We start from the raw sequence: 144,179 nt of genomic DNA on the forward strand, positions 1-144,179 counted from the left end.
ATCCTGAACTGCAACCTGAGCCGGCCAGCCAGCCACCGGGGGCGAATCCACAGGAGGAGACTCCCGCCTCAGTGCCTGCTCCCACGCCACTAGCAACACCGCAGCGATCTACCCAGGAACGCAGGGCGCTGGCTTACTTGCAGGATTATGTATCATAGACTAGGGGGGGAGGAGTGTAGTGTCTTGTGCATAACATAAGCACTGCGCGGCCATGCAGCAGAGGCGACCAGGGGAAGTCCCTTGGTCGCCCTGCGCAGCGCGGGAAAAGACTCCGCCAATCAAGAACAGTGGTGGGAAGTTTGCCTGGCCAGGATTGGACTGGCCAGCTGGAGGGCTGTTCCGGGCCGAATGTATATAAGCGGGTCCCGGCCCGCGTTGCCCCTGTTCTGTGATGTACCTTCTAATAAAGTATGTTGACTTCTGCACCTCTCGTCACTGAGTACATTACAAGGGACAAACGTTTTTCTTAATTGTGGACTCATATTCAGAATGGTTGGAGGTGCTCCAGGTGGCATCCACCTCCTCCCAGGTCGCCATTGGCGGCCTCTGCCGGGTGTGCGCCACGCATGGGCTCCCAGACACGCTGGATAACGGGACGGCCTTCACGTCCAGAGAATTCCAGGACTTATGCACCTGCAACCTCATTAGGCACATCAGGTCAGCCCCATTCCACCCGGCCACCAATGGCCAGGCCAAAAGGATGGTGCGGATGACTAAAGGATCACTCTGCCGTATCATCCAGGGGGACTGGGAGGGCCACCTCACAGAATTCTTACTATCACAGCACAGTATTCCCTCCTCGGCCATGGGCCACAGCCCTGCCGAACTCCTCATGGGCCGCCGGGTAGCCACCCTACTAGACCAATTGCACCCAGACAGAGCCCTTGACCTGCAAGAGGTTCCAGAGTTGATTCGGGCACCTCGGGGGCTAGATACGGGGGACCGGGTTGTGGCTAAAAACTTTTGGGGGGGGGAGCCCGCTTAGATATCAGCAAGGGTTGCCAGGGTGCTGGGGTCCATAATGTACGAGGTTACGACAAGGGGGGGACCACCATAAGGAGGCACATTGACCAGCTGAGGTCCCACGAGAGCCTTGAGGTAGAAGTTGAGGATTACAGTCCTGACAGCCAAACCACCACCTCTACTCCTTCCCTGACCGCCGCAGCAGAGGCAGGGGCCCAGAGCCCCGCCCTTCAGGCAGAGCTGGCGGTCACGGAGGCCCGGGAACTGCTGGCTGAGAGTGATACAGCGGCAGCCCGTCCACTCACCACCGCTGCAACTGCGTCCACTCCCCTACCCCCTCCAGGGCTCAGGCAGTACACCAGAGAGCATCGCAAGCCAGCCTACCTCAATGACTATGTCAGCTAGGCTTGCGAACTAAGGGGGGAGGGATGTTGTATATGTGCTTAGAATTGTATCTGTAAGCTGGAGTTCTTGCTTGGCTTACTGGGGCCTGAAGGACAGAGCTTGGGGGACTCGGGAACAAGCCCTGCTCCAATCAAGAGCCCCTGACTGGTTTCAATGGTCCAGTCACAGGCAGCGCGGGAACTTTGAGTGCGTATATAGAGGGCCCCGTGGCCCTAGCAGATAGTCTTTGTAGGCAGCGCTATACCATGCTGTATTCAATAAAAGAGCTATGTTCACTACCACCTCGCCTCATTAATGTGTAGAACCCACTATATTATAGGGAGGCTCAAAAGTGCATGTACTAAATGTGTAACTGCATGTCAAGACAGCTGCCCATAGCAGCCACTTCCACCGTGGTGAGTAAAAATGGGCAGAAGGGAGGATTGTGGTTGCATTCTCCCTGTCCTGTGGGTGAATGGCACAGACCAGAGCTCTACACTTAGTTTGGTGTTCATGCAGCCCCATCTCAAAGGAATTTTATAATCTGGCACACAAATAAACCCAGCCCACATGACAAAGCTGTTTAATAATAAGTAATAGTAATTAATCACATTCCATTGTGCTTTGCTGCTTCCTGGTTGTGGCTCTTCTGAAGATTCCAAAGAGCCGACCCTGAAGAAGTTTGTCTTCCAACTCCAAATGGAGTCTTCACATCCAATTGCAAGCAGAAGGTTCAGCAGAGGAATTAGATTAGGGAAGAGACTGTACCATTGAGTGGCAAGAACATAAGAGAACAAAAGAGAAGCCATGTTGGATCAGGCCAGTGGCCCATCCAGTCCAACACTCTGTGTCACATAAGAACATAAGAGAAGCCATGTTGGATCAGGCCAATGGCCCCTCCAGTCCAACACTCTGTGTCACATAAGAACATAAGAGAAGCCATGTTGGATCAGGCCAGTGGCCCATCCAGTCCAACACTCTGTGTCACACAGTGGCCAAAAAAACCAGGAGCCATCAGGAGGTCCATCAGTGGGGCCAGGACACCAGAAGCCCTCCAGTCTTGCCCCCCCCCCCAAGCATCAAGAATACAGAGTACCCCTGCCCCAGACAGAGAGCTCCATCAATACGCTGTGGCTAAGAGCCTCTGATGGACCTCTGCTTGTAGCCGCCACCACTTCCTGTGAACCTCTTGTGAACTATGGATTTGGATTCAGGAAATGCACGCCTAGCAAGCTTAGCAGTTGGTGGCCTGCTGGAACAAGTATGGCCTGTCCCACGGGGCTTTCATGAAGTTAAATAGTTTCTGAATCAAACCTGCCAGTCTAGAATTCTTGAGGGGGGGGGGAGTGCTTTCAAATATAGGGAGACGAATTCTCTCTTCAAAGTGGGAGGTAGTGGAATGCCAGCCCCCATCCATGGGCATGCTCCCGAGGTCCCTGGCCTCTTGTGGTCATGGCATTATTCTCCTAACAATGGACCAACAGCAGACGTCCCTGACATAACCCCAGCAGGACTCTGGCTGTGATTGCATGGCGGGGGGAGGGGCTCTGGGCTGGCAGAGCAGAAGCCAGAGATTGGAGAAGTAGTTGACATGCTGGGGACTTTCACAATGCGGTGAGGAGAAGGCAGCCAACCCCTCTAGGACCTACCAGTCTTCTCAGCAGCAGCTCAGAGACTAATATTAGCATGTGATTAACATGTGGAATTCACTGCCACAGGAGGTGGTGGGGGCCACAAGCATAGCCACCTTCAAGAGGGGTTTAGATAAAAATATGGAGCAGAATATATAAAAAAAATTTTGCTACTGTGTGACACAGAGTGTTGGACTGGATGGGCCATTGGCCTGATCTAACATGGCTTCTCTTATGTTCTTAATATAGAAGCTTCCATGTGGATGTGACTGCCCAAAGGCACAGGGCATCTCCCAGGGCTCTCTGTAGGCATCAATAGGGGCATGGTGATTGTTGGGCTCTCCCAAGGATGACCCATTGGAATGCAAGCCCAAGACCCCTCCTCCTGCTGAAGGGAAAACTTGGTGGCACCTGGGAGGAGTCAATCCCAGACCCTTCCATCTATATATGTAATTCCCAATTGTGCCTCCTGTGTGCCGAGACTTATTCTTGTAGGGGGCACATAGAGGGTAAAGAGATGTTTCTGCAAACTTGGGGGACTTCCCAGGTTTGCAGAAAAACCTGAAAACTAAAAAAATTAAAAGTCGGGGGGGGGGGGGTGTTAAATTCTCCCAAAGTAAAAAGTGTTGTTTGTACATGCACAATAACGCAACTTAACTGTCTGGCCTCTGACTTGAAGCTGGGAATCATAGAGTTGGAAGGGCTCTCCAGGGTCATCTAGTCCAACCCCCTGCACAATTAGGGTGGCCAGACCGTCCCGGGAGCCCGGGAATGTCCCGGTTCTGGCCACCCAATCCCGCCTCCCGGGCTGCCTATACCGGGACCATTAAAGGTCCCGGTTTAGCCAGCCCCGGAGGCGGTGGGCCGTGGGCGCCGGTGGGGAAGGCGGGGAGTGAGGGAGGGAGCGTCCCTGCACCTGCGCAGGGCCCCTGCGCACGCGCAGGGACGCTCCCTCCCTCACTCGCCGCCTTCCCCGCCCGCGCGCGGGGCCCGGCGGCGGTGGTGGAGGCCTCTCCGTGGCCTCCGCTGGTCGCTGGAAGCCCTCCAGAGACTCTGGAGGGCCTCCAGCGACCAGCGGAGGCCGCGGAGAGGCCACGGAGCACCCGGCGCTGGTCCCGGAAGGCCTTCCAGAGCCTCTGGAAGGCCTTCCGGGACCAGCGCCGACCAGCGGAGGCCGCGGGGCCGCCGCGGAGCACCCGGCACTGGTCCCGGAAGGCCTTCCAGAGCCTCTGGAAGGCCTTCTGGGACCAGCGCCGACCAGCGAAGGCGTCCCCCGCGGCCTCCGCTGGTCCCTGGAGGACCTCCAGAGTCTCTGGAGGGCCTCCAGGGACCAGCGGAGGCCGCGGGGACGCCGCGGAGCACCCGGCGCTGGTCCCGGAAGGCCTTCCAGAGACTCTGGAAGGCCTTCCGGGACCAGCGCCGACCAGCGAAGGCGTCCCCGCGGCCTCCGCTGGTCCCTGGAGGCCCTCCAGAGTCTCTGGAGGGCCTCCAGGGACCAGCGGAGGCCGCGGGGACGCCGCGGAGCACCCGGCGCTGGTCCCGGAAGGCCTTCCAGAGACTCTGGAAGGCCTTCCGGGACCAGCGCCGACCAGCGAAGGCGTCCCCCGCGGCCTCCGCTGGTCCCTGGAGGCCCTCCAGAGTCTCTGGAGGGCCTCCAGGGACCAGCGGAGGCCGCGGGGACGCCGCGGAGCACCCGGCGCTGGTCCCGGAAGGCCTTCCAGAGACTCTGGAAGGCCTTCCGGGACCAGCGCCGACCAGCGAAGGCGTCCCCCGCGGCCTCCGCTGGTCCCTGGAGGCCCTCCAGAGGCTCTGGAGGGCCTCCAGGGACCAGCGGAGGCCGCGGGGATGCCGCGGAGCACCCGGCGCTGGTCCCGGAAGGCCTTCCAGAGACTCTGGAAGGCCTTCCGGGACCAGCGCCGACCAGCGAAGGCGTCCCCGCGGCCTCCGCTGGTCCCTGGAGGCCCTCCAGAGGCTCTGGAGGGCCTCCAGGGACCAGCGGAGGCCGCGGGGATGCCGTGGAGCACCCGGCGCTGGTCCCGGAAGGCCTTCCAGAGCCTCTGAAAGGCCTTCCGGGACCAGCGCCGGCCAGCGAAGGCGTCCCCCGCGGCCTCCGCTGGTCCCTGGAGGCCTCCAGAGTCTCTGGAGGGCCTCCAGGGACCAGCGGAGGCTGCGGGGACGCCGCGGAGCACCCGGCGCTGGTCCCGGAAGGGGGCCGGCGCAGCGGCACACTGAAGCAGCCTGTCGGTCACTTCCGGGTTCCTGTCCTGCATCTCGACCTGTGTTATTAGTGACAGGCTGCTTCGGCGTGCCGCTGCGCCGGCCCCCTGGGCCCCACAACGATGGGACCGATGTCACAGGGACGGGCTCGAAACACTCTATAACCCCTCAAAAGAACAGCAGTCTAGCTCGCTTCCCCCGAGCCCTGCTGCCATAAGCCTCAAGGGGGCTCATTTTGCGGCATCTCCCGGCGGGAGGGTGGCACCCGCACGGGACACATATCAAATGAAAGAGGGGGCGCAGGGCTATCAGAAACAGCCGGCGGAGGGAGTTGGGAGACCACCCCACTGGGGGATCCACACCCCGAAAGTGATGAAGGTGGCGCAGATAGAGCCAACAGAGCAAACAGGACAAAATAAATAGGCTGCATTATGCAGCACAGTTGAGAAAGTGCCTTATCCCATATACTGATGAAGTATATACAGGATTTCAGAACAAAATTGTTTCCGGCGGTGATATTTGGGGGATTTTTGGGGATGTCACAGGAAGTGCTGTGAAGTCATTTCCTGTTTCCGGCAGTGGCATTTGAGGGAAATGGTGGCATTTGAGGGAAATGATGTCATTTGGGGGAAATGATGTCACAGGAAGTGATGTCACTTCCCATTTCCGGCAGGTGACGTGGGGAAATGATGTCACAGGAAGTGATGTCACTTCCTGTTTCCTGTGGTGGCATGACGTCACCGGAAGTGATGTCACCGGAAGTGACATCACTTCCTGTTTTCCGGCACCCCTACCTCCCCCCCCCCCAACGTGTCCCTGGCTGGCCTTCAGACATTATGGTCACCCTATGCACAATGCAGGAAACTCACAAACACCTCCCCCTAAATTCACAGGATCCTCATTGCTGTCAGATGGCCATCTAGCCTCTGTTTAAAAACCTCCAAGGAAGGAGAGCCCACCACCTCCCCAGGAGGAAGCCTGTTCCACTGAGGAACCACTCTGTCAGGAAGTTCTTAATTGCCCAACACATTGTTTTAGTTCCAGCTTAATCCCCTCAGAATATTGTTCTGATCACGTCACCATGCCCTCTGGGAGTATTTTGCCCTATAACAGGACATGCTCTGTCCCCTGCAGTGTATGTGTGTTTTCCTGGATCCAAGCTGCACACACAAGATGCTGGATGTCTTGCTTCACTCTCCAGACCTTGCCTCTTCTGGATTAGTAACTATACTTCTCCCTAAAATCCTCTCAAATTCCTGTTCCTTCCTATATTTCTGTTAGCTTTTGTGTTTGCCTTCCAGTGTGTATTTATTTCTATATGTGTGCATTATTTTAGTATTTCCTCTTTCAATAAAATAGCCTTTTCTTGGTTAAACAACTGTCTGGTTTATTTCTGAGAGTTTCTCTAAAGGGAAAAATCCCTATGAACTCTGGTAGGAGGATGTTGCTAGATTCCCCACTTTTGCAACCTCTGTCTCCTTTCTAATTCCCACCAACCCCTTTTGGGCAGCAAATAGCATTTGGGGTAGCAGCAAGTCAGAACCAAGGCTACTGACTTCTGTACTTCTGCTGTACCATGAACTTCTGCTGGTTTGATTGCTAAAAATGGACACAAAGTGCTTTCATTCACCACCCACAAAGTGTGCCCCTGTTTCAACAGCAGTTGTTTTCTCTCACAGCAGACTGCTGAAAAGAGGGATCTGTAACCTGAATAAATTGCAAAGGAATGGAATAATTGTACTCGGGGCATTTGGTTTTATGATGAAGAATTATCTTGTCCTGAGCATAAATTCAAAAGGAAGAGACAGAGAATGTTCAGATGACCTTTTCCCGGAGCGATGCAGGTTGGCACTGGGTAATAAATGGACTCAGCAGCATCAGCACAAAAGCAAGTTGGAAAGGGGCCACCTGGTTGGCTAGACAATAAGGGAAGGAGCTGGCCTGTCTGGTCAAAGATGCCAACAATACCTTGCCTGCCCTCTCCGTTGCCAAAGCTTCATGTAGAGAGAAAAGAAGCCCATCAAAAATCATGTTATTGCACCTGGAGTCCACCACTAGCGAAAAGTTACTAGGTAAGACAGAGGTGATGTTGGTTTGTAAGATGTCTGCTCTGTATGAGGTAGTTCTCTCCACTACTGATGGAGTGCAGCTTTCACTGACAAACTTTGTTAAAAGCTTGGAAGTCCTGTCCCAGTCTCTTGTCAGAAAAACAGGCAAATATGGTAGCAACATCCTTTTCATTTGCATTTATTCCAAAGTCAAGCCTATCTAAGGCATCAGAACTGGTCACACTAATCAACGTTGTGGTATCCCTGAGGCTAGATTACTGTAACATGCTCTTGAAGACCATTCAGAAGACCACCTAAAAGCTTTGGCTGATGCAAAATGAGGTGGACCACTTGTTATTATGGACTGCCCTTTGGGGCCTCACCACACCAGCCCTGGGGGCGCTTTCCTGGCTTCCTATTTGTTTCTGGGTCCAGTTTCAGGTGCTGGTGCACATCCTGAAAGCCTCTCACAACCTGGAGCCCTCATCCTTGAAGCGCCGTATCTCTCAAAATATGAATGACAGTTGTGTTCTTTGCAATAACAGCCTCCCAGAAGGGGTGGAGTGGCACCAGCCCTCAGGGCCTTCCAGAAAGAATGTAAGACAGTCCCATTTAACTCTGGCTTATTTAAACAGCTGTTTTACTGACTTGCCAAAAGATGTGCTTGAATTATTTTCAAAGATTCTATTGTACTAACTGTTGCTCTATATTGATTTCATTTATGTATGTGATTTCTAGTCTGCCTCTTTCCCAAGGACTCCAGGCCAATTACGTACATAGATTGAGTCAGGACAACCAACAAAATGGGACATTTAATAACCCCTGCAGTAGAATATAAGAAGATTGGAACCACCGGAAGGAACAGGAGCAGAGCATAACCATTAACATGACATGTGAAGCAATACCAAAATTACATAATAGGATCCTGCTTACAATATGCTACATACAGCAAAAAAGATGACAAGTTCCGATCATTTATCCAAGTAAGTTTGTGCAACTATTTTATACTGTGCAGCCTTAAGACCTGGGCAGAAAAGCCCTCCTGAATTGTTCAGCTTTGCATAGCTGCATAAAACTTTGTTGGTCTTAAAGGTACCTCTGGACTCTTAACTTTGTTCTATTACTTCAGACTTCTTATTCTTATTACTTCTTAAAGGGCTGGCTGGCTGGCTGTGTTGCCTTGCTATACCAAAGCCAGTGGCTTTGCCAATTGAATGCTGGACTTGAGGGTCCACAAAAGTTGGGCCAGAGGGATGCCTGTAATACAGGCAGCAGCTGGTTTAGGCTGTTCCTCAGCTTTGGGGAATAACCTTTTTAGGAGCCAGGATGTTCAGACTTCCTATGTGGATGTGATGGCCATTCAGTCTTACTAGAATCTCCATTGCCACACACATCAAGAGCCTCCACTGGATCACTTCAGTCTTGCTCAGTATCATTCAGTATGCAGAGCACCTTGGCACTTGCACATGGCTCCTTGCACTCCAAGGTCATGGCCCAGCCACAGCTTGGGAAACAGGGCCAGTGCGTAGGGGTAGGCCAGCTAGGCGGCCACCTAAACTCATGGAATCAAAGAGTTGGAAGGGACCTCCAGGGTCATCTAGTCCAACTCCCTGTACAATGCAGGAAACTCACAAAGACCTCCCCCTAAATTCACAGGGTCTTCATTGCTGTCAGATGGCCATCTAGCCTCTGTTTAAAAACCTCCAAGGAAGGAGATCCCACTACCTCCCAAGGAGGAAGCCTGTTCCACTGAGGAATTGCTCTTTTTATTATTTATTTATTTATAACGGTCTTCGACCAGCAAACAATTCATAAAAGTCCAATTCATAACCAATAAAAGGTGATATAAATATACAATAATTATTATACACTAAAATATGATACCACCTAAAATATACATAAAATACGAATACAGACTTTAAGACACTGAAGATGTAAAATTAGTGTTTAAACCAAGGATGAACTTAAAATCCTGTCTAGACCTCTTTGTTTCTTCCCTTAATAAATAAATCATTTATTCACTGCCTAAGCCAGCATTTAAAGCAGTAAAATCATACAAAATTAAAACTGACCATAAAATCAGACATAGAAGGCATAAAATACTGTTATAAAACTACAAATATAACAAAACATGGCAGTTACAGCCAACGGATTGGCAAAGGTGTTTAGCCATTTCCTGACTGAATCATTAAAGTTTTCCTTATTCTTGTGGCAAGCCAGCCAAATTTTGCTAATTTGCATGTAACCTCAGGGTTCCTATTGCTAAGAAGATTCTTAAGGAGTTGCAATTTATGGCTACTGGTAAAAGGTAAGGCCGTGGAAAATGGAAGTACTTCTCGATGATCATTATAAGCCTCATAGTCAAATATGACATGGACTAGAGATTTGATACCATCATTGCAGCAGCAGGGACATAATCATTCTTGGAATGGCACCTTTTTGTATCTCCCCTCCACCACCCCTGAAGGGAGAACGTCCCACCTCATAAGAGTAAACGTTCTCCTGTATTCATTGTTTGTTAAGTGGTATAGGTAGGGCATCAGGGTCACCTGTTGATTGGTTCTGTCACAGCTCGCCATTTGGTTGTGCTATTGTGGTCGTTCTGTCTGACAACATCAAATATTCTCTGTTTCACGATTTCCCTAGCATTATCATAAGTGAGAGAACTGAGATATTGTTTGGAAAGGCCGTAATAATGAATTCTGTCCTCTATGGCCCTAATCCATTTTAGGACCAAGGTATCTTGCAGAATTAAACTGATCAAGCCCTTAAGTTTCAACCAGAACTGGATGGCCAAAATCCAAAGCCTCGCTTCTACTGTAATCATGCCAGTTTCTATTCTAATTAATGCATTCGGAATGCCCTTGGGTACCTGGAGAACTGTTTTTAAAATTTTTGAACACTCTCCAGTTTTTTGTAGTTTGTAGTGATGTTGATTGGGGCACCAGATTTTGAGGAATCACTCTAACAGTCAGGAAGTTCTTCCTAATGTTGAGCCAGAAACTCTTTTGATTTAATTTCAACCCATTGGTTCTGGTCCTACCTTCCGGGGCCACAGAAAACAATTCCACACCATCCTCTATATGACAGCCCTTCAAGTACTTGAAGATGGTGATCATATCACCTCTCAGCCGCCTCCTCTCCAGGCTAAACATACCCAGCTCCTTCAACCTTTTCTCATAGGAGTCCATCTCCAGACCCCTCACCATCTTCGTCACCCTCCTCTGAACCCGTTCCAGCTTGACTATATCCTTCTTAAAATGTGGTGCCCAAAACTGAACACAATACTCCAGATGAGGTCTTACCAGAACAGAGTAAAGCGATACCATCACATCACGTGATCTGGACACTATACTTCTGTTGATACAGCCCAAAATTGCATTTGCCTTTTTAGCCACCACATCACACTGTTGACGTATGTTCAGTGTATGATCCACTAAGACCCCTAGATCCTTTTCGCACATGCTACTGCTAAGATAAGTCTCCCCCATTCTATAACTATGCATTGGATTTTTCCTATCTGTCACGCCCCTGCTGGCCCCCGCCACGTCCCGACACGGCCGCTGCTCCCCTGGTGACTTGGCTTGGGCCTGGGCCCATCTAGGCGTCCCAGAGGTCTCAGAATGTGGGAGGACAGAGCTGGGTCACTTCACCCGTTTATGCTCATGTCCTCCCTGGCTGTGCTTGAGCTCCACTCTCTCTCTGTCTCGGCCGCCCGTCTATTGCAGCAGCCTGCTTCCTCCCTGACCCATCAGCCTTGCGGCCTTTTATCTTTCCCCCGGCCCCCTCCCTTCCTCCCAGGTCCCACCCTCGAGTAACTCCGCTCCCACTTATAAGTGGGGATGCTGGGGAAGGGATCCCTGGGGCGTGGTCTTCAGGTGGCAGTCGAGTAGACGAGGGTGTTGTGGTTGTGTCTGGGGCGCTGCCACGGCTCAGGGCTCCTGCCTCCCCCACCCTCTTGGCTGGGCGGCATTCCTTCCCTCTTCCCTCCGCGATCACAGCTGCAGCTTGGCCACTTCTCCCAGGCCTGAGGGCAGGCCCGTCGGTTCCCTGCTCTGGCAGGTGTTTCGGAGGGACGGGTCGTGTCGGGTGTCCTGGAGGTATGCTGGAGCCTCGGGGGGTGCAGGGGGGGCCCCGGTGGAGTCCCGTCTCATCTGGGATGAGACACTATCTAAATGCAGAACTTTACATTTATCCCTGTTATTGGTTTTAGTCCAGTTTTCCAGCCTGTCAAGGTCATCTTTTATCCTGTTTCTGTCTTCTTCTGTGTTTGCAACCCCTCCCAATTTAGTATCATCTGCAAATTTAATAAGCATTCCCTCTATTCCATCCAAATCATTGATAAAGATGTTGAACAAAACAGGTCCCAGGACAGATCTCTGAGGCACTCCGCTTGTCACTCCTCTCCAAGAGGATGAGGAACCATTCGCAAGCACTCTTTGGGTGCGATCTGTCAACCAGTTACAGATCCACCTAATGGTAACGGGATTCAAACCACATTTTACCAACTTATCAGCAAGCATAGTATGTGGAACCTTATCAAAAGCCTTACTGAAATCAAGATAAATGATGTCTACAGCATTCCCCCAATCCAGCAAGGTAGTCACTTTCTCAAAAAAAGAGATCAGGTTAGTCTGACATGACTTGTTCTTGAGAAACCCATGCTGACTCTTAGTAATCACAGCCATTCTTTCTAAATGTTCCAGGACCAACTGTTTGATGAAAAGTTTTAAAACTTTTCCAGGTCTAGACATCAAGCTGATGGGTCGGGGGAGGCAGGATCCTCTTTTTTCCCCTTCTTGAAGATGGGGACAACATTCACCCACCTCCAGTCTTCTGGCACCTCTTCTGTTCTCCAAGAATTCTCAAAAATAATAGCCAGAGGCTCAGAAAGAGATCCGCAAACTCTTTTAGAACCCTTGGATGCAATTCATCTGGCCCTGAGGACTTCATTTAAAGAAACTAGCACCTATTTTATATATTTTATCTATTTAAATAATTTATTTGTAATTGATATATTTAAAATTGTTTATGTTGTTTTATATGAATCATGGGACTCCCATGTCCGTTAGCCGCCCTGAGCCCGCCTGGCGGGGAGGGCGGGATACAAAAATAAAATATTATTATTATTATTATTATTAGGTGTTTATGTACTACCCCTACGCTGATCCTAGGTTGGAACTTCATACCCTCCTTATATGTTCTGATTTTGCCATGTTGAGCACCGTTCCCCTCAGAAGAGAAGACTGAGGAAAAGTAAGAATTGAGCAGTTCCGCCCACTCTTCATTACCTGTTACAATTTCACTTTCTTGCCCTCGCAATGGGCCTACAATGTCCTTGCACTTTTTCTTACTCTGAACATATGAAAAGAACCCTTTTTTGTTGTTTTTAGCATCTTTGGCCAGCCTAAGCTCATACTGAGCTTTAGTTTTCCTAACTTTTTCTCTACAAGCACTGGTGATTGGTTTATATTCATCCTTGGTGCCATCTGTCATACAGGGGTGCCACTTGGATGCCCCCTCCCTCCTCCCCCCTGCTCTTGCCTTCCCGGGTGCTGGCTCTGGAATAAGCCACATTTGTAAGTAGCACATGTTGCATCTTGCAATCATTTTTGTGCCTGCAGACAGAACCTTCCAGAGCAGCAAGGCATGTGACCCACAAAGCCATAGCCCATTCCCTTAAGTTATCTCCTTTTCAAGGAAACTGATCTCTGTGGGCCTGAAGAAGAGATGGGATTTATACCCCTTCCCTCACTTGAAGACTTAGAACAGTTTACAATCTCCTTTCCCTCCCCCTCCCCACAACAGACACCCTTTGAGGTATGTAGGGCTGAGAGAGCTCTGACAGAAACTGCTCTTTGGAGAAAAGCTCTGAGAGGATTATGACTGACCTAAGGTCACTCCAGCAGTTGCACATGGAGGAGTGGAGAATCAAACCGAGTCCTCCAGATAAGTCTGCACACGTAACCACTACAGCAAACTGGTCACACCATTCCACACCGGGCAGTCAAATGTATATTTGAAGTAACCTACAATGTGTACATTGCCTGTGAGAACATACGTGCCACAGATTTACTCTGATCATTATAGTCTATGCCTTTCTAGTATTCAAAGTGAGTTTGTATACGAGCATTGATACGATACGTGTGGGAAGGGAGTGAAAATAAGATCTCTGTATTTATGTAGAGGAAAATTATTTCCCATGAAACACACATTAAAAGGCACACATAAATTTCTCCAGAGTTTGAGTTGCAGGCAACTCAGCAGCCATTAATGAACACTGAGTGGTGTTGCCATAAGGAAAATGGAGACACCCCAAAAGTAGTAAATCTAGTATCAAAATGTTGTTTTTCCTTTTGCTTTGAACATGCCCTCTACCTTTTGGAGATGTCAAATCCAGAACCCGAGCCAGAGGAGTGAGAAGGTGGCTGTAGCCACATGATATCTAGCTACGTATGCATAAAGTGCTGTAAAGTCACAGCTGACTTGCAGCAATCCAGCTGAGTTTCTAAGGCAAGGGAGAAGCAGAGGTGGTTTGCCTTTCTCTGCAAAGTCTTGGTGGTCTCCCAAGTGCTGACCCTGCTTAGCTTCCAAGATCTGATGAGATCAGGCTATACAATTCCATTCCACAACCCCTTGTATGCACAGGCCTCTGTTTTTAATAATCATGTTCATGTTGTTCAGACGCAGGCAAATGATACATCAAGCACGTGACTCTAGTGGCCACAGCTTGCAAGGGGGCTGTGAGCAGAACTGACAGATGAACAAATCTCCTCTTTGGGACCCAGCAGGCTAGCTAGGCCATCAAACCCAACTGGAGGGTCCACTGGGTTCCGTGCCCTTTAAAGAGAAGAAAAACAGGCCACACAAACTATCCTAGAAGGAAGGAGAGAAACAGAAGTTGTGTTTGTGTGGGGAGGCAAAAGAAAACAGTAAAAACAGAATTCCCAAACAATGAATTCAACCAAAAGCTACCTATGCACAGAGAACCAGTTGAGCAAGGGGAGGAGGGAGGCAGAAGGGAAGCTCTCAGCTATTCCAAAAGGCTTTGCCTGCATCTCCCCCCACCACCCCGACACTCCCCACAGACTTCTGGAGCAGGACAAAGAAAGGGCTGCCCAGGTCCTGACTTATCTGTCTCTATGGCTGCCTACAGTTCCCCCTGGGAGAGGGCAGCCAAGAGTCTGCAGAGAGATGCATTTTCTCCGGGGAGGCTGCCAAGGAACAAAGGCTCCACTTTGCATTTTAACAGGTCCCCACCCCACCCCCGGTTTAGGCAGAGGAGGGAGTCAGTGAGTCAGTTCTCTTGTACCTCAGCCCACCTTCAGACAGATGCTAATGGGCCTGGGCAAGAGGGATGGTCAGGGAAGAGAATCTGGAGGACTGCAGGCTCGAGCGGCTCCAGAGATAATCTACAGGAGTGGCTGGAGGACATTCTTCACTGTTCTGGGCTGACTGGAGTCAAGTGAGCAGACTAGCAGAGATGAGGAGATCTCATTGTAAGAGGAAGGTGGCCTCCTTTCCTTGAGTGCTATGGCCAGGAGCGCACACAGACCTCTCCTCTGGAGCAGGCGGCCATTTGGATCACATGCTCGCCTGGAGAGCTGAAGGGAGCTTCAACGCAATGAAAGTTTTTAGAGGGCTGGAACATCTAAGCTGAAGAGCCTGCCCTATGTATTTAACAGCTGATAGGGCATGTATAGAGAAAGAGACAGAGGATTTGCATTTTTATCACTTTATTTTGTATTCCTTGCTCAGTCTTGTGCTTGCAAACGTTTTCTTTTTAATAAACACTTTCTAACTTCTGATATTTGGAGTGGTTCTCTGTACCATACAGATCTCCATCATCTCAGACATGCTAACTGAAGAGATGGGAGGCCGGGAGGAGGCAGGCAGTGGCTACTCCTCCAGGGGTACCCAAGATATTAATCTGTCCCCATGGTGACCAGGTGCTGGGCAGTGGGAGAGGCAGGCAGCCCAGGGCCAAGGACTCTAAAGTTGGAAGGGAAGCTGGGAGTCCTGATCCTCCCAGTGAGAAATCCCAACAGTGATCAGGTGGTGGCAGCAGGTTACCTGGTAGCGGAAGAAAAGCGCTGCAGGGAGTTGGTCCTGCAGGCCAGAGCAGGCTGGTTTGGCCACAGAGACGATGCAAAGTCCTTCTGTCACAACCCAGAGGAGGCAGTGCTGAGAGAGATGGCCCCCAGGTCGACGTGGTGCGTTCCCAGAGACAGCGTGTGACATCTGCGGTGCTATGCTATAGCAATCCTGGGGGAGAATGCACCTCCAAGATGACTAATTAGAGTTTCATCTGCACACATGTGTTTCCTATTGGGGGCCATTAAAGTCTCCCCTGTTTGGAATGCAACCCGGCCACAGTGTGAATCCTTAACAAGAAACATCCCTGTCTGCGTCTGAGCAGGAAGATTCCACTGCTCTGAAGGGGCTCCTCTGGCAGTTGCCATGTGAGATGGGGGGGTGGAGGCCACATGACCTTGGATCAAAGGGAGAGAGTCCAGGCAGGGGGGGAGGGGGTGTGGCTCTCCCGCCAGTTCTGCCAACAGATGAGAGGGTTTTTTTCCCCCTTTGAACCAGACATATTTTTTTTCACACTCAAGCCTTTGCAAATGCCTCAAGCTATCCTGGAAGCACAGACAGTTTCCAACAGTGCCAGATGCAAATTAATGGCGCACTGATAGCATGAGCAGATTGGGCTGGAGAGGCTTTTTTCCCAGCCCTGCACCAGACCGGCGAGCTGCCACAATGCTCAGCTGTGTTTGGCTAGGCAGTGTTTGCAGAGTGGCTGGAGAATACCAAGTACCCTGGAAGTAGGAAGAAGCAGTCTCTTCAGCACTGGCCTCTCTGGCATTCTCTGGCTTCTTTTCCCCCCCATTAAAAAGAACATTTCAAAAAAACCAGCGGATGAGCAAATGCATTTCACCTGGCATAAATCCACCAGTAGCGCCTCTGAAGAATGACCGTTAGGCCATCAGCTGGAGAGGCTGGGGGCATTTGTTGAATCATACCGATGTAATAAGGCCCTTGGGCAAAGCATCCCAGAAATACTAATAGGTCTTTTAAGCTGTTAATGAAAAACTAGACCAAGTATTCTTATCAAAGTATTATTACTGCTGTTTCTGTTGTCTGGCTATTCATATGGCACTCACAAATAGGGCAAATGACTCCCCTGGGGCCATTTCATCTCAGGGAAGTGTTGCAGAGGGGGAGACAGGAGCCCCCCTCCCCCACGCCATGGTCCCAAGTGACAGGGGGCCGCCTCAGGTGCTTAAAGCAACAGTTCCTTCAGCTAGGGTTGCCAAGTCCAATTAAAGAAAAATCTGGGGACTTTGGGGGTGGAGCCAGGAGACATTGGGGGTGGAGCCAAGAACAAGGATGTGACAAGCATAATTGAACTCCAAGGGAGTTCTTGCCATCACATTTAAAGAGACAGCACACCTTTTAAAATGCCTTTCTTCCATAGGAATTAATTAAGGATAGGGGCACCATATTTTGGGGCTCATAGAATTGGACCCTCTGGTCCAATCGTTTTGAAACTTGGGGCGTATTTTGGGGAGAGGCACTAGATACTATACTAAAAATTTGGTGCCTCTACCTCAAAAAATAGCACCCCCCCCCCAGAGCCCCCAATACCCACGGATCAATTTCCTATTATTCCCTATGGGAATCGTTCTCCATAGGGAATAATAGAGTGCCTAGTAGACATTTCCCTCCCCCCCCACGCTTTCTAAAGGGGGGGAGGGCCTCCAAACTAGGGAATCCTCTGCCCCCTCCCTCTCACACACACACACTTACCAGATCTTTCTCCGGACAACTCTACTTCCTGTGAAAACGAAAGCAAAAGAAAGGGAGGGGCCGTTCTCAGAAGCCCTTCCTGCTTCCTGCCCAGCCTTAAAGGGGCAGACATTTTGCAAACGGCTCAGGAGCTCTACAACATGAAGCCTAAAGGTATGTTCTCCCCCTCCACCCCCGCTTCCAGAGTTTTGAAGAGTGGGAGATGAGGCTGCGAACCCAGAAGTCTCCCGCCAGAGCAGGAGGTTTGGGAAGCCTACCTTCAGCTTTGGTGGGACTGGAGGAAGGCAAATCTGGCAACCTGGACCCAGCTTGTTAGAAGGGATCCTGTGCAGCTTGGCCTGAGACACAGCCCCTCTGGCTAGGCTGACCCCTTCCTTGGCCTCTTCCTTGGGCTGCCCCTGCCCAGGGACTGCAGCTGGCCCAGACCGCAGCAGCCCAGCTATTGCCAGGGGCCAGCGGATGGGAACAGAGCTTGCCTATTTGGAAACAGCCATGCTGGCTGCCATTTTGTTTCCCAGTTCAATTCAAGGTGCAGGTTCTGACTGACCTTTAAAGCCCTCCCTAGCCTGGGGTCTACACATCTGAAGGACTGGTTCTGCTCCTCTGGCCAACCCTCTATGCCAACTGTGATCCAAAGGCTGCCACCTGCGGGCTGTTCCCTCCGTTACGGCGGCCAGACATGGCTGCTGGGGCTCTGTCCAATGGAGTCCCTGCAGGGTCTGCTTATTCACCAGGGCTTTTAATGGGGCTTAAAGTGCAGGCATGGGTTGGAGGGTTTTTTTTTGGGGGGGGGGGGGAATCTAGCTTTTCATTCTACTGGTTTTAAATGGCAATATTTTTAACTGTGATGTAGGAGCCGCCTTAAGCCACATGAAAAGACGGGATATAAATATTTTGGTAAATAAAATAACTCCCTGGTGCATGCAAGAGGATCGCAGTTTGTCACGTCAGGCTTGCTTCCCAACTCCTCAGCCTGACACCCTCCAGAATGCACGAACAAACTGCTCAGACTGGGGCAGCCCACAACCCCCCCCCTTCCCACCCAGGCTGTTTGTATTTTTAGCATTTTAGGCAACAACATTAAAACAAAGCAGATGTGCTGATGAATATTTATCTGCAGCATCCCAGCAGGGGATTTTTTTCTTTTGTCTGTTGAATTTGGTAAAATCCACAGCTCATGGTACAGACCAACATTTCTCCTGCTCATAGAGACAGTACAGAGGAAGCAACAGAGAGAACAGCACTGTGGCTATTCAGAATGAAAAGAGCTGGAGAATTGCACATAAGAAGACCTGTTTGACTTTAATGAGAACTTTTGGGTCTATAAAGGCAAGTAAGTTTCTCTTTTGACCTCCCAGAAGGCTTTGAGTGATGTTGAGGGGGACCCCTCTTTTCATTTGGTCACAGCGGAATGCAGTCCTATGAGAGATGGAGGATCCTCCAGCAATGGGAAGAGCAGCCAGGCTGGATCAGGCCGAGCACCCCCCCCCCCTCAGCAGCTGCTGCTGACAAGGGAGGCGGGTCTGTTTCTCCCAACACTTTCTTTTTTGGGACCCAGCTGGTGGGGAGGATCCATGGTGCAGACTGAGAGAGAAACAGCCAGCAACAGCCAGCGATGGAGGCAGGAGAGGCCAGGAGGAGAATCCAGCCAGGCGAGCAGGAAGGGTGCAATCCGGAATCATTTGTCTATCAGTTATTTATTTAATTAATTTATATAAAGCACTTTTTACCCACCTTTCTAAGTGACAGGAACTCAGGGGGTGCACATTTTTTTAGATCAGGGCAGCGTGCATGCCTCCCTCCCCCATTTCATCCTCATGATGGCCTTGTGAGGTCAGAGTTGGTATGAGAGTGAGAGATGACAGCCTGGCTCACAGAGTTGCCTTCTGTGATTCCCTAACCTTTCCCTGTGCTGGTCTTATGGGGACTGTTATTCCCAGCAATTGATTTTTTTGAGCCTCCTTCTAGCATGGCTGTGTTGTTTTATTTTGTTTTATTTTTATTTAACTTAAATTTGTATGCCGCCCACTCCATATGGACTCTGGGTGGCTCTCATTCACAATACCACAATAACAATACCTTATGGTTATAAAATCAAACATATATAACAATTTATAATTTAAAAACTTTAAAAGAGTGCTTTAAAATTTTTTACATAGGCGGTCCAGCTTCATTATAGTTCTTAATTCTCTGTATTGCTCTATTAGGTGTCTTATAGATGGATGGTAGTATTCAGCGACATACTAGTGGCAGCTCCTCACGCATTAGTTACTGTAGGCCTGCTGGAAAAGATTGGTTTTACAGGCCCTTCGGAATTGGGAGAGATCCCGCAGGGCTCTTGTGGCCTCTGGAAGTGCGTTCCATAGATTAGGGGCTGCCACAGAGAAGGTCCTCACCCTTGTAGAGCATAATCCGGCCTCCTTTTGTCTGGGGATGGATAACAGATGTTGGCTTCCTGAATGCAGTGCTCTCTGGGGTATATGTGGGGAAAGGCAGTCCCTTAGATAGACAGGTCCTTGGCCATATAGGGCTTTAAAGATCAATACAACACTTTGAAGTGGATTCGGTACATAATAGGCAGCCAGTACAGCTCTCTCAGCACCGGTTGAATGTGCTCCCACAGAGGGAACCCCATTAACAACCGCGCTGCAGCACTAGCTGCAGTTTCTGAGTCAGAGTCAAAGGTAGCCCCATGTAGAGGGCATTGCAGTAGTCTATCCTTGAGGTGACCATAGCACGGATCACCATTGCTAAGTCGCGCTGCTCCAGGAAAGGGGCCAGTTGCTGTACCCACCGCAGATGGAAAAAGGCAGACTTGGCAGTAGCTGCCACCTGGGCCTCCGTAGTCAGGGGGGGGGCTCCAGAAGCACTCCCAAGCTCCTGACCTTGGGGGTCGGTATCAACGGCACCCCCGTCAAAGGCCGGCAAGGGAACCTCCCTTCCTTGTCAAGTGCATACATATGTATTTTATTTTTCTGGGCAAAGAAAGTATTAAGAGTTTTAAGAAAGACATATGTGTGATATTTGTTCATGTCTCAAACATCTGCCATTTATTCTATGTGGCTCCTATGTTAAATACATTTGGCCACCCCTGTCAAGCATCAATATTTCAAAATAATCAAGGTTTTTTTTTAAATCAAAGACTCATTTTATTTGAAACTCTATGACTTGCTCCAAGGGATGAAACCTTGGAAGTAATACAGGTTGTTATTTTGCAAAGCATCTTAAAGGTTACTTCAAAGGCAGGGTTACAGATAACTTCAAAAGAACAACATACAGATGTAAATTGTATTGAAAGTTCAAAGGCTATAAGCAACTATCTCTTTGGTCACTACGGAATGGCAACATCTCCTGTTCTCATACATTCTCGACATGCTGATAAGACCTTTGGTGAGAACCTGTGGGAGAAGCTTTTTACATTGCTGTTACAAGGTTACTGACACAGCCTAAGTCTGTGAGATTTATTATGCAAGGAAATTAACTACTAAAAGAAAGAGAAAAGGGAAAGAGGGGGGAAGGGTAGATGCGAAGAATATAGGCAATACAACATTAAGAAATAGCATGCTTGACAACCTCCATCTATCCACAGCAAAGCAGAAAGTGGGGGCAAGAAGGTGTGCAGGGTGAAGAGAGAACGAGGACAGGAGAGAAATTATTCAGATTTCAAAAGGGCGGCCATAGTTATGAAATTATTGTGAAATGGTTTAATTCCTGCCACAATAGCAATGCTTCTTTATCAATCTGAGCATAGTTCTTTTCAGTTGAGTTCATTGTACTAGAATAAAAAGCAGTTGGTGCTTCTATGCCATCAGGTAGGACATGACTGAGGATGGCCCCAAGGGCAGAAGGTGAGGCATCTCACGGAATGGACTCTCTCATGGGAGTAAATGGGCACAGGGTCAGAAAAGCTTCTTTGTGTTTGGGAGTCCACTTCCATCGAGCACCTTTCTCTAACAGATGATGATGAAGGGGTTCTGATGTGGTAGCTTCCCCCCCCCCTTTTTTTTCTTTTTGGTCTTGGGGCATCATGTATTGCCTTTCCCTTATCCTGTGTAGAGTGGATTCTGGCTGCATCAATCTGGTATCCCAGGAACATGGCATTTCTCTTTCTTAACTATGATGCCTGAAAGGTCAAACTTCTGCAGAACGTTTTTGAGTAGATTCACAAGTTGCTCCTTAGAAGAGGCAACAATTAATACATAATCTAAGTAAGACACAGTCCCAGAAATATCTGCTCATAAGAAGGTTTCCATCAGTTCTTGTACTTGGTGTAGCAGGTGCCATCAGGGAGTATTAATTCCTTTACAAATTGCTATTTTCTCTGTCAAATCTGTATTTATACAAAGTCTTGCTTGTTGGTCAGTATATATTGCCTTTACCATTCTAACAAAGTCTTCACCCTATCCCAATTTCTCCATTACTGCAAACATAAAGTCCCAATGAACATTGTCAAAAGCTTTCTCTGCATCAGCGAAAAGCAAAGCTACTTCATTTTCAGGATGTTTTTCATAATATTCTATTATATCTATTACAGTTCTGATATTTTCTCTTAATTGCCTTCTGGGGAGAAACCCTGTTTGTTCCTCTTTAACAAAACTATTCAAATGCTGCTTCAGGCGTTCCGCTAAAATTCTAGCATATATTTTGTAGTCATTATTTAAAGTCTTTTGGATTATGATCTGCTCTTATTTTCGGAAGAATCTCTATCTTTTTTTTTTGTTGTAAGTCCCAAATTTTTTGAACGCCATAACATATCAATCCTTGAGAAAGAGTTATGTCGAGCTGAGGAGAAGGTATAGTCTCTAACTGTAGGATTTTTCTCCCTCCAAATGTCTACAAGATTTTCTTGCTTGGCTAATTCAAAAAAAGACTTTGGTAGTTTACCTTCATTATTCTTCTTCCCAGATCTGTCCAAAATATTTTTAACTGTACCATTAAAGTCTCCCATTTGCTCATATATCTCTTGATCAAGTTGCTGCATAATGTCCTTCAAAAAAGAATATTTTGCTCCATAGTTTCACTCTTTTTCTCACTAGGGGTGTCTACTTGTTAATTTTTTTTAAATAGAATTTATACACCAGTCAGTTTAGGTCCTGCTTGTGGCATTTCTGGATCTGAATTGTGCTGCCCCTGCCATCCTGTGCCCCACCGCACTGCTGCTGGAGGGGCAGACTCCTCTCCTCCCCCCTCTCACTCCATGCACAGAAGTGGCCATAGTTTCAGCTGCAAAAGATCCAGATGAATCCGCCGGTATCAAATTTACCCTTTTTGGGTAAAATCATCAAAAGGGCAGTGGTGTTGCAGTTGCAGAGCTTTCTGGAGGACGCTTCCATTCTAGACCCACACCAGTTCGGCTTTCGCCCAGGCCATGGGACGGAGACAGTGCTGGTCGCCTTAGTGGATGATCTCCAGTGACAACTGGATTGAGGTGGGTCAGCGGTACTGTTGTTGTTGGACCTGTCGGCAGCATTCGACATGGTCGATCACCAGCTGCTGGTTCATTGCCTCACTGACACAGGGATTCAGGGGTTGGCCTTGCAGTGGCTTTCCTCTTTCCTCTGTGGTCGGGGACAAAGAGTGGCAATCGGGGGATGATCATCCCAGAGGCATCCACTTAATTGTGGGGTGCCTCAGGGGGCGGTGCTTTCCCCGATGTTGTTTAATATCTATATGAGCCCACTTGCCCAGATTGTCCGGAGATTTGGACTGGGTTGCCATCAGTACGCTGATGACACCCAGCTCTATCTGCTGATGGATGGTCGACCTGCTTCTGCCCCAGAAAATCTGGCCCTGGCGTTACAAGCCATGGCCAGGTGGCTCAGGCTGAGTCGTCTGAAGCTGAATCCAACAAAAACAGAAGTCCTTTGTCTGAGCCGTGGTGGTCTGGGAAGGGAAATCTCTCTACCAGCCTTTGATGGGGTGCCACTGATACCGGCGCCCAAAGTCAAGATCTTGGAAGTGCTACTGGAGCCCACATTGGCTATGGAGGCCCAGATAGCAGCCACTGTGAGATCTGCCTTTTTCCAACTTAGGAGGGCATGACAGTTGGTCCCCTTTCTAGAACACAGCGATTTAGCAACAGTGATTCATGTGACAGTCACCTCGAGACTAGACTACTGTAATGCCCTCTACATGGGGCTGCCCATTTCTCGAATTCGGAAGCTGCAGAATGCAGTGGCCAGGTTGTTATTGGGTCTCCCTATTCGGGACCATATACAGTTGGGGCAAGCGGGGACTGCACTGGCTGCCGATAGTATTCCAGATTCGCTACAAGGTGCTGGTTATCACCTTTAAAGCCCTATATGGCCGAGGACCTGCCTACCTTAGGGACCATCTCTCCCCATATATTCCCCAGAGGGTACTTAGATCCGGATTGCAAAACCTACTAGTAATCCCTGAGCCGAGGGAGGCGAGATTGAAGGCTACGAGAGAAAGAGCCTTCTCTATTGCGGCCCCCCCACTGGTGGAACCAACTCCCAGACTATGTTAGAGCCTTGCAGGACCTTGCCCAGTTCCACAAGGCCTGTAAAACAACATTGTTTCGAATGGCTTTCAACCAAAGCTTGTAGATGCCCAACATCATTGAAGAATGGCATAATTTAGCACTAAACTATTGGGGAGGGCGGGATATAAATGAATGAATGAATGAATGAATGAATGAATGAATGAATGAATGAATGAATGAATGAATGTTTGGGCAGTGTGAGCAGGCAAGGCATCCTGGATCTTCATTCATTTAATATTTCTTCCAAAGGTGGCTCTGTTAATGGGTTAACCTCAGTTGCTCAACAGATGTCATTGCTCATCTGGATTTCTTTGTCTCGCTGTCCCACATGAAAGCTTGCTGGTGCCCGGAGGAGCGTTTGACCCCCAACTCTCTTGTTCAATGTATGAGTGAACTCACCCAGGCTGGGAGTGCTGCAGACAGCAATTCTTGGATTCTCATGCAATTCCTTTTTCTTGTTTGTGTTCTTCCACCATTTCTGGTTGAGAGTTCCTAGGGCAAGGAAATGGTGGCAGAACATCCACAGTAGTTTAGGAAACATGATATGCCATTTTAAAAGAGAGCGGGAACAGTGAGGAATGGGTGGGTGGAAGGTTATCTCCTGGGGTCCTGGGCAAAGGAGGTAAGGTCTGGGCAGGAGAGGGATGGTGGCCAATGCCTCCGCCTTTGGCAGCAGGACACACAGCCACCACTGCACACACCGTGAGATGCACATACCGTGGGTTTGTGTTCTCCTCAGAGGGGAATGCCAGAGAAAAGAGCTACCCAAGTCTCTCTGCCTCAGGAAGTTCTATTCCATTTCCTGGCAAGTGCTGGAGTCTGAGCAACACAATTCCAGCCCTCTTGTACTGTGCAGTTTTTAGAGCATCCTGATTTGGAGTTGCTTCCATGATCTTTGGAACCTCTGCATCATCTTGATTCTGGGGGGGAAGGGGGGTTAAACTGCCATTTTCAATATCATTTTAGTCACTCTTGTTTTAAAAGGGAAGAAGGCAGTGGTGAGGCCACGCCGCCTCAAGCATCCCATGCCAAACCTTTAGCCACACTCTCCAAACTCTATAAAAGTTCCCAGCCATTACCATGGAGCTGCATAACATTTCTTTGTAAGGAAGTGAAGTGTCAGGGACCCAGCAGTGAATTATATACCCAGATTTTCTGAATTTTGTAGCAAACCCAGGGCAGGGCAGAGAGAGAGAGAGAGAACACCAGGTTCATGTTCTGGGTTTTAGTTACTGGATTACAAAAATATTTGCTTTACGGGTGTTTCTATCATAGCCTTTTCCCAAGTCTAAATATTTGGATCATCAAGGAATTATAGCCGGATCCAGCTCAGGAATCCTGCACTTGAAGAATAACACTCTGTGTCGTCATGCCGGATGCCTGGCTCTTGCTGCGTTCCTCTGGCAGCTCCTCTGCACGGCTTGAGGATGGTTGGAAGGGATGTGGGAGCTGCCGAACGAACCACATACTGGGCCAGAACCAACAAGGTAGCATATACACATGAAGCTGCCTTCTCCGGAACCAGACCCACCTTGGTCTATGCAATGCATCATTCCCTGCTCAGACTGGCTGCAGCTCTCCAGGGTCTCTCTTAGAGACCTTTCACTTCACCCCCTGCCTGGTCCTTTCAACTAAGCAAGGAAGGGAGAACAAGCAGCAAAGGAACACAAAACTCACTCCGTTATATTTCCAAATAGTAGTCTAATGAAAAGGAGTAGAGTGATGAAAGATAGTATAAATCACAAAATACAATACAAACAAGAAAAAATTCATGCGAAACAGAGTATCAGTATAGTCTATGGTATCAGTCAGTCAGTCAATATCTATTGTGGTCAAAGACCAATTTAAATTCACATCATCTTACATTCATAAAGCTCTAAAAATCTATTTTGATCATTCCAACCAATGATAGTCCATGGTATCCAAAGTCAAAAGTCCACTGGAAACAGAACCAAAATTGAAGTCTTCCAACAGTAAAGAAGGGATTCCACTTGCTTCACTAGAGCCTTCCAAGAAATAGTCTATAAATGTCAGTGATTCCACAATAAATAGATTCAAAACAATATTGCATCTCCTGTATTAAGTTCTCAATGGATACTTCCTTTGTCAAGAGATGCCAGATGTGTCCAAGACGTAAATCAAAGATGTGGTGCAACAACCACCAGGTAGAACTTATGTCATGATGGAGCCCAAATGCCTGATGGGAGCTTCAGCCTGCTGTACTACTTAACCATCTGTTATGAAATGTCTCAGAGGCATTTGGGCTCCATCATAGAATCATAGAGTTGGAAGGGACCTCTAGGGTCATCTAGTCCAACCCCCTGCACAATGCAGGAAACTCACAAGCACTTCCCCTGTGCCCTCAGAGGATGCCATTGTGACATAAAAGGTGCCTCTGGACTCAAGCTTTGTTCTGCTGCTTCAGACCAACATGGCTGCCCACCTGAATCTATTTTCTTGGATCCTGATAGTATTTCTTCAGCCGCTGCAACCTGAGCTAGTGCAGATCTGGGGATGGATCAGCCCTGCTGTAAGCCCCCACAACATCCCTTGACCTTCCAGTTGTGCAGATGAGAAGAAGAAGAAGAAGACTGCAGATTTATACCCCGCCCTTCTCTCTGAATCAGAGACTCAGAGCGACTTACAATCTCCTATATCTTCTCCTCCCACAACAGACACCCTGTGAGGTGGGTGGGGCTGAGAGGGCTCTCACAGCAGCTGTCCTTTCAAGGACAATTCCGAGAGCTATGGCTAACCCAGGGCCATTCCAGCAGCTGTAAGTGGAGGAGTGGGGAATCAAACCCGGTTCTCCCAGATAAGAGTCTGCACACTTAACCACTACACCAAACTGGCTCTCAAGACCCCTTCAGTAATCCATTTCATTTCACTTGCTGTCCAAGATGCCTTCTGCCTTGGAAAAGCTGCCTGCTCCATTAACACCTCAGATGGCTCTATGAGAGATGATTCAGACCAGCAGTCACTGGGAAACATCCAGTGCTCTGTGCACACCTTCTCATCTGTTTGTTTGAGGAAAGCACCCACTGATTGCTGAACTAGTTTTATGGGTGAGCTGTGAATTTTCTCCAAAACCATTGCGTTCCATCCCATAATAAACTAGGCTTATGAGAATAGCTCTGCAGCAAAAAACCTGACTCTCTTCCATTTCCAGCTGCCAGCAGGGCCTGAGCAAGGGCACCCCCACCCTGACTTGGCACTTAGTACAGCCCCTGATGCTTTTCCACCGCTGCACAGAACAGTACACGGGGTGCTGAGCCTCACCTGTGCAGCAGCTGAGGTCCAGATGGTGATGCCAGTGCTGAGGAAGCCACTTCCCCGTGTCTCAGCTGGGTGAAGCCCCTTCTTCCGGCTGCCCACCAGGCCTTGCTGCAGACAAATTGCTTTATCCTTCTTAGAAAAAGTGTCAGTTCTCTACTTCTTTTGTGTTTTAACAATTTATTAATAACATATGGTTACAATATTTAATTGTCTTTTTCTATACTAACCCATATGATATTTCTACCCCCCTCCCTCCAATATTTGACTTCCCCCAAGTTATTAATTTGAGTTCAATTATAAAGGTACCACTAATCTATCAAAGTTCAATACTTTTCTTTTCTCATTAATACTAAAAAATTGTCCAATGTCGTTTTACTTTCCACTCTTTCTCCATATATCCTTTAAATTTCTTCCACTCCTTTTTGAATATGTCTATGTCATAGTCTCTTAAGGTTTTAGTTAATTTGTCCATCTCACTCCACGATAAAACTTTCACAATCCAATCCCATTTCTCTGGTATTTTTCCTTGTTTCCACAGCTGCGCATACAATGTCCTAGCAGCTGAGAGCAAGTACCAAATTAAAGTCCTATCTTCCTTTGGAAATTTTTCTAATTGTAATCCAAGCAAAAAAGTCTCTGCAGTTTTTTTAAAGTCATAGCCCAAAATTTTGGAGATTTCTTGTTGTATCATCTTCCAATACTCTTTTGCTTTTTCACAAGTCCACCACATATGAAAGAAAGAACCTTCGTGTTTTCTACATTTCCAACATCTATCCGACATCTTTTTATTCATCCTAGCCAGCTTTTTCGGAGTCAGTTCTCTACTTCTTGCTTTTAATTTTGCAGAACAGTTTGTACATACATACTGTACAGTTTTTAGGTGCCATTTGCACAGTATTAATATATGTTATGTACATCTTTGATGACAATAATATATGTATAATGTGTAATGTTGATTTTCTGAAATACCAGTCCTGTTACAAATGCATATGTTTTATCAGCAATCTCCTTCTGTGATGGAGCGACTGACTTCAGTTAGTTCCTGGGGAGGCTGCTGGCAGCTTAGGACCCCAGTCCTTGCACGAGCCCTCCTAGAAGCCAGCAGGAGTTTCATGACACTGCTCACACCCCCACCAGGGGTTCTGGGGAAGCACAATCCCAAGCAATTCTGGATGCTCCACTCCTGCTGAAGCTCCAAATGGAACTCTTTCTCCAGCCTCAGCCCTCTCCTGGGGGACTCTGCACTCCCAAGGCATCTCGTTTTAACTAGGCTTGCCAGCCCCCAGGTTCCAATGGGGGACACACACACACACCCCGTTTCGCAGGTTTCTCTCTGCTGCCAGCCAGCTGGCCAGTGGGGAAAAGCTCCACCCCAACAGCCACCATATGCCTTTGAATTTGTGCAGGTTTAAAAGAACCCAGCAAACTGCCTGTGTTTTGGACTGTGTGTGTATGCCTTTAAATCTGAGCAAGAGGAAAGCTGAATGGGCAGGGTGAGTTGGCAGAGCCATGTGAGTCTTCCCAGACAGTGTATGAAGCATGTGAGAAAGGAAGAGAAGTGAGCAGAGTCCCTCTGTTTGTTTGGATGAAAACACCACCCCTTAGGCTGCTCTGCTTTTGTTTTCCTATTAGTCTGAGGGAGATGGTTGAAATCCAGCAAATGATTACATTCAGCAACTCCCATGAGTATATTGCCCCAGTTAGATCACAAAAGTGTGTGTGTGCTAACTGTTTATTTTGGCTGTTTTGTGAGACAGTGTGTGTGCATGTTCACTTCCATTTAGTGGAAGTGCAGCTGCTGGGGGACGAGAAAATGAAGTGTATTCCAGGGAACTGCACTTCTGTATTTTTATTTATTTATTTTAGGGAATGGGAAAGTCTCCTGGCTCCACCTCCAAAATCTCCCAGCTCCATCCCTAAAGTCTCCAGATATTTTCTGAGTTAGACAACTTGGCAACCCCAGGAGTCTTGTTTGAGTCAAGTCTGAGGAATGTCAAGGGAAGTCAAGAGCTGCAATAGAACTTGTGCAAAGGACAAAAGAGCTGCACTAGAACTTGTGCAAAGGAGAGAGCAGGATTCTCCACGCTGGCTATGAAGTCTCAAGGAATCATAATAACAGTTCTGTCAGGCCTGTAAGGCTGAACTTTTTAAGCTTGCCTTCAACAGTTAAGGGGAGGTAGCAAATGTCCCACAGCACTGACAATCCCGCTGGACAAATACAGATATTCAGAAACATTGACGTGCATCTTGGATTTTATGGTTAAAATGTGTGGATTGATTTTATTGTATATTGCTTTTAATATTCGATGTGGTTTTTAACTGTTGTTAGCCGCCCTGAGCCTGTTAGGGGAGGGCGGGATATAAATTTGATAAAATAAAATAAATAAAATAAAATAAGTAACTGACTGACTTCCTTTTTAAAGTGAGGTTTTTCTTAATGCCATTGCTGAGGCTATCAGATCCTGTCTTTGTCTTTGCTGCACCCTGATGCTGGTCATGCAATTAAAATCCAGCTCTGGTGAGGTGAGAAATTTGCATCCTGAGCTGTGAGGGGCAGCCCTGGATGCCACCAGGCCCTTGAACTTCCCTCTCGATTATCAAGCTGACTGGCGAGAAGAGCCAGTGATTTCTCATCAGCCTCAGAGGACCTGCAGTTTGGATATGGAACCGGAACTCAGAAGAGCACTATGAAGAGAGAAAATGGGCGTGAGCAGGACATGGGGAGGCCGGTCCCTGCAGGCCCAGGAGGGTTGGGGGCGCGCTGTTAGTTGTCCGGGCCAGCCTGTGCCGAGAGCAGGGGGAACCAGCCATATGGAAGGCTGAGTCACATCACTTTGCATCTTGAACTGTCCTGGAACTCATGCTGGTGACAAACAGGCAGGAAGATCCACATAGGCCACCAATCCATCCAGAGGCATTTTCACTGCCCTCCACCTGTGATGCCACACAGCGAACGGGCGGGTCCTTCTGATTGCCAGGGGAGGCTGGCTCTTCTAGGGGCCCATAAACAGTGGGCGACTCTGTGTGTGTGTGTGCACTTTTTCACCCTGAAACAACCCTGATAGCATTTTAAGGATGGATACAAAATATCTTGGGCTACATGGCTCAAGTGTTTCTCACGTTCATTGCAAATATTTGCTCATCAGTTCTGACTTTTCCCCCAGTTCAGTCTAAATCAGGCCAAAACCTGTAGATTAAAAAAAAAAGTCAGAAACCACCCTGGGGGAAAGGCATGTGTGTGTGGTGAAGGCACCTTTTGCACTCCTCTGAAAAAGCTACTAAAGCCCACCCCTCTTCTTCCTCAGGCTTGCCTGTGACTTTGCCCTCCCCTCTGCCTCAGGTCTTGCAGGGCACTGCAGGTGGCACATCGGCCCAGAAGTCCATGTCTGACTGACTTCATATACTGTCCCTCACATCCCACATGCAGAAGGCTGCCTCACAGCTTGCTATCTGCGGTGCAAAGTCATCACCTTCCGAGGGCAGACCTCCATCCCTGTGCCTCAGTGTTCCATCTCAGGGCCATTTCTGAGTCCATGATGGTCCTCTTCAGGAAAAGATGCTCAGGCAGGCTGGCAGGCAGGCAGGCTGGCTGGGATAGCCCTTGCTTGAGACCTGGCAGATCAACGGCAGAGCAGAAAACTGTCCTCAGTGGGCTGCTGCTGCTGCTAAAGGCAGCTCCTGATCCCCAGCACCTGCGTGCCCTCCATAAGTAGGGTCACCAACCTCCAGGCAGTGGCTGGCAATCTCCAGGTAACAGAGATGAGTTCCCCTGGAGAAAACAGCTGTTTTGGAAGGTGAACTCTATGGCATGGTATTAGGGTTGCCAGGTCCGACTCAAGAAATATCTGGGGACTTGGGGGTGGAGCCAAGAGCAAGGTTGTGATAGGCACCATTGAACTCCAAAGGGAGTTCTGACCATCACATTTAAAGGGACCACATGCCTTTTAAATGCCTTCCCTCCATTTGGAAATAATGAAAGATGGGACACCTTCTTTTGAGGCTCACAGAATTGGACCCCGTAGCCCAAACCTTTTGAAACTTGGGGGGGGGGGGGGGTGTTTTGAGGAGAAGCACTGGATACTATGCTAAAAAATTGGTACCTCTACCTAAAAAAACAGCCCCTCCAGAGCCCCAGATAGCCACAGATTGATTCTCCATTATATCCTATGGGAATCGGTCTCCATAGGGTATAATGGAGTGCCCAGCAGACATTTCCCACCCCTGCTTTGTGATAACCCTGAAGGGGGGGAGGGCCTCAAAACCAGGGGATCCCTTGCCCCCACCTGGGAATTGGCATCCTTATATGGTACCCTACAAAGGTCTCCCCCCTCCCCAAAATCTGCCCTTCCCAGGGTCAGCAAAGGGTTCATTGAAGTTCCAAAATGATCAGACTTGTTTTTGTTAAAAACTAAGTTGCATTTATTGATAACAACAATGTAACTCTTAGCATGGATTCAATGGAACTGATAACAGATAGCTTGAACCATTGGCATTTATGGGTACACTTCAAAGGATTAGGGCTTTAAACTACTTCCCATAATAAAATTACAGTTCTCCCCTGCAAGAAACACTTTCACATGCCCGCTTATCTCTTACAGTTGATGTTCACATTCCCCTCCTGGTGATGTCCTTGCTCTGCTCGGGAGGCGCCAGGAAGGTTAGCTGAGCACTCTGAACTTCAAAGGCCTCACTAGCCTTTGGAACTTTGGTAACATCCATTCTCACCACCCCCCTTTACCCTGCAGGGCGCCTGGGTTAGTAGCATAGGAATTTAATAAACATTCATGTTAGTAAGCAGTAATTAATAAGTCCAGAAAGCAAAGGTTACTTCAATGAAACACTGTCTGACACCCAGGCCCCACCCCAAAAATCTCCCAGGCCTTCCCAACAGAGAGCTGGCCAGAAGGTGAGAGCTGCCTCCCATAACGGAGTCTGAAGCAGGGACCGCAGGCAGGCTGGGCTTCTCAGAAGTTTGAGCAATAGTCTTGGGCTTCTTTTGAAAAACTTCCCATGATTGGACAATTTATGGGGAATTTGTTTTCTTTGCCATTGCTTGAGCAGTCCGTGGGGTCAACTCCTTGGTGTCAGCAACACTTTGTGGTTTCCCTGCCCTGGCCTGGAAACGCTCAGCCCCCTCCTAAGTGGTTCCCTTGTTCTTATCATGGGAGGCTGAGGCTGAACCAGGGCTCCATCCAGTCTTCCCACAGCCAACCTCTTTGGCACCCAGGAACCCTGTGGCCGCGGGTCTTCCCTTCAGGCCTCCTAAACATTCCACTTGGATGCATCGGCTGAGGAGCATTTCGAGAGGATCTGGAATGTATGAAATGTCAGATGGAGCAAGAAAGTTGCTCTTCGCCAAAGAAATTTGTTCTTTGCAAGCATCCCTGGACCTACCAGCTCTCCCTCCTTTTACTGCATGGCTCTGTTATTTTTCTTTTTTTTTGGGGGGGGGGATGCTCTCAGAATCCTAGTCTTGGATGTAGGGCTCATCAGATTTTGTAACCAGATCTGGCAACTGTACCCCATGTCTCCAGCCAGTGGACAGGGGCGTCTGGCCCCCCTACAAGGAATGTAGAGCCCAGGCTGAGGATTCAGAGAGGAGGCTTCCCTTCTGCCTCTGGCCTAAAAAGTGCAGGATTTCCAGCTGGGGGGAATACCTGGATATTTGGGGGGCAGAGTCAGGAAAGGGTGGGGCTTGGGGAGCAGAGCAACTTCGGCAGAGTACAGTTCCATGGAGGACACTCTCCCAAGCTTGTGTGTGCTTGGAGCACATGAAAACTTACATTCTGAATAAAACTATTGTTTTCTTTTTACACAGCCTAGTTCCAAACATTTGGCGGTGGGCAGCAATCAGTCATGTTCTGAATGCTCAAAAACACTTTGAGGCCCAGACTAGACTTCAAGGCAAAGAAGGATTCTCTACCTTCTAGCTGTCTACTCTGAAGAAGATATCTTATTCCTAAGACCAGATGCGCTAACAGCAGAGCTGGATCTTCCAAATGTGCTTGCATTGAGTCTGCCAGTAAAAAGCATCTTCCAGTTCTGCAGCCTTGGGCAGAAGCAGTGGCATCATGTGCTGCTTCCATGGGAACTGCAGCACTTCTTGGGATCCAACTGTTGGACACAGGCTATGGATTATGCCCAAGTTATGCAGCCTGTTTCTTAATAGTTTGTGCAAAGCAAGACTCCATATGACCGTGGAAAGAGATTCAGAATGTACACTTGGGAATTTAGTCAAAAGACATGAATTGACTTTCATGTAAGCAATGATTAGAATTTTAGGGCCACAGTCACCACTTGCATTACGTTTTATAGTAAATGTTGAGTCCAGTCAGACACCTTTAAGACCAGTGAAAGTTTATTGAAGGCATGAGCTGTTATGTGCAGGCCCACTTCCTCAAATCCTGTAAGTTTTATGAAAGCCTCTGACACTCCCTGCTGCTCGCAAAGCCGTCTCCTGGGCCCAGGGGAGCCAGCGCCTTTCTCGGCCCTTCCCTCCCTGACCTTTCTCCTCCCCCATTCTGTGGGGTTATGGTGGGAGTCATCGTGCCCTCGAGGGACCAGGCTGGCCCAGTCTCCACCTATCTCAAAAGCTAGGCAAAAAATACAATGTATCTGAGTAGCAGACACTCAATTCTATTATAGAAATATCATTAAAGACACAGTACATCGAAAAAATACATCAAAAATACAAAAAGGCTCAGTGTAAAGAATTCTCTCATAAAGTCCAAAATCTTGTATTTGGAATGTGCTCTTCCATCACATGGAAATGAGTCCTTGGAGAAGAAATAATAGGAGACCGGTTTGGGCCATGCCTTCCTCAGTCATAAGTTGCACTGCACATATCTCAAAAGCTCAGCAGGATCAGCCAGTGGGTGGCCAGAGGAAAAGGACTGGGGTGGAGATGCATGAGTAGCAGGATCCCACCCCCCAGAATATTAGCATTAATTAGAGGGTATATTAATTGGCTTATTTTATCTATTTATGATAATTACAGGGCTATTAGAACTTAGTATTGGAGTGTTATGGGAGAAGGGCTGGAATTACAGTGTAGTGGCAGGCCTAGGAAGTTTAGATGGGCTTTTGCTGTTGCTAGGTTAAGTGTAGGGTTGTGTTGTATTTTTTTTTGTTAGGCTAATTAGTGCTGCTATATTTATTTATTTATTTATTTATATTTACATCCCACCCTCCCCTATCGGGCTCAGGGCGGCTAACAGCAGTTAAAACACACAAGAGTAAATTTTTACAATAAAATCATAAAAATCTTTAAAACATCTTAACGTATACAATTTTATTGTTGTAAATGTTAACGAATCTAGCATTTATTATAATATTGGGCTACTGCTTCATGGGTGTGCTGAGGGAGAAGAGAACAAAATGGTTCTGGTTAGCATCCAGAGTGCTGGAACCAGACTGGGATCTCTGTGATTGGGGAATTGGTGGGGAGGGGGATGGAGACGGGAGCATGCTCTGTCCCCTTCCAACCTTTGTCCCATCCTGAGATGTGGTGAGAGGGCTAGGAAAACACACACACACCCCATTTGACTCTGCTGTTGTGTGATGCCAGGTCCATTAACAAGACCATGATGCTGCAGAACTATATTGCAATGCAAGATGTGGAGCTGGCCAGGGAGGGTGAAACAGCCTTAAAATAACTGACCCCACCAGGTTCTTCAGTCCTCCATCAGGCCCGAACTGAGGGGTGGGATGTGGCAGTATTAACCCCAGGGAGTTCTTCCCCCACTCCCAAGATCACTGGCGCTGATCATGTAGGTCTAGCCTGGGAGTTGGGCTGGCTGGCTGGTGCCTGTGGGAGGTGGGAGCAGGCTGGGCCTTGGAGCTCCCATGGATTTGAGGCTCCAACATTCATGCTGATGCTGCTGCCTCCTTGCAGGCATTGGACCAGATGCCTTCCCTGGCAGGACTGAGACTCCCCCACATCATGTCAGGTCCCATAGACTGGCTTTGATCTTTGGCGGAGGGCTGGATGTGAAGCCGATCTCTAAAGATGAATGGTTGGATCATTTTGCCCTGAAGGCCTAGTGGGGTGTCCCAGCCTGTCAGGAAATGCTCTTCTGCTACTTTCCTTCTGGTCTGGTTGCCATGAGCAGGGCGGGAAGGAAATGTTGCACTTTTACTGGACAGGAGGAGGAATTAGGGCAAGAGCTCCACAGCTGCTGCTGCTGCTGTCCATATTTAGCCTTCATTCAAGAGAACTGCCAGCAGGCCTGCAGGAAGGGGGGTGTTTCCTCCTCTGCCTTGGTGCTTTGGTGAGCAGCCCCCTCCCCCCCCCCCCGCATCTTCTTGTGGTTCCCTAGATTGCAGAGGAGGCCCTCTGAGATCCCTCCAGACAGATGCCACGCATTGTTGCTTCTGCCATCCATCCCCAGAGCAGGGGCGGCAGCACAGGAGAGACAGAAGACTTGTTTAATTTCCCTGGGTTCTCACAGAAGAGGATAAACTAACAATAGCATTCAGGCCTTTTACAAAGGAATTTTACCCTCCATGAAAACAAAGTAGCTATATAATTGTTCCTACAAGGGGGTCATGGAATTCTTTCTTCCTTTTTTGGTTCTGCTTATAAATCCAAGTAATAATAATAGCAAACTTGGGAACAACCTGGAGACTCCTTAATCGAGATCTACACCTAGTGGTTAGACAAGGGTATGAAATCCCTTTGAATCTTATCCTGGGGAGAGACATGCCACGTCCAAAGCAGAAGAGAAGCACCACTTTGGAGTGAGAGATGGGAAATTCTCCCTTCCCCTCCACTGGGGGCTAAGAGAGAAGAGAGGGGGCAGCCAGGCAAAACAGGGATCGAAAGGGGGCAACAAGGGTGGCACCGTTTGGGGGCCAAGTCTAGACAAAGGCATGAGGAGGGGGGCATCAAGAACGGGAGCTGCATGCTTGGAAAATATCCTGGGATAGGGAAAGAGAAGGAGGGAGCCGCTCCCACATGCGCACACATCACTTGATTTCTTGCCCTGTGATAGCTGAATGCTTGCTGACTTGCACTGGGTCACTCCTGTTTGTGCTGTTGCGAGGCTGCATTAAAGAGCTGTCAGGAGACAGCTGTCAAGATCTTGGGTAGTGATGGATCATTCAGATATGAGATACCATTTTCGCACACAGCTTACCACGTGGTCATGTTCCTGTTCTCTCCGTAGCGTCCGTCAGATTTCCCACTATCTGCGCTGGAGTTACAGGAAGTGCCGTGGCTTTTGCGTAGCAAATGTAAACTGGATTTTAGTGGTTTACGTTTGCTGCAGCACTTCCTGTAACTTCGGCACAGATAGTGGGAAATCCGATGGATGCTGCAGAGAGAACAGGAGTGTGACCGCGTGGTAAGCTGTGTGCGAAAACGGTCTAAGACAACTCTGGAAGCTGCTGCACTTATCTTGTGAGGAACTTTCATTCATTCATATGTGAACCAGCCCATGGAGCATGGGCCAAAATTTGCAACCATGTGAGGCCCATAGAATTAGAACTTGTTTTTGGAATTATTTTGCTTTAAAATAATAACTCATCAAACCCCATCTTCATTCAATTCTTTTATTCTGCAAAGCAATCCAAATGCTTGGTGGCCAGACCATTTCAACAATGTCTTTAATAGTTTATAACTGGGATATGCATGAACCAGGAAAATGGAGGTTTGTTCCCATCCATGGTTCATGAGGCCTCATGAACCACAAACCTTCATGAACCTTCCTGTTCTACCAAAAGAAGATTGCTCCCCCTTTTTCCTTCCAACTTTGTGATCCTTGACTTTTGGGCCTCTTGGGGTCCCCCTTTTTGGCTTGGCATCATCTGACTGCCCCAGCTGGTTTCCCAAAGTTCCTGCCACTTCTGTGAAAAGAAGATTGCCTTCCCCTTTCTTCCCCAAGCCTTGGATCTCCACTCCTCTCTCTCCTGCACCACTGCTGCCGGTGGGCACCCCCCTCTGCCTCTCCCTCATCTCTTTCCACCCCCAACCTTTCCACCAGCATTCCTCTGTGCCCCCCCATCCCACAAAGGCCACTTTTGTTTGGTGTTTGGAGGACTATTGGTGTTCCCAGGGCTGCAGAAGAGCTGCAGAAGTCCCCACCCCCATTGATTGGAAATTAATTGATTGGCACCAGTGTGTCTGCTGCAGAAACCACCAGCATGAACCTCTGGACAAACCAAGGAGGGTTGTGGGAGGTTCGTTGCAGGCATGATCCCACAACCCTCAGCTCATGAACCAAGAACCAGGAGCGCCATTTAGGTTCGTGACAAGGTTCGTGCCCATCCCTAGTCTATAACTTCACAAACAACAGAATTTGGTAGTGCAAACAGAATGCATCGCCCTTCCTTCCTTCCTTCCTTCCTTCCTTCCTTCCTTCCTTCCTTCCTTCCTTCCTTCCTTCCTTCCTTCCTTCCTTCCTTCCTTCCTTCCTTCCTTCCTTCCTTCCCTCTCTCCCTCCCGTCCTCCCTTTTGAAGGAGCAGGTTTCTGCCTTTTATAGCTGTGGCCTGAGAAAGTGTGAGTGCCTCTGCCTGAAGGAATCTCCGTAGCCACAATAGCAAGCTCAGACCCTCGCTCTGCCGTGAAATTCTCTGGGGGACCTTGGAGCAGCCACTCCCTTGCAGGCTCCCCTACCTTGTAGGGTTATTGTGATGATAGAATGGAAGAGAGGAGCTAACCGTGGACACTGTCCTGTGTTCCTTGCAGGAAGGGCAGGGCTGGAGACACACTGGGAAGGCTGAGCAAGGGAAGCTCCCTGTGCCCAGTCTTCACTCACACCCTGATCGTAGCAGTCAGTTCTGAAAGCCACAAGAGCCAGTCAGGAACAGGGAGCACTTCCCTCACTCCTTCCCCACTGCCCCCCGCCCCAGCACAGGCTGACCAACGGGGGGGGGAGGGGTTGGTCTGGGGATCTCCTGGGATTGCAGGTGATTTCTCGACTCCAGAGGTAAGTCCCCCCCTTGGAGGGGAGGGTCTCTGGCATCACAGCCTCCGTGAGCTCCTCCTCTCCCCACCCCCCAGCTCCCACTCCCAAATCTCCAGGAATCTCCAAACCCTCCATCATACAAGGCAAGAGGTCGCCCCATGGTCCACTCACCCTCCCTGCAATGCTGCTTGCTGTGAATTGGTGGGTGCTGCTGGACTCTTTGTGCCCCTCTTTGGCTGAACTGTGCTTCTGGCTCCCTCCCTGGGCTGAATGTGTCTCTCAAAAGGGGAAAGGAAGCTCCAGTCAGGCCTGGGCCTGTGACAGCTGACGTGGCACATTTCTTTCTTGTCTCCTTTTGAAACTTGAGTATGTGAGGATAGCCTGCCTGATAAAGGAAACCCAGACTGTGGAATGGAGAGCGTCAAGCCATTTACATCTGGTGAAAAGCAGACCAAAGGCTGGGGGAAGGGGCGGGGGGGGGGGGATGAAGCATCGCATCACGGAAGAATCCAGTCAGTCCAGGGGTGACAGTCCAAGAGCATCACCTGAGAGCCAGCCAGCCAGATGCAGCCTTGCCAGCTGCTGGACTCCTCACATCCTGATCTATAGCCCCAGAAGGGAGGCTGAGCAAGGGGGGGAGGGGGGGTCGGCTGCAGCCAGCTCTGAGGGTCATCGGTAGTGTAGGCATCGATGCCTGCAAGCTCAGCCCAACTCCTACATTTGTGCCCCCCCCAGCAGCTGCAGACTGCAGGAATGGACTCTGCTGGACTCAGACAGACCAGATGGGACAGTCCATCGAACTGAAAATCCATGCGGATTTGTGCCGACTCAACCAAGTGCGAGACTTCTGTTAAGTTCTTCCATTCCATAGAATCTGCTCCTTGCAACTCTCACAGCTGATTTCAAAGCCCTGTTGAGGGCAAGGGACCCTCCCCCTGGTCCCCCCTCCCAGCAGTCTCTCAGGGCCTCTTCTTAGCACCAGAGGTTCCAGCCAGTCCTTTCCTCTTAGACTCCTTCTGGGGGATGATGCGCACTGGTCAGTCTCTGCTCTGGATCAGATCCTAGGGTGACAGGATCACCATCTTCTTTTTTTTATTTTAAAAAATTTATTATTCCAAACATAACATACATACATTACCACGTAATTCTAGCATACTATACAACATACATCTTCTAACGCTGTCACCCACACCTCCCACCCTCCCACCCATCCATACAAGGAGCTTAAAGGGTATTACTATTATACAGTTTCTATTTTCTCATATCAATTCCCAAATTTCTGGCCCAAACATATATTGGTTCCCATGTCTTTCTACATTCTTGTAAATTTCCATCTCTTAACCTTGTGGTCAGTGTATCCATTTCAGCAGCTTCAAATAATTTTAATAAAAATTCTTCTCTATCAGGTATTTTAGCGACTTTCCAGTATTTTGCATATAAAATTCTAGCGACCGTAATTATATGGAGTAATAGTTTATTCTCCATTTTGGGAATACTCTCTTTACAAATACTCAATAAATACAGTTCCGGTGCATGTTGGAATCTTAATTTTAATTTTTTTTGGCTCCAGATATTAATCTGGGTCCAGTATTTTTTGGCATGTTTGCACTGCCACCATATGTGGTATAGTGACCCCTTAATTTTTCTACATTTCTAGCATTTGTTTGAGTAGTTTGGATATATTTTAGCCAACCTTTCTGGGGTAAGATACCAGTGGTACATCATTTTGTATAAATTTTCTTTGAAAACCAAGGATTTCATCAACTTTACATTTTGTTTCCAAAGTTTTTCCCATTCTGCCAAATCAACAGAAAATCCAAAGTCTTCTAACCATTTTATCCAACTCTCTTTCACTGTTTCATCTTGCATTTTAATTTGGAGTAGCCAATTATATATTTTTGAGACAAGTTTCCAGTTATCTTGAATTAATGTATCAAATTCATTTAGAGTTTTGGAAAAACCTAATTCTTTATCCAATTGATATCTTGACTTAACCTGACATCTAACCCACCAGTCCAATTTTACGTTGTCATCTAATTTCAAGTTATTTTCCTTATCCAGGAATAGGCCATAATTATAATTAATTCCCCAATCGTATAAATTTGGATGCGTAGAAGCCTCTACCGGAGATAACCAAGCTGGTGTATAAGTATAAAGCACATTTTTAACCTCTATCCACGCACTGTATATCGACTTCCTTATCTCATGTCTTAAAAAAATATCGTTTCTCTGAGGAGTCTTATATCAAATATAATCATGCCAACCTTTTACTAATCCTGCCCCTTCAAGTATTAAAAATCTTTTATTTTCCAATACAAGCCAATCTTTTTACTCATACTAAACAGCATGCTTTATAGTATAGTCTCCATTCAGGTAATGCAAACCCTGCATTACCAGGATCACCATCTTCAAGTCCTTGAAGGGCTGTCATGTAGAGGAGGGTGTGGAGTTGTTTTCTGTGGCCCCAGAAGGTAGGACCAGAACCAAGGGGTTGAAATTAAATCAAAAGAATTTCCGGCTCAACATGAAGAAGAATAAGAGGAGGAGGAAGAGAAGGATATTGGGCTTATATTCCACCCTATACTCTGAATCTCAGAGTCTCAGAGTGGTACCTGTAGCCCTGTTCACAAATTGCAGGGAAAACATGTAAAAGCTATGTACAGTACACACCTGGTTTTTCTTTATGTCTATGTCAAGTAATTATTATGTTGCATTCAGCATATGAACAGCTGAATGTGGGACAGAAATCCCACATTTATCCAGGTCCTAGATCCCAGTTTCCTTTGCAAAGTGAAGGCACATTAGCTCATTCTTACAAACATGCACACAGGAGGATGTGCATGCATCCACTGTAACATGAGAAGACAACTTCTTAGCAGATGGTGGGGCTCTGACTCTAGCAGCCCTTGAGCCTCTCCTCCTGCCATATGCCACCTACCCAAAGGGCAGAAAACTACAGTGGAGGGAGCAGAACTTGATTGCAGGCCCATGGGGGAGGACTTGGCCCCACTGGTCACCATGTGCCCTCAAGGTGGCAACTCCAGTCACTGACCAGGCTGTGTAGGTGCGCAAAGTTCAGCAGTGACTCCTCCATTTGTCCCTCAGGACTTCCTTGTGAAAAAACCTAATTCCTCCTTTCAGTCCTCCACCCAAAATATTATTGACTGTGCGTGTGTGCATCCACTATGCATAAGCACATGCCTATAATTTTGATGTGGTGCACAAAAGAAAAAAAGGTGTGAATCTTGAGATGGGATGCTTGAAGTTGCCAGTGTTTTGCAAGGCCCAAATGAGTCCCAGGAAAGAGTCAGTCAGCTGTGGCAATGTTGGTTAAGGAATCTATCTTAACCCAGGTTGACAGCTCTGTAATGACAGCTGGTGATCTAGCCGGCATGCTAGGTCACAGTGACCTTATCAACAGGCTGGTTTGAGCCGGCTGAAGACAAGTGAAGGAACCTGCTGAGTCAGCATGGGAGTGGACTGCCAGGATTGGCTGACTGAACTATAAGTAGACTGTGTCTGTAATGCACAGGTCTCTCTTTGAGAGTGGACGTGCTGGCGAAGCGTTTTGTTCCTGTGATCAATATATTGGACTGCACTAGTAAGCACGTATTGTATATACTGTAAATACACTACTTTGGCACTAGCTGCAGGTGTCTGGCTGATTTCTTTCCTGGAGCTCAGTGTCAGGCTCATCACACCGCTCCCTCTGCTAGCGTCCGCACCGACAGGCAAAAGGGCAGATTTGTGCAAAATCAGCTCTAAGAAAGGCAGGAGTAGAAAGGGAAAGGCATCCTATAATGAAAGAGGCATTTCCGAGACACTGGATGAAAGGGTGGATTTGTTTAATGAAGAATGACCTTTTGCACAAGAAATATATCCCAAGTGTGCCGCTTACAGTTCTCAAGAAGACCCAGGCAGGCTGGGTGCTGAGAGGTTCATGAACAAATCTTTCCAGTTGAACAAAGCAGGAGTCGAGTTGCAACCAAGTTTTATTGAAGCTTTCGTGTGCTCTGTAAGCACACTTCTTCAGACGAGGGGAACGGGTATAGTGGGCTGAAATACATGCCGTTTGTTGATTAAGAGGGCAAACTGGCTGGGATCACATGGTGGAACAGTGTGGCTTGGCCATTTGGTCTGGATAGCCATAAAAGGTAATAGAAGTCTCCTGCCAATTGGTGTTTCTGCAAATCTAGGTAAATCACAAAAAGACATGTATTTCCTAGTTGTAGTCCACCTAATTTACTTATCAACATCAATCTATACATTATAAACATCATTCTAGTTTGCTATTAGAAAAAAATACATAAAATGAAAATGGGTTAAGTATATGTAATGAGATAAATAGCCAATATCCCTTATTTGAGTATGTCAATATAAAACATTATTCTGATACACTATTATAAAAGAGTAATACATTGGAATACTGTGGATGTATAGTTATACTCACTGAGAGTGGGTTTAGCATACGTAATGAGATAAAAACCCAATATCCCTGTTCAGTCCTGGGGAGGTGTTTGTTCCAAGTTTCATAATAATTTGTAATTCAGCAATTTCTCTCTCCATTCTGTTCTTGAAGTTCCTTTGCAGTAAAACAGCTACTCTGAAGTCACCCATTGAATGCTTTGGAAAGTTAAAGTGTTCTCCCACAGATTTCTCAGTTCTGTAATTTTTAATGTCAGATTTGTGTCCATTTGTCCTTTGGTGGAGGGTTTGTCCTGTTTGCCCTATGAAGAGAACTGAGGTTAGGGTTGCCAAGTCCAACTCCAGAAATATCTGGGGACTTTGGGGGTGGAGCCAGGAGACACTGGGGTGGAGCTAGGGGGGAGGGGGGAAACGGCGCCAGGGAGCGTGGCGAGCCGCCCCGTCTCGGAGCGGGCGACGCTGCTACGCCGCTGCCACCTCTTCTCCGCTCGCCGTGGCTGCTCCTCCGAGATGGGTTCAGCCTGAGCCCATCTCGGAGGAGCAGCCACGGTGAGTGGAGAAGAGGCGGCAGCGGCGCGGTGGCCTCACCCGCTCCGCCTCTGGGGTGGAATCGGGGGGGGGTGGAGGCGAGCCGGGGGCCTGGTGAGCCACGAGTCCGGGTCCTAGAAGGGCCCGGATTCGCGGCTCGCCATGCTTCTGGCCTGCCTCGCCCTCCCCTGAGCTGCTGCCGCCTCTTGGCTGCTCCTCCGAGATGGGCTCAGCCTGGGCCCATCTCGGAGGAGCAGCTGCAGTGGGCAGGGAGGGGGCGGCAGCGGCGCGGTGGCCTCACTCGCTCCGGGATGGGGTGGCTCGCCATGCTCCCTGGCGCCGTTTCCCCCCTCCCCCCGCTTCCATTTTTTGGGGGAGCGGGGGAAAAGGGTGGAAATCCTGGGGTCCTCCGCCAGGGCGGGAGGGTTGGGAAGCCTAACTGAGGGGCATTGTTGGCATGACATTCCCTCAGGAGAAGGACTTTTCTTCCAGACATGAGTGGAGTAAGGACGGCACAAAAGACCAAGAGACGGGCCAAGAGGAGGCCCTGGTCACTCTCAGTCCCATCCTAAGAACTTGTCAGGGTGATGAGGCCAGACAGGAGAAACTAGGAATGGGCTCCAAGCAGGTACCTGAAAACCAGAGGGAGACTGGGGTGGGGGGGTGAGGGAAGCATGGAGATAGCCATCAGTGACAGTGTGACATCACTTCCTGGAAAACTATAGCTTCCGGTGATTCCTGGAGAGGTTTCATAGGTTTTCCTCAGAAATGATGTTCCACTATTAGCCCAACAGCCACACAGGAAACCCTAATCTCCCCCCCCCACACACACACACACTGGGGAGCTGGCAAGCCCCACTCCAAGAAGCACTGTTGTGTAGAAACCAAGAACAGTGGAGTAGCAAGCAGGACTGGAGTCTTCTGGTTGCCATCTCTGGGCTGAGAAATCCCTGGAGATTTGGAGGTGAAGACTTGGCAGGGCAGGGTTTGGGGAGGGGAGAGGAGAGGAGAGGAGAGAAGAGGAGGGACCTCCAAAGGTATTCGTGCCAAATAGTCCACTGGGCAAGCAACTGGGACTTCTGGCAATGTGTCTTCTCTCGGAGTAGGAAACCTGGTAGCTCTAATCATTGTATACTTCTAGTTCCTTTTCTCATTGGTGAGAGAAAGTGCCATTAAGTCACAGTGAGCCTGTGGGGTTTCCAAGGCCAGAGATGTCCAGAGGTAGTTTTGCCGCTGCTCACCTGTGTGTCATGGCCCTGGTCTTCCTTGGAGGTCTCCCATCCAAATACTGCCTGGGGCTCACCCTGCTGAGCTTCCAAGATCTGCTGAGATCATATTATGTACCATCAGTTCACCAAAGTGAGACAAAAACATTTTTTTTTCATTTATTAACTGAATTATTTTACATGGTATGTCTGTTCCAACAGAAGAAATTTGTCATCCCAGATAAACAGAACCTGGCATGGAAATGAAGATTCCATTCACAGAGCAGAGAAAGTTAATTTGAGTGCAAATGATGAGACTGCAAAGCTTGTGAACGTTACTGGGGAGGAGAGCCCCCCCCCCCCCCGCCATGAATCAGGTGATGTCAAGGACCAGCAGTCTGCAGGTTGAGGCATTAAAGGTTGTTCAATAAATGATGAACACTCCAGAGGCCCCACAGACAGACAGACAAACAGTCCTTTGGGAGAAGACAGGAGGCTCAACAGACAGGTGCTCAGCAACTTTTCAAACTTAATTTGCAGGACTGTGTTTCATAGAGGGTACAGATGCCATTTTCTCCCTTGTGCCATTTTGCTGGCCTCAGATGTCCTGAGGAAACCATGATTTGTCCCACTGGGCTAAATTCAATGGGTATATGGGTACATCTGTTACCCAAATGGGGGAAATAGTGGCTATAATGGGATGATGGAACTCCCAGAAAAATCTAATTAGGCCTTGAGGCAAAAATCCTTGAGTATGGGGTTGGGGAATTCCTGAAGATCTGGGGGTGAAGCCTGAGGAAGGGGGAGGAGGGACCCTCAATAGGGTAGAAGGCCATATAGTCCTCCCTCCAAAGCAGCCATTTTCTCCAGGGCAAGTCTCCTCTTAATCTGTAAACCAGTTGTAATTCTTGGGAGAGCTCAAAGCCATTGACGTGATAGCACTCTTGGGGAAAAACCTGGATATGATGTTAGTCTTCTCTAGGAATTGCCAGAAATTCTACGGTTTTATTATAGAATTTCTGGTTATGCCTAGAGAGGTGTGATGTCACTTCTAGGTTTTTCTCAGGAGCAATGTCACACAGCATGTCAAGAATTTACTAGGCATTCCATGTTTAGCTGAATTTGTCTCCCAGCTGGTATCAGGGTAATTGGAGTCTTCCATTTTTACTACTTCTTGCTTCCTTGAAACATCTGTAATTTGTTTTGGGAAAGCATCACCCGCATCCTCTCCTTGGTCTGGTGGTCTTGAAAAGACTCCCAGCACAATCCTGTTTTTATTACTGTCTCCATTTATTTTCACCCCAACATCCTCCACAGGGCGGCCATGTCCACCTTCTTCTGTGCAGGTGTGCCTTTTTCTTCCATCTCATGGAACAAGCTACATCCTTTAATGGCTGCTTTCCAAAAATGGAGTCCTCCACAAAGTCTCAATTGTACAGATTCAGTCTTGTGTTTGGAATCTGGGCCTGTCTTGATTATGGTCCATCCTCTAAGTTTAAACATTGGTGCACACACACTGAAAGCCAGGAATCTGCTGCTGAAATGGTCCTCCTTGACCAGCTCTGTGTTGTCTATAAGAAATCCTCTACTGCTTAATTTGAAGATTGTGCCTCCCATTTTTTTGCACCTGGCACTTGCTGGAAGAATGCTGTCTAGAAACACACACACACACACACACACAGCATCTACTTCTGGCACCCAAATAGCAGGTTTTCCCTTTCTCCTCCCCGCCTCCTACTCTGCTTGCTCTCACCCAGAGACTTTCCAGAGGTATTTAATAAAGTCAATTAGGCAGCCTCTTCATTTGCTTTCATAATGAAAACATAATTGTTCCTGCTGTTCAAATGGAGTTACTCTCCTCTCCAGTGGAAGTGGTGGGATCTGTAGAGCTGCACAATAGATGCACCCTTGAGGAAGAGCCCCCGCTCCAGGGAGGCCGTTTCCCCCCTGCCCTTGGGAAATGCACCAATTAGCTCATCACTCCGCTCCTGTCCTGTTATGGACAACTCTGGAAGCGAGATTCCTTGCTGGCTGTCCTTGTGAATCAGAGGAGACCCACAAACAGCTTCGCCGCTCATCAGAAGCCTGCGAAAGGCTGACGTGGCACCAGCAGCGTATACATTGGAGAAAAGGAAGCTCCCCAAGGACCCAGGGTCCAAGAGCTATGAGCACTGCACGGATGTCTCTAGTAAGGCTGCCCACACCCACCAATCACGGAGCAGCAATCACAGCCCTCCCCCCATGATGGCCATATATGTTGTGGGGGATGAAGGTAAAGGAGATTGTGAGCCACTCTGTGCTGAGTGGGGATTTCTGATGAAGGAAACCGAGAAGGAAGAGAAAGAAGAAGAGCTGGTTTTTCTATCCCTCCTTTCACTACCTGAAGGAGTTCCAGAGCAGTTTGCAAGTGCCTTCCCTTCCCTTCCCCTCCCCTCCCTTCCCTTCCCTTCCCTTCCCTTCCCTTCCCTTCCCTTCCCTTCCCTTCCCCACAACAGACAGGGCTGTGACAGCTCTCAGAGAGCTGCTCTTGAGAGAACAGCCCTGAGAGAAGTGTGACTAACCCAAGTTCATCCAGCAGCTGCATGTGGGGGAAACCCAACCCGGTTCTCCAGATGAGTTCCATGTTCTTGCCCTCAGAAAAGAGTTAGGTCTCCATTCCCCAGCCTGGTTGGGCTGTTCCTAAGAGTGCCTCAGTCAGGAAGCCTGGGGGGGGCAAGTGGGGAGGGACAGTGAGGTCCCAGAGTGTCTGACTGGAAGGGGGAATGTGTGTAGGAAGCAGAAAGGAATTCACTTGTATGACTCAGCAGCACAAGAGCTCTCTCAGACAGAAATAAGTGGAATCCCAGACCCGTCTGCCTCTCCTGAAAAGAGACCTCTTTGATTAGATCTTCTTAGGCTGCATTGGAGGGGTAAACTTGGGTCAGAGAGAAAAACCACGGAGCTTATTGGCAACATCGGGAATGTCGTTTGCTGTTTGTTCTTTTAAACCTGGAGGATAAAGGAGATTCGTAGCATTTCTTCAGCTAATGCCCTCGGAAGTAAGAAAAAGCTGAAGACAGACAGCAGAATTAGTGGGGATCGTTGAGGCGATGGGATTTTGTCTGGCCTGGGACCAGGGAAGTGCTGCCAGGAGGGACAGATCGTGAAAGACGACCCTTTCTGATCAGAGCAGAAAAGGAGCCTCAATAAACTAAAAGGTGTTTGAATCCATCACTAGAGCTGCATTCCCAGTGAGTAACTGGGGCAATGAGTGGGGTATGTCACTTGCACAGCAAAGGCTCCTTACTGGGCAGACTGCAGAGAGGTGGGCAGGGAGCGTGAGAATGAGGAATGGCCTGCCTGGAACGCCAGAAGCAGGAGGGGGGGGGGGGAAGACATGGAGGCTGATGCCTGCAGCTAAAACCCAGAAGTGGCACGACTGATGCATTCGCATTTCACAGATCTCCATAAAGATCAGCAGACTCAAGGAGTGCTCACGATGATGACATCAGCACTTTGGGGCTTTGGCTGAAAGGCTGCTGCAATGTTGGTGACCTCAGTCTCCCGCTGCTCCCTTCTCACTGCTCCTGTGGCGGGGGGAGGGGGGCTGTGAGGCTGCAGCAGGAGGTGCCTGCCACAGTGGGCGAGTGGGCCACCCTGCCTGGAGGGGAGATCATTGCAAGGCAGGCAGCAGAGAGGCTGCTGAGCCCCAGCCCTTAGCCCTACTCTGCAGAACGGTCACCACTGGCATACGGTGGTGTTGTGGTGAAGAGCGGCTGCCTCTAGTCCCCCCCACCTCCTCCTCCACATGCAGCCTGCTGGGAGACCTTGGGCCAGTCCCAGTTCTCTCCGAGCTCTCTCAGCCCCACCTGCCTCACAGGGTGTCTGTTGTGGGGAGAGGAAAGGGAGGGGATTGGAAGCCGCCCTGAGACTCTGAGTGAGGGGCAGGGCAGAAATCCAACCTCCTCCTCCTCCTGCCTCCCCAGAAGCAATTTGCTATCTTCTGCTCCCCCTCTTTGGCTTGGCCCTCTGCGGTTTCCCTGAGCAGACGTGGGCATTTTGTGACTGTGGTGCATGAGCTCTTTGGCAGCTCTATGGCTCCAAGGGGAAGCCTCAGAAGAGGACTGAGCGGCAGTGATGTGGCCAGTGCAGACAGTGCTGAGGCACCTTCCTTCCGCCATGCGTAGGAATCCTCCAGGGCTCCCCAGCAGGTAGGGTTGCAGGTACTAAAAAATCTGGCACTTGCACATTTGTAAGGCTTGATTCATCAAAAGGCCTTTAAACAGAAAAGTGACCTTTGCCATCCTGTCAGGGCTGATCTCTTGAGATGTGTTTCCCCTTGCAAGGCAAGCAGTGAAAGGCCGGCATGTTGCAGTCAGCAATACCATCGAGGAAGGGAGGGAGGGAGAAAGGGAGAGTCCAGCCTCTTCTCCTGCCTCCTGCTCTGGTCCCCTCCGTCTTCCACCGGGCTTCTCTTCGTCTTCAAAGATGCTGGGAAGGCCCATTCACGGGTCTGCCTTCATCCCATGCAGTTTAGCCTGAAAGGTGGGGAGGGGAGTCACGAGGCTTCTTTTGCTGTCCCAGGTGAGGCTGCCTTCTTTGTGAAGCCTTTGCATTGTGTGAGAGATACCCACTGGGGTCACATCGTGCTGTTGGGTCAGGGATGTATTTATTTATTTATTTATTTATCTGGGATTTATATCCCGCCCTTCCCACCGAGTGGCTCAGGGCGGCTTACAACATATATAAAATTAACATAAAAATATAAAATTACACTTTAAATTAGCATTTCACAATATATAATTAAAATCAGACATTTGTTATAACTATACATCATTAAAACAGCCAGCAGTCGTGGAGCTACACTCTATTCAGCTTCAGATAAAAATTCAGTATACAATATACAGCATTCAGTAGTCGGTATACAGGGCCGTTAGTTGTGGGCCAGCCGGAAGAGGACTGTCTTACAGGCCCTGCGGAATTGGGTGAGATCCCGCAGGGCCCTTACCTCCTCCGGCAGCTGGTTCCACCAAAATGGAGCCATTACAGAGAAGGCCCGGTCTCTTGTGATCTTCAAGCGGGCCTCCTTTGGCCCGGGGACAACCAAAAGATTTTGAGATCCCGATCTCAGTGCTCTCTGGGGAACATGCGGGGAGAGACGGTCCCTCAGGTAGGCAGGTCCTAGACCATATAGGGCTTTAAAGGTAATAACCAGCACCTTGTATCGAACTCGGTAGGATATTGGCAGCCAGTGCAGCGCCCGAAGTCCCGGCTGAATGTGCTCCCACCTTGGGAGCCCCAATAACAACCGGGCGGCGGCGTTCTGCACCAGCTGCAATTTCCGGGTTCGACACAGGGGCAGCCCCATGTAGAGGGCATTGCAGTAGTCCAGCCTCGAGGTGACCGTAGCATGGATCACCGTTGCTAGATCGTCGCGTTCCAGGAAGGGAGCCAGCTGTCTAGCCCGCCTAAGATGGAAGAATGTGGACTTGGCAGTGGCTGCTATCTGGGCCTCCATAGTTAAGGAAGGCTCCAGAAGTACCCCCAGGCTCTTGACCCTGTGCGCCGCCATCAGCGGCGCACCGTCAAAAACCGGAAGGGGTATTTCCCCCCCTGGGCCACGACGGCCCAAGCAAAGGACCTCTGTCTTCGCTGGGTTTAGCCTCAGCCCGCTCTGTTTGAGCCACCCAGCCACAGCCTGTAGCGCCCGGTCCAGATTTTGTGGGGCGGAGGCCGGCCGGCCGTCCATAAGCAGATAAAGCTGGGTGTCATCAGCATACTGGTGACAACCCAGCCCGTACCTTCGGGCAATCTGGGCGAGGGGACGCATGTAGATGTTAAATAACATCGGGGAAAGAACCGCACCCTGAGGCACCCCGCAATCAAGCGAGTGCCTCCGGGACAGCTCATCCCCAATCGCGACCCTCTGTCCCCGACCTTCAAGGAAAGAGGAAAGCCATTGCAAGGCCAACCCCTGAATCCCCGCGTCGGCGAGGCGGCGGGCAAGTAACTGATGGTCGACCGTATCGAACGCTGCCGATAGGTCCAACAACATCAGTACCGCCGAGCCGCCCCGATCCAGATGCCGTTGCAGGTCATCTACTAAGGCGACCAGCACCGTCTCCGTCCCATGGCCCGGGCGAAAGCCGGACTGAAGAGGATCAAGGACGGAAGCATCATCCAGGAAGGTCTGTAACTGCATCGCCACTGCCCTCTCAATAAGTTTGCCCAAATAGGGCAAATTCGAAACCGGCCGATTTACAGCCAGACCCCCAGTCAGATGTATATTGGGGGAGCTCACCTTAAGCAGTGGCCATGTCTTGTGAGGGAGCCCTGCAAGGGGAGGGCAGAGGAGCTTCTGGCTTCTTTTCCACCCCAATTTTGCAAGCAGAAAGGGAGGGGGGCTTTCTGCTACTTTTCTCTGGTTCTGCATGACCTTCCCAGGGCACGTGGGGGTCAGAGAATGGGGCAAAAAGCTCAAAGTCCTCTGAGTGGGAGGGCCAAGGGCACAAAAGCCATTGTGCTTCCTGTCCTTTGTCATGAATGCCAGTTGATTCCAGGCTTCCAGAGAGCAACAAGCAGAGGCTGCCCAGACTTCAGCACTGCCAAGGGAACTGCCTGCCTGTGTCACTGAAGCAGCAGCCCTCAGCTACAAAAGAGGAGCAGCCAGGAGCCCTCAGCAAGGTAAGGGAGGGGGGAGGGGGGCTGCTGGCCTCATCAGTGCACAGCTCTCAGAAGGCCTGTTTAAACTGGGAGACTCCTTGCCAATGCCTGCTGTGTGCAGTGTCCGGAGACCACTGAGGAGAACGGTGATCCACCAAACTGCAGGACTCCCTAACTTTTTCTGTACCTCAGTGTTGCTGCTGTTTCGCAGTGAGCTGAATCCCCAGCTGATGCTCTGACTTAATGACACCCTTTCCACAAAAGGGCATTTTTAAAAAAGGATATTATCCCCTGAATTTGGATCCAACCCTCTGCATGTGTTCTACACTTCTTTTGAAAGAGGTTTTTGCATCCATGTCATTGTGCACTTTGTCAGCAATGGAATCTCATAGAAACATAGAGTTGGAAGGGACCTCCAGGGTCATCTAGTCCAACCCCCTGCACAATGCAGGAAACTCACAAACACCTCCCCCTAAATTCACAGGAATTCACATTGCTGTCAGATGGCCATCTAGCCTCTGTTTAAAAAAGGAAGGTGAGCCCACCACCTCCCGAGGAAGCCTTTTCCACTGAGGAATCGCTCTAACGGTCAGGAAGTTCTTCCTAATGTTGAGCTGGAAACTCTTTTGATTTAATTTCAACCCATTGGTTCTGGTCCTACCTTCTGGGGCCACAGAAAACAATCCCACACCATCCCTTAAAGTACTTGAAGATGATGATCATATCACCTCTCATCTGCCTCCTCTCCAGGCTAAACATTCTCAGCTCCTTCAACCTTTCCTCATAGGACTTGGTCTCCAGACCCCTCACCATCTTTGTGGCTCTCCTCTGGACCTGTTCCAGCTTGTCTATATCCTTCTTAAAATGTGGTGCCCAAAACTGAACACAATACTCCAGGTGAGGTCTTACCAGAGCAGAGTAAAGCGATACCATCACATCACGTGATCTGGACACTAGACTTCTGTTGATACAGCCCAAAATTGCATTTGCCTTTTTAGCCACCGCATCACACTGTTGACTCATGTTCAGCATATGATCCACTAAGACCCCTAAATCTTTTTCGCACATACTACTGCTAAGACAAGTCTTCCCCATCCTATAACCATGCATTGAATTTTTCCTACCTAAATGCAGAACTTCACATTTATCCCTGTTAAAATTCATTTTATTGATTTTAGCCCAGTTTTCCAGCCTGTCAAGGTCATCCTGCATCCTGTTTCTGTCTTTGTCTGTGTTTGCAACCCCTCCCAATTCTGTATCATCTGCAAATTTAATAAGCATTCCCTCTATTCCTTCATCCAAATCATTGATAAAGATGTTGAACAAAACAGGTCCCAGGACAGATCCTTGAGGCACTCCACTTGTCACTTCTCTCCAAGAGGATGAGGAACCATTCACAATCACTCTTTGGGTGCAATCTGTCAACCAGTTACAGATCCACCTAATGGTTACAGGATCCAAACCACATTTTACCAACTTGTCAACAAGAATAGTATGTGGAACCTTATCAAAAATCTTACTGAAATCAAGATAAACGATGTCTACAGCATTCCCCTGATCCAGCAAGGTAGTCACTTTCTCAAAAAAAGAGATCAGGTTAGTCTGACATGGCTTGTTCTTGAGAAACCCATGCTGGCTTTTAGTAATCACATCCATTTTTTGTGCATGTACAGTAATGTTATGTCATCATAGCATGGTAAAAAAGGTAGGATATACCATGTAATCTAAATTTGCATAGATAGATTGACTTTTGACTTATTTTTGTACAGATTTTAAACTCTTGTAGAATGTTCTTTTGTCTTGACTCATGTTGGCATGTTTTATCTATTTGTATGCATACGTATGTACATCTATTCCCCCCCCCCTCTCTTTAACTCTCCTTTAATGCCAATAAAGGCAACTGAACAGCATGGTGGCCGCCATTTCAAAGGTCCCCTGCTCCTCGGTAGCTGCCAACTAGGAAAATGGCTGGCAGTCATTGAACTGGATACACCAATTCATAGTACTGTTATTCAGTAATTGTGAAGCATGTTAAATGTGTCATCATGTACTTTGTCAGCAATGGAACCTCCTTTTCTGCATATGCAGTAAAGTTATAACATCTTAACATTGCAAAAACACACGGGGAGCTATAGGGGAAGAGAAGGGGGGAGGGAGAAACAACACAAGCATGTGGTGTCAAAACCTTCCCATCAAAAAAATGAAAGGAAACAAAATTCATGGAGGAGTAATTGCAGGGAGAAGGCAACATGAAACCTCACTGCCTGTTTTGTCCCAATGCTATAATTTTACTATGTTATAATGAAAATATCTGTGTTATGACACAACCAACATCATACTTTTAAAAATGAGCAGATTGTTCAGGGGATTACCTGAGGGGACGCAGGAGGGGTGAACGTGCAACACTGATGACACAAAAGGGGAGCAGGAAATAAAATTTTGTAATTGAAAATTCCTCACTGAAAATTATGAGTTCAGATCCAAAAGGGGGGAATCATGGGGTGGGGAAAGGATTTTAAAAATGTGCGGTAACGGGGCGCTAAATTCGGATCAACTCCTGAGGAGACAAAAAACCATGTAGAATGTTTTACAAACTTTGATTATTTAAGAACATTAATATGGAGGTTCACTCTTGTGTGGAAATGGCCCTGTCTTCATGGAGAGGTCTTTGAAACCAATGAAGGCCCGAAGAGCACTTTGTGAAGGGAACTTCTTCATTAAAGGTTCCTTAGTAAGCTCAAGCTTCATGGGGTAAAAGGACAAGTTCTCTTGTGGATCAAAAACTGGCTGATTAATAGGAAACAGAGTGAGTATAAATGGGCAGTCTTCACAGTGGAGGGTGGTAAGCAGTGGGGTGCCTCAGGGCTCAGTACTGGGTCCCACGCTCTTCAACTTGTTCATTAATGATTTGGAGTTGGGAGTAAGCAGTGAAGTGGCCAAGTATGCAGATCACATTAAATTGTTCAGGGTGGTGAGAACCAGAGAGGATTGTGAGGCACTCCAAAGGGATCTGTCGAGGCTGGGCAGGTGGGCGCAATTGTGACAGATGAGGTTCAACATGACCAAGTGCAGAGCAATGCACATTGGGGCCAAAAATCCTAACTATAAATACAAGTTGATGGGGTATGAACTGGAGGAGACTGACCATCTTGGGGTTCCGGTAGATAACTCACTGAAAATATCGAGACAGTGTGCGACTGCAATAAAAAAGGCCAACGCCATTCTGGGAAATATTAGGAAGGGAAATGAAAACAAGTCAGCCAGTATCATAATGCCCCTGTATAAATCGATGGTGTGGTCTCATTAATGTCAGCATAGGGACATTGAAGATTTCAATATGAAACAGGCTAGCTTTGCTGAAAACAAAGTTTCTGTTTATTGATTACAGCAATGCATACCACAACGCAGGGTCGTTGATACTAATAACGAAAAGGGTGCAAGCATGAGTATATAAGGATACACATCAAAGGCTAGGGGGTTTAAATCATTTCCCACTATAAACCTGGGACTTCTTGGCTGAGAAGAGCCAGGGCAGTTATCTGTTATCTCCCACCTACATAGCCGCCTCTCCTCCGCCTCGATGGCCTTGCTTGTCTCTTCCAGGCGCCTGGGAACGCTAGATGTTTTACATTTCAAAGGCCTGTTGGAGTACTGGCCTTCCCCCCCTCCCGACGAGCCTTCTACAATTCTAGGGTTAGTGTAGCAAATGGCCTAATGTTAGTTCACAGTAAATAAACAGGTCAAGTCATAAAACAAAGCTTCAATGTATACAAGCTGACAATTTGGAATACTGTGTATAATTCTGCTCACCACACCTCAAAAAGGATATTATAGCATTGGAAAAAGTGCAGAAAAGGGCAACTAGAATGATTAAAGGGATAGAACACTTTCACTGGGAAGAAAGGTTAAAGTGCTTGGGGCTATTTATTAATTAATTTATTTATTTATCAGATTTTTATCCCACCCTCCCTCTTTAGCTTGGAGAAACATTGACTGAGGGGTAACTTGATCGAGGTTTACAAGATTATGCACGGGATAAAGAAGCACTTTTCTCCCTTTCTCACAATACGAGAACTCGTGGGCATTCAATGAAATTGCTGAGCAGTCAGGTTGGAACGGGTACAAGTGTCAGAACTGGAAGAACTCCAAACGAGGCCCAAGACTTGTTACAAAGTATAGGCGTTTATTGGGAACTACAGAGCTGAAGGTACAGGATAACACTGATGCCGAAAGTTAGCATTGGATACACTTTATGCGGTTTTGGTGACAACAATAAAACAATCTTTCACACGGCCAGAGACAACGGTCTGTTTCCCAGGGTTTGTTATCAGTAAAGGAGGATGGAATCCTGCTGAGAAAGACTGACTGGCTCGGCTTCAAAGAGCCACCTGCAGATGTTGACCAGAGGCTATCTGTCACCCTTCAGTGATCACAGTTTGTTTGAAATGCACAGAGATGTTAGTTAGTTGCTGGAACAAGGTCGCATGGGTTAGTGTTTGATTACAGTATGGAGTCACATAGCCTAACAGCATATAGGAAAGTTACCAGTTCTGACATACTGCCCCCCCTAAGCTCTCGCCCTGGGTTTGTGTGGGTACAGCAGGTGGAATTTCTTAAGCAATTGTGGCGCAGACACATCACTAGCTTTGACCCATTCATCACAGCTCGGAGGGAAGTACTTCCAGCGGATTAAGTAGTACAGGACCCCCCGCTGGACCTTTGTGTCCAGAATCTCCTGGACCTCATGGTGGCTCTGGCCCTTCACTCGCGTAGGAGGTGGCTCGGGAGGGCGAGGGTGCCAGGATGTAGCCCCAGGATCTTTGCGAAGAAGGCTGCAATGAAAAACAGGGTGGATCTTACTCAACAGTTTTGGTAGTTCTAGCTCTACTGTCACGCTGTTAATCACTCGTTTTATTGTGAAGGGACCCAAGTATTTGTAGGCCAGCTTGCGGCAAGTCTGTGGTAGGGGGAGGTTCTTTTCGACAGAAAGACCTTCTCACCCTCTTTGAACTCCCACTGGAGGGAGTGCTTTTTGTCGAACTGCCGTTTGTATTCTTTCTTGGCCCTTTCCAGGTTTTCTTGGATTACTTCCCACCCTTTCCGCACCCCCTCCCACCATTGTTGACAGGATGTTTGCTTGGGCTCCCCTGCAGGTAGGGGGAGATGGGGGAACGGCTTGCCCTCGTAGCCATTTACTATCTGAAAGGGGGAAGTTTTTGTGGAGCTATGTAGGCTGTTATTATACCCATACTCTGCAAAAGCTAGTAGCTCCACCCAATTCGACTGCTGGAAGTTGATGTAGCACCTGAGGTATTGTTCGAGAAGCCCGTTCACCCTCTCCGTCTGTCCGTCCGTCTGTGGGTGGTAGGCTGAGCTGAGTCCCTGTTCTATCCCCGTGATCTTGCAAAACTCCCGCCAGAAGTTGGCAACGAATTGTGGCCCGCGGTCGCTAATGACCTTATCGGGGAACGAGTGGAGGCGTACCACGTGATTGAAAAAGAGGTGGGCTAACTTCTTGGCGGTAGGGAGTTGTTTGCACGGAATGAAGTGTGCCTGTTTGGAAAAAGTATCTACTACCACTAGTATCACCGTTTTCCCTTGAGAAGGGGGGAGTTCGACTATAAAGTCCATCGAAACCACCGCCCAGGGTCGGGTCGCGGTAGGTAGGGGGACTAGGTGGCCTGGCGTTTCCCCCCCCCCGTCATTTGGCCATGACACATGTCGGGCAGGAGCTTACAAACTCCGACACGTCTCTTTTCATTTGGGGCCACCAAAATTGTCTGGCGATCAGGTTTAGCGTCTTTACGTAGCCAAAGTGCCCCGCTAGGCGGCCCGAGTGGCATTGCTCTAGCACCTCCTTTCGTAGGCTCTTGGGCATATAGATTTTACCGTTGTGGTACCAGAGTCCCCCTTCTCCCTTCTCTACTCCTTCGGGCCGTCCCCCTCCCTCCGCCTCCGTCTCAGCCACGAAGCGTTCTTTTTCTTTTGGTTCAGGGACCCCTGTGGTTTTTCCCGATCTGGTGGTGACCCCTCCCGCCACTTGCGTGGGTGGAATGAGGGAGTCTATTACTTCCTCTCTTTGACTGTCATGTTGGGGCATGCGCGAGAGCACGTCGGCCAGAAAATTCTTGGTTCCGGGGATGTGCTTTAGCACAAAGTCAAATTTGGCGAAAAACCCCGCCCATCTTATTTGTTTGGCCGTTAGCTTGCGCCGCCCGGTTAGTGCCTCTAGGTTTTTGTGGTCCGTCCAGATTTCGAATGGGACCTGGGCTCCCTCTAGCCACAACCGCCAGGTTTTGAGGGCGTACGTGACCGCGAGAGCCTCTTTATCCCACAATGACCAGTTTCTCTGCTCGTTGGAGAATTTGTGGGAAATGTATGCACATGGCCGGAGCCCCCCCTCGTCGTCCCGTTGCATCAATATTGCCCCCACCGCGACGTCGGAAGCGTCGCATTGCACCACGAATGGTTTTAACTTATCGGGGTGGGCCAGTACTGGTTCACTCGTGAACAGCCTTTTCAGCTCGTCAAAGGCACGCTGGCACTCAGGGGACCAGGAGAGGCGCGCCCCCAGTTTTTTCGCCTCTTCCCCTTCCCCTTTGGTTTTGAGGAGTTCGGTGAGGGGTAACATGACCTGGGCGAACCCTTTGATGAACCCGCGATAAAAATTTGCGAACCTGAGGAAAGATTGTAGCTGCCGTTGGGTTCGGGGCGGTTCCCACTCTAGAGCAGCTTGTATTTTCGCGGGGTCCATCGCTAATGGATGCACAGAGATGTTAGGTAGTTGCTGGAACAAGGTCGCATGGGTTAGTGTTTGATTACAATATGGAGTCACATAGGCTAACAGCATATAGGAAAGTTACCAATTCTGACAGCAAGGAAGTCCTTCATCCAAAGGGTGATTAACATGTGGAATTCACTGCCACAGGAGGTGGTGGCGGCTACAAGCATAATCAGCTTCAAGAGTGCATTAGATAAACATATCGAGCAGAGGTCCATCAGTGGCTATTAGCCACAGTGTATTGTTGGTACTCTTTGTCTGGGGCAGTGATGCTCTGTATTCTTGGAGCTTGGGGCGGGCAACAGTGGGAGGGCTTCTAGTGTCCTAGCCACACTGATGGACCTCCTGATGGCGCCTGGTTTTTTTGGCCACTGTGTGACATGGAGTGTTGGACTGGATGGGCCACTGGCCTGATCCAACATGGCTTCTCCGATGTTCTTATGATTTGGGAGTAGATCTGATATTTTAATCTTCATTTCAAAGTCAACAAAGGAGGCTGCTCCCTTTGGCTTAAGAACAAAGACTGGGGAGGAAGAAGTTTGCAAGCCTCCACGCTCCTTCCCTGATCGCATCTGCTCAGGCTCTTTCCCCTTTGAAGCCTTAGAAACAGGAACCCCCCAACCCATGTTATGCAATGGGGGTGGGGGAATGTCCAGTGAGACAGACTTGTGTACATTTTCTTGCCAGTGATCTGTGACTCTCTGTACCTGCATCTGTCCCCACTGCTGCCCAACTTTATCTCCCTCCCCTCACTTTCTGGCAGGGCTCTTGTGTGTTTTTATAGCAGTGATGCCGGCTTTTTTGGAACATTGGCACGTCATTCTCCTAATCCTCTATCTAGGTCCTACTGCTCTACTTTCCCCCAAACCTGGATTGATATGACTAAGAAGAGGGGGAGATGACATAAAAACCAAGTTTGTACACCACCTGGATTGGAATGTGAACATTATTTTTTTTATCTAATTTTGTTTTATCTAATTTTAACTTAATTTATAAATGTAATTCAACAGTATTTTAATCTGTTTTATAGTAATGATTGTATTGTAATCATGGTTACACCATGTCCTGTGAGCCGCCCTGAGCCTGCCTTTGGCAGGGGAGGGCGGGATATAAAAATAAATTTATTATTATTATTATTATTAATTATTATTATTATTAATGTCATTTCTAACCCAGTTTTCACTGAGACTCAAGATGGATTGAACAGCATGGCTGGCTACAGACAGGCAGCTTAAGCCATCCTGGGGGTGACAGGAAAGTGCCCCCCAAAAGTGCACCTACATGAGCACATCAGCCTGCTGCCCCCGAGCCATCCCCAACTCACCAGGAGCCAGCTTGAAAAGGCACAGCTTTCAAAGTCATGCTTTTTTCACTGTGGCCCCTCCGAGGCACCTGGATGGCCAGGAAATGCCTGGGGAGCCCCAGACGGGGCGTGTGAGCACTCTAGATGCTCCCTGAGGCTCCTGCAGCCCCTCCCTCTTCCATGGGCTGTTGGGACACTCCCAGACAGCTCCTTTTCTGGCTGGCTCACTTCCCAGTCAGCTGGATGCTGCCCTGAGCTGGCTGGCTACTAGCAGCCAATGAGACCATTCAAATCCTACCTCAACCTCCAGCAGCTGCAGTTTGCCATTTAGCTGGTTCCAGTGGGGACCCTCCTGCTGCTTCTCCCTGCCCCTCCCCCCGTCAATGGAATGGTGGGAAGGGATGGGGGAAATTTCATCTGTTGGCACCAGAACATCACTGCTGGTTTCAAAACAGGATGTGATGCCACCATATTTATTTATTTATTTATTTATTTATTTAAATTAATTTATATTCCGTCCTTTTCCGGGATCAGGCTCAGGGTTGGTAGCAGCATAGATAAAGCAACAGTTAAAACTTCCAATTAAAATCAAGACAATATACATACAATAAAACAATAAATAAACAAGTTACCGTATAGACCATAGATGGCAGTTCCAGTTGGGCACATTCTAAAGGTCAGTGTATTGATGGTCTAAGAATACGGTGAGCACTGGTATCGCAGTCAAGATGGCTTAACTATTTAATTGTTCAATTGCTATTATTTTACTGGTTGTGAGCCACCCTGAGCCTGCTTTGGTGGGGAGGGCGGGATATAAATCCAATAAACCTAAACTATTGCAGCAAAGAAGGCAAGCTGATGGAATAGGACTCCCATTGCCCCAACCAAAGGCCCGACAGAATAGCTCCATTTTACAGGCTGTATGGAAAGGTAACCAATCACCAAGAACCCGGATCTCTGTGGGGGCTGATTCCACCAGGCTGGGCCCGGCGTTGTTGGGGCCAGGGACTGTCAGTGAACCAGATCTGAATGATCTTCAGGGGAAAGGTGGTCCCTTTGGTATATCAGCCCCAGGCCACGCAAGGCTTCAATTGTCAAAACTAGGACCTTGAAATGGATCCGGTACTTGACTGGTAGCCAGTGCAATTTATACAGTGCTGACTGGATGCTTGTCTGCACAGGTCATGCAATCAGAGTTGAGCTGCTGCATTTTGCCCCAGCTGGAGTTTCCAGATCAGTCCCAAGGGCAAGCCTGCATGCAGAGAGTTATAGTAATCCAATCTGGAAATGACCATCATGTGGATCACTGTAGCCAGGTCCTGGGAGAATACGTAGGGCGCCAGCTCTCTGGCCTGCTGAAGATGATAAAAGGCAGACTGGGCAACTGCTGTGACCTGGGCCTCCATTGAGAGGGAGGAATCCAGTGTCACTCCCAGGCTCTTCACCTTCTGAGCAGGCACAAGAGACGCACCATCCAGAGCTGGGAGCTAAATGCCCAACTCTAATCCCTCCCCCCCTCGGCCCAAGTGCAGGACAGCGGATTGAGCTTCAGTCAGCTCTACCACAACCATCCAGCCAGTTTCTAAAGCCAAGGTCAGATGATCTGTGGAATCAAGGGATTTCCAAGTCTCTATGGTAAAAAAGTTAGAGGCCTTGGAATTTCTAAAGGTAAAGGTAGTCCCCTGTGCAAACACCAGTTGTTTCCAACTCTGGGGTGATGTCACATTACGACATTTTCACGGCAGACTTTTTATGGGGTGGTTTGCCTTCCCCAGTCATCTACACTTTCCCTCCAGCAAGCTGAGTACTCATTTTATTGACCTTGGAAGGATGGAAGGCTGAGTCAACATTGAGCCAGCTACCTGAACCCAGCTTCCACCAGGATCGAACTCAGGTCGTGAGGAGAGAGTTCAGACTGTAGCACTGCAGCTTTATCACTCAGTGCCACAGGGCTGCTCTTGGAATTTCTAGAGCAAGGGAATTCCTGCATTTCCAAATCTCTATGGTTGATACCATAGGGATCAGAACATTCCTAGAGCAGCTTAATATTATAACGACCTAGGTGAATTAAATTCAAAGATCATTTTCAATCGGAGGGTCAAACAGGGCTGTATTCTAGCCCCCTATTTGTTTAATTTATTCCTGAATGACCTGGCCCCCTCTCTAAATGCTATTGATGGTCACTGTCAAGCATGTGTTTTACATTCAGTATTAAATGATAAGGTTGGTGCTTCTCTGTAGAATGCTTTCCCATGTAATTGCATATCAAAGCTAAGTAACTCTTCTTTCTTCTCACCTCCCTTTTCCCTTTCCCACCTTTGAGTAGCAAATGTAAGAATGCTAGGCTTTGATAGCAGGCGCCTCCCTGAAAGGTTTCCACAGTGTAACCATCAACTGAAAGACGAATGCCTGAGACCAAGGGAAGTTTTAACCACAAAGATAGGCTGTTGTATAGTTTGTAGTAATTTACACGTTCTTGTTATGTCTTTGAGATATCACGCTGGAATGCTTTGATGTAACCCTTAAAACGTTATGCTTTGCAATACTTCGTATCACTTTCAAGATGTCCCACCTCGAAGCAACAATGGATTATCAATAAACTAAGACTTTGTATTAAACAATTACTTGGTTATCTGAAACTTCCATGCTTGACAGTTACTCCCCTAAACTTGGGCCATCCGTTATCCCTTTATTGCTCTACGCCGACGATGCAGTTGTACTGTCTCATTCACAGAAGGGCCTCAAGCGCCTGTTACTCGCTTTTACTTCATACTGCGAGACAAATTTCCTGTCTATAAACTATGTAAAATCCAAAATTTTAATATTTTCAAAGTCCTGGAAACCACAAAGCTAATGCCACAAGGGAAATAATATTGAACAGGTGAAATCTTTCAAATACTTGGGGTTTTTTTTCCAATATTATCATGACTGGACAGTACAACACAAGCAAGCAGTCATCTCAGCAAGATGTAGTTCGTCTGCAGTGGTTAGCTTTTTTTACAAGAACGGCAACCAATTTGTCCCAGCTGCTATTCATGTTTTTAATGCTAAAACAGTTTCTCAGTTGTTATATGGGATCCCCATTTGGGTTTGCGCCCTCAATTTCCAACTTGAGCAAATTCAGGCAACATTTTTACACCATATTTTAGGGGTCCCCAGCTGTGTCAGCTATGCTGCAATGTGCCTAGAGACTGGAATCCATTTGATTGAGACAAGGGTTTGACTACTAACTATAAAGTTTTGGCTACGCCTACACTTTAGGGCAGACCCTGCTAGTTATATCCATATGATGCTAGCAGATTCCTTTGTTTCCAAGATCCAGAAGAAAATACATTCCATAGGTGTACCCTTGGATAACCTCTGTATAGTAAGTGAAATGCAGGCATTCAGAATCCTGAAACAGAGGATCTTAGATGTTGAGAAACAGTCCCTTTGTTCTTCTGGACATCAAACTTGTTCCCCTTTAGCATTTGGTATCTTCTCAGATCATGGGCTGCCTGCTGCCTACCTTTCCCAAATTACTTCACCCTAGTTACGCCACTCTTTTATGTTAGCAAGACTCAATGTTCTACCCTCAGCAGTACTGTCTGGGAGGTTTGCCAACATTCCTTATCAGGATAGAGTCTGCCCATGTAATGGAAGGCACCTTGAAACAGTTGCCCATGTCTTACTTTATTGTGATTTTTATGGGGAAGTGCGGGACTGCATAATCAAACCTATTCTGTCTAATTTTTATGGATTACCTGAAGCGAAGTTAGTTTTTTTTCTACTATCTGACCAATGTTCCCATATCACAAGCCTGGTTGCAAAGTATTTTTTTGGCTGCCATAACAATCAGGGAGCAAAAGACTAGCTCCCCTTCTTGATGTTTGACTGGTTTTTATAGCTGAAACTCCATGTAAATTTGCTATACTGTACTTTTTATTTCTATGCCAATAAAGGTATTTGGATTTGGAGCTTAATATCACTTACCAAAACCAGAACCCCATCTCATCAGTCCATCTCCTGAATGCTCCCTGGAGTTGCTGCAGGGTGGCCACTTTATGCCCTCTAGGGACTTTAAAAAAAAAATGCTTGCTAGTTCTGCATAAACTGCCAGTTTTTACAATCTTTGAAAGCCCTGTGGAGGTCAGGGCGGAAATGGCAGCTGCAGAGGGTTGGGTCAAGCAAAGCACATGGAAAGTAGTGATATGGCTGCTCCGCTACCAACGTAGCAGCGATGAGAACACCAGAAGGAATAGATTTTATAGTTATACATTTTAGCAGCGGAAGCTTTTCTTGGCATAGAGGTGGCAATGACAAAGTTTCCCTTGCCAAGTTCCTGGATATCAGGCTGGTTTCCAAGGGGCAGCAGGAGCCCCCAAAGACTGGCCTTGAGGCAGGACGGGCAGCCCTGCCCAAATGGGCATCTGAATGCGGTTCTTGTGGATTTGCCCAACATCCCTCGGAGATGTGAGTCTCAGGGATGAGACTAGAGGAGGGTCAGGTTACCCTGACAGTCTCGGAACCCCCACCATGCTCAGGAGAACAACTGGGCAATGAGGAATAGGAATGGAAACATTTGCAGATCTCATGAAAATCTGGCGCAGCAATAGACTCAGACCAATTTCGCACTAGACCTTTAATCCTGGTTTAGCCCTGTCCCCAAACTGACATTCGACTCTAGAATCGGAGAATCAGATAAACCAACTCTGTGACTCTATGATTCTATGATTTTAGTGTAGAATGTCAGCTTGGGGACAGGGCTAAACCAGGATTAAAGGTCTAGTGCTAAATTGGCTTCAGTGTTTGTGTCTACAAAAAACCTTCCACTCACTCAACCATCCAAAAAGTTGGCTTACAAATACCTGGGTCCTTTTAAAATCAAGAGGGTGATAAATAAAGTTACAGTAGAACTGGAGTTGCCAAAGATGTTTAATAAAGTGCACACTGTCTTTCATTGTATTCTTCTTCGGAAAGACCCTGGGTGTTCTCCTTGGCATCCTCGGCCGGAAGCACCCCAACCTATCCAGATGGGGAGCCAGAGTCACCATGAGATCCAGGAAATCTTGGACTCAAAGCTTAAACATGGGAAGCTGTATTATCTAATTAGATGGAGATATTTCCCTCCTAGTGAAAATGAGTGGATAGCAGAGAAAGATGTGCCAGCCCCTGACCTTATCAAGAAATTTCTAGCTAAACACCCTCAGAGGCCGAGAGGGTCAGCTTGAGGGGGGCAGTATGTCAAGATCGACTAATAACGACTCAAGACTGGGGGATCATGGCCTAAGCAATAGGCCCTGTTAAAATCATAATGGATCCACTGCTACTAATGTTCTACCTTAGTTGCTCCCCTTCCCCCCTTTTCTTATTTTGATTTGTAACTGGGGTGAAGGAACTAGCCGGCGCCTTCTCAGGGCCTGAGGTGGGAGGAGGCCTTGCATAACAATTCAAGAGCATTTGCTAGCTATCGTCTGAGGAAGTATCTAGTAGTTGTGTGTGAATGTTTCCTCCTGTAAACCCCCCCCGCCCCCGTAGGAATGTTTTGAAGTGTACCTTAAAACCCATGTATCACTGTATTGGTTTCATTCTTAGCAAGCTAGAGGCTTGTGCCAGAGTACCGGTTATCAATAAATGGGAACTTAGTATCAACTTTGACTCATTCTTGAATCTGTCGACTTGACACTTGCAGCCTTGAAGGTTCCAGCTGGAATGAAATCAGGACCCCTCCTCCATCTGCCCTGCCCCATCTCCTCCACAGGTAGGCCTGGGACGTAGCCCTTCTCCCCACCTCCCACAGCCAGGAGCACTCTGTGTTTCTGCCAAGTCCAGAGGCAATGAGATTGCTTGAGGCACACTGATGAGTCCTCCAGAAATGGAAAGAACACTTGCTGTTGGATTGCAACCCGCCCCCCCCCCCCAAAAAAAAAACCCACAGAAATTGTATGTTCAATATTGTGGTTCACTGCTTGAAATAAGTAACATGGTTTCAGAAGTATCGCCATCATCAACAACAAGCTTTTTTGAGCCCAGCAGTGCTGGATTAAACCCTCTGGAGTCCCCAGGCAGTCAAAATCTTGGGGGGGGGGGGGGCTTGCAAATTATCTCAGAGTCAGAGTGCCTGCCTCACCCCCCCCATGGCCCCCGCTGCAGCCTGCAAGCACCTTCTCAAAAGCTTCTTTGACAAAGCTGTGGGGGAATGTCAAGCATGCTATTTCTAAGTGTTGGTTTTATCCATACCTTTCTTCTCTTCCCCCCTTCTCTCCCTCCCGCCTGTGGATGCATGATGAATCCATCTGGATGTTTAGTGTAAACTTGTATTAACGTGTGGAATGCCTCTCCCCCAGATTCACACAGTCATGCCTTATCAGCTAGCAGAGAATGTGTGAGAAATGTTAACATTCCATAGTCATAAAAGAGATACTCGAGAGTAGCCTTTGAACCTTCAACTCAATTTGCATCTTTATGTTATTCTTTTGAACTTATCTGTAATCCTGCCTTTTGAAGTTTGTCTATAAGATACTATTCAATACTATGTATGCCATTACTTCCAAGAAACCTGTCCTTGGAGCAAGTCATGGAGTTTTCAATAAAACAAGTCTTTGATTAAAGAACAAAGGCTTGATTATTGCGAAATATCAATGCTTGACATTTTGGAAGTAATTTCACTCAGGAGTTTAACCAAACTGGCAACTTTCTGACCGTATGGCGAAAAGAACTCCAGACAACGGAAGACTCCCTATAACACTGGACAAACTGTGAGGTGAGCCTAGAGAAGACGGTGCTGGGGTGCAAACACCCCCTTGGCACATCCTCGATGCTTGAAAAGTCACAGGGAGAAGATCCCCCCTTCATATCCAACAACTGTTTATCACTCCTAAAGTGTGGGTCCCCCGAACATCCACCACCCTGATGGACGAGGCGCCGGCTTGGAGAGAAGTGATCCTGGCACTACCCTCCCTGTGGGCAAGAGCGGGAGAAGAGAGCGACCAAGACGGTTCCAGAGCGAGTGGAGGAGGTGGTCGAGATGACCGAGAACAACCAAGACCAGATGAGGAGGATGAGGATGGGGGTGACAGAGATCAGCCGTGCCCGGACGAGGAGGAAGAAGAACCTGATCTACAGAAGATGAAGTAGTGAAATCTTAAATGATTAAATGGGCAATAAATGTAAATAAAGAAATACAGATGGATACATGGGAATTTTTATGGAAGAACTCTATGAAACTTTCAACATGTCAGAGTATTAAAGAGAACTGTTTTAAAATGATGTATAGATGGTATATGACTACTAAAAAAAGGACAAAGATAAATAACAAGATGTCAGACAGGTGTTGGAAATGTAAAAAACATGAAGGTTCTTGGACTTGTCGTGGACTTGTGAAAGAGCGAAAAAGTATTGGCAGATGATCCAACAAGAAATTTCTAGGATCTTGGGATATGAATTCAAGAAAGCTACAGAGACTTTTTTTGTTGGGATTACAAATGGAAAAATTTCCAAAAGAAGATAGAACTATAATTTGGTACTTGCTTTCAGCTGCTAGGACACTATAAGCGCAGTTATGGAAGCAAGAAAAAATACCAGAAAAATGGGATTGGATTGTAAAAGTTATGGCATGGAGTGAGATGGACAAATTAACAAGAACTTTAAGAGACTATGATTTAGAAGATTTTAAAAGGGAGTGGAAAAAAATTAGAAGTTATGTAGAAGACGAGTGGAAAGTAAAAGGACATGGGACAATTTTTGATAATGATTAAACTTTAGAAGAAAGAAGAATATTAATTTTAGTTCTTAGTAATTAACGGTACCTTTTAATGTTAGTATTTTGAGTAAATAACACTGGCGGGGGTCAAGTAACGGGGGGAGGGGTGATTAGAAAAAAGCATATGGGAGAGATGAAAAGAAGTTATTAATGGATATTACCATGTTATCAATAAAATTGTTTAAAACAAGAACAAAAGCTTGATTATTGTGAAATATCGATGCTTGATAGGGAGAGGCAGACAGAGGCAAACTTGGTGACAACGCCAGCAGCAGCCGCACCAGGCAAGTCGGGCAAAGAGCGGCTCAGTTGCTGGCTTTGTGTGCAGGCTCCGAGGGCTGCAAGCAAGGGGGAAATGGGGGCCCCTAAAGGCATAGTGCCTACTTGGCCTAATTATCAATCTGGCCCTGGAGCCCAGAAGGGGTGCCACAGTGAGCCAGGTCCATCCTTGGCTGTGAAACTCAGGTGAAATAGTTTGGCATGACAAGGAATTTTTAAAAAGCTTGTGTTTGAATAGGGAACGATAAGCAACAGCCACCCCTTCTGCCTATGAAAAATTCTTTGGGCAGGTGATGCCAGAGTCTCTGAGACTCTGAGATTCAGAGCGGAGGGTGGGATATAAATCCAGTATGATGATGATGATGATGATGATATTGGATTTATATCCCACCCTCCACTCTGAATCTTAGAGTCTCAGAGAGGCTCACAATCCCCTTTATCTTCTTCCTCATAACAGACACCCTGTGAGGTGGGTGGGCCTGAGAGGGCTCTCACAGAGCAGCCGCCCTTTCAAGGACAACGTCTGCCAGAGCTATGGCTGACCCAAGGCCATGCCAGCAGGTACAAGTGGAGGAGTGGAGAATCAAACCCGGTTCTCCCAGATAAGAGTCCGCACACTTCACCACTACACCAAACTGGCTCTCTTATCATCATCATCCCTCCCTCATCATCCCTCCCTGGTGTGTGTGGAGGAGAGGGAAATGTTGTCATTATTCCCTATGTGAAATATTTCTCATAGGGTATAATGGGGAATTGATCTGGAGGTTTCGAGGGCTCTGGGGGAGCTATTTTTTGAGGTAGAGGCACCAAATTTTCAGTATAATATCTAGTGCCTCTCCCCAAAATACCCTCCAAGTTTCAAAACGATTGGACCAGGGGGTCCAGTTCTATGAGCCCCAAAAGAAGGTGCCCCTATCCTTCATTATTTCCTATGGAAGAAAGACATTTAAAAAGCTGTGCTGTCCCTTTAAATGTGATGACCAGAACTCCCTTGGAGTTCAATTATGCTTGTCACACCCTTGTTCCTCACTCCGCCCTCAATGTCTCCTGGCTCCACCCCCAAAGTCTCCTGGCTCCACCCCCAAAGTCCCCAGATATTTCTTGAATTGGACTTGGCAACCCTAGGTGGGGAGGACAAGAACTCAGTGGGGTCCAGTGCCATAGAGTCCATTTTCCCCAAAGGAGCTGATCTCTGTAGCCTGGAGAGGAGCTGCAATTCCAGGCCCCAACTGGAGGTTGGCATCTGTATTGCAACTCCAAGCTGGCATCCTCTGCTCTTCCATCTCAGCAAGCTTCCCCCCATCTCCTCCCGCGGTCTGTGGAGGCCAAAAGCTAAAAAGACAAAGCTCATTTCTAGGCTGGGGTTCAGACACAGGCAAGTTCCCATGAAGCTCTCTACATTGCCCAAAGGAGACATGTGCAGTTCAGTGTGAGGCAAAAGGCTCTTGGGATGCAGTGAAGAGGAAGCTCTGAGAACCCACAGCGCCCTTCCCTTCCATTCTCCCCAGCTGCGAGGAAGCCTCCCCCCTCTCCTCCCCTCCCTCCCTCTTGGAGCAAAGGGAACATGTGGCTGGCAGATTTTTATTAACTGTAGAATCCCTCCCCCCCCCCACACACCATTATTTTGCTTGCTTGACAGAATTTAGATTAGACAAAACATGAGATCATTTCTGCCCTGGAAACCAAAACAGCCCCCTCCTCCTCCCTCGGCTGCCCCCTCCCCCCTCCTGCCCCCCCCCCTGCAATCCAGGGCATCCTCTAATGAATGGATGGGCAGACAATGCCACCCCCCCCCCCCCCGTGCCTTTCCCAGAGCTTCCTGGGGCTTCTCCTCAGATTACCAGATCTCGGACACCAGGCTGCAGGAGAGGAAGTGGGAGAACCCCGGCAGGAGCAGGAGGGAAGCCAAGATAACAGTCAGGACAGTGAGTGGGAGGGACTGCAGCTGCTCCTCCCCCCCCCCCAGTCTCCACAGCCACCTGCCCTGCTGCCCCTCTGCCTGTGCCCCATGGCCACGGCTGCCTCTCAGGGTCCTCCAAAGAGCTCCTCCTCACTGCCAGTGGGCCAGGCCAGCTCACCCAGAGATCCCCTGCCCTCTCGGGCTTTTTAGCCACTTTCCAGCCAAACTCCCAGACTTGGAGGCCCCAGCCACCTCTGCCCGCCTGAGTGCTGCCGCCGCCACTGTATTGTTGCATCACAAGGAATCTCTGGTGTGGGCTCGGTTTGCCAAGTCCCCCTGCACTACCGGTGGGGGATCAGGGTAGAGTTGCCAAATCCAGGCTCCAGAATTCCTGGAGATTTGGGGATGGAGCCTGGGGAGGACAGGGTCTTCAGTGGGGTCCCAGGCCGTAGAGCCCCCCCCCCCAAAAAAACAGCCATTCTCTCCTGGGGAACTGGTCTCTGTAGTCTGGAGAGGAGCTGTGATTCCAGAGGATTCCCCAGGGTCCACCTGGAGGCTGCTGGGATCCCAGGGTGGGCTGGGCAACTCTGGGGTTGGTGTTGTCATCCTGCTGGAGTATGCAGGAACTCCCAGGCACTTCCTTGGGGCAAAGGAGATGCTTTTGTCCAGTGGCACATGCCCTGCTGGCTTCAGACTTAGCTGTTTTGCAGTGCAGCAGATAGCATGTCCGACTGGCGTTTCATCTCATTTCACTGAGTGCCCTTGCTCAGTCAGCCTGTCTCAGCCTCGGGATGCAGAAAGAGCCGTTTGTGCTCCCCACCCTTCCTTGGATCCAAAGGCAATAAAGAAATAAACACCTGCGCTGAAGGCAGATGTCTCTGGAGCTATGCCAGGTATCCTTCCAGGTCCTCTTAATGCACAATCTTGACTTCAGGCTTGGTACTATTGCTGCTGTCATTGTTATTAACCTTGTAAAATGTTTATTATTTCTGAACATTTCTATCCCGCTCCTCCCAAAAGAGCTCAGAGCAGCTACCAACAATATTAACATCAGTACAATAAATACAATAAAATAGTTACATATCAATAAAATAATTCATCATACTATAAAATAGGTGTGTCATATAGGTGTTATGAGAATAAAGCAGTAGACAAGTGCACTTTTAAGACCAACTAAGTTTTATTCAGAATGTAAGCTTTCTGAATAAAACTTAGTTGGTCTTAAAGGTGCACTTGTCGACTGCTTTGTTCTATTGCTTCAGACCGACACGGCTGCCTCCTGGGTGTGATGAGAATGTTTGCCTGCATCGTGGGCCCTGGTCTCGGAACACTGCCCCCTAGAGGGAGGAGGGGACCTGCACTCGGTCTAGGTGAGGGGGATGCAGAGCAGGGCAAGTGTCAAGGGTGAGGGTTTCCGATGGTCACTGCATCCTGAGGCCTGGAAGGAGCATGGCTCAGCAGAAGAGCATCTGGCCAGCATGTAGAAGGCCCCAGGTTCAATTCCTGGTGTCACCAGTGGAAAGGATTGGCAGGAGGCTTTGTGAAAGACCTCAGCCTGAGATCCAGGAGAGCTCCTGCCAGTCTGACAATGCTGACTTTGATGGACCAATGGCCTGGTGCAGTGTAAGGTGTGTGTGTGCGTGAGAGAGAGAGAGAGAGAAGAAGAAGAAGAAGAAGAAGAAGATGATGACCCAGGAATGCCTCCCACTCGATTTAAACAACCACATTCACACAACCACAACTGCCCATTCTCACCCCATCTCCAGATGCCTCCTATTCTTCCTAAAAAGCTACCTCGCTCTTCCAGGTAGCTTCCCAATGAATCAGCTGCAGGTGGCATAATCCCCTGCTGCTCTCTGAAGGCCCTGCCATAACTCATGAGCAGAAGAGCTGTGTGATCACACCAAGCTGTTTGCAGCACTGCCGGGATTTTTTCCCAGGAAGCTCTCTCTGAAGTGCACTTACGTGCTTCCCTGGGTGAACACACACACAGGGGACTTGTAGAAAAACCTCCCTTTCAGCAGCAGTGGGTACTTGATCCATGATAGCTGTCTGAAGATGCAAGCGTGGACTGCTGTTGGGATCCTGCCACTTAGGCTTCCCAATCCCCAGGTCCCAGCGGGGGATCCCCTGTTTTTACAGGCTTCCCCCCTGCTCCCATCCAGCTGGCCGGCGGGGAAGCCCCGCCCCCACAGTCACCATGACGTTTTAGAGCCCCTGCAGGTTTAGAAACCTGCAAACAGGTCTGTGTGCCTTTAAGGCTGAGCAGGAAGCAGGAAACAGGAAGGGCTTCATGGGAAAGGGTCAGTAACAGTTCCGTAGGAGAACGGCTCCTCCCTCTCTTTTGCTTTCAGTTTTCAGAGCAAGTAAAGTTCTGCAGGAACAAGACCCAGTAAGTATTTGTGTGAGAGAGGGAGGGAGGGGGCAGGGGATTCCCTGGTTTGGAGGCCCTCCCCCCCTTTAGAAAGCGTGGGGGGAGGGAAATGTCTGCTGGGCACTCTATTATTCCCTGTGGAGAACGATTTCCATAGGGAATAATGGGGAATTGATCTGCTGGTATTGGGGGCTCGGGGGGGGGGGGCTTTTTTTGAGGTAGAGGCACCAAATTTTTCAGTGCGTCTCCCCAACATACTCCCCAAGTTTCAAAATGATTGGACCAGGGGGTCCAATTCTATGAGCCCCAAAAGATGGTGCCCCATCCGTCATCATTTCCTATGGAAGAAAGGCATTTTAAAAGGTGTGCTGTCCCTTTAAATGTGATGGCCAGAACTCCCTTGGAGTTCAATTATGCTTGTCACAGCCTTGATCTTGGCTCCACCCCAATGTCTTCTGGCTCCACCCCCAAAGTCTCCTGGCTCCGCCCCCAAAGTCCCCAGATATTTCTTGAATTGGACTTGGCAACCCTACTGTCACTTCAACAGTGGCTGTCTGATCTCTCTAACACGGACCTGCCTGAGTCAGGGTTTTGCCTTGGAATACTGGCGTGTCAATTTTCCAGTCTGAAACCACCCTCAGAGTGGTCACAATCTCCTTTACCCTCCTCCCCCACAACAGACACCCTGTGAGGTGGGTGGGGCTCAGAGAGCTCTTGCAGCAGCTGCCCTTTCAAGGACAACTCCTACGAGAGCTTTGGCTGACCCAAGGCCATTCCAGCAGCTGCAAGTGGAGGAGTGGGGAATCAAACCTGGTTCTCCCAGATAAGAGTCTGTGCACTTAACCACTACACCAAAAGAGAGAGAGAGACTCCAGAAGCAGAGAAGAATTTGGGATGGAAGAAAAAGTTCAAGAGGAGAAAAGCCAGTGGGAAGTGAGAAGGACAGATAGCCATCTTCTGGCATGGCCCTTTGGTCCTGAGTGTTTGTGGGACTTCTGTTGTGGCTTCTGGAAGTTTGTGGAAAGACCCCACCAAAAACCCAACAAGACCCATCTCCAGTTCAGAGACAGAAGAGACTGACTCCCCATCCACCCCTAACTTTAGTGCTGCTTAACTTAGGATTCTTTATCATGCACATTGTTTTGTCAGAATCCCCAGTCATGTTTTTTTTCCTGCCTTTCAATGAAAGCTATCTGATTAAGTGCTGTTCAGGTTTTGAACATGGTGTCCACAATTCTGTGGCCATTAACCTGGGCCTTCTCAGGCAAAAGGGAAATAGTTATAGCAGCAGCAGCAGCAATCTTGTCTATCCCTTGGGGGGGGGGCGCCAATAAGACCACACAGAGCCTTGCTGGATCAGACCCCTCATAATGCCTTTTGTCACTCCTGCATCTACTTCCCCTCAATATTATTATGTTCTCCAGCTTCAGGTTCTTTGGAAAGTGAGAAAAAGTTTTCTGTTCTCTTTCTTCAGCCCGGATATCATTTCATAAATTTCTATCAATCCCCGGCTTGTATTTTTTTCTAAAGCCACCACTCTGACTGTTTGGAGCCTGGTGAATCATGCATGATCTCTGTGCAGACATGGAATGGAAAGGCTATGGAGGGAGCAGGGCAGGACCAGCTGACCTCTGCCTGCCCATGTGTGCCCGGAGAGTGAGTAGCCTCGCCCTGATATTCCATCTGTGTTTTGGAGAGGCAGAACATCACAGGATGGCCAAAACACAGGGAAGAGCCCAGATAACTGTGTGTGTGTTTTAGGATTAGCCTTAGGGATGGCTAGGACCAAACCACACATTGCGATTTGTGCATGAAGTGGGCCAATTCATGATTTGTTCTGAACCAGTCCGACCTTGGCGCTTTGTTTGGTTCATTTTTGCTGGTCAGTTTTCCAGACGGCCTGGTGCCAATGCAATAAATTCCTAGGCAACCCTGGGGGTAGGCTTCTGGGAGCCTTAGGAACACCCATAACTGTTGTCCATAGCTTGATTGGCAGCTCTGGGAGCCATTCATGGAGCTCCTATTCTGCAGCATAAAGAGTTGTAATAGCTGAAGCTGAGCTCTCCTGGGGGCACCTGTTCTGGGGGGCTATAATAACTTGGGCATTCCAGACCCAGTCTTCACCAGAATTGGAGGACAAGTGGAGGAGAGCCTGCTGAAGACTCCCAGTGAGTTTTACACCTCCCAAACCAAATGAACCAATGAAGCACGAACTGGGTCAGAAATCAAACGAATCACAAAATTAAATGAACCACCGTTTCCCCCCGTGTGTGCCCAAGTGTCGTGGCCTGTGACATTTTCACAGAGAGGCAAAGCAATTCTGCCAGCCAAACTCCGTTCCATTTTGAAGCTCACATTAAGGAAACTGAACACAGGAAAATAACCCACCTATGAAACCTCACGTAGATTTGCCAAGTAGCAACATATTCTCTTCATTTTCAGTCTTGACTTGGGAGCCCTTGGGTGGAGGAAGCTGGTTAGCTCAACTAAACCCATTTACTAGCGTTCTAGCAGATGCAGGAAGCTGTTTTCATGTTAAGTGGAAAGCTTTTACTTAACAATAATACAAATGGAAGAAACTTGATCCAGTGCTGAGCATCAGGAATCCTTTCTGGCGCCATCCACCCACCTCCTCTGTCCACCACTTCCTGTGCCATGTCACCCACATCCACCAGGTGGCAGCCATTAGGCCAGAAGTGCTGCTGAACACAAACCACCTCCCCCCCCCCCCCCCCCGTCCTCCATGGAATTCCAGTTCCCACCTGGCGCTGAGGGAAATGGCAAATGTGTTTGCTGGACAAGATGCTGCAGGGTCTTCTCAGTTTCAAGGGCAGCTTCGTGCTCTGGGAGCATTCCTATTTCTGTGCAATTATCTAATTTTTAGAGGGAGTCTGGTCACTCTGTTTGCTAGATATCTGAAAAGTCTGAAAGCAGCCAAGTCATCTCAGAGGCCTTGGGCCTACGGGCACCTTCCTCCTTCTGCCCTGAATGAATTTCACATCAGACACATGTTGAAGGGAGGGGACTACCCTGCTTTCTGACTTTGCTCCAGCATCTGACAAGCCCTCCACATGTTGGCAGTCTTGGCTTGGGATATCCTGGAGATTTGGGGGTGGAAGTTGGGGAGGGTGGAGTTTGAGGCAGGGAGGGACCTCATTGGGCTATTTCACCAGAGACTCCATCCTACAAAGCAGCCATTTTCTCCAGGGGATAGAGCTTTGTCATCTGGAACTCTGTTGCAATTCTAGGAGATCTTCAGGCCTCAGCTGGAGGTTGGCAACCCTAGACTGCCTGCTCTCTGTGCAGGACCAGCTCCTGCTTTTAGTGGCATTCCTGCAGCCTGGGGCTTTCTGCAGAAGTTTGACCTTGGCATGGGGAGGGCCAGGGGCTGAGATGCTGCCCCCTCACGTCTGCCCAGTTCTTTGTGGGGGAGAAGGCAAGGGGCTCGTGGCAGGGTGGGTTCAGTTTAGGCAGTGGCAGAGGGCAGTGTACAGAAATCCGTTTACTCTGAAAGTGCCAGGAGTTTGAGCCAGAATGAATCCAGTTTTTAGTATTCATTTAAAATGTTTCTATTTCACTCCAAACTAAAAGATTCCCAGGGTGAGCTAATCCCGAAGTGTGTAAAGAAGCTTCAAATGCAAGAAATGTCTTCATTTGTCAAACTTGTTACAAATTATTTCTTTTTTTTGGAGGGGGGGGTCTCACTTGGTCTTTAACACCTGAGAGGAAAGGCCCTCTCTAAATGGATTGCCAAGTCCGACTCAAGAAATCTGGGGACTTTGGGGGCGGAGCCAGGAGCCAGGGTGTGACAAGCAGAATTGAACTCCAAGGGAGTTCTGGCCATCACATTTAAAGGGACCGCACACCTTTTAAAGGCCTTCCTTCCATAGGAAAAAATGAAGGATAGGGGCACCTTCTTTGGAGGCTCATAGAATTGAATCCCCAGGTCCAATCTCTTTGAAACTTGGGGGGTGTTTTGAGAAGAGGCACCGGAAGCTAGGCTGAAATTTTGGTGCCTTTATCTAAAAAAAAAAAAAGCCCCTCTGGGGCCCCAGAAACCCACCGATTGATTCTACATTATACCCTATGGGAACTGATCTCCATAGGGTATTATGGAGTGCCCAAGAGCAATTTCCCTCCCCCTGAAGCAGGGGGAGGGCCTCCAAACTGGGGGGATCCCCTGCCCCAATTGGGGAAGTCCCTTTCAAAAAACAATTTCTCCCTGCTGGGAAAGCACTTTCTTCCCCGTGTGCTCCAAGGCCTGAAATGCCAGCCCTTCCGGGAACACAAGCTGGCAAGATGAGAGCTCACAGCCGGTGGCCCAAAAGGGCAAGCAGGCCTCCATTGTCTTCTTTCCATTGCTTCCTTCCCAGTCCCTCTACGGTGCTGCCAGAGAAGGCTCAACATTCACCTCAGACCCTCAGAAACGACATCAACCCCCAGCTGCTCTTGCGAAGGGCCTCTTGGATAGCTGGCTGAGCCCAGTTTTGCTGGGAAGGGAACTGCTTTTCCACGCTTCCAATGAATTTCCCGAAGGCCCTTCTTGCTCAGAGAACCTTGAAATCCATTCACTGCACAGCCAGTCCCATTTCCTCCTGCCTCTGAGACCACGAGGCCTGCCAAGCTTGCCTCAAGCTCCCTTCCCTTCTGCACATCCGGCTGGCCTGCAGGCCTTCCTGGCATTGGGGCCTCCCTGCAAAGGGCAGTACTGGCAGAACACACACAAGCCTGCTCTTGCTGCTCAGCAGAGGGCTGTTGTGGACTCTCTCCTTTAGCGCTCTGGTGGGGAAATACCTTTAACTTTCGGGTTTGGACATGACCAAACAGCCACGGGTAGTCTTAAACTTGTTTTTCTCCTAGCACAATACTAGCAAGAGAGAGGCAATCCATACCTCCCCAGCATAGCCAAGTCCCAGCCATGAAAGCATCGCAAATGCTAAGGGCCATCCTGGACAGAGACAGCGACACGCCCAGCCCAGCCCAGCCCAGCCCTCTCTTGAATTGGGGCCTGCTGACACCTAGACGTTGGCCCAGAGGCTTAGGTGGGATGAGAGGCTGGGCTATGTTTTACTGAAGGTTTTAGGAAAGGATTCCTTGATCCACAAGTGATGCGTAAACAGATGATGAAACCCCTTGGCCACTTTGGCTGATCCTTTCTGGAGCTCTCAGCCTTGAGTGCCATTGCTGAAGCCTTATGCTGGAAGGAGAAACTTTTCTGTGGCACTTTGGAAGTTTGTGGCATTAGTTGGCCCCGGACTCACGGCTGGGTTCAGCCTTTGGGGACACTGACTTCATTGCTGTCTATGACTTAGGAAATATGAGTGGATTATTGATTGGGAAACTCTTGGGCACTTGGGGGTGGAGCCTGGAGAAGGCAGGGATCTCACTGGGGTTTGATGGCACCATCAAGTTTATCCTGCAAAACAGCCCAAAGACTGAGGAGTCCTACACAAGGCTGAGCAGTTCCACAGAAACAGTGAACACATTGCTGGCTGCAATCATGTGGCTGCAGAGTTCCTTTCCAGGAAGTACACAGATTCCTAAAGTGGGCACAGACCCCTATGTGTGACCATATATGTGCTGGATGACTTGCATGCAAATTAGTTACTGTGTACTATGTAATTTGTTAATTTCTTCTAACTGGTTTTATTGGATTAGCTGGAATCTTCAAAGAAATGCATGTTTGTCTCTGGAGGTTTGAAAAGAGTGAAAACCTTCACTCTGAGTTGGTTTTTTTCCTCGCAGGGAAGAGAACAGGCAGGAAACAGAAGATCCCGTAATCCCCAGGAGGAGAGGAGATGGGACTTGAAAGTGCCAAATGGAAGATATGCTTTTCCTGAGTGTAAGAAATCCTGCTGCAGCTGACTCCCCCTCCTTTCACAATGGTTTTGTTGCATGGGAAAGGAGGGCAGAAACTGGCAGGAGGGGCACACGTACTTCATCCAACTAACAGGGTTGCCAGACCCCCAGTCCAGCCAGGGGATCCCCTGGTCTGGGGAGTTCTAATCAACCACTCCCCAGCTGGCCAGCAGGGGAACCCCCCCCCCCCCCAACAGGGATATGGTGGGGTCATGGCCCTGAAGGGATGACATCACTCAGACGTGATGCCTTTGTCAACATGGTGCCATGACGCTCTGGGTTTTGGGCAAACTCAATTATTTTATAGCAAAAAACCCCAAACAAACCACGGAGTTTTTGCCCCAAACCTAGAGATTTGCACATGATGTTGGCAATGTGAATGCAACACTTCCTCACACTCTGTGCACGGGAGGCCCTGGCCACCCTCTGTGAAGCCCCCCAAAGCCTCTGGGGCCCTTAGAGGAATGCTCATCGGGAGGGGGGCTGCAGGGGCCTGGGCCCGGGCACAGGGGGAAGGGGCTGCCTGCTACTAACAATGGCGAGGAAGTGGCTCCAAAGAAATCCCTGCACTCTTCTCCTCTTGGGATGCCCACCCTTGGGTGGGGCCTGGAATCACAACTGCCCTCCAGAGATCACTTCCCCTCTCGAGGAGGGGATCCATTGCATCAGGGGTCATTTTGTAGAAAAAAAGATGCAGGAGCTCAGTAGCCTGTCTCATTAGTATTTGCCCCGGGATCTGTGTGCAGCGGGGAGAGAACTGCCCACTGCATGTAGACCCTGGCTGGAGGTTCAGGAGCTGTGCTCCTGTGAGCTCCTGCTGAATTCAAGCCCTGCATGGCCTTATCTCCCACTGAGGACCCATTCCTCCCAAACCCCACCCTCCCCAGGATCTACCCCCAAATCTCAAGGAATTCCACAAAATCTAACCACAACCCCCCCACACACACACCCACCCACCCACCCCTGCCTCCTGGTCTTCCTGTTGTGTTACTGGCATGCTCAAAAGTGTGGCTTCTTTCCAGTCCTAACCTCAGGCCTCACAATGGCGGGTGGCCTTTTGCCCCACCAGTTATGGCAACTTTCCCCACTGCCACAGCCACACATTCTCCCTCCTCCCCATTTCTCTGAAGCCTTCTTCCCAAAATAGCTCTGGGTGCAGGAGGAGGGGGGATTGGGAAGGGGGAGGGTGCCACAGAATCCACACACATGCACACCCATCACCCAAGGCAGCCATTTTCTCCAGGAGAAATGACTCTCCATGGTCTGGAGAGCAACTGTGATTAAGTGAAATCTCCAGGCTTCATCTGGAGGTTGGCAAGTGCATTGCATGTTCATTGTTCGGGAAATGGAGAATTTGGAGTGCTTTATGCACCCCGCCGTAGTGATTCAGAACCAGAAGAAGGGGTTGAAAATGGAGTGGAAGCAGTCTGAGTCAACAGTCTGTGTGTGTGTGTGTGTGTATGTGTATATATATATATATATAATTTTTTTGGCCACTGTGTGACACAGAGTGTTGGACTGGATGGGCCACTGGCCTGATCTAACATGGCTTCTCTTATGTTCTTCTGTGACACAGAGTGTTGGACTGGATGGGCCACTGGCCTGATCCAACATGGCTTCTCTTATGTTCTTATGTGACACGGAGTGTTGGACTGGAGGGGCCACTGGCCTGATCCAACAGGGCTTCTCTTATGTTCTTATGTGACACGGAGTGTTGGACTGGAGGGGCCATTGGCCTGATCCAACAGGGCTTCTCTTATGTGACACAGAGTGTTGGACTGGAGGGGCCACTGGCCTGATCTAACATGGCTTCTCTTATGTTCTTAACAACGCCTCAGGCCTGCCTCACCAATGGGAGACAACTGGGATTGTCTGAACAGGGAAATATATCCTGGTAGCAGCCAGTTACTGTAGCAGGTCTGTCTGAAATGACAGGGAGAAAATGTTACTGGCCAGTTACTAGACCAGAATAGAGAGGCTGTCTGAAAAGGGCCTCTGTTACTTGATTAATGTTTCTGAACCTTCCAGAAAAGTATCCGATGGGATTCCCCTTCCCACTCCTGACCAGCCTCCCCCCACAGGTCTCTCCCCCATAGACTCTCCTTTGGCTGCTGCTGCCACCATGGCTCCCCATTCCTCACTGCCTTCTCTATGTTGGCACCCATGTTTGGATAGGCAATTGCTGCTTGCGTGGACATTGTTTCAGGATTTTGTTAGACCCCCCAAATCACCAGAGTTCGTGGGAATAGTTGAGTCCAAGTGCCAGAAGCTTGTTCGTCCTTCCCTGCCTCCAGTAGTGAGGACCAGCATGAGGTGCTTCCCACAACAAATGGGAAAGAGCCTAAAAACAGCAAGAAATCCAACAGGCGGAGTTGGCCCCTAGAGGAGGCCACCCATATCCTGAGAAAGGCCTGCCCCATTGCCTTCTAGATTTTCGGCTTCCAGGTAAACATGGGACACTTTTGAGGACAGAGACAGCCCTTCTCTGCTCTCTGTCTCTCCTTCCCTTCCCAGAAACCTCCCTCCCAACATAGATCTCCCCCCCACCCCTAATAACGACATTTGAAAACCTGGAGCAAATTACAGCCCATTACTCAGCCTGCCTCTTTCCGAATCCCCCGCATTAATGCAATCAATAGAGAGGAAGCAGACGGAGCTTGCGGCCGACTCCAACAGCCAAGTGCTTCTTTCCAGAGCCTTGGTGAAGGTCTCGCATCCATGCAGACCCACTCCTAGACTGAGGCTCTTGCTCTCTTCCCCTTTCTCACACATATACCATGCAGGGCCTCCACTGCCTGCCAATCCACAGACCACCAAAATCAAGATGGAGCTGGACCCTGGAACAAAACAAAACCCTCTTCCTTGGAGGAAGGAACATGGGCTGCAATTAGAGTGCATTTAAAGTTCTATAGATCATCACTAGGATATAGAAACTAATTTCATACGCCCAGCACTGATGCTCTGCAGGATTAGCAGCAAGAAAGATTATCTGAAGGTGGGAGAAAAGTTGCTAACTCAAATGCCAGCAAAAAAAGGTCAAGGGGTTAAAAAGCCATCAGGAAATGCATGTGCAGCTCCTGGCTCCCGAAGGCCTGGCTCCATTTCTAGAGGCAGGTTCACAAATGCAAAATGTAAGTCCAAATTTATTTAAATAGAACACAAGTGTGAAACATGACAGCCCTGTGTGTTCCACCAGAGGCCTCACCCAGAGAACCAGGAGGGGCCTTGTGGCATTTGGTCACTCCCAAGCAGAGAGGGAGTGGCTTGGACGTGCTCTCATTCCCATGGGTGTCCATTCATGGGGATAAGTGATCATAAGCCTCTTGAACCCCGGTTTAACAATTTGTATTTTCAGCCACCTGTTGGCATTGAATGATGGATGCTCAGATTGCAAAGATGATTACAAAGCCGTCTATCAACCTGGTAAAGACAATCCTGCAGACTATTTTTCAAGACATCTCAGATCTGTGCCAGTCAGCAAGCACGAAGTTACAAAGGCGGTTGAAGCACAAATCAGCTTTCTTCTCTCACATGCTGTCCCCAAAGATCTTCCTCTTCAGGACACAGAGGCGGCTGCTGCTGCTGCTGCACTTGCTGATTCTTGCTTCCAGATGGTTGTCAAGGCTGCTCATCATATGCAGCATTTGACTTCTGAGACCCAAGTCGTCACCCGCTCTCTCCCTGACATGGGCGGGGGCGGGATTTACTGTAACTGGGAATAGCCTCTTTCTTTGAAGTGCCCAGTGAGGTATCCCACATTCCCTGTGGAATCCTGCTGTGGATCTGGCTCGTGAAGGTCAGCAAAGAGTAGCGGCAGTGAAAGCTTTGTCGAGAGAGAAAGTGTGATTTCCTGAGACAGAGACCCGCACTCAGCAACAAGTAAAATCTCACACTCTGTGCCAAGTAGCAATTCCAGACCTGCTCTGCAACACTGCAAGCCTCCATCCCCAGGGGAGGCGGTCAGTGTAGATTTCTGCCATCTTCCCAGTGAGGATCTCTTGGCTGTTATTGGTAACTATAGCTGGTATCCAGAAGTAGAAATGCTCACCATTACTTTGGCGCCAGTCTGAAACTTGGCAAGATTTTTTTTCCATCTTATGGTATACCAGCTGCTATTAAAAGTAACAACAGGCCACCATTGCAGTCTGCAGTAGTCTCAGTTTTCAAATTATCTTGGGTTCAGTCTTTGAAAAATCACACTGTACTGGCCATAAGCAAATGATGAGGCTGAGAAATTTATGTGGACATTGAAGAACATTCAATGCAGCAGAAAGAGCCAGTATGAAGCAAGAACTATACAGGTTTCTCTGCAGTTCTTGTTCTACTGGCAGGACACCAGCAACCATTATAAGAACATAAGAGAAGCCATGTTGGATCAGGCCAATGGCCCATCCAACACTCTGTGTCACACAGTGGCCAATATATGTGTGTGTGTACACACGCACACACACGCACACACATATACACACTGTGGCTAATAGCCACTGATGGACCTCTGCTCCATATTTTTATCCAATCCCCTCTTAAAGCTGGCTATTATGTTTGGAAGGCAGGTAAGGATGTCTCAAATTGATGTCCCAGGCAAAGATGCATCCCTACACCAATAATACGCTGACCAACACAGGTTAGTCAGAATAGTACCTTTCAAAGTGGGAGACTGGATTCTTTTTGAAAACATTCAGCCTTGAAACAACCTCTCACTGCCCTTCAGTCCTGAACCATATCAAGTCATGGATGAAAATGGCACAATGATTACAGCCCTGGTGGGAAGCCACGAAGTCACATGAAATGTGTCTCACTGTAAACCATTTCCCCACACTCCAGCTCCCAGAGCAGATGATGATGATGATTTCATCCTTTTTGATACTTCCATTGTACACACTGCAGAAACACCATCAGCTCCAGAAACAGAAAACCAGTGTTACCTACAGAGGACCACTCATCCTGCTCCAAGTTATTTGCAGGACTCTGGGTGTGGTCAGATGGGGAGGCTGGCATGACAAAATCCCACATTGGGAAAAGCCACTTGATTTTGCACCACTCTGTGTCGATCACAGCTAAGCCAGCATCATAGTGCTGCCGGCCTATGGCTGGCCATTCACATCAGCAACGCACCACAACCATGGACCCACAGGGAATGGGTTTGAGTTTGGTGTAGTGGTTTAGTGTGTTTGGTGTAGTGGTTAAGTGCACGGACTCTTATCTGGGATAACCAGGTTTGATTCCCCATTCCTCCACTTGCATTTGCTGGAATGGCCTTGGGTTAGCCATAGCTCTTGGTTTAGCCATAGCTCTTGTAGGAGTTGTCCTTGAAAGACTAGCTGCTGGGAGAGCCCCACCCACCTCACGGGGTGTCTGTTGTGGGGGAAGGAGATAAAGGAGATTGTGAGCTGCTCTGAGTCTCTGATTCAGAGAGAAGGTTATAAATCTGCAGTCTTCTTCTTTTAAAGTCTCACTGTGTGTACACAGGAGTGGACAAGTTCATCAACACTCCTCAGAGTGGGGTTGGACAGGCTGGTAACTGAGTGGAACAATCACACACTCATGCATTTCCATGGTGATCAGACACCTGGAAATCCACCATGGTGTCAGAACTTGTAACTCTCTCTCTGTCTGCATTGACCAAACTGACTCCATGCTGTAACCTAACACTAACACAGAGTCCATAGCCTGAGCAATTAACCCTGCGCCTCATAGCTATTCCAAATATTTAGGGCTCCATGACGGGCGACAGATAGTCTCTGTTCAACATCCACAGGTGCCCTTTTGAAGACAGGCCGTTTGGCCTTCACCACAGGGAAGCATCCTCCCTTCTGATAACGAAGCCTGGGAAAGGAGACACTTGTCTGTAACCTGTGTGAATGATAGCTTTATTGTACTTCGCTGATGGCATAAAATGTAACCAACTGCCAGGACTCGGCATTACTGTTATCTCGTAGCTCTAGCACTGTAGTTCTTCAATAAAGATCCTTACTTTGTAACAAGTATTGGAATCATCTGAAGTTCGTTCCAGGTCTGACATTATAACAGTAATCCTTTTATTCTGGGTCTTATCTGTACTGGCAACCTGGCCGGATGGCGGCAAAGGCTCCAGACAACGGAGAGCCCAACACCCTCTTGGAGGAGGAACCCTTAGATCCAAAGGTAACGGGGGCAAGACGCAAGCTCAAAGTCCCCGCACCCTTCTCCGTCGATGCCTTTCCCCCGCGGACCTGGAGCCCGAGGAAATCCACGGCCGCCATGGAAGCCGCGGAACAACGGTACCGGGTCGTCGCCACAGGCGGAGCGGGAGACGAGGAGGACGAGACCAGAGACGAGGGACTCGGCACCTACGGCGGTGGGGACCTGATTCAAACACTGCGCAACGAGCTGTTCGATTGGGTGAAAGAAATCCACGACGAGGTCCACGCGTCCCGAGTGCTGATGGCCGAGGAGATGCAACAGAATATAGGCGCGATCCGCGACCAGATACTTGCCCTCCAGGGCGCCGTGCCCACAGCACCGATCCCTCAGCCACAGGGTCCCGCGCCGGCCGGCCCCGCAGATGGAGGGGGGGTGGTCCCACGGGGCCACCGCCGGTCGCGCCCCCGGCCCCACCGCCGGGCAGGCCGGCACCTCCCGCGCCACCTCCCGTGCCGGTGCCCCCCGCCCCCGCCGCCCCGGGGGCGCCAGCCCCAGCGGGTCCCGCAGCCCCGGCCGGGGCGGAAGGCGGGGGGGCCTGGGAACTCAAAATTACGTTTGATGGGGACAAAGTAGAATACTTCACCATCCAGTGCAACACGTTTTTCACGCACTGGGGAGCGGGCTACCCCACCGAAGCGAGCCGTGTTGACCACATCGCCTCCAAACTGAGAGGACCGGCGCGGAAGTGGTACGTGGGGCTGTACACGGGAAGAAAGCCCAAGCTTGCCACGGTGGCCGATTTCCTCCAAGCAATGCTCCGTCAGTACGGAGACCCCTTACGGGAGGAAAAAGCCATCGAGGCACTGCAGAGGATCGAGCAAGGGAACCGCACGACGTGCGAGTATGCCACCGAGTTCATGGGCCACTGCGCGGCGGCAAGGGGCTGGAACGAGGTGATGAAGTACACCGCGTTCAAGAATGGGCTGAACGCGAACATCCTCGACCGGTGTTACCACCAAGGGCGGCCTGATACCTTGGTAGGATGGATCCAGCTGGCGGGAGAGGTGGAAACCGACCTCCAGCACGTTGGGATGCGACGCCAGCAGCAAGGCAAGAGAGGGGGGAAGCCGAGCCCCGCGTCCGGCAAACCTGAAGGGAAGCAACCCCCCGCGACCTCGACCCCCACCGTCGCGGTCCGCAAGTGCTTCAGGTGTGGGGACCCGAACCACCTATCCGCCAACCGTCCGGTGAGGCAAACACCGACCCCTACTCAACCCAAGCCGGCAACCGCCACACAGAAGAAAAAAGGCGGCCGCACCAAAGAGCCCAGTCGGGGCGCCGTCGCCACTTCCATGGCGATTGACGAGGATGTCACCACCATAGAGGAATCCAGCGAGGAGTCCTGGGACCAAGAGTCGGCGGGAAACGACAGCGACCTGCTTTAATCGGTGCCGCAAAGCAGGTCCGGGAAACGCCGGCACTACTGACGGTGAGAATTTCCGGGGGGCTGTTGTTCATGGCGGTCACCCTACTGAACCCCAACCTGAAGCGGTTCATGCACACCTGCGCCCTGATTGACTCAGGGTGCACCCGAGACATTATCACCCGCGCCTAGTAGAGGCGCTAGGACTGGCCACGTCCCCCCTGTCCCACCCCATCCAATTCGAGCAGATGGACGGGTCCATCATGAGAGGGGAGCCCTGTACTCTGGAGACCCAGGCGACCCCCGTAGGGACGGACAATCACTGGGGGATAGAGACTTTCGTTATAGCCCCTTCGTCTTCGTTTGACGTGGTGGTGGGAGCGGGGTGGCTCGCCCGGCACCAACCGGACATTCGATGGGCTGAACAGATTGTGCGATTCCCTGACTGGCGGTGTGAGCACCACCACTGGAGAACCGAGTGGGGCCCTAAAGCCCCTCCCCAGAGTGAAAGACTCTGCCTCACGCTTGAGGAGATAGGGGCGATCCCCAGGGAGTACAGAGATTTGAGAAAAGCTTTTAGTGAGCGAGAGGCGGACGAGCTTCCTCCGCACCGCCCTACCAATTGTGCCATTGAACTAATCCCGGGGCAAGAGCTGCCCAAGGCAAAACTCTACTCGATCGGTTGGGCGGAGAAAGCAGAACTGAGAAAATTCATTGACAAAAATTTGAAGCGTGGGTTCATCCGGCCGGCCACAGCCCCCCACGCAGCACTGGTCCTATTCCGCAAGAAGAAGGACGGTAGTTTGAGGCTTTGCACAGATTTTCGCGGGATAAACGGGATTTCCATGTCAAATGCTTACCCGATCCCGCTGATAAAAGACCTATTGAGCACAGTGGCCGAGGGTAAAATCTTCACCAAGCTCGACCTCCGCGACGCGTACTTTCGCGTGCGGATTAAAGAGGGGGATGAGTGGAAGACGGCATTCAACACGCCTATGGGACAATTCGAGTACTTAGTGATGCCTTTTGGACTTCAGGGAGCGCCGGGGGTATTCATGAACTTTATCAATGAAGTGTTAAGAGAGTATCTGTACAAGGGGGTGGTGGTGTACTTGGATGACATCATTATTTACTCGAAAGACCTTGAATCGCATGTACCATTGGTCAGAAAAGTGTTAACAACCCTATGCCGAAACAAATTGTATGCTAAACTGTCAAAATGTGAGTTCCACAAGACGGAACTAGATTACCTTGGGTTCCGGGTGTCTGGGGAGGGACTAGCGATGGACCCCGCAAAAATCCAAGCGGTCCTAGACTAGGAACCTCCCCGAACCCGACGGCAGCTCCAATCATTTCTCGGGTTCGCAAATTTTTACCGCGGGTTCATTAAGGGGTTCGCCCGGGTAATGCTCCCCCTCACTGAGCTCCTCAAAACGAAGTGAAAAGGGGACGAGGCGAAAAAACCCAGCGCGCGCCTAACGTGGACGCCGGAGTGCCACCAAGCTTTCAATGAGCTCAAACAACTTTTCACCTCCGAACCGGTACTAGCACACCCCAATGAACTGAAACCCTTTGTGGTGCAATGCGACGCCTCCAACATCGCCGTAGGAGCCATATTAATGCAAAGAAATGAGGAGGGGGAACTCCGCCCCTGCGCCTACATCTCCCACAAATTTTCCAACAAACAGAGAAATTGGTCAGTGTGGGACAAAGAGGCATTTGCGGTCATGTTTGCTCTCAAAACGTGGAGATCCTGGCTAGAAGGGGCTTGAGTCCCCTTCGAAATTTGGACCAATCACAAGAACCTGGAGGCCCTCACCGGCTGCCGCAAACTGACCGCAAAACAGATCAGGTGGGCGGGATTCTTCGCCAAATTTGACTTTGTGCTAAAGCACATCCCTGGTACCAAAAACTTTTTGGCCGACGCGCTATCGCGCATGCCCCAGCACGAGAGCCAGAGGGAAGAAGTAATCGACTCCCTCATCCCCCCCTCTGCCATCGTGGGGGGGGGGGGTAACCACCCGTTCAGGGAAGCAAACCGGGGCCCCCGACCCGCAGCAGAAGGAACGCTTCGTGGCAGAAGCGGAGCTAGAGGGGCAGGATCGACCCGAGGGCCTCAAGAAGGGGGAAGGGGGACTCTGGTTCCACAAGGGGAAAATTTATGTACCTAAATCTCTGAGAAAAGAAGTCCTCGAGCGGGGCCACTCCAGCCGCCTTGCTGGTCACTTTGGGTACGTAAAGACTCTCAACCTAATCACCCGACAGTTTTGGTGGCCCAAGTTAAAGAGAGATGTCTCTGAATTCGTACTGGCCTGCCCCACATGTATCATGTCCAAGCGCAGAGGGGGGAAGCCACCTGGTCACTTGGTCCCTCTCCCAACAGCGAGTCGCCCCTGGGCAGTGGTCTCCATGGACTTCATCGTAGAGCTTCCCCCCTCCCAAGGGAAAACGCTGATATTGGTGGTGGTGGACACATTCTCCAAACAAGCCCACTTCATCCCATGCAAAAAACTCCCCACCGCCAAGAAATTGGCCCAGCTATTCTTTAATCACGTGGTCCGGCTTCACTCATTCCCAGACAAAGTCATTAGTGACCGCGGGCCACAGTTCATTGCCAACTTCTGGCAGGAGTTTTGCAAAATAGCAGGTATTAAGCAGGGGCTTAGCTCCGCATACCACCCGCAAACGGACGGACAGACGGAGAGGGTGAACGGGCTTCTCAAGCAATACCTGAGGTGTTACATTAACTACCAACAGATGAACTGGGTGGAGTTACTCCCCTTCGCAGAATACGGGTACAACAACAGCCTCCATAGCTCAACCAAAACCTCCCCCTTTCAAATAGTCAATGGCTATGAAGGGAAACCATTCCCCAACCTCCCTCTGCCGTCCGGATCCCCGGAACCCACTTCTTGTCAACAATGGTGGGAAGGGGTACGGGGGGGATGGAAGGTGATCCAAGAAAACCTAGAGGAGGCTAAAGAGGAGTACAAACGCCACTTCGACAAAAAGCATGCCCCCCAATGGGAACTGAAAGAGGGGGAGACAGTCTTTCTGTCTACAAAGAACTTGCCTCTCCCACAGGGGTGTCGCAAACTTGCTTTTAAGTATCTGGGACCCTTTAAAATCAAAAAGGTTATCAACAAGGTAACCGTAGAACTTGAGCTGCCCAAATCATTAAGTAAGATCCACCCTGTCTTTCATTGCAGCCTTCTTCGCAAAGACCCTGGAGCTACGTCCTTTCACCCTCGCCCTCCGGAACCGCCTCCGACGCGAGTGAGGGGTCAGAGTCACCATGAGGTGCAGGAGATTTTAGATTCCAAAATCCAACGGGGTGTGTTGTACTACCTCATCAGGTGGAAATACTTCCCCCCGAGCTGTGACGAGTGGGTAAAGGCTAGCGATGTATCCGCTCCGCAACTGCTTAAAAAGTTTTACCTGCTGTACCCACACAAGCCCAAGGCGAAGAGCTAAGGGGGGGCAGTATGTCAGAACTTGTAACTCTCTCTCTGTCTGCATTGACCAAACTGACTCCATGCTGTAACCTAACACTAACACAGAGTCCATAGCCTGAGCAATTAACCCTGCGCCTCATAGCTATTCCAAATATTTAGGGCTCCATGACGGGCGACAGATAGTCTCTGTTCAACATCCACAGGTGCCCTTTTGAAGACAGGCCGTTTGGCCTTCACCACAGGGAAGCATCCTCCCTTCTGATAACGAAGCCTGGGAAAGGAGACACTTGTCTGTAACCCATGTGAATGATAGCTTTATTGTACTTCGCTGATGGCATAAAATGTAACCAACTGCCAGGACTCGGCATTACTGTTATCTCGTAGCTCTAGCACTGTAGTTCTTCAATAAAGATCCTTACTTTGTAACAAGTATTGGAATCGTCTGAAGTTCGTTCCAGTTCTGACACATGGAAGCACCAGGAATTTGCCAGTATCTATTTAATCCATCTGGGAGCCAATGCAGCATGAGGTAAAGATGAGTAGGGCATGGGGGTCAGATGTGCATTTCATCCAAAGGAGAGGGGGGCCTGTGGTGGGCCTGACTGCTCATCTGATCTCACCCAATGTCACATCAACTGAGATACAGCTAGGACTTTTGACCTACCTGCAGTTATTTACATTGTTCACTTGTGCAGTTTGTTCTCTCCCCTTCCTCCCCCCAAAAGGAGGTCTGTCTAGAGATGTGGCTTTGTGACACCTCCTTTCCTTCAATCCAGGCCAGAGTTTTAGACTGTCAGAGTCCACTCCAGGACCTGATGTGGGCAAGAGCAGGGGGAAAAGGAAGTTGAGTTCACTGAAGCTCCAGGCACAGAAAGAGAGAGCACAGAACTGCCTGAACTGCTCCTGCCTGGAATCCTGTTGCCTCCTTCGTCTCACACCAGACATGACAAACACAACACCCATCCTGGCTGCCCGCTGGTGCAATGAGGGGATGCAGAACTGGGGGCCGAGGGAGAGCACTTCGTGCAAATGTGAAGCACACAGAGAAGGGGAAGGTGCCACTTGCATTCTCCCTGCACATCAACAAAACTAAATCCTACAAACCGAAAAAAAAACCATGCTTCAAAGTTAAATGTGTTTATGATGACTGGCTTAAAAGAAAAGCCACCTCCAGCTGCAGCCCCATGCCGCATATATCAGGAAGTGGCAGAAATGTTCTTGAGGCCAGAGAAGCAATGAAGACACAAAAAGTCAAGAGGGAAGTGGCTGGCAAGAGCTGGAGACCCCTGGATTCCCAGCTGTGTGTGTGTTGGTGGGGGAAAGAGATGCTTCACCCTGGTCTGCCTTGAGGTGACAGGTAGAAGGGAAGCCCACCTGTCCTGTTCAGAGGGAAGGTGGAACAAAAAGTGTGGGGGGCAGTTCCCGGTCAGGAGAAACAGGATGGGTAGGAAGCCTGGAGCCCCCACCGGCCGGGTTCATTTGCCAGTGGCCATTCCAGTAGGGCCCCTGAGGTGCTTGCGGAGGAGGGGAGGAGGGGCTGACTTCCAAGAGAGTCGTGTCAGAACATGGACTTGACTTACTTGTGGGAAAATGTCCATGTGGCCCTCAGAGAGTGCAAAGGCAGCTGAGTTAGCCTCTGGGTCTGCTTTGCATTTCCCCACATTTCTGTGCTGGTTCACCTGTCTGTAGATTTATCCCAGATATCTGTTTTGTGTGTGCTTCATAGTAAAAACTGTAAAATTTGATACTTAGTCTGGAATAGATTTCCTGGATGAAGTGACCCACAAGCCGGATGCTCAGAGACTCCCTGTCTTTAAAGTCCGGGAGAAAAGGGCAGGGAGGGCTTCTGGCTGCATTACTCCAGCAGACTAAGAGGGGGGGGGGCATAGAGAGAGGGGGCTTGTCCAATATTAATATGGAATATTAATAACACTGGATGGTAGCAGCTGAAAAGCACCAGGGTCTACAGGACTGGGGAATTTATAGCTTTTGAGGTGCAGTGAGCCCCGTGGCGTAGAGTGGTAAAGCTGCAGCACTGCAGTCCAAGCTCTGCTCATGACCTGAGTTCGATCCTGGCAGAAGCTGGGTTCAGGTAACTGGCTCCAGGTTGACTCAGCCTTCCATCTCTCTGAGGTCGGTAAAATGAGTACCCAGCTTGCTGGGGGGAAAGCGTAGATGACTGGGGAAGGCAATGACAAAGGAAAAGGAAAGGTCCCCTGTGCAAGCACCAGTCGTTTCTGACTCTGGGGTGACGTTGCTTTCACAACGTTTTCACGGCAGACTTTTTATGGGGTGGTTTGCCATTGCCTTCCCCAGTCAGCTACACTTCCCCCCCAGCAAGCTGGCTCCTCATTTTACCAACCTCGGAAGGATGGAAGGCTGAGTCAACCTTGGGCCAGCTACCGGAATCCAACTTCCGCCAGAATCGAACTCAGGTCGTGAGCAGAGAGTTCAGACCACAGGACTGCAGGACTGACTGCTGCTTTACCACTCTGCACCACGGGGTTGCTGGCAATGACAAACTACCCTGTAAAAAAGTCTGCCATGAAAACGTCGTGATGCGATGTCCGCCCAGAGTTGAAAACGACTGGTGCTTGCACAGGGGACTGCCTTGACCTTTAACCTGTGTTAAACCCAACCCTCACAACCTTAAATGGTGATCTCATGCATGTGCCTGATGCTATGGAAGAATCCACGAGTCAATGCAACAGCCCCTCCCTCACCAGTGTGGGGGTGTGATTTACATTAAAGCAACAGAGTGCTGAACTGGGATCTGGGAGATCTCATTTCAGACCCCCCCCCCCCACACACACACACACTGGAAGTCTGATGGGGGATCTTGGGCCAGTCACACAGTCTCAGCCAAGTCTACCTCACAAGGTTGGGGTAAAGATAAAATGGTGGAGGGAACAATGTAAGCCAGGGGTGGCCAAACTGTGGCTTGGGAGCCACATGCAGCTCTTTCACACATGTTGCGTGGCTCTCGAAGCCCCCACCGCCCTGTTGCTGGCTTGGAGAAGGTGTTTTTCTCTTTAATAAATCACTTCTTCAAGCCAAGCCAGCTTGGAGAAGGCATTTAAAGCCCCCATCTTCCTTCCTCCCTCCCTCCCTCCCACATCTGAGGTTCATGTCTTGGAGCACATTTATTCTGTGTGGCTCTTATTTTAAGCAAGTTTGTCCACCCCTGATGTTAACCATTTTAGGTGCCTTTATGTGTGTATGTGTGCAACTGTAATAAAAATAGTGTTTGAAACTAAATAGAGTTGTTTTGCAATCTCAGAGACTATACTATCTTAAGTAAACTTAAATTCTTACGATAAATTCAGTTGCAGAAATGGTTTACTTTAAAGTTTAGTTTCAAACAAGGTTATTTTAAAAAGGGAAACTTACAGCTTCTTGTCTGGATTGCTCTCTAGTTGTGTTCTTCTGAACAACAGTACACTGTATACTTTCAGTCTTCCTAACGTGGGCCCTTAAATGACGTCGGTCCAGGCCCAGGGGGGGATGCTGGGCAGGGAGAATGAAGCGGCCACCTGCCTGTTCAGGGAAACAAATTGGGCAATTGGGGGGGGGGCTAACAGCTGTGGGGAGCCCTAATGACCAGAGTGGGGCCCTGAGGGCTGAAAGACCCAGAGAGGAAAGTGGTGGAAGATGACCTCCAGGGTTCTCCACATGTCCATCAAGGGAGCTCTCTCTCTTGCTAAAGACCCCTCCCCCACAGTGGCCCCTCCCTTCCAGACAGGCAAGGCCTGCGTGACTCCAGCTCCTTCTGCGCTTGGCTCCAGGCTCAGCGGCCTGCTTGGCAAGTGGGACAGCCTCACCCAGGCTCTTCTGGGAACCAATTGTCCCCTTCAAGTCTGTCCTCTTGGTGCCTTCCAGCCCTCCTAGGAGCCGTGGGGTGCCTTCAGTTGCCTGCCTCCCCTGGGGATGAAACAATGGTGTGCACCCCATTTGTCTGGTGCCACAAACTTAGCAAAATGGGGAAAGGGAAAACCATTCATTCAGAAGAAGAAACTATTGCTTGCTAGGACAAACAAGGGCTAAGAAAAGAAGGGCCTGGATTTTGTGGGAAACCTCTAATGAGCACCCCGAGGATTTGCCCCAGAGGCAGACCATACCGGTGCCCCCTCCCCCCCGACCTGTGGCATTAGTGACCCTTGCTGGAGAGGAGGGCGGGGCCGATGCTTGGGGAGGGGGGGTGGCAGGTGAAGCACTTTGAATGCTTCATCTCTGTGGTTTTGACCAAGCTGCAATTTCACTTCCAAATTAATTAGTCTTCGTTTCCATATTTTTTTCCTTTCCTTGTACTGAATTTTCCCTTCCCTTCAAAAATCACATTTCCCCCAGTTTTATGTGTCAATAAGTCAGTAGTTTATTACCTGCATGGATCCCATATGCCACCCATAAAAATACTATGTAAATTGTGTCTAAAGTGCATATTGAAGAAATACCACATGCATACATCATACAAAGAGATTTAAACATGAACCCTGAAAAGCAGAGAAACAAAACCATTGGCACAGTAAATTATTGTCAAAATAAACAAACTCCAGAAGGTTTGTCCCTGCTCTTCTCCGGTGGAAGGAAGACACCCGTGAGCTGTAGCAGCTCATTCTTGCCTTAGAGTTGGGGCACAGATGGGGAGGAGCCAAGTAATATTCACATGCACTGCTCATTAAGATACTGCAGGCATATATAAATATCCCTACTGCACAGATTAGAGACTGTTTTTTTAAAAAAAAAGAAAAGAAAAGCATCAAGGTGGGTAAAAACAAGCTGGTTAAATTATCTTGAAGAAAAGGTTTGACAAACCCTTCCAGGAACTGTTTTGCTGTGAAATTCCTCAGGGATGGAAGAGATGCCAACAACCATAAGTGAGTCCCCCCCCCACACACACACACCTTTCTTCTAGGACCCTCCCAGACTGTTACTGTTGCTGTTCTCTGCAGCACAAAAGGGCAGCTCCTAGGCAACCAGGGCCCAGATCCTCATGGGACTGAAAGGCCTGCAAAGGGGCTGGTTCCATTTTCGACTTTTCCCCTCCCTCCCCTCCTCAAAATCTTGCCAATGCTTCCCCCGTCTTCTTGCTCATCTTCTGTAGCTGACTAGGTTCCATCAGTTTAGGGGGGTCAAAATGGATGTAAGATAGCCACTGGCAGCCCAAAAGAAACCAGCCGAAGGAACTAAAATGCCTCCCCCCCACACACACACACTTCCAGGCAGCCTTTGCAAGAAGACCAATGGCTGGCTGTTTGAGGGGCTGCAGCACAAATCGAAGAGCAAAGTTTCTCAACCTGGGGGTTGGCAACCCTGTTATGGGCTTTGGAGCCCAGCTGCAAGTTCCCAGATCTCCACTGGAGGATCAGGAGGCCTGGGAAGCCCCCGGGGCTCTGGCTCCTTCCCGCTTTCTCTGTCCTCCTTGCCCCTCGCTTTCATTCACTTCTCTTTTTTTAACTCCCCTTCTATGGAGGAGGCAGGTCTTGCCTTTGGCTCCGCCTCCTGCACCAGCTGTTTGGGAAAGAGCCCTCCTGTGAACCTTCAATGGCCCCCTCCCCCAGGGCACACTCTCCTCTGGCACCACAAATTGGGCGAGGGGGGGGCTCACCACCTCTTCTCTGAACCCCAGAGGCCAGCAAGGAGTCCCCGCCCTCTCCTTTCAGCCGCTCCCTCTGGCTGGGAGGGTGTCTGGGAAGCAGGCCATTGCACCCCTGCTGGGAAAGCACCTGGAAGCAGCAGAGGAGGTCCACTCACTCACCTCCCTCTATGCGAGCCCCCCTCTGCTGCCTCTTCAGGTGCCCTCTTACAAGAAACAGGAGACTGTCCCAGTGGACATGGCCACCCCCCCCCCCATCCTGCCTTGTGCCCCTGAATGCCCAACTGGCCCTGGGAGCAGTGCTCCTCCCAGCACACAGCTGCCAGCCACCCCACACACCCATCCAGCCTGGAGGTCTCTCAGAATGACAAGTGGACTCTGGAAGTCAGTTCCCCTGGAGGAAATGGCAGCTCTTGAAGGAGGACTCTATGGCACCAGACCCTGCTTAAGCCCCTCCCTGAGCTCCCCAAGCTCCACCCCCAAGGCTCTAGGAATTTTACAGCCAGATTTGGGAACCATATCCCAGCTGGAAAGGGGAGATTCCTTGGCATAAGGAGGGCCCCCAGTGGGCTGGGCCAGCAACACCTGAGGTGACCCCCCCCCCAAGAAGCTGGCACTCAGTGCTGGGGAACAGCATCCTGGGAAAAGCTGCCAAGGACTCCATCATGCCTTGCGTGGAAGAGAAGAAAGAGCCAGCGGGAGTGCATCTTCAGCTCGGAATCCCTCCTCCTCGGGCAGGGGTACTCAAACTGTGGGGCCAGGACCCCCAAATAGGTGCTGAGCGACTCTCCAGCAGCTGGGTCATGAGGCAGCAGCAGGACATGGATGAGCTAGGAGAGGAGAGGCAGGGACAACACATGAGGGTCAGTCTTGCTTGGTCTCTTCATGGTGGTAAAAAGGCCATGAAGTACGGCTTTGTGCCCATGCCAGACATGAAAAATAGAATTCAAGAGAACCTTGTTCAGTGTTAACATCTCTGCATTTTACACAGAGGCAAAGGAGAATGTCCTCCTAATATAGATGCTTTTCCTGGGACTCCTACAAAAAGCTGACTCTGGGCCCCTGGGATGACCTCCAGAGCCTCCCACTTCTCCCTTGGAGAAGGCAGCTTTGCCCACTGGAAAGTGTTCCGGCTAATGGAGCCTGCCTCAGCTTGGCCAGCCAGCTCTAAAAATGCCTGCCCATTAACCTAGTTACAGGCCCAGCAGGAACTGAGAGCAGCAAATGCGCTCCATCTCCCTCAGCAATGACATGCTGCCATCACCTTTCTGCCCCCAGAAACAAACATCCAGAGGAAATATTCAGCACTTTGGGAGAGATGCCAGGGAAAGACAAAATTATTCTTCAGAGCAAAACAGTGCTCCCCTCGAAGCATCAACTGACCCAGTTTTCTCCTCTCCTTTCACCCCTCCCTTCTCTTCTGCTCCAGTTCACTCTTTCTCTTTCACGCAGGCCTTGTTCCTCTCAGGTTAAGTTGCATCCGCAGCCCAGGCTGGGGTGTGTCCCTGGAATTCCTGGGCCTTTGTTTCCATGCACAGGACAGTCACCGCTTGTGTTCTGCCCATGGCTCCTCCTTGCCTGGAAACACTCTGGGCAGCTGGGTGATGCCAGGGAGCTCTTGGGAGTGCAAAGCCTCATTGAGGGGATGCAAAACAGAGAGAACTGTGCTGCACTGAGCGGCCAGGCCCCAGTTCACAAACAAAGCAGAAAAAAAAAATTCCAGCCTGCCTACCTTAGGGACCATCTCTCCCCACATGTTCCCCAGAGAGTACTGAGATTGGGCTCTCAAAATCTGCTTGCTATCCCCGGGCCAAAGGAGGCCCGTCTGAAATCCACCAGGGACAGGGCCTTTTCTGTAATGGCTCCTTGCTGGTGGAACCAGCTGCCAGAAGAGGTGAGGGCCCTGCAGGACCTTGGCCAGTTCCGCAGGGCCTGTAAGACAGCCCTCTTCCGTCTGGCCTATAATTAACTGCCATTAGAAATTTTATAGAAGGTTCAGTCTGGTATTTTGATAGATTGCTATTTAAATGTTTTAGTATTTTACTGTTTTAACTGTTGTAATTGATGTATTTTAAATTTAAAAGTCTATGTTAGATTTTATAGGTTGTGAGCCGCCCTGAGCCACTTCAGTGGGAAGGGCGGGATATAAATTGAAATAAACTTAAACTTAATGGTCAGTTAATTCAGAGAAATATGTGGAATCCTTTTATTTATATTTCAGTTTCTGTTTTCCCACCACAGGACCTCAAAGCAGATTATCTCTCGGCTTGACTTCGCGAACGAAGATTTAAGAAAGGTGCAGTAGTCCACGTCTGCTGCAGGCTCGCTGGTGGCTGACAAGACCAATGCGGGACAAGCAGGTCCGGCCACAGTGGCTGCAGGGAAAAGTCTGATTTGGGGTTGGTGCTGTAGCAGTACAATTCTTCCTCAATCTCCTTTTGTCCTCAAGACCAGCTATGTGTGCGTTTTCAAAGGAAGAGACAGCCTGGTGGATGGTGTGCCTCCATGCTTTGCGATCTGAGGCTAGGTCAGACCACTGGTGATGGTTAATGCAACAGGTACCAAGGGATTTCTTCAAGGAGTGCTTGTACCTCTTCTTTGGTGCCCCTCTATTTCGATGGCCGGTGGAAAGTTCGCCATACAGGGCAATCTTGGGAAGGCGGTGGTTTTCCATCCTGAAGCTGCAGCTGGTGCAGAATGCAGTGGCTAGACTGTTGTTGGGGCTTCCTAAATGGGAGCACATACAGCCTGGACTGCACGAACTGCACTGGCTGCCAGTTATATACCGGGTTCGTTACAAAGTGCTGGTCATTACCTTTAAAGCCCTATATGGTCGAGGACCTGTCTACCTTAGGGACTGTCTCTCCCCATATGAACCCCAGAGAGCACTGAGGTCTGCCGGGAAAAACTTGTTGACTATTCCCGGACCGAGAGAGGTGAAGCTGCAAAGTACCCGTAACCGGGCCTTCTCCTCTATAGCCCCGAGCCTATGGAACCAACTTCCAGAGGAAATGCGGGCCCTGCGGGACCTTGAACAGTTCCGCAGGGCCTGCAAGACCTTCCTCTTCCGACTGGCTTTCACTGATGAAAAAAGAAACTGCTAAGGAAAACCGCCATCATAAAAAGCAAACATAGCATTAGCACTTTTACTAATTTAATTTAAGTTAATTTTTAAACTTAATCAGAATTTTATTTAAAATGTTCATAATATTTAAATGTAATTTTATTTATTTCTGTATGACTGGGACTTGAATTATGCTGTTAGCCGCCCTGAGCCTGCTCCGGAGGGGAGGCCGGGATACAAATAAAATTTTGTTGTTGTTTGTTGTTGTTGTTGAGATATGCCCTGCCCACCGCAGCTGCGTCTTCAACAGCAATGCCTCGATGCTTGTAATCTCCGCCTAATTGAGGACTTCAGTGTTGGTCACAAAGTCACTCCAGTGGATGTTGAGGATGGTGCGAAGGCAGCGCTGATGAAAGCGCTCAAGGAGTCGCAGGTGGTAACGGTATAAAACCCACGATTCGGAGCCGTAGATGTGGGTTGTAATCACAACCGCTTTGTAAACATTGATCTTTGTGCCTTTTTTCAGATGCTTGTTGCTCCACACCCTTTTATGCAGTCGGCCAAATGCACTGCAGTCAGTCTATTGTCAATCTCCTTGTCGATCTTGGCGTCTGAGGAGATGATGCACCCCAGGTAGCTGAACTGCTGGACTGTCTTCAAAACTGATTTACCCACAGTGATGCAAAGGAGGGTGATAATCTTCCTGGGGTGCAGGCTGGTGGAGAACTTCTGTCTTCTTCAGACTAACTTCTAGGCCGAATAGCTTGGCAGCCTCTGCAAAGCAGGACATCATGTGCTGCAGAGCTGATACCGAGTGGGAGACAAGTGCAGCATCATCAGCAAACAGTAGCTCTCGGATAAGTTTTTCCATTGTCTTGGAGTGGGCCTTTAGTCGCCTCAGGTTGAACAGGCTGCCATCGGTGCGATAGCGGATGTAGACACCATTGTCGTCATCTAAATCTACTGTAGCTCTTTGAAACATCATGCTAAAGAAGATCGTAAAGAGAGTTGGCGTGAGAACACAGCCTTGCTTTACACCTGTGCCTATTGGGAAAGGCTCCGAGAGATCGTTGCAGTGTCTAACTTGGCCTCGCTGGTCTTCATGTAGCTGGATGACCATACTGAGGAACCTTGGGGGACATCCTAAACGTTCCAAGATTTGCCACAGGCAGTTCCTGCTAACGGTATCAAAAGCTTTGGTAAGGTCGACAAAAGTCACATATAGACCCTTGTTCTGTTCCCTGCATTTCTCTTGGAGCTGCCTGAGAACAAATACCATGTCAGTGGTGCTCCTGTTAGCCCTGAAGCCACACTGGCTCTCTGGGAGGAGTTCTTCTGCAATGGTGGGCACCAGTCTGTTCAGGAGTATTCTAGCAAGGATTTTGCCTGCGATGGAGAGCAGGGTTATCCCCCGGTAGTTGGAGCAGTCTGACTTTTCCCCTTTGTTCTTGTGTAGAGTGATGATGACTGCATCGCGAAAGTCCTGTGGTAGTTTGCCTTGCTCCCAGCAGGTGACAAGTACTTTGTGAAGTGTGCTATGTGGTACTATGCCCCCATGCTTCCAGATCTCCGGTGGGATTCCATCAACTTCCACTGCCTTGCCACTTTTCAGTTGCTTGATGGCTTTAACAGTCTCTTCTAGGGTGGGGATCTCATCCAACTCTGTTTTCACTGGTTGAAGTGGGGTGAGGTGGATTGCTGAATCTTGAACTACGCGATTGGCACTGAAGATACTCCGACCTGAAAATACTCCGACCCCCGGTTCAGTATGGATGCCTTGTCTGTGAGGAGTCGCCAAGGATGATCACCTTGTCCTCTGTAGGGGTCTTCCGTACGAGGTAGCGTAGATCAGCATGGAACTTGTTCTTTTCTGCAAAATCTGCTTGAAGGATTGGGGCGTACACACTGAAGAGTGTTGCATGCTGCTTGTTTTGAAGTGGGAGGCGCATAGACATGATGCGATCTGAGTGACCTGTTGACAGGTTTTTGAGTTTAGAGGCAATGGAGTTCCTGACCATGAAGCCAACGCCAGAAAAGCGGCTCTCAGCCTTTGACTTACCCGACCAGTAGAGGTATAGCCAGCACCATGTTCTTGAAGACTACCTTCCTCAGGGAAACGGAACTCAGTGAGAGTTGCTATGTTGATATTCAATCTGAGAAGTTCGTGGGCAACTCGAGCAGAGCGTCTTTAAGGGCGACCACTGTCTACTGTGTCAAGCAACGTTCTGATGTTCCAACACGCAAGCTTTAGTCTTTACACACTTTGTGAGGCAGGTGCATGCCTTTTCTTTGTTGTTATTTTTCGACCGCAAGTAAGAATGCCCGTTGACCTCGGCTAGCCAACTGGGGGGGGGAGGAGACGAGCTTTATTTAGGCCACCTTTTCTAGGCCCCTCTCCATACGGAGCAAGCAGTGCTGTCCCTAAATAAGGCTGCTTGGTCGTTCAGGGTGCTGCCGAAAAATGCTTTCATCTCCAGGTCAGCATCAGGCGACCAATACCCTGAACCACCTTCATGCAGGATCGGGACTGCGGCTTCCAGTGGCATCTTCCATCTGCCGTTTCGCCCCTTGCCCATCGCTGCAGGACTTCGTATGTTGTGGGTTGTGAATGTGGATACCCTTCAGGCCTGCGCAGAGGAATTTTTAGGTGAAGCGCAGTACTGGCTCCACCCTTTCACCATGGGGTCATCTGCCATGGCCCAGTAAGCCGGGACGCCGGCAGCGAGTCCTCCAGGTGGTAGATGTTACATTAACGAGCTCTGTCTGCCTGGGCTTGATGTTAGAGTTTTCCTCCTCTTGGCTGGCAAGGTTGGTGAGCCCAGCCTGCCCATCCGGTTATACCGCCGGACATTCGGTCGCATCATGACATGGCAAACTCTGTGAAAACGGGGGGGGGGGGGGGGGGACCAGCGAGAAGGTGTTGCCACGTATGCAGTAATGTAGGAGAGGCCATTGCAGTGACCATCTGCCAGGCATAGCCAGACAGTGACCATGCAGCATTCACTACACCGGGAAAGGATAGACAATGTATTGCACGTGCACTTTCCCAGGGGGGGCAGGACACCCAGAGGGAGCCCACCCACCCCCCAAGCAGATTATAGGAGAATCATTAAAACATAATAACCATATCATTAATGACTGCCCAGTCCATCACACATGCTGGCACCTCACTGGTGCTCCCCGAGAACTTGGAATACCACCTGGCTATCAGGAGAGAAAACACCAAGAAAAATCCTTCCAGGCATGTTTATGCCAGGTGTAGGGGGGTGGGGGGGAGTCAAGACTCCCCCTGTGGCACTTGCCTCCCATCCTAACCAGCACTTCAGAAGCCAGAAGAGGGGAAATGGGGGAGAAACGGGGAAGGGCCCCAGCATCCTTCACACCAGCATGCAACACCAACTTCAGTGCAAACCCAGGTGGCCTCATCATAATGGGTTGGTACTCTGGGGTTCTCCCAAATTCTAGACCATTGCCCCAGTGTGATGACAGTGTCATGAATGGAGATTTAAGGTGCTTTGAAGCTCACTGGGGAGTTCCTGGGACTCTGCGGACAGCTCACTTTCCCAGAGCAGAGAGCCATAAAATGCACAGAAAGTGTCAGAAAGAGCAGAGCCGTGTTTCTGGGAAGGGCAAGATGCATAGCTGCTTTTAAAGCATGTGCTAGGTACTGAGATGTGTGGGGCATGTGCTTGGGAGATACTGGTTCACCATCCCACACAGAAGTGGCTTTCCTAACTCTGAGTAAGGAACTTCCAGCCAGCTAGAGCAGGAACAGCTAGAAGGTTGTAACCAGTGTTCCCTCTAAGCTGAGTTAGCCTGAGCTGGCTCACAGATTTTTAGGCTCCAACTCACACATTTTTGTCTTAGCTCAGGAAAAATGGCCCCAGAGCACAATAATTTATGCAGTAATTCACAACTTTAATGCCTGTAGCTCACAACTTTTTAATACCAGTAGCTCTCACAAAGTAGAATTTTTGCTCACAAGATTCTGCAGCTTAGAGGGAAAATTGGTAACCTCCAGTTTACACCATTAAAATGGTAGGAATCAGATTCCCCTGCATGGAGCAGGTGAGGACAAATTCAGCATTTGTCCCACAAGCATCCACTGGGGACATGAGAAGTAACTTCTGGTTGTTAAACTTTACTTACAGATATGATTTCCTTGTGCTTTTCTCAGATCTGCTGAAGATGGTAGGTTTGAGCGTAATTTCTCTTAACACTAGTTTGATACCTTGTAATTAATACCTGTTGAATAGAGCAGACTGTTACAAGTTCCACCCTCTGTGCCTCATGCACTTGTGCATGCATAGGGGAAGGGCTGAAGTAACTGGGAGATGCTGCCCTTTTTTACATGCTCAGGAGCAGCCTTTTACTAGTGTTCCTCAAGCCACAGGTAAACATAGGTGGGTGGATTGAGTTTGGGGGCTGGCACCAAAGGAGAACTTGCTTCCATGCATATAAACATGCAAACCTTGGGCAGATTTATGACATACATCAATTCCCCTTTTGTGTTGGATTTGAAGTTGTGTGCTGGTAGAACACTAGCACCAGTCTCCACACTCTATTTCCTTCCAGAATTCCAGACTGGGCAGCCAACTGGCTGCTCATACTCATTGACTGCCTCCTAAGCCAGCAATCTCATTTTGCACCCTTTCGATGCAGCCAGCCTCTCTGAGGCTGATTTCTGCTGCCTTCGACTATTCATTGCAACAATTCCCATTCTCCATCTCCTCTCCCTACAATGTACGTATATATTTAATGTCATCAAGTTGCCACTGATTTATGGCAACCCAGAGCCACCCCAAACTCAATCCAGAGACCCACATTTAGCGGTGGCTTGGGAGAACATTAGTAAAGGCAACCAAGAAGCAGAAATGGTTTGCCATTGCTTTTCTCTTCTGCCATCCTGGTACCAACCAAGCTGAGCTTCTGAGACCTGATGGGATTGGGCCACGTCATGCTGCCTTCCTCCCCCCCCCCCCCGGCAATGTAGCCCTATGACTGATCACATACATGCAGTGATCCAGGAAAAAGTGAACTTTGAAGAACCTGCCATTCACCCTTGCTGGTATGATCTTCCAAAAGTATTTTGTTATATCTGCCCTCCAAGACCGCAGAAGGAAGGAGCGTCCCACCTCTTGAGGGTAAAAATTCTCCTGTACTTGTAATTTTCCAGCTGGTATAAGTATGGCTTGGCTGCTATCCTATTAACCAGTTCTACAAGGGCACACCATTTTGAGGTACTATTAAGACAATTCTGTCTGGCAATATCTGATATTCTCTGTTTCACCAGCTCTCCGGCTTTATCGTACGTAAGAGAGCTGAGATATTGTTCTGTAAGGCCAAAATATGGAGGTTTTTCCTCTATGACCCTAAGCCATGGTGGAACCAAGACATCTTGGAAGATTAAGTTTGTCAGCCTCTTAGAGGAAAAGATTAATTTCAGCCAATACTGTATGGTCATGATCCAAAGTCTCTCCTCCACTGAGATCATACCAGTTTCTATCCAAATCAAGATGTTCAGAATACCCTGAGGTATCTGAAGGACTGAATGCAAAAATTTAAATTGAACAATTTCCAACCTTTTGTGTTTTGCAGTGATATTAATTGAGGTGCCATATGTAAGATGGTTATGTACTTTCGCTTTAAACAACTGAAGGGCTGCTAAATCCAACAAAGTGGAGGTCCTGTACCTGAGCCGGGAGGGGGAGGGAGGTGGATTCGAGAGTCAGGCTCCCTGCCTGGGATGCGGCACTGCTGGTGTCAGTCCTGAAGGTGAGGGGCCTTGGGGTGATTCTGGATGCCTCACTTTCTATGGAGACCCAGGTCACCACAGTTGCCAGTTCAGCCTTTTATCATCTCCAGCATATCAGGCAACTGGTTCCATAAATCTCCCCCAAGAATTTGGCTACAGTGACCCATGCAATGGTCACTTCCAGACTTGATTGCTGTAACTCGCTTTACGCAGACTTACCCTTGATTCGGATCTGGAAACTCCAGCTAGAGCAAAATGCAGCAGCATGCCTGCTGACTGCAATGTCTGTGTAGGAGCACATTCAGCTGGTGCTACACCAGTCATTCCCCGCAGGATCTGATCCTGTGAGCCAGCACTGCCGTGAGTCTTTGGACGGCAGCAGAGATGGTTGCAGAGGAGGAAGGGACTGCCTCCCCCCCCCCCCCCCCGGTTTGCATGGCTGGTGACTCTGACAGCAGATCTGGCTGAGATTTACTTTGGACTGACATCCAACAATGGTCGAGGGAGGAAAAGCTGAGCCCAAACACAGAAGGGACTTGTGTGTGTTTTGGAGGGTAGGCAGAATGAGTTGCAGCAGTCTGAGGCGAGGGGCTCCTCTCCAGCTTACCTGTGTGGGGCACCTGGTCCTTGCATCCCTGGCTGAATGAATGAAGGACAAAAGTGGTGTTTCTGTTCTGAGGTGAAGGACCAGTCAAGGTTCTGAGCACAGCAGTGTTGCCAAGAGCCCATCAAGTATTTGTTCTCTCATCCTTGTGTGCACAGAGCACTCCCTTTCTCTAGGATCCCCATCACCAATGTCCCCAATGCATGTTCTAAGTGTGCACAACATGAGGCGAGTCAGGTGAAGCCCTGTGTCTCATGCTATATCCTGTGAGATCCGAGGGTCTGGGCTGGGATTTGAACAGAGTTTAGGAGGAGCACTGTGATTGGTTGCAGACGTGGGTGTTAATCTCAGCAGTGCCTTGTGTCAATGTGGAGGAGGGGCATTTGTTTTTCACTCCCATTGGGTTCATCGGGAGTGGACAGAAGCCTGGCTTCAGCTTTCCAGGTGCTGCATCTGCAGCCAGTCCAGAGCCAGCAAGGAGGGAGCTTGGGCTTGCAGGTGAAAGCTGGAAGGGGAGGGCCATGGTGTGTTGGAATACAAGCTATGTACATTCCAGCCATTATAGAGTTTACTGTTTGTTTACCTGATAGAGGAAGTGATGTATTGTAACCTAAACCCAATTGTAAGTTGAATCTTTCTTTACCCAGGAAAGATGTGAACACAACATTGGTCAGAAAGGATGTTAGGTGTGAAATGCTTTGAACTTGTATGCAAGCTGAATTGCTCTTCTTCCTGGTGAAATGCTCTTTGGGAAGAAGAACTGAGAGACAAAGGGGTTGTAGCCATGTAGGACAGACATAGTTAGACTAGCTGGTATGCTAAATTGTTTTTCTTTTTATCCCGTACCCTCTCCTGATGTTGTCTAGTAAACTTTATTTCTTTTGATAAGCTTAAGCCTCAACTCCAATTATTGCCACTCCAAGCCTCTGAATTTAACATGTATTTCCCATCATGGTGGCAACCTTTTCAGCCAGCAGCATCCCCTGGGTGTGGCTGGAGGTGGGGCGTTATACATGTCCTTGCAGCAGCCCACCCCCTGCTAGTTAAAGTGGCGCTTCCATGGTACTCTGCATAGTTTGTTCTGGTTCTTTCTGGCTTTAGCAAAGGCAGTCTCAGCTTTGCTTGACCACAAGCATCCTCAAGTGAGCCAGCCACTGCTGCGCACCTAATCCTTGGGGGGCATCCACAGGGCACCAGGCACCCCGTCATTTCCAAAACAGGGACGTGCTCCCACCCTCTAGGGAACCAGCCACACAGTGACAATATGGCAAGTTGGCAACGGGTCTTCCTGAGCCAAGGCAGTAGGTGTAGCACCTGCTCTCATTGCTTGAGTGGCACCCAGGTGTTTTTTCTACTGCCTCCAGGGTGGGTTTTTGTTAATGTCCTAGTTGGGGCACATGTTCCAGTGGGCTCAGCAGTTGCTTAATTTCAGCAGTGTTTATACTGAGGCCATAGTGTGACAAGTTGGATTTCTTTCTAAATGTAGTTGTAGACATTAAGAGCAGTGTGTGTGTGATGCACGCACACACACACACACCCTGCTAATTGAGAAGGTTCCTAGTATAATGCTTACCAAATGTAGAATGAACTTTGAGTCCAAGGCACCTTTAAGAACAACATAATTTTATTGAAAGCACAAGATTCTGTGTGCAAGCACACTTCTTCACACTTCTTCAGCTGTCTGGCATTTGATCCTGTGGTTCTTGAGCTGCTTGGTGAGTGGCTGGGCACCCTTCCACCTGAGAGAGTTGATCTAGCCAGGAGGGGTGGGGGGGGGTTGCGAGGCAGCTGGGGGAGGGGCTGGGTGGCCTTGTGAGCAGGTGTCTGCACATTTCCTTTCCGCAGGCTGCTTTTGGGGGACTGATGGGGTTCACCTGCCAGGGTGGGGCCTGCTTTGTTGGCTACAGGAGCAGGAGCATCGACAGAATCAGGCTGGGCTACCCCCCTTTGTGGTTTGGGCACTGGGATAGATCCTTTTTTGGGTGGGTTGTGCCTGTGTGCCTTCAGGGCTCCTGGGGTAGAGACAATAAGTGGCATGCCCACCTTGGGGCTGTCAGCTGGGTCTCACTGCCATGTCGCACAAGGGAACCAGGCAGCAGCCAGCACCTACAGGGTCCCTGGGGCCTGCCACTCCCCAGCTCTCCACTAGGGGCGTGCAAAAAAAATTGGAATTATTTGGATTCGGAAATATACGGGGGCCAAAATATTCGGAATACTGTATATTTCCAAAAACTGGTATTCGGAATAGTCAGGAAATATATACAGGAAATATACAGCTATTTCCGAATATACAGCCCCATTATGTCCTCTGGGCCACTGAAATCAATGGCAAAATAGGATATATTGGAAGCCGCCTGGAGGGGAGGGGGTTTGAGGGAGAGCCCCCAAATTTGCAGGGGACCCTCCCCTACAAACCCCCTAAGTTCCAAAAAGATTGGGCCAGGGGGTCCCATTTCAGGGGCATCCAAAGAGGGTGCTCCTATCCCACCATTATACCCTATGGTATAATGGTGAACTCTATGAACTCAATGGCAACATAGGGCATAATTAGAGGCTGCTGGGGGGTAGGGGGTTTGAGGGAAAGTCTTCAAAACTGCAGGGAACCTGCAGGGGACTCCTCCACAAAACCCCCAAGTCCCAAAAAGATTGTGCCAGGGGGTCCCTGTCTGTGGCCCATCGCTACCAATGCTGGGGAAAGCCCAACTAGACACTTCCTCCACTATAATTGCTGTGGAAAAAGTGGTTCTGGGGGGTTTGAGGGAGAGCCCCCAAAACTGCAGGGCAGCTTCGGGGACTCCCCCACATGCAACCCCCCCATGGCCCAAAAAGACTGCAGCCATCTGAGGGCATCCCAAAAGGAACACTGTCTCAATGGTGAGAAAAAAACAATTAGCCACTTCCCCCACTGGCTCTGGGAAGTGGGGGGTTTTGGGAAGAGCCCCTCAAACTGCTGTGTAGCTTCAGGGCACTGTCCCACACAGCCAAAAAAAATTGGACCTGGGGGTCCAGTTCCTGGGGCACCCCAAGCCAAACCTAACTTCAAATCAGAGCATCTCTATAGGACCCCAGTGCACTAAATCTATCTATCTACTCTATGCACCCTGGCGCCAATATAAACCTAATTGCCAACTTCAGTGCCACACAAGATATAATCCACTCAAGGTCTGCTCTGCAGAGTGCAGACTTGGCTGCAGGAAACCCAGATGCCAGCTCTCCAGCCCTGCCCCAAGCAACGCGGAGAGATCTGGCCAAGCACACCAACCATGCTTGTTCTGGGTCTCTCACCCAGAGATGCCAGCTTCCCTGCCACGGAACACACAATCTACGGATGCCAGCTCTCCAGTCCTGCCCCAAACAACATGGGGAGAGCTGGCCAAGCACACCAACCATGCTGGTTCTAGTCTCTCACCCAGATGCCAGCTTCCCTGCCACGGAACACACAATCTACAGATGCCAGCTCTCCAGCCCCACCCCAAACAACACAACTCTCAAACAAGAGAAGCAGTGGACCACACCTAGCTCCACATCATTCTGTATCTGACACAAAGCAAGAAGCATTTAGACTTACCTTGAGCAATGGATGGTTGGCTGGCCCAGGCTCTTTGGGGTTACCAAGGGTGCACTACGAGGAGGTGAGCCAGAGTTGCACCCCAAATGAGGAAGATCACTGGGAGGGTCTCAGATTGTGTGAGAGGAAGGGACCCATTCCTTCTCTCTCAGTTCAGCAGCAACACACCTGCTATCACTGTCCCATGAGAGGGAACTCAGCCTAGGTATGGCTGCTGGCTGCCTGTCATCATCACTGGCACTTCCCTCTTCCTTCCTTCTGCCCCTGAAAAAAAAGGCTAGGTTATCCTGCCTGGGCCTGTGGGTGCTGTCGGTTACAGTGGGGGCTGCAATGGCCCTTTCAGACTGCAATGGATCTGGGGACTGGGGAAATTCAGATTGCTTTGCAGATTTTAAAGCAGCATTCACTTTTGGTTTGGGGATGGATGAGGGGTGGGAGGGTGCACTGCAAATCAATTTGTGAGTGAGTTTTTGGGCTGTCTTTGGACTCTAGTCTATGTTTAGTGGGAGAGCATTTTACAACCACCTTCCAAGAGCAGACCAAGAGAAGATGCAGGCATAAGTAGGTGCTCACTTCATTCACTCTCAAAGTCTACATTTGGGGAGCTGAACAGAGGCAAGTTGACCTTCAGGAAGACCAACTGCTTAACTGTCCAGGGTTGCAGGTGATTGCAATGTGGGCAGACCATGTCGGTGGGCATGAGAGGAATGCCTAGGCCACGGCGGAGAGGGCCAGCCAGACCGCCTCCTTGATGGCCCAGTAGTTTAAAGGAGATGTTTCCTGTGACTCGTTGGGCTCCGAAAGATAGTCCCTCACCATCGCAGCACCCGTCTCTGCTCTCAGGAGCCTACTGCTCCCACAGGGGCGAACGAGCCACCTGATGAGTGTCATCTCAGCACTCTTCTTGGTGTGAGTCTGGTGGGAAACACTGCCTAGCTGGGGAGGTTGGGGATGAACAACAGCAGTGGAAGTGGCAGATGAGCTGCTTCCACCCCCCTCCTCCTCAGCTACCAGCACTGATTCTGCCCTGACTCTGCAGTGCTCGACTTTCTGGGAGAGCTCATCTCGCTAGCAATCAAACTCGTTGGCCCACTCGGCAATTGTGCCCTTAAGGCACAGGCCTAACATGGTTGCCATCATGTAGACCTTATCCTGGGTGAGAGGCTGAAAGCGGGCCTCAAGCCCTTCCTGCAGCCTAACAACCAGGGTGCGCACTGCTGGAAGAACGTCTGCATGGCCTTGAGCTGGCACTAGAAACAAGGCCAGGTCCTCATGGGCCACATGGACCATGGGGATGACCTGTCAAGCATGCAATTTTCAACAGAACCAGTCCTTGAGTTGAAACAAGGTATGCTTTATTGATAATCCATGTGGCTCTATTGAGCTAGGTATTGGAACTGATACAAAGTAACAGTAGAATGCATACTTAAAGATGGCACATCAAAGGTTCTCTAAACATTGCTACACATTCTAAACAAGCCTGGAGTCACGTGTGAAAGTTCACACAGTAATTTCCTTATCTCCCCTGTGGTTATTCTTCCCGGGTCCAGGACTAGCCTGGGAAACTGTCCCTGGAGGTCTTATCTTCAAAGAGCAAATTCCTGCATTTGTTAATGAAAGTGAAAGAGGCGCGAAAGATCTGTCTCTACATTTCTACTTTGATGTGCCCAGGTTTAATTTAGAGTTAGTAACATCTCTATAATATATTGGTTTTATTCATACAATAAAAGAGAGATTAAACAATGCTTGACATGACCAGCGTGATGCTCGCCGTATCAGACGAGAACATTTCGTGTGGGTCTTGAAGGGCCCAAGACCTCCACAGTCTGAGAAATGACCACCCAATCCTCTTGGGTGAGACAGTTCTCATCCCGAAAGACCCTCGTCTCAGAGACAAAAGGCATCCAGGGCTGCTCTCTGCTCCAACATGCGCTCCAGAATGGCATAGGTGGAGTTCCAGCGTGTGCTGACGTCACTGATCAGGCAGTGCCCTGGCAGGCCTGTCAGTATCTGTTTCTCATGCAGCAGATACAAGTCCATATTGCTGCACGAGAAGTGACCCATGATGTGCTGACACTTCTGGAGCAGAAGTCGGTACTCATGGGTCGCGGCTAGATACAGACTATCCTGGCTTTTTGTCTGGCCCAATGCATCCTTAACCACCAGGTGGAGAAGGTGGGCCATGCAAGGAAGATGTTTAAGGCCCTGATGCTGGACTGCCGCCTTGATGTTGGAGCCACCATCAGTCACCATGAAACCCATGGAGATGTCCCTGCCTACCTAGCTTTCTAACTGCCGTGAGAGGATGGCTCAGAGAGTGTCCGCTGTGTGCGGCACGTCGACTGCTTCGGTGTGCAGTAAGGCCCAGCGATAGCCAGCCTGGCGGCCCTGACCCTACCTGCCACTACTGCCACCCCCACCCTGCAGCTCACTGGGTTGCCACCAATGCGCAGTCAGGGAGACATACCCTTCGAACGCATGTTAGGAGCTCCAAATATCTGAGGTGAAATGAACAGTCCCCCCGGTAGCACGGGACAAATGCTCCTTCACCACAGATCTGGTTGCCCTGAAAACAGATGTCACAATGGTCCTGCTAATGGTGGTTCTAAGCAGGAACTTTGTACCAGGGCGCCAGGCACTCAAGCAACCCCCGCACCCCAGGATTCTCGACCACTGAAAATGGAAGCCCATGGGTGACCAACCTGGCTAGGTTCCAGGCGATCACCCTCCTGCCATACCTGATTCCCCTTCTTGGCACACAGGTGCCACCCCCACCAAACATCTCAGGCAGAGATGCCTGGCATCCCTGCCCTGTCGCGGAACTCTCCTGGAGAGCTCTGGAGGTAGTCAGCATGGGACGAACCTCCTGGCTGGGTGGTGTTGGCTGCTTGGGCACCGCAGCACCAGTCTGCTTCTCCCCCTTAAGAAGCACCACCTGGTGGTGCTTCTGCAGGTGGTTCCGCATCCCCCCCAGAGTCAGGTGGGCAGGGTCCTGCCCACGACTGATCCGGGCCCTACACAGCTGGCACTGCGCATAGTGTGGATCCTTCGTAAATTGGAAATGCTTCCAGACTTCAGAGGTGTACAGATGCCCAAGCTGACCAGCAGCTTGAGTGTCCAGAGCCACCTCCTGTGAGGTGCTCGGGGTGGACACCTCATGTCTCAGGGTAGCAGGAGGGGCTGGCCACCGGGGGGAAGTGGGCGGAGATGGAGGCACCTCATGTGTCTCCATCTCTTCTCCCTCCACCCCATGCGGCCTCCCCTCCTGGCCATCCCTGAAGGACTGCTGGTCCCTGAAGGAACCGAAGAAGGGGGCTGGTCCTCCTCAACCAGCTTCTCCTCCAGCTCCTGCACGACACTCTGCACCCTCCTTGGGGTGATCGTTTTGGACAAAAAACTGTCCCCAAAGCTCATCTCCAAGAAGGGCTGCTCTTGCTGCCCCTCCTGCGGCTGCTGAGGCCGAGCGACATCAGCGGGAGGAGAACTGCCCGAGCAGCAGACCCCTGCTCAGTGCCAGCACCTATGGCACCTCTGTAGCTCCTGTGCAATCGAATAAGCCTTGCAAAGCAAGCTGAGATGCAGAAGGAAGCAAGAGAGAGGGAGAAGGAAGCAGATGACAGCCAGTTGCTCACGGGCCTGATTGGGCTCCTGAACTGCATGGTTGACACCCCTGGACTACAGTGTCCCAGCAAAGCCTGTGGGCAGATTCAGAAGGATTGCTGTGGCCCTTGCAGAAATTGTGCAACACGACTGAGGAATGACAATCACATATGATTCAAGGATTACAGAGAAATCTGAGCATCTTCCCATTTCAAGGGATTTTTCTTCAGCAGACAAAAAATGTCATTCTGCCCTCTAATGAAGATGAATCTCTTCACTGTCTTGTGCAACGATGGGAGTTAACAACAGCAGAGAAGCATCTTTCAAACATATTCAGACTTTAAGTGAGGAATCCATAACCTTCTGCTTGGAAATTTCTAGCAGCTGCAAGTGAAATAATAGGAAAACAAACATTAGAGAGCATACCCTTGGTGTCTGATCTTCCTTTTGAAATTATAGGTTGCACCAATGAACTGGATATTTTTTCCTCCATTCCTAATTAACTACACACATTCTTCAAAGCATCCACAGCTAGCCAAATTAAATTCAGAGACCAAAGAAAAACTAATGGAGAGCAGAGGTTCCCAACCAACTGTCAGCCCTGGGTGACTCACATGGAGACAAGAGCCACCCATCTGCTCCCCCTCGACCCCCCCCCCCCCGGCATGGCGCAGGGCAGGGCAGCCAGACATCGTGCTGTTGCAAAGGGTGTGTGCTGGGGATGCAACTGACACTTGAGGAATCCTTCTCATTGCCAGACTTCCTCTGTGACTCATGCTTAGATGTTGCTGCTGCAAGCATCACCATCATCTGGCAGGGGGTGTGGCATAGCCAGGAGATCCAAAGACTGGAGCCTGGAGCTCTAGCACTTTTTGTGATGAGCTAGTTTTATTATTTGGGCTGAGAGAACTGTGACTGACCCAAGATCACTCCAGCGGTTGCATGTGGAGGAGTGTGTCACGAGCTGGGGCCAGGCCAGGCGAAGTCCAGGGGCAGTCCAAGGTCTGTAACCGGTGAGCAAGAGTGTCCAAGGTGCCAAAGCCTAATCGTCATCCAGGTATCATAGGTCAGAGGTTCAGAAGCCGTAGTCAGGGGGTCCAGAAGTCAAGCCAAGGTCAGGAGGTTCAAAGTCAAGAGCCGAAGTGGATGCTAGGACGTCAGGTAGATGACTAGTTGCTTCCACAAAGCCTTCTCTCAAAGCCTACAGCTATATAGCCCTCTGCTGTCTGTTGCCCATTTGGGCTAATTGCTGACTCAGAGGGCAGCCAGGATCCTGCTGGGACTCAAGCACCCTCACTCCTAGAAGGGCCAGAATCCTTTCAAAACTCAGGGCTCAGGGAGTGTCTTGCTTGTGAGCATGCCACCCTCCTCTGATCCCTGAGGTCCTGACGAAGGCGGTCACGCACACGAGCCACCCGAGAGGGCAAGGCAGGGGGGCTTGGATCTTCTCCAGCAGGAGGCAGGGGCACTGGTGCAGGTGGCAGGGGCACAGTTTCTTCTGCAGGCTCGGCTTCTTCTGCAGGGCCCCCAGCACCCATGACAGAGTGGGGCGAAGTTGCCAAACATTAGACTTTAATCAGGTTCCAGGCAATGAAATGTCCCCCACCAGTATCCTGTAATGGGCTGCCTTTGGAGAGCAACTTTCCTGCCCTCCTCCTGGTCTCTTTTCCCTGCATCATGGCAGGCACCTTGCAGGGGGGCTGTGGCCAGGGCCAGTGGCTTAGAGGAGCCTCCTTGTAGCAGCACTGAGGTCCTGGAAAGGTCCTTGTGCAGCAGCCCTGCATTTCTGTGCACCCCGCCTGATTCTTGACCCTTTGGGAAGTTCAAAACCAATGACAAGGACAATATAGACAACCTGATTTAAATGGCCTTAAACCTGCCCCCTCCAAATCAAACAGACCCCTCCAGGCCCTCCACGTTCATCATCAAGATCTCTGAGGGCCCCTTCCCTGGGGGACTAGCATCATGGTGCCACTACTGGGGGATGTGAGCATTGGGGGGGGGGGCAATGCTCACATCCCCCAGTAGTGGCACCATGATGCTCTCCCAGGTTAGGAGAGGAGGAGGAAGACCAACAACCGCTGGGACTCTGCTGGAATTCCCAAAGGCCAGTGAGGAGCAGGGTCCAGCAATGGAGCAAAGCTGAGTAGAAAGGGGTGTGGGCACTGCCCTTTGTGAGCACCGCCCTTCACTCTAATCGGGCCACTGCTGGGTCCTTGTTCTTCACAGAAGGCAGCTCTCCGGCTGGCTCCTTGCTTATGTCCTCTCTTCTCTTCCTGCAGCCCTGGAGTCGGAAGCAGAAAGCCCCCCCCCCCCCGCAGTAATGTAACTACTAGAGTAAATGTTTTGACTTAAATGAGCCTGCAGTTCTTTCTGAGAAAAGGTCCCCCCCCACGCAGTCCCTCCCCAGCAAGCGATGGCAGTCCACCTCCGTGTTACCATCAGCAAGCTGTCAAAACCTATTTCATTCCAGGAGGCACTTAAGAGAATTTTGAAAATTCAATCTGCAATTGTGTTTTTAAAACCAAAACAGAAAACCTCTGTTAGCCTGAGAGAAAAAAGAGAAACACAAGCAGTCTATTCCACAAGATCCAAGAAATGAAGGGGAAATTTGAAGCAAGCTTAGGCACGCTGAAATATCTACATGGAAACACATTAACTGAACAGGGAAAAATAAAAAAATATATGGGAACAACACAATGAAGATTAAAGGATGGCACAATTTCTTCAAAGAAGAATCTTGTGAGGGAAAAAAACCTGCAGTTTTAGAAAGTGAAGTGAAAACTGCACTCAAAACAATTGGGAGAAACAAATGGCCAGGAATAGATGGGATATCAATGGAGCTATTTCAAGCCAAAAAAACAGAGTCTATAAACAGAGTCTATCTTTAAAAGGTTGTTTCAACAAATATGGAAAATAAACAATGTCCCTCAGACAGGAAAAGCTCAGTCTACATTCCAATTCCAAAAGAAGGAGATGTCAAAGACAGCAGCAACTGTCAGACAATCACTTTAATTTCTCACATGAGCAAAGTGATCTTAAAAATCTTACAACAAAGACTGTTCCCATAAATTGAATGAGAAATTTCAGATGTTCAAATAGGATTAAGAAAAGGCAGAGGCACCAGAGATCACATTGCAGATTTACAGTGGCTACTGGAGCATATGAGATAATTTCAAAAGAAACTCAGCTGGCATTTCATAGATTCCAAACTTATGGCACTAATTATGTACATAGAGTTTCACTAAGGCTCATGGCAGATTACAATTTATAAGCAGTGCAATCAGAGAGCATAAATCAACCAGTGAATGATGAAATCGGACTAGGATTAAAGAATTAGAGAGCAATGCAAACAATAGAGAGCCTGCTTCGGTGGGGAGGGTGGGATAGTAAATCAAATCAAATAATAATTAAAAAATAAATTATCTAAAGCAGGTAGACTATAAACCATACAGGAAGTAGATTACAAGGTAATTGCAATAAAAGCAAGTTATGCCTGTGCAATAAACCTTCCTTGGGTCTATGTGTGTTTACATGCAGGTTGCATGCTTGTGTGTTCCTACCGCTACAGACAGACTAACACGGCAGCCCGTCTTGATCTATCAGTACAGAAGAGTTTAGGTAAGGTAAGGTAAAATTTTATTTGTATCCTGCCCTCCCCGCCTAAGCAGGCTCAGGGCGGCTAACAACATCTTATACATATACAGTTTACCTCCAGTATCCATGGAAAAAATGTTGACACCCCACCTGGTCTATGCTGGAGAATCCAACTTCGAGTATTTGACCAAAGACTAATGGATGTTATCAACCTTTTAAACTTTCCTGCCTTTTCTGGTGGGAAGTCTTCCATACAATACAAATGCAGGGAATTCACTCCCCACACAGAAAGTCTCCCAACCAGCCCATGGTCCAACACATCTCCATGCCCAGATCATGTTTTACAAAAGCTGCCTATTGTGCCCCTTCTGGCATGCAGAGCAAATGGTTCTCTCCCTCTGTGGAAATGCATCTCTGCTTTCTCTTATCTCGGGGTGCATTTTACAGCTGTCTTCCCTGAAAAAGAAAAGTGGCTGTCAGGATCAAAGGGTTTCCCTAGTGTGCTTCAAAGCACTTGACATCTCCAGGGAATGACAACCAACAGCAATAATTGCAATGGACGATTCCACCATAAAGATGCCCTCCAGGTTAGGGATCGGCACAAGCCACATTTTTATGGTTTGGTCTGTGGTTTGTGACTGAACCACAAACTGATATGAACTGGGAGGTTGGTTTGTGAATTGAACCAGTTCATATCAGTTCATGACCCCTGCTTTCTGCTCCCCACGACTTCTTGTGTGGACGAGAAAGCAGGAATTTAAATGACTCAGAGCTAACTAACTAACATTCATGGAAGGAGGAGGAGGAGGAGTTGAATTTATACCCTGCCCATTACTGGGAGTCTCAGAGCAGTTTACAATCTCCTTCCCTTCCTCCCACCACAACAGACACCCTGTGAAGTAGGTGGGGCTGAGAGAGCTCTGAAAAAAGTCCATGGTGGCTCTTCAGTCAGCAAACATTTCTTTGTGAACCATGAACCAACCAGAATTCATTATGAATTTCTGCTTGTGAGCCAGTTTGTGCCCATCTGTCAGAACTTAAGAACTTCAAACGGATCCCATACTTGGTTACAAAGCTAGGGTTTTATTGAAGAGAACTAAGCACTGGAAGAGGCAAGATAACAGTGATGGCGAGAGCCAGCACCAGCACAATTTTATACACGTAAAACAAACATCTCACAAAGCCACAATTCACCCCGTTACAGGCGCATCTGTCTTCTCACCATCACTATCAGTAGAGAGGATGCCTCCCTACTTCGAAGGCCATGCTGTTTGGCTTCAAAGGGTCCCAGTGTGAGAATGTACAGAGACATAACATAACTCATTCTACAACCCCAAATATTTTGGATACCAGTGGGGCAAGGTTAATTACTACTCAAGCCTTTTGGGTCAAGCAAGGGTTACAACATGGAGTCAGTTTGGTTCAGTAACAAAGCAGTTCTAAGTCATAGTAAAAATACATTGCAGCCTTGGTCACATTATAGGGAACCAGCAGTAAAGATACAAGTTCTGACATACTGCCCCCCCTAAGCGCCCCCTCCCGCGGGGCCCGCCTTGGGCTTGTGTGGGTACAGTAGGTGAAACTTTTTCAGCAGTTGCGGAGCGGCTACATTCTGAGATTCGACCCACTCGTCACAGCTCGGGGGGAAGTGTTTCCACCTGATCAAATAATACAGTTTCCCCCGTTTGACTCTGGAGTCCAGGATCTCCTGGACCTCATGGTGACTCTGACCCCTCACTGTCGTCGGAGGGGGCGGTGGGGCCCTGGGATGGAAGGACGTAGCACCAGGGTCTTTCCGAAGCAAGCTGCAATGAAAAACAGGATGGATCTTACTTAGAGATTTGGGCAGTTCGAGTTCCACGGTCACTTTGTTTATTACCCTTTTTATTTTAAATGGGCCCAGGAACTTCAGTGCGAGTTTGCGACAGGGCTGGGGAAGGGGAAGGTTTTTTGTGGACAGAAAAACTGTATCCCCCACCTTCAAGTCCCACTCTTGGGAGTGCTTTTTGTCGAATTGCTTTTTGTAGGCTTTTTTCGCTTCCTCCAGGTTTTCCTGAATACCCTTCCAGCCTTCACGGAGGCCCTCCCACCATTGTTGACAGGAAGTGGGTTCGGCCGGGCTGGCGGGGAGGGCGAGAGTGGGAAACGGTTTGCCCTCGTAACCATTGATAATTTGAAAAGGGGAGGTTTTGGTTGAGGTATGGAGGCTGTTGTTGTAGCCATATTCTGCAAAAGGGAGGAGGTCCACCCAGTTGGACTGTTGGAAGTTAATGAAGCAGCGGAGGTACTGTCCCAGAAGACCGTTAACCCTCTCCGTCTGTCCGTCCGACTGGGGGTGGTAGGCAGAGCTTAGCCCCTGCTCGATGCCAGCCAGTTTGCAGAACTCCCGCCAGAAGTTGGCAACGAACTGCGTCCCGCGGTCACTAATGACCTTGTCCGGGAACGAGTGTAGGCGTACAATGTGGGTGAAAAAGAGCTGGGCGAGTTTTTTGGCCGTGGGTAGTTTTTTGCATGGGATGAAATGGGCTTGCTTAGAAAATGTGTCGACTACGACCAGGATGACTGTTTTGCCTTGTGAGGGCGGGAGTTCGACAATGAAATCCATGGAGACTACCGACCAAGGTCTGGTGGCTGTAGGGAGTGGAACCAGGTGGCCTGGGGGTTTACCCCCCCTTCTTTTTGCCATGAGGCAGGTGGGGCATGAAAGAACAAATTCAGAGACATCTTTCTTAATTTTTGGCCACCAGAACTGGCGGGTGAGTAAATTGAGGGTTTTGACATAGCCAAAGTGGCCGGCCAGGCGACTTGAGTGACAGCGCTCCAAGACCTCTTTTCTGAGGGGGTCGGGCACATAGATTTTTTCATTGTGCAGCCAGAGCCCGTTTTCGGCTTTAACCAAGTTGGGTGGGCGGTCGGTTTCTTGGTTGTATTCCGCGAGGAATCTAGGCAGCAGATCTGAATCTGGAGGGCTGGTCTGCCTGCCTGAGCGGGTAGTGACCCCCCCCGAGATGGCTGAGGGGGAAATTAATGAGTCCACTACCTCCTCCCGGAGACTGTCGTGTTGTGGCATGCGAGAGAGGGCATCTGCTAAAAAGTTCTTTGAGCCCGGGATGTGTTTCAGCACAAAGTCAAATTTAGCAAAGAAACCTGCCCACCGGATTTGTTTTGCAGTCATTTTGCGGCGCCCGGTGAGGGCTTCAAGGTTTTTATGATCGGTCCAGATTTCAAAGGGCACTCTCGCTCCTTCGAGCCAGGAGCGCCAAGTTTTCAGGGCAAACATGACTGCAAACGCCTCCTTGTCCCAGACTGACCAATTTCTTTGTTCGTTGGAAAATTTTCTTGAGATATAGGCACATGGACGGAGCACCCCATTTTCCCCCCTCTGCATTAGTATGGCTCCCACTGCGGCGTCGGAGGCGTCGCATTGGACCACGAAGGGTTTCCGCTCGTCAGGATGAGCCAACACGGGTTCGGAGGTGAAGAGGCGTTTTAGTTCATTGAAAGCTTTTTGGCATTCAGGCGTCCACGTTAGGCGTGCGCCCGGTTTTTTCGCCTCTTCACCCTTCCCTTTGGTTTTGAGAAGTTCTGTGAGGGGGAGCATGACGGTGGCAAACCCCTTAATGAAATCGCGGTAAAAGTTAGCGAACCCGATAAAACTTTGTAGCTGCTTGCGGGTTCGAGGGGGCTCCCAGTCTAGTACCGCTTGGACCTTTGCGGGGTCCATGGCCAATCCCTCCCCCGACACCCGGAAACCCAAATAGTCCAATTCGGTCTTGTGGAACTCGCATTTTGACAATTTAGCGTACAGTTTGTGTTTGCAAAGGGTGCGTAACACTTTTCGGACCAGGGGCACATGAGACTTTAGATCTTGTGAATAGATAATGATGTCATCAAGGTACACCACCACCCCCTTGAACAGGAATTCCCGTAGCACTTCATTGATAAAGTTCATGAAAACACCAGGGGCTCCCTGCAGTCCGAAGGGCATGACTAGGTACTCAAATTGTCCCAGGGGGGTGTTGAATGCCGTCTTCCACTCATCCCCCTCTTTGATGCGGACGCGGAAGTACGCGTCTCGGAGATCAAGCTTAGTAAATACTTTGCCCTTTGCTACAGTGTTCAACAAATCCTTTATCAACGGGATCGGGTAGGCGTTGGACATGGAAATCCCGTTTATAGCACGAAAATCTGTGCAAAGCCTAAGAGACCCGTCCTTTTTCTTTCGGAAGAGAACGGGGGCGGCATGGGGGGCAGTGGCCGGCCGTATGAAGCCGCGCTTAAGGTTCTTGTCCAAAAACTTTCGGAGTTCAGCTTTCTCCGCCCAACCCATGGAGTACAGTTTCGCCTTGGGAAGCTGTTGCCCTGGGATCAGCTCGATGGCACAGTCCGTAGGGCGGTGGGGCGGTAGCTCGTCCGCTTCCTTCTCGCTAAACGCTAATCTTAGGTCTGGGTATTCCTTGGGGATCGAGGCGACTTCCTCGAGAGTGAGGCAAGCCCGCATGTTTTGGGGAGGAGCGTGCGGCCCCCATTCGGGGCGCCAGTGGTGATGCTCACACCTCCAATCCGGGAACCGGACGATCTGTTCCTCCCACCTTATGTCTGGTTGGTGGCGGGCGAGCCAAGACGAGCCCATCACCACGTCAAAAGAGCAAGAGGGGGCAATTACAAAAGTTTCAATCCCCCAATGCTCCTCGGTTCCCACCGGGACTGCCTGAGTCTCTAACGCACATGGTTCCCCTCTCATGGGCCCCCCGTCCATCTGCTGGAACTGCATCGGCTGTGGTAGGGGGGAAGTGGCTAATCCCAACGCCTCAACTAGGCGGGGGGTGATCAGTTCCCTGTTACACCCGGAGTCGATCAGCGCTCGGGCGTGCATGAATCTCTTTAGGTTAGGGTTGAGGAGGGTAACGGCCATAAAAAGTAAACCCCCTGTTGCTCTCACTGTGAGGAGTGCCGGCTGTTGCTGGACCTGCTTTGCGGCACCCATTAAAGCAGGTCGCTGTCGTTTCCCGCCGACTCGGTGTCGTCCGATTCTTCGGTCGATTCTTCCACGGTAGCCAATTCGGTGGTAAAATCCTCGTCAGTCGCCAGGGAAGTGGCGACAGAGCCCCGGCTGGGCTCCTTCGAGCGGCCGCTCTTTTTCTTCTTCGGCCCCGGGGTAGTTGTCTTCGCCGTGGGTGGGGCGGCACCCACTTTCACTGGGCAGTTGGCAGCGAGATGATTTGGGTCTCCGCATTTGAAGCACTTGCGAGCAGGAGACGGGGTGGAGGTCGCCGGTGTCTTCCTCCCTTCGGATTTAGTCGGTGTGAGTTTCGCCGCCTTCTTTGCCAGCTGCTGCCGTCGCATCCCCACATGTTGGAGGTTGGTCTCCACCTCTCCGGCCAGCTGGATCCATCCGACCAACGTGTCGGGTCTCCCCTGACTGTAACAGCGGTCGAGGATTGTCGGGTTCAGACCATTGATGAACGCGGTATATTTCATGACCTCGTTCCATCCCCTTGCCGCCGCGCAGTACCCCAGGAACTCGGTGGCATACTCGCGGGTGGAGCGGTTGCCTTGCTCTATGCGCTGAAGGGCGGCGACAGCCTTCTCCTCCCGTAGGGGATCGCCATACTGGCGGAGCATCGCGTGCAGGAACCCCGCCACCGTAGCTAGTTCGGGTTTTCTTCCCATAAAAAGCCCGACGTACCACTTGCGGGCCGCGCCTCTCAGTCGGGACGCAATGTGGTACACTCGGCTGGCTTCGGTCGGGTAATCCGCACCCCAGTGGGTGAAGAACGTGTCGCACTGAATGGTGAAGTACTCCACGTCCTCCGGATTCCCATCGAAAGTAATCTTCAATTCTCTTCCTCGACCCTCGGCCCCTCCCGGGGCTCGCGGCGCCCCCGGCGGCGGTGCGGGGCCCGGTAGAGCCGGCAGGATCGGGGCGGGTGGCGCCGGGGCCCCTGGAGCGGGCAGGGCCGGTAGCGCCGGGGCAGCCGGGGCCAGCGGGGCTGGTGGTGCCGGGGCAGGTGGAGCCGGCGGCGCCGGGGCGGCCGGAGCTTGCGGCGCTGGGGCCGGCGGAGCCGGCGGGGCTACGGGCGGTTGCCCCAGCGGTAGCCCTCCTATCGGGACTCCCAGGACCGCAGTTTGCAAGGTGCGGAGCTGGTCGTAGATCGCGCCCAGGTTCTGCTGCAACTCCTCGGCCATCGTCACGCGGGATCGATGCACGTCGTCGTGTATCTCCCGGACCCAGTCGAATAAGTCGTTGCGAAGGGTCCGGATCTGGTCGTCTCCCCCTCGGGGCGCCGGACCCTCCTCTTGGTCGCCGTCGCCGTCTCCGGCTCCCCCTTCGCCCAGCATGCTTCGGTACCACTGCTCCGCGGCGTCGATTGCTGCCGTGGACTTCCGCGGGCTCCAGGTTCGCGGGGCTGGGAACGCGGCGTCGACCGAGAAAGGCGCTGGGACCTTAATCTTGCGCCGGACTCCCGTCACATTAGGGTCGAGCGGCGGGTCCTCTGTTGGGGTGGTGGGCTCTCCGTCGTCTGGCACTTTTGCCGCCATCGGGCCAAGCCTCCAGTACAGATAAGCCACTAACAATGGGTTCACTGTTATAATGTCAGAACTTAAGAACTTCAAACGGATCCCATACTTGGTTACAAAGCTAGGATTTTATTGAAGAGAACTAAGCACTGGAAGAGGCAAGATAACAGTGATGGCGAGAGCCAGCACCAGCACAATTTTATACACGTAAAACAAACATCTCACAAAGCCACAATTCACCCCGTTACAGGCGCATCTGTCTTCTCACCATCACTATCAGTAGAGAGGATGCCTCCCTACTTCGAAGGCCATGCTGTTTGGCTTCAAAGGGTCCCAGTGTGAGAATGTACAGAGACATAACATAACTCATTCTACAACCCCAAATATTTTGGATACCAGTGGGGCAAGGTTAATTACTACTCAAGCCTTTTGGGTCAAGCAAGGGTTACAACATGGAGTCAGTTTGGTTCAGTAACAAAGCAGTTCTAAGTCATAGTAAAAATACATTGCAGCCTTGGTCACATTATAGGGAACCAGCAGTAAAGATACAAGTTCTGACACCATCCCTATATCTGATTTGTTCATTCTACTCTCTCTAAAAAAATAAAAAATCATCATCTGTATTTAACCTTGCTGGTCTTAATAAATAATAAATTTGATTGATTGATTTTAAATAATAAATTTAATTGACTGATTGATTTTAAAAATCATCTTGAATATTACAGTTCTGTACATTCTGTGGAGTGGGGGCCACCTCTGAGAATGTACATTAACAGGCAGCCACCAAACTTGCTCATTATGTATGGACAGAGAAGGTAGAGAAAGAAGGATTTTTCTCCCTTTCTCACAATACAAGAACTTGCGGACACTCAATGAAATTGCTGAACAGTTAGGTTAGAATGGATAAAAGGAAGCACTTCTTCACTCAAAGAGTGATTAACACGTGGAATTCACTACCACAGGAGGTGGTGGCAGCTACAGCCTCAAGAGGGGATTGGATCGACATATGGAGCAGAGGTCCATCAGTGGCTATTAGCCACAATGTATTATTGGAACTCTCTGTCTGGGGCAGTGATGCTCTGTATTTTTGGTTCTGGGGGTGGGCAACAGTGGGAGGGCTTCTAGTGTCCTGGCCCCTCCTGATGGCACATGGGGGGGGGGGTTGGCCACTGTGTGACATAGGCTTCCCAAATCCCCCACCTGGATGGGGGCCCCCTGATTTGGAGCCTCCTCCCCCCGCTTGCCAAAAATCTGGAAAGCGGGGGGAAATGGTGGCCCTTCCCACCTCCCGGAGACAAGAGGAGCCGAGTGCGAGTGGGCCTCTGGCTGGGTTGGCTGCGCGCCAGTGGGATGAGCTGAAGCTGGGCGCTCCTTCTCGGAGCCCTTTTCTCTCTGGTTCCTCTCCTGCGAGTCCTGCCTCAGCCCAGCTGGCTGGGGGCTCTTCCGCGGCCTGTTGGTGGAGCACCGGCTGTCCCCGAAGGAAGGGAGGGAAACACGCATGTCCTGCCCCTTCACTAAAAGTGTTCTTTGTCGGCTGGATGTCGCAGAAGACTACAAGTCCCATGCTGCTTTGCGCGCTAGCAAAAGGTTGCGCTCTCTCTCTGCAGCCGGCGGACGAGTCGGAGCGAGTCTTGGGGGCGACATGCTGGCTTTTGGCGCAAGAGGCATGGGACTTGTAAAAGGTGGCGAGTGTTGGGTCGCTGTGACACCCGAGCACCCCCCATCTTTGCCTCCTCCCTTTCATGCACCCCTCAGGTGCCTCTTCTCTGACAGTTCTCCAGCCGAAGGCTTTAGCACAAGAGGCACGGGGCATTGGTGCAAGAGGCTTTTGGCACAAGAGGCACGGGGCTTTTGGCATAAGAGGCACGGGACTCGCAAGAAGTGGCAAGCGTTGGGTTGCTGTGACACCCGAGCGCCCCCCGTCTTCGCCTCTTCCCTTTCGTGCACCCCTCAGGTGCCTCTTCTCCAATAGTTCTCCAGCCAGAGGTGACGAGGCAGGGGCGGGTGGGCATCGGCAATGGCTGAGACTGTGGCGGACACCAGGCGCCTTATCACCAAGCCGCAGAACCTGAACAAAATGACATTTTAAAAGGTATGCTGTCCCTTTAAATGTAATGACCAGAACTCCCTTGGAGTTCAATTATGCTTGTCACGCCCTTGTTCCTGGCTCCGCCCCAATGTCTCCTGGCTCCACCCCCAAAGTCTCCTGGCTCCACCCCCAAAGTCCCCAGATATTTCTTGAATTGGATTTGGCAACCCTAGTGTGACACAGAGTGTTGTACTGGATGGGCCATTGGCCTTATTCAAAATGGCTTCTCTTGTGTTCTTAAAAGATTGCTCAAATGGGTGAATCTGTCACCATGGAGCACAGCAGGAACGGCAGTGCTTTGTAGCAGATAACCAGAACCCTGAACTCAATTTGGTACCTGACTGGCAACCAATGGAGCAGGGGCGTAGCTAGGGCTTTGGGGGCCTGGGGCCCAAGATTTATGTGGGCCCCCCTATGTGTGTGCACGCCGCCAGAAACAGGATATGATGTCACTTCCGGTGATGTCACTTCCGCAGGATGGCCACCACTTGCGATGGAGCCCTGCTGGAAACAGGAAGTGATGGAGGTGCAGGTGGAAAGAAAGCAACTTCAACTTTAAATGTGTTCTCCGAGCTGGCCGATGGGGGGGGTGGGCTTTAAGAGCCACGCAATGTGTGCGAAAGAGCCAACATACCATATATATGTTTTAAACACCTGCAACGATGAAGGTTCCAGACCAAAATCCCGGCAGACTTGCGCAATGGCAGATCTACTGGCTGGCTGCGCGGCGGGGCCAGAGAGACCGGCTCCGCGGTCGGGAGGCACCGGCGCCACGGCCACCCCCACCCCGGCTCCCGCTCTATGACCTTGCCAATTTCTTAGGTGCCATATACCACCTATATAGCATTTTTAAGCAATTTTCTTTAATATTGTAACATGTTGATATTTTCATAGAGTCATGCTTGTTGTGGTGCATGATGGTTCCCGCTGGACTCATTGGAGTCTTCAGGGTCGAGCTTGGGGGACCAGAGACAGGATCCAAATTCTCGCTTCCTTGGACCAATCACCAGCCCCCTGCTGGTTCAAACAACCCAATGGGGTTTTAGCACAGGAACATGGGACTGTATATAGTTGGCCCAGTTCTCCAGTACTATTTTCTAGTTGCCATGCTGTAATCGCTAATAAAGTGCTATGATCACTATGCTATGTGCCTTGTGTGTCAAACCCAGTATTTTAGGGGTGGCCAATGGTAGCTCTCCAGATGTTTTTGCCTACAACTCCTATCAGCCCCAGCCAGCATGGCCAATGGCTGGGGTTGATGGGAGTTGTAGGCAAAAAAGAGCTACCGTTGGCCACCCCTGCAATATTTAGCAGCATGCATCACAATGGCCTCCAGGTAAAAGTAATCCGGGTAGGTGCCAAGGCAAGGCAAGGGACCACCTTCCAGGCTAAAAGGAGTCTTAACTTCTTCTTAACTTGCTTCTCCAGGAAAAGTGCTGGACCTGCTGTGACCCCCAGGCTCTTCGCTGAGTCAGCAAGACTCACTGGGGCCCCATCAATGGCGGGGGGGGGGGGGGAGAGTACCGTGCCCCAGCAGCTGCTCTCAAGGAACAACAGTATAAATGCCCTTCTAATCGGAGGGATTATTTTATGGTCTAAAACTTCAATAGAATTACTTTCGGCTGCAGAGGGATGGCATAATCTGTTATTTTCTTGATTTGATATCTGATGAGCTTCCAAAATTGTAAAAACAACGCTGTGCTGACCTTTGCAGTTTGCAAAGTGGCAGGAAGCTTTTGTGCCTGCTGCCACTCACCTGGCTTGGGCTCATCCTGGGATTGCAAAGCTGTTGTGCTCTGCCTTCAGGAGCTGGCCTGTGGCTTGGGATGGTAGGCAGCCCTCCCTCCCCGCTGACAGAGCAGCAGGAGGGGTGGGGAGGGGAAATCCTCTCAGGCTTCCAGTTTGACATCCCAGCCTTATAGGAGACGCCCCACTGACAGATGAGTTTTGCCATCACCTGCGACGTCATGCAAAGGATCTTGTCCCCAAGGTGGAAAGCTGCATTTCAGAGGAAGAGCTTCAGAATCACCCTCCTTCTTGTGCAAAGAAAAAGTGGCAGCGAAACAGAAATGTGGTGTGCTAGCAAAACCACAGCTATACAGAATGCAGTTTTGGTCACTTCATGAGATGCTGAAGGTAATGACAGAGAAGCAGAGGGACAAAAGAGTCACAGCTGCGTGTCTTCTGCCATGGAAGAAAATCAGTGGGCATTGGGTTATGAACCTTCTAAAATGTGGCAGGTGGGAGAGACACAGTTTGGGAAGAGGAAGAATTGTAAAAACAAAAACAACCCCCCCCCCAAACCCGCATACACACTGGGGAAAGGTCTGATACAGACTGCTGGTAAATTTACTGCTCAAATGTCATATAACGGAATGGTGATATAATCTGTAACTACTGTGAGTGGTTTGGAAGACTCCCTTAAAAAGCAGGGTCTGTGACTCCAATGTGTGTCCCAAATGCAGACAGCTGCCTGCTCTGAGCCCCTGTGGGGTGCAGCTGGCCCAGAGGGGATGTCTTCTGCCTTGGGCTGTGGCAGCAGAACTCCCTGGCCAGCAGTGGCTCAAAGGCCCAGGTGGGGGCTGCCAACTCTCGATTGGGAAATTCCTGGCGATTTGGGAGGTCACAGGAGCTCAGAGGTGTGTTAGCAAAACCTGGGGAGGGCAGGGGGCTTCGGGCCACAGATTTGATTCTAGAAAGCAGCCATTTTTCTCCTGGGGAAATGAGCTCCGTAGTCGGCAGGCCCCATCTGGAAGCCTTGTGGTGCATCACCTGACTCTCCCTGGAGCGGTGCTCGGCTCAGGCTGCCGGGAGCAGTGGGTGTCACGGCCCCTTGCCAGGCAGATCCTCGGGCTGCCTTCTAGAAGGCTCACTCTTCCCATCAACAAAGGGCTTGCTCTTTAGGTGGCATTTCCAACTGATGGCTTCCCGAGGCCCCGCCTTTCCTGTCCATTCCTTCAAAGGCAACGGACAGTCTGAAAGAAGCGTTTTCAGGGGAAATATCAAAAACAACAACAGCCCCACCCACTTTTGCCTCCCCCCCACCCCTCCCCTCCCCTTCTGTTATGCCTCATGGTGTCAACACATGCTTGTGGCCTTTGCATTCCTGAAAGAGCTGCGTTGCTGATATGCTTCCCCCACCCCCCCCCCCCCCCGTTGCTATTTTTATTATGTGGCTTTTTTAAACATTCCTCATTCTGTTTTCTGGGTGGGGGGATGTTTTCTTTGCCTTAACTTCATACCACAACAGTAGCAGAGACCAACTTGCACTGAGGAGAAACACAGCAGCTTTCTTCATATCTGGTACAATTAAGGTAATTTGCTTGACAAGACCTATTTACCTTTCTATGGAAGAGTCTGGGAGGCTTTTCTCTTCAGCGAATGTAGTGCTAGGCTGACAGGCAGAGAGCTAGCGGGACCTCCAGTGCTGAGTCATGCAGCAGGTGACGGAAGCTTCTGCTGCAAATCAACTTGAAGGGCAGGTTGTTATTTTTTTCCCCAGAAGAACTCCTCAATTTCCATGTCAGAAGCAAAACAAGGCGGCAGATTCCCATCTCGTCTCTAAGCATTCTGTGCATTGCTAGTCATCATTGCGCTTCCTGGCATGACCTGAGGCTGGAAGCAGCAGCCCCTCAGTCACTCAGGAGCCTTCACTGCTGGGATCTGGAGGGGGGGAGTGGGGAGAAGGGGCTGTTTGCCTTTGTCCTCTGGGGCAGCTGCTGCAAACTGAATCAGGCCACCTCCCTGACTTTCCCACTCATTGGGAGAAATATAACGGATCTGAGCAGGACGGTATAACTCACTAGTAAGAATGTGCAGTTGTGCATCATCAAATATTTCCACAGCTTCTGACATCCTCCTCTCAATGCACTCTGGCAACATAACTGATTGTGTTTGACCGGCAGACATCCCATTCCTTAGCTGGGGGGGGGGGGTCTTTGAGCATTTGTAAATCAACAGTTTATTACAGCAGTCTAGAGTGTGTGTTTGTCACCAGGAAATTGTTCTCTGTAAAATGTTTGCATGTGAAGCTGGGGAGGAGAAACCAGTCTTTACCCCCAGACAACTTTTAAGTTGAGTTTTTAAAATTACCTCTTTGGACCCACCCAACAAGAGACACTTGTAGGTCTTCTCTGCCAGCCTGGCTTCCAATGAAAGTCTTCATCCAGCCACTATATGGGGGGAAATGGGAATTTGGTATAAACTCCCTTGGTATTAGAACAAAGCAAATGCTCCTGTTAGTTGCTGAAAGAGAACGGCTTACAAGGAACTGGAAATAACCAAGGAGTTGGCTTCCCTTCAGCAACCTACACACGGATGCGAAGTTAGAGACCTGCTGATAGAGCTCCAGCTCCAGCAGTGCCCGTTTATAAATGGAAGTGCTCCAAAGGTGCACAAAGCCTGGCTGTCAGCCTCTTCCTCATTCAGCAAAGGGCTTGTTTGTCTGAGCAGCTTCAGTTTCTGGAATGATAACTGCTCAGTGAGAACAAACCTTTGGCTGCTCATTAAATTTAGTTTAAGAAAAGGATGCTACGGGAGTTTGATTCTGCTCAGGAAAACAGGGGTTGTTCTGTTCATCAGAATGTTTCTGCAGCTTCTTAGGTGTTGCAATGGCCTTGGCTTGGCTCTGCTGAGTTAGGCCTGTGGCTGTTGTCATGTTTTTAATGGGAATCCCATTTCTCCCCAAAAATGTATTCATTCATTTCTTTGATTGATTCCTACCCCGTGTCTCCAAAATCTGCCCCAGTTGTGATGAAACTGTTCTCCAAGCAGGGCCGGCATGTCCATTAGGTGACCATAAGTGGTTTATGGGCACTGCCCTGGGGGCATCCCTCCTGGGGCAGGTGGGGGGACTGAAGGAGGGAGGAAGGGAGGGAAGAAGGGAGAGCCATTGTCCTTCCTGCTCACAACTAAAGGCACCGCTGATCAGCGGACCCTCCTGGTGCCCTCCTGCATAGTTTAAATCACATGGGAGGGAGGAGGCAGTAGCGGCAGAGGCATGTCTCCAGATGCGCATCCGGATCACAGTGTCCACAGCCTGCCCTGTTGCACCACACTGTGCAGTGCCACCGGAGCTCTGGCTGGTAAGGCAGCTCTGGCAAGGCTGGCTGGACATGTGGGGGGGCACACCAGGGGTGGGGGCAGGGGACACAAGGCCTGGAGCGGCAGGCGCAGGGGGTCACCATAGTGCTGGCACTGCCCCCAAGTGATTCTACCTGTTTAAGTGTAGACAGAGAGGGGCAAGAAACCTTGTTTTGCCGGACAGTAAGATCAGGTCTGGCAATCAGGCATTTCCCCTCCATCTTTCCCCCACTGCCAGGACCCCCTTGTTGGCAGGAGGATTCTCCCAAGCCCTTCCTGCAGTGAAGCTGGCACCTCCAAAGAGGCTTGGCTTGTGTTCTCCGGCTGCCATCTACTGGGGGGAGGGGCACAGAGCTTGTCCTCCTGAGCTTTGTCTCTCCCCCCCCCCCCCGCCTTTCACAATAAGCTGCTCACCTGCTTTCCTCTCCCCCACCTTCTCCCCCAGGAAGCCCTCCCCTGTTTCTGCACTCAGGGTGGCCCCCAAGAGCAGAAGTGGCTGAGCCAGCGAGCTATTGGCATCCTTCTTGGTCATTGGAAAGGAAGGGAGAGGGACCTGGAGAAGCGGAGTGCCACGGCTGCAGACATCACCCCTCTACACATCCAGATTTGGCCCAGTGGGGTCACTGCCAAGAGCCAGAGGAAATTTCCTTCCAAAGACCACCCCCCCTCCCCAGGCTAAGGAATGGGATGTCTGCAGGTCAAACACAATTAGTTACATTGCCAGGGTGCATTGAAAGGAGCATGTCAAAAGCTATGGAAATATTTGATGATGCGCAACTGTACATTCTTACTAGTGATTTTTCTCCTTTTTCATCAATAAAAGTATTGGGAGAAGACCCAAAATGACCTTTTAATGTTTTGTTTTCCCCTGCTGAAGGTCCTATGAGGCAGTTACACAATTTATAGAGGCTGGCTGGTGAGCCCCATTGCTTTCCCACGTATGGCTCACAGCTAGCACCTTGGGTAAAACAAAAGCTTTTGCAATGTGGCTTCTTGCATGACAGCTTTATCACCTGATGTGAGGAACAGCACACGGGCAGTTCTGACGTCAGGCAATTCTGTGGAGTTTTGAATAACATAGGAACTTATGTCTTCAGCATCATCTGCCTGAGGTGGCTGGTGGTGGCTGCCATGTTAGGACAGTGGGGAGCAGAAGGGGACTTTGCCCAGAATCTATCACAAGGCTTCTTGAGTAAATGCAGAAGAAGCTTTAATGAAGATACATTTAGCAAACCCTTGTAGCATGCATATGCAAGGCTACTGCCTTGCCAGGCTGATATAAAACGAAATTTACAATCCAAATCTAGGATACAGGCAAGCCGGATGTCTCTGGGGCCTGGGACCACCAGAGGTTGTTTGGGTTGCTGATCCTATAGACCTATGGGGCTCATATGGGAAGAGGTCATCCTGAAGGTATGCTGGCCCAGATTGGGAAGGCTGCCCAGATATGTCCTACGTATATATAGGCCTTGTTTGTAGCAGGAACTCATTTGCATATTAAGCCACACCCCCTGACACCATGCCAGCCAGAACTGCGTTCCTGCTCAAAAAAAGCCATGCCTGTATAAATAAAATAAAATCCATTGAGGTCAAAGAAATTCTAAATGCTGCCATCTCTTAGAATGCTGGATAAATACAGAGATCCTTCTCTGCAGAGAAAAGCATCCGTTGGCCTGAGGAAATCAAGAAAGCCTTAAAGCAAGAGGAAGACCCCCATGTACACTGCCCTGAGCTCTTTGAAGGATGGGTGGGGTGAAGCTGGGGAGACAAGAATGAAGCATGAAGCCTTGGCAAGCACATGTGGTCTCCAAGTCCCCTTCAGCATCTTCATCTAGGTGAGCAAAAGGCATTAGTGCTCCCCAAGGTTTTGCCTGACCTCCGCCTCCCTCATAGCTGGCTGGCTGTGCTATCTATAAAGTTGGTAATTGGTTCAAATTAGAGGACAAATGTGGTTTTCCTTATATCCTGTTTAGTCACAAGGGACTATGCTACATGGTGGAAATGCAACCTTAATTGGGGATCTTCAAAGACTGAGCCTGTAAGCAATTTGCCAGGGAAGAATCTTGTTGCTTTAATTGAGTCATTTGTAAAGGTTGGGTTGGTCAAGTCATTGGCCCTTTTCCTTGTTGTTATTCAGGGTGGAGTCATTAAAGGTGAATTCAGGTGAGGCAGAATCACAGCTCAGCAGGGAGGGACACCCAATGCTCTTGTCACAAATAAGAGCCAGGCCAGGCTGGAAGTTGGTTCGCTACTGAAGCTCATAGCGGAGCCTCATGCTGAACCAGGCAGCAGCTGTAGGTTCCCCTCTGCAATATCATCAAATGAGCACATGGCATTGGGGTAGGGACAGCAACTTCTGGAAGGCAGATGATTCCAAAGCGGGGGGGGGGGGGGCGGGGTCCAGACTGCAACCACCTTTTGTGTTTTCATGTCTGTTGTGCCATTTCTGGTGATGGCATTATTGGTGGGAACAGTTCAGATTTCCCCTCATGGGTTCCCTTTGTATGTTTTTTCTTTTTTTGGCGGGAGGGGGGGGGGCTTTGCATTTTTTTGCACAGGTGCTGAAACCTCATTTGCCCTGCCTCCCTTGCATGACAGTAGACCCATTTACTCTTGTGTAAAGCATAGCAGGCTCTCAAACAGCAACTCTGAAGCATAAAAGATCTTTTATTTGCTCAGTCATTTGGGAGGAGAGGTTTTGCAACTGGGGAGAAAGTTGCAAAGGGTCAAGAGACAATCTGAGAGTAGTGCTATTTGCTTCAGTACTATGTCTACTCTTGTGTAAATGAAGAGGCGGTCATGACAACTTTCTCAGGCTGGAGAGAGAGGCAGAGAGAGGAGACCAGATCAGACAAACAGACACACACAAGGCAGAGCAAAGAGAAAGGTGCGCCCACTGAGAATGGCTGCTGGTTTCAATGGAGATCCCTTCCATAGCTGAAACGTTTCAGGACTGGGATGCAATTTTAAAAAAAAACAAAACACTCAAACCTGCCCGCCCCACCCTTTCTGGACAGGTTGAGTTGGACGTCATCAATGTGAAAACTTAGTTCAAATCAAGAGCAGAACATTTGTTGAAAATACATTTCACTTGGGGGGGGGGGTGTGAGAAAAACCAGTTTTATTAGGAATGGGGGAAACGGGGAAGAAATGAGACAGCCGTGGGATATTTATGAAGTTGTCTGAACACAAGAAAAGAGCAAACTAACATGGAATCTTGACTTCAGTAAGGCTTTTGAAAAGGTTCCTCATCCTATCCTTGTTGACAAGTTGGTGAAATGTGGTTTGGATCCTGCTACTATGAGGTGGATCTCTAACTGGCTGACAGATCGCACCTAAAGAGTGCTTGTGAATGGTTCCTCATCCTCTTAGAGAGGAGTGACAAGTGGAGTGCCTCAGGGATGTGTGTGTGCACACACGCAGAAAAGCAGCCAAATGATGTTGATGTACGGGGTAGCCTGTGTGAACCTGAAGCTTGCAGTATGAACTTGAAGCTTGCACAGTTATTGCTGCAGGACTGAACCAGAGTCATACATAGCTATGCTCTGCACAGAGAATCATACTTGAATATGGAAACTATATATATTTGGAAAATATGGAAAATATATATTTTTTGCTTAAGGCTTAAAGCATATTTTATACTCAGAGCTATACTTTATACTAAAGAGCTTTACTTTGTATTTTAAAAGTGCAGTCATATTAAGAGAAGGTGTTCTCAAAACAATAGAGCCTTTATCTCAGATAAGATGCAAGGTAAGCACTTCCTAGAAACTTCCACATTCCAAAAGCAGTGATAGGTCAAGTAGATTCCACAACTTTAAGAGAGGGGAAGAGCCATCCCATAATAACACTCCCCATCTCCATGGCTACGAGCCTCTGAACCTGGAAGCAAATTTATTTTTGGCCTTGAGAATAGCCGCTAGCAAGAGTTGCACTCAGCTTACAGTGCAACTTTGGAAAAGTTGTTAATAGAACACTTTTGGCCTCAGCTCATATATCTTGTGGAGAATATCACCCAATGGGGAAGGGACAAGGTTATGAAGCCATGTTTAATTAACCAATTATCATTAATAGCACCAAACAGCACACACAATCAGAAATGTATATAATCTACTGTAATGTACTTAATTTCTTTAAAGAAAATGAACAACACAAAGGACTGATAAACACATTGGTACAGAGAGACTTGTGTGTTGTGTTTCTTCCTGGTTTATCGATACGCTAAAGTTCTGGGTTGAGTTTGCCTATTTGCAGGCTGGCCCTGCAGAAGCCCCTGCTGACATGTGTAAGCCAAAATGCCCTCAAAACGAGGTTGGGGAATTGTCAGGTGGGCACCTGGCTCACTCAGGATTGTTTTACCTGTGTATACAGGATTAACACGTCCAGAAAAGTAATGCTTAATAGATTAGGGACTCTAATATTAAGTAAACCAATTAAAATTTATTAAGAAAAATATAAGCTTCCATACAAGATAAAATACTCATCAAAACACACATTCAGTCCTAGGAAACATAGAGAGATAAGGGAACACATGGGTAGACAAACAGGGTGATATTTACCTATCGTAGTCTTCAAGGAAGGCTCCAATGGCGACAAGCGAGGAAGTGGGAGAAGGGACCCGAAACTGATCAGGAATTGGGGATGAATCTATGCAGTGGAAGTTGGGATACTGATAGAAGCACACCTGTGGGTAGCTAGTCCACAAATTATAAGGACTCTCTTGAGCCCTTAGGGGATGGGAGGTACGAGGGAGGAGGAAGGTGGTCAGCTGGTGTGTGACCTCACAAAAAGGGGAGGTTTCTTGGGTGGGGAGATGCTTAGGACTATTGGACTTATCTGAAAGGGTGACAATAGAGAGTCAAATCATGGCCTAGGTAACACCCAGTTTATACAAAGGAACTTGGCTCTGGCTGAAGATGGTCTTCCTCGTCTTCTGTCTTCTCCTGGGCAGCAATCTTTGTCTAGAGTTCCATTAAACAAAGAAAGTGGCGGTTGGACGATTAACCACTCCTGGGGTGGGTAGGTTGCTTGTAGGCCAAAGGTGACATCTGGTGTGTACGTGAGCCGTCCGCTTCACTGGAATGGAGTCAAGCCTGGTAGGAAGATGGCTGCCCTCCACGGTGGATTCCATGGTCAGAACTTCATAACCATTCGCCTGGATAGCTCCTGGCGGTGCAGTTTCCTTCGCTCCAATGCTGGGATGGACGTCATATGGAACGACGGGAAGCCTTCCATTCTCCTGGTGGGCACTCTTGTACCGGTCTAGAGTGCCTTTGTAGCATTATGGCTGCTAGTACTGCATAAGTCCCTTTTGCCCCTGGATAGGTTTACCCACACTCTCTGGCCAGACGTGTGCGAGTCACTTCTCCAGGTGCTCTGGCAACCAAGCTGGTAATCATGATGTTCTATAAGGGGGCTTTTCCTCACACATGAGCAAAGTTGTCGCGGTGGAGCACAGAGAGAGAGGCGGACCCACCAATGAAAGGGCTTTGCACACGATATCCCATCCTTTAAACTATTACAAATGGGCAGCCAGTGGAGCATCTGCAGGATGGGCATAACCTGTAGGCTCCCTCTGTTGTTGGTCAGTCACACAGTTGAGTCCGACTCCTTGCAACCCCATGGACAAAGTCACGCCAGGCCCTCCTATCTTCCACCATCCTCCGAAGTCTGCTCAAATTCGTGTTTGTGACATCAGTGACACTGTCCAGCCATCTCATCTTTTGCTGTCCCCTTCTTCTTTTGCCTTCTGTCTTTCCCAGAATCAGGATCTTCTCCATGGAGTGCTCCCTTCTCATTTGGTGGCCAAAGTATTTGAGCTTCAGCTTCAGCATCTGACCTTCCAGTGAACAGTCTGGGTTGATTTCCCTTAGGACTGACGGATTTGATCTTGCAGTCCAAGGGACTCTCCAGCACCACATCTCAAAAGCATCTATTCTTCTGCGCTCAGCCTTCCTTTTGGTCCAGCTCTCACAGCCATACATTACTACTGGGAATACCATCACTTTGACTATACAGACTTTTGTTGGCAGGGTGAGGTCTCTACTTTTTATTATACTGCCCAGGTTCGCCATAGCTGTCCTCCCGAGGAGCAAACATCTTTTAATTTAATGGCTACAGTCACCATCTGCAGTGATCTTGGATCCCAGAAATGTGAAGTCTGTCACTACTTCCATGTCTTCCCCTTCTATTTGCCAAGGTGTGATAGGGCCAGATGCCATGATCTTAATTTTTTTTAGTTTTTTGAATTGAGTTTCAAGCCTACTTTTGTGCTTTCCACTTTCACCCTCAACAAGAGGTTCTTTAGGTCCCCCTCACTTTTTGCCATTAGAGTAGTGTCATCTGCATATTTGAGGTTGTTGATGTTTTTCCTGGCAATATTAATTCCGGCTTGTGCTTCATCCTGGCCAGCATTCCACATGATGTACTCTGCATATTGCGATAGTTTGAACATTTTTTGGCATTACCCTTCTTTGGGATTGGAATATGAACTGATCTTTTCCAATCCTGTGGCCACTGTTGTGTTTTCCAAATTTGTTGACATAATGTGTACATCACTTTAACAGCATCGTCTTTTAGGATTTTGAATAGCTCAGCTGGGATACCGTCATCTCCGCTCGCTTTGTTGCTAGTAATGCTTTCTAAGGCCCATTTGACTCACACTCCAGAATATCTGGCTCAAGGTCAGCGGTTTCACTGTCATGGTTGTCAAGGACATTGAGATCCTTCTTGTATAATTCTGTGTATTCTTTTCACCTCTTCCTGATCTCTTCTGCTTCTGTTAGGTCCCTACCATTTTTGTCCTTTATCATGGCCATCTTTGCATGAAACGTTCTCTTGATTTCTCCAATTTTCTTGAAGAGATCTCTTGTCCTTCCCATACTATTATTTTCTTCTATTGCTTTGCATTGTTCCTTCAGGAAGGCCTCCTTATCTCTCCTTGCTGTTCTCTGGAAATCTGCATTCAGTTGGGTGAATCTTTCCTTTTCACCTTTGCCTTTCGTTTTCCTTCTTTCATCAGCTATTTGTAAAGCCTCATCAGACAGCCACTTTGCTTTCTTGCATTTGTTTTTCTTTGGGATGGTGCTGATTGCTGCCTTCTGTACAATATCACGGACCTCCGTCCATAGTTCTTCAGGCACTCTATCAACTCTAGTTCCTTAAACCTATTCTTCACCTCCACTGTATATTCATAAGGGATGTGATCAAGGTCAAACCTGAATGGCCTAATGGCTACTCCAGTTTTCTTCAGTTTAAGCCTGAATTTTGCAGTGAGTATCTCATGTTCTGAGCCGCAGTCAGCTCCAGGTCTTGTTTTTGATGACTGTAAGGAGCTTCTCCATCTTTGACTGCAGAGTATATAATCAATCTGATTTCTGTGTTGCCCATAAGGTGATGTCCACGTGTAGAGTCACCTTTATGTTGTTGGAAGAGGGTGTTCGCTATGACCAGCTTGTTCTCTTGACAAAACTCTATTAGCCTTTGCCCGGCTTCATTTTGTTCTCCAAGGCCAAACTTGTCAGTTGTTCCGGTCACCTTTTGACTTCCTACTTTGGCATTCCAGTCCGCTATGATAAGGAGGACATATTTTTTTTTCTATTAATTCTAATAGTTGAGCCATGGCATTCTGGACCCACCAGAGTTTCTGAGACAGTTTTGAGGGGAGGCCAATGTACAGTGCATTACAGTAGTCTAGACTTGATGTTACTGTGGCTTGGATCCAGGTGGCCAGGTCAGGCGCCACGTATCAAGGTGCAGGGACAACTTGCAGGCTAGGTGAGTTGGTAGAAAACCTTTTTTGCAGCCACATTAACTTGCCTCGCCAGTGATTTTGTGGTTAATAGATGGTTTAGGGGTTTCCTCCAGCAGCCAGTTCAACCTTTTTGCTGTCAGGATCCAGCACCATGTCCTTGGTAAAATTATCCATTAACAGCTGGCAACACTTCTCAGAAGACCTCTTTTAGGTGGCAGGTACTTTGTGCTGGGTTCATCATGTGTTACCAAGCAGTTATTTTTGGTGTTATTGAACATTTCACATCAGCTAGGTTCTCTTGGTCAATTTCCAATCAGAAAATGAAGATGATTGGAAATTGACAAGACAGAGAAGCTTACAGGCAGGAGAGGTTACAGCGTTGTGGCCTGCAACAGAAAGCAGTGGTTCCAGATGTAAATAAGAGGCTCTAAGGAGAACACAGCAACTTTTGAGGAAGGCTGAGAAAATGTGCTTTGCATCCAGAGGGCACATCAGTTGCTGACTCATCAGGGTGACTCTTACCAACCCATGATGTTGAAAACAGACATTTAGCATCCTCTCTCACTGAGTGAGAATGAACAGGACAGTGGCAGAGCACCCTTCAAGGATATTTGTATGCACCAACAATTTTGAACCTTGATTGTGAAGTCACTACGAACTGGAAATATGAATGAATGAAATTATTTGTGGTTATATGGCTGTACTATTGATTTCCCAAAATAGAATTTCACATGGTGGTTTTTGTTTTGGCTTTGGTTTTGGTGATCTGTTGTACTCTCTCTACCCCACAGTCCTCAGAAGATGACCTGAGTGAGTGGCTAGGTCTGTATGGGAGGACCTTAAAATGCTGTTGGTCCCAGGCCATATAGGGCTTTAAAGGTCAATCCCAGCACACTGAATGGAGCCCAGAAGCAAATTAGAAGCCACAGTAGCCATGAACTCCTGTCATGAGATTCTGTCACTAAGTGCAGAGATATATTTAATAAGGTCTTTCCATCCCAAGCAGATCAAGTCTTTGGTGGCAGGCCTTGAAGGGCTCTTCCCTGAGCATTCACAGGCTTCCCAGCCTGACACATAAATAGTTTGCCCTGCGTCTGGCAGGCAGAAATCTTGATTTCCCTCTAATGGTCCTTTATAAATAGTTCCACCTCTCCCCCCCCCGCCCCCCTCAGCTTGAAAGCAACTCTGACTTACATAGGAAATGAGATTCTTCCCCTCCTTGCTGTGGAGGACAATTATAGGGAGGGGGGGGGGTTGTTTTAAAGGAATTAGAAGCAGGAGGGCTAAATCCAGCCAGAGATAAATTGTCACTGTTTGTTTTTCCCTGCTTGCAGTAATTACTCTGCCAGCCGCCTGCTCTGACGTCCGGAGACCTGCGGCAGCCTCCCTCCTCATCAATGTGTTCCCAGCCCCAGGTTGCAAGTCGGCTTTATGCTGATTAGCTGCTTACTCACAGTTTATCTGTCTCCATCAATCTTGCCTGATTTTCCTTCTGCTTTTGTTTTACTGGCCTTGTGGGAGTTTTATTGTCCTCCAGAAAAAATTGGGACATCTCATTACCCAGACAGTTGGAAAGGTGCCTAGCCATGTAGGTCAGGCTCATGGGTTATGGGTTGTGGGTTCTGCACGAGAGAAAAAGAAAAGCTGTGGGGCAGGAGGCTGGACTTTCCTTCAACCTGCAGGACACCTGCTGCCCCCATGCCAGCTGCACAAGAGAAACCAAATAAAGCTGAAGTCCAGGGACTCGTTAAGAACAAGCATTTTATTCCAGCGTGAGCTTTTATGAATCAGAGCTTCAGACACTATGAAAGGAAATCATTTTTTTAACTGTTCATTTTCAATTTTCAGTGTCTCAGATCATAAACAATGAGTTAACAATTCCATGATAACATTGATACACAGCAAAACTATCTAAGAACAAGAGGGATCTACAATAAACCTTTTTGGAACTGAAGTACCCACCCACTGAAGTCAAGAAATAGATTAACAAAGCCAGAACAATACTCAGGGAAAAACCTGTTGCAAGACAGGCACAAAAGAGACAATAACAGAACACCAGTAGTGGTTACATGCAGTTCTCAACTCAAAAGAGTTCGACACATCATAAGTGAATTACATCCTCCATGGATGAAGACATTACTCTCTCACAAATACTGGGGGGCAAACCTTTTATTGCAACCAGATAGCATCCCAATGTCAACATCTCACTTATAATACAACATCTAATTTGAACATGGACACTGGCACTAGAGCTTGGAATAAACCCAGACATCAACTTTGCTGCCACATACACCCAGAGAACGCAATCACTGGACCTATCAACATCAACTACACCATCTCAGACTGATTCACTTGCTCATCTTCCAGCATTGTGTATGCCATTTAATGCCAACTATGCCCTTCAGTTCTCTACATAGGACAAACAGGTCAAACGCTATGCTAAAAAATCAATGGACATAAATCTAACATAATGAATCACAAAACCTGTAAGAGAACACATCAACCTTCCAGGACACTCAACGGGAGTCATCAAAGTAACTGTTTTAATGTAAAGGAACTTCAGAAACAGATGTGAATTGAATATTGCTGAATTACAAGTTATTACAACACTCAGAACAATGGAACCCTCAGGACTTAACAGAGGTATTGGCTTCTTATCTCACTACACATGCTGTCGTTCAGTTCTCACTTATACACAGTAATCAAAATTTGTTCTTGAGAGCAAGTTTGGTGTAGTGTTTAAGTCTGCAAACTCTAATTACTGGATCTTGGGCATTACTTAGAACCAAGTCCAGGATTGCCTCTCCCCTGGTAGGTTTTGTGACCATCTGCTCCATAGCACAGTCATTAAGAGTGTCTAGAGTGTCTAGAAACTCAGTCTTTTTCTCCCGACCTGAACACATACTGACCCAATCAATGGTCTGATAGTTAAAATAACCTATTATGACACAGTTTTTACATCTAGCTGCTATCGTAAATTATTTCATCATTTTATAATCATCTATCTTTTGATCCAGTGGATGATAACAGACTCCCTTTAGGCCCACTATTTCGACCCAAAGCATTTCTAGAAGCGAATCTAATTCTCTGACCTTCTCAATCTTACTAGACTGTATATCCTCTCTGACATACAGAGTCATCCCACCTCCAACTCTTCCCTCCCTATCCTTTCAATATAATTTATATCCAGGAATCATCATGTACCACTGATTCTCTTATGTTCTTATGAAGACCAAGCATGGCCATCTCTGCCTTCTTCCATTTCAAGACCTTCTTCTGCCACCATACCTCCCTCTGCCCCAATCACTGTGATCGCTAGCCCAATGATGGCACCCTGTATGATGTTACCCAACTTCATGTGGCTAAAGTAATAAGTTTCCCCCTGATAACTCCTTTCATGACATCCCTCACTACATCTTGGGGGTTCCCACAATTCAAGTTGATCTCAAAATAATTATGCATCTCCAATTCAGTTTCTTTGTTGAATGACTGGTATAATAAAAGAAATTTGTTGAGTCTCCATTGAGGGTCTTGTCTGTTATTTTTGCCTTGATTCAGTTCACATTTGACCCAAACATGATCCGACCAGATTTCACATCCTATGTTTGAGGAAGCTATTTGGTTATATAATCTTCATTTGTTTGTTTGTCTGAAATTCTGACCACCCTTCCTGATAGCTGGGCTGAGGGTGACTTTAGGTGTTAAAATATAACCCATGTGAGTGTGGATGCTCTGTCATTCCGTGGCATGCTGGAGGTGCCAGATATCAGACAAATAACATTTATTGAAAAGAATGTTGAGGTTTTTTACTGCTTTGTCTTTCTGGAAATTCCCCTTTAATGGTCAATCAACATATCTTGACTATCCCTGGCCCAAAGAACATCCAGCTTGCCTTGAGCCCTGCCCCAGCCTAGTGAAATCAGCTCCCCATGGAGATTCAGGCCCTACTGGATTTACTACCATTCCGTAGGGCCTTTAAAATGGAGCTATTCTGCTAGACCTTTGGCTGAAGCAAGCAGGCGTCCTCATTTCATTGATCATGCCATCTATTGGCCTCCCTGCATTGACTGACCATCCTGATTGCTAGAGTTCGGGCCGGCATTTCTGACATCTGGGACCCCCATCATATCTGTGTCCTAATCTCTAAAATGTGCTTACACCATCCATGCTGTTCTTATCTATTGCTTTTAATTATTTTAACTGCTTTATTGTTGCATTTTTAATTCTTCTGTTATGTTGTAATCTGCCCTGAGCCAATTATGGGAAAGGGCAGACTATAAATCCACAAAATAAAATAAAATAAAAATCATCTGTCACGATTTAAATCTGCCAAATAATTAAAATAACCCCTAATCAGAATTTCACCCACTCCAAATGAGCATGATTGCTTGAGGGTAAGCCTGCATTAACTTCCTCCTTGACCTCTGGGAGCCACACAATATGTGTGAAAGAGCCACGGTTTGGCCAGCCCTGCAGTTTTTGCTCAAATATCCCTCGAGTAGACTTCTCATGCAGAAGCAGGAAAAGTTTATTTGAAGTGAATCAGCAAGGCAAACACTTATTACAGCCTTGTACCATGTTAGCAAAACTGAGGTCTTGCCAGAACTAAATAAAAATGAAACCTAAACTTTTTTTTATAGATACCAGATAACTGACACACATCCTCTGGCTCAAAGCTCCCACCATGAGTCTCTCAAATTGGGCTCCCAGACTTTGATGCTTTCCCCAGCCAAAGACATGCATTCCAGGGTATGTCCTTTTGTGATTCACCTGGATTTACAGAAGCACCAATTGGCAGAGGACTTTATTACCTTTTATGGCTATCCAGACCAAATGGCCAAGCCACACTGTTTTTCCATGTGACCAGTCTGCACTCTTAATCAACAAACTGCTTGTATTTCAGCCCACAATACCTGATCCCCTCGTCTGATGAAGTGTGCTTAGAGAGCACATGAAAGCTTATGTTCTGAATAAAATTTGGTTGGTCTTAAAGGTGAAACTTGACTCCTGCATTGTTCAGCTGCTCATCTCTGTCTCCCTGGAGACAAGATAAAAGTTCTCCTGGATACTTTCACTTTTGTGCAGGCTCACTCTTACATATGCTATTCTAGTAATGTTAGGTTAATGCTTTAAAACGTTAAGCATTACAACATGAACCTGTTAAAATACATGGTGGTTAGTTCCAAGTGAATACACATAGATAACTGAATATATGAACACGTGGTGAAAATTATTTGGCTGAATATAAAACAATTGGTGCATAATAAGTAACGACAATAATGCTAGGCTAACCCAAACCAATCGGAATGAGTCTGCAGCCCTGAACCAGAGGAAACAACCATGTCAGGACCTTGTTCCTGACACCATCCCTCTTTCCCATCCACTTCCATTCCCTCGCTTCATGCAGACATGAGCAGCAGATGGGAAGGGTAACAATAATTTCCAAGGACTTTACCCATTGTCTTATTTTTCCTCCTAGAATTCAGATGCTTGATCTAAAATGCATTCCCAAACAGAGATTTGGCGTCTGGACAGCAGCATGACTCTTCCGCCACTGCCAGCCTCAATCCGGTCCCTCTCCCATAGTTGTCACTAACCCCTCTTTCGTGGGAAGGTTCAAGTTACCTCTGGAATCTTGCCTGGGGCTGATTCAGAGCGTTCCTCCTGTAGTGAGGCAGGCTGCTTCCTCACGGAAAGCCAACAGAGTGCCTCTAAACCCAGCCAGCCTTCTACAAAGCATCCGAAACTGGGTTTTGTCAAACAGGACATTCCAAGAGGCTTCAGCTCACTCAGGCAGAACCATCTGAGAAATGCAGGGAGCCAAGAGTGTTAACTCGAATGAAATCACTGTAGGTTTTGCACATCTGCATTTAAAAGCTCCTTCCACATGTCAGGTGGTTGTGTGGGGGAAATGCCCTGTCTTCCTCCAACAGTGAGCAGAATGACACTTTTCATAGCTGCAAATGCTGCCAAGTCTGCATTCCCGCTTCACTTTGGAGCTGGCCCTCCCAGAGCTGCCCTGTGAGGAAAGGACTCCTCTACACAGCCCTCCAAATCTAATTTATATCCTCCGCAGCAAGCTGGTTTGTTGCTACCCAAAGGACCCACAGGGGCATTACGTGATTCATTACATCCAGCTAAGAGCTTTAATCCCCCAAGGGGTCATGATTACAAACAACGATACAAGTCCCAGAGTTGCTTAATCACTGTGAAGAAATTTCTTTATAATCTGAGTAAATGAATTTAATTACTTGCAAGTACCAATTAGTGCTTGAAAGCTTCCACTGAAAAGTTTGCAGGCCTCCATCTGCCCCTTTGGAATGCGAAACCACCACTCTGAAGGCAGCGGCTTCCTCTCCCTGCAGCCTGTGAGGTCAGAGAAGGGACCTTGCGCCTGGCCTGGGAGCACCTCTACGCTCTTGTTAGTGAAATGAACCCCCTGCCAATTCATGTACAGAAATGGCTCATTGCTTACAGCCAGGTTCTCATAGCAAACCATTGAAGGAGGACAAACCACAGGAGCATCGTGTAATCAGAACCCCTCCAGCTGTGCCTGTGCCAGGATCAGCTACAAAATGGCCTTGAGCTCATCATAACCTCGTATTATAAAGGTCACTAGAAAAACATGGTCTTCACTTGAGCCAAGTGGTATATAATTTATTAAAACCTTGAATTCATTTATTTCTTTAGGCCATTTTATGCTACTATTTTCCCAAGAAAACATGGTCAAAGCAGCTCACAAACAATCGAGGAGCACATTTGGCAGAGTCATGAAACCAAACAAGAATCCATCAGGGTCTCCTAGGCCATCTGCCCTCCTTGGATCCCAAAAGTCTCATCCCCCTGCTATTTAACTGCCAGATGAAAGCTCAAGCTGAGATCTGTTTCTTTACAACATTTGTATCCCTCCTGTCCAGAGCCCGATGGAGGTCGGCTGAGGAGAGTTGTCCCCCGGAAGTGGGTAGCAGACAGAATCCTCTCTCTCCTTTTCCCCAGGACTGAAGGAAGTGGTGAAGGAGCTCAGCTGGCTGCAAGGGGCCAGATGGAAGTGGCCAGTGGGTGGGAGTAGGCTATGTAGGCAGCTGTCCAGGGTGCTGCTCGGCCTATGGGGTGCTGCTAGGTGCCCCCTCCCCACACACCACCTGGTGCCTCCCCACCCCTTCTGCCCACCTGAGATCCAGGCGGATGAAAGAGGTGGTGTGGTCTTGCTCCAAGGCTGCCCCCCCATGAGGAAAGGTAGCCTCGGAGCAAGGCAGAGGTGCCATGCTGCCTCTTTCACCTGTCCAGGACTGGGTGGATAAAAGGATAAAAGAGGTGGATAAAAGGGCTGCCTGCACCAAGCACCTCCCATCTGGATGCCAGGCCCAGGTACCCTTTCTCAAATTATTGGGCTTTACCTCCCAGGCCCCAGCTGGCTTGGAGTGCAGCACAGCAGGTCGGAAAGGTGCAGCCAGCGGCCACTTGCACCAAGCGCTTTCTCAGCAGCCCCAGCTTTGCTTCAGTAGAAGCCTCCCAGCATCAGCTGAAAACTTCTGCTTTTTATTTGATTTCAAATGGCCTTTTCAGTCAAATTTGTCCCCAGTGCTGGTAAGTTTAAATAGCTGCTATTATCTCTTTTCAGTCATTGTGTGTAAATATTCTTGTAAGTCACCTTAAGCATTCTTGTTAAAATACAAAGGTGGAGCATCAGTCTTCCAATGAATTGGAGGGAGCCCATGGCAGGGCAGGGGGCAGGCAGGGTGTTACGTTTGTGCCTTAAAGTATGTACTTCCTGCCGTCTCATTGGAGCCAGGAAAGCAGAGCTTGGGGAATGTATAACAACAGGGAGTGGGATCCAAATACCCGCCGCCCTACACCAATCACAGACCCCTGCCTGTTTGAATGAACCAATGGCAAGCTAGCGAGGGAGATTAGAGTTGTGTATAGGTTTGGCCCTTTTGTGGAAGCAGCCCTCACCATGCTGCCCCTAATAAAGAGCTGTCCTCACTATGATCTTGTTTCTGCAATGCTTTAAACCCACTCTATTATACAAGGTCTCCTCCAGCATCCCACAAGCACTCTGCTGGTCCCAACACCGCCCCCCGCCCCCGCTGGGGTCAGCAGTCCCTGCAAACGCCCAGGGTGGTCATCCAGCCAGCAGGTGCTTCTCTTCTTGAGACTGGCTGACCCACCATCCCACCTCCTAACACAGAGAAGGAGCTCCAAGTGCTTCCCCCCCACTGTAGGGCTGCCAGCCTCCACAGGGTAGCTTGAGATCTCCTGGGATTATAACTGGTTTCCAGGCAACAGAGATACGTTGCCCTAGAGAAATGGCCACTTTGGAAGGTGTACTCTATGGCATTATTCCTCACTGAAGTCCCTCCCCAAACCCTGCCCTTCTCAGACTCCTCCCCCCCCACCAAAAAAACACCTCTCCAGGAATTTCCCAACGTGGGGCTGGCAAACCTCCCCCATTATGGAAACCTGGCTGTTCTTGTGGGCACATGGCAAATGTCACCAAGAACCACTGCTAGTAGAAGAACTGTTTTTGTGGAGCTGGATCTGTGAGGAGGGCTTCCTCTCTCCAGCCTTTCCGAGGATTGCCAGCTCCAGGCTGGGATATTCCTGGGGAGTTGGGAATGAGAGAGACCTCAGCGGGGTATAATTCCATAGAGTCTGCCTGCCAAAGCATCCTTTTTCTCCATGGAACAGATCTCTGTTATTTAAAGATCAGTTGGAATTCTAGGACATCTCCAGGCCCCACCTGGAGATTGGTAACCCTAAGTCATGTCCTGGCTTTCTGTATATTGGCAGTGCCCTGGTTTGGGCCGAGGCCACATCAGGGGAGCTTTTAAGCAGAGGGGAAATTGCACGTTTCCCTGACCAGCACCGCCAGCAGAGCAAGGCTTGAGTCAGTCAGGCCTCTTGAAGACCTGCCAAGTCTTATTCTGGACAGGAGCTTTAATGCGCAAGCCAACTTCATCAGATACATTGGAACAAAAATCACCAGTCTTTACATGTCGGCAGTGAGTGAGGAGGATGTGGCCGGGAGGGGCCAATTAAGGGTCAAACAGCTACTCTGAGGTCCCCCATTGAATGTCCTGGGAGGGGGAGGAGGAGTTCTCCTACAGGGGTCTCAGTCTTCTTTCTTTCTTTCTTTCTTTCTTTCTTTCTTTCTTTCTTTCTTTCTTTC

The sequence above is a fragment of the Heteronotia binoei genome, chromosome 11, assembly GCF_032191835.1.
Source record: "Heteronotia binoei isolate CCM8104 ecotype False Entrance Well chromosome 11, APGP_CSIRO_Hbin_v1, whole genome shotgun sequence".
NCBI lineage: Eukaryota > Metazoa > Chordata > Lepidosauria > Squamata > Gekkonidae > Heteronotia > Heteronotia binoei.